General features: G+C 38.0%; 5 protein-coding genes across 6 annotated transcripts; 2 read left to right on the forward strand and 3 right to left on the reverse strand.

Moving 5' to 3' along the window:
• The first annotated feature begins 38403 nt into the window (after positions 1-38403).
• sema3fa (sema domain, immunoglobulin domain (Ig), short basic domain, secreted, (semaphorin) 3Fa) lies at positions 38404-97774 on the forward strand. Of its 2 annotated transcripts, XM_030134620.1 has the most exons (19): positions 38404-38734; positions 40314-40467; positions 69865-70025; positions 70112-70174; positions 73673-73792; positions 75562-75651; positions 76649-76742; positions 79016-79135; positions 82101-82240; positions 83113-83227; positions 90131-90200; positions 91016-91160; positions 91278-91500; positions 92097-92185; positions 92275-92316; positions 93103-93260; positions 93362-93429; positions 94376-94509; positions 95406-97774. In XM_030134620.1, the coding sequence occupies exons 2-19, from the start codon at positions 40356-40358 to the stop codon at positions 95841-95843; spliced, it is 2382 nt and encodes a 793-aa protein (XP_029990480.1). In that variant the 5' UTR covers positions 38404-38734; positions 40314-40355; the 3' UTR covers positions 95844-97774. The 2 variants fall into 2 exon arrangements, with proteins under 2 accessions (XP_029990480.1, XP_029990481.1); XM_030134621.1 differs by lacking the exon at positions 75562-75651 and having other exon boundaries at positions 38405-38734.
• A 919-nt stretch (positions 97775-98693) lies between these two features.
• gnat1 (guanine nucleotide binding protein (G protein), alpha transducing activity polypeptide 1) lies at positions 98694-102351 on the forward strand. Its single transcript, XM_030134623.1, has 9 exons — positions 98694-98946; positions 99922-99964; positions 100056-100197; positions 100288-100445; positions 100527-100655; positions 100747-100876; positions 100999-101152; positions 101244-101460; positions 101552-102351. Exons 1-8 carry the CDS (start codon positions 98841-98843, stop codon positions 101432-101434), a joined length of 1053 nt encoding a protein of 350 aa, XP_029990483.1. The 5' UTR covers positions 98694-98840; the 3' UTR covers positions 101435-101460; positions 101552-102351.
• edem1 (ER degradation enhancer, mannosidase alpha-like 1) lies at positions 101674-111232 on the reverse strand. Its single transcript, XM_030134622.1, has 12 exons — positions 110611-111232; positions 109443-109515; positions 108801-108904; positions 108430-108601; positions 108160-108343; positions 107759-107933; positions 107021-107141; positions 106759-106929; positions 106590-106663; positions 106408-106504; positions 104549-104728; positions 101674-104414 (listed from the first exon to the last, which is right to left on the reverse strand). The coding sequence occupies exons 1-12, from the start codon at positions 111078-111080 to the stop codon at positions 104325-104327; spliced, it is 1911 nt and encodes a 636-aa protein (XP_029990482.1). The 5' UTR covers positions 111081-111232; the 3' UTR covers positions 101674-104324.
• A 1075-nt stretch (positions 111233-112307) lies between these two features.
• Positions 112308-119574, reverse strand: arl8ba (ADP-ribosylation factor-like 8Ba). Its single transcript, XM_030134881.1, has 7 exons — positions 119358-119574; positions 116965-117045; positions 116728-116801; positions 115189-115282; positions 114970-115037; positions 113413-113483; positions 112308-113255 (listed from the first exon to the last, which is right to left on the reverse strand). Exons 1-7 carry the CDS (start codon positions 119478-119480, stop codon positions 113206-113208), a joined length of 561 nt encoding a protein of 186 aa, XP_029990741.1. The 5' UTR covers positions 119481-119574; the 3' UTR covers positions 112308-113205.
• A 3243-nt stretch (positions 119575-122817) lies between these two features.
• On the reverse strand, positions 122818-128972 carry tnfrsf18 (tumor necrosis factor receptor superfamily, member 18). Its single transcript, XM_030134880.1, has 7 exons — positions 128786-128972; positions 128354-128476; positions 128070-128201; positions 127796-127904; positions 127637-127707; positions 127369-127503; positions 122818-123247 (listed from the first exon to the last, which is right to left on the reverse strand). Exons 1-7 carry the CDS (start codon positions 128910-128912, stop codon positions 123117-123119), a joined length of 828 nt encoding a protein of 275 aa, XP_029990740.1. The 5' UTR covers positions 128913-128972; the 3' UTR covers positions 122818-123116.
• Between the last annotated feature and the right edge of the window lie 1892 nt (positions 128973-130864).

Genomic DNA, 130864 nt, shown 5'->3' on the forward strand with positions numbered 1-130864 from the left:
TGTTCTGGAACCGCAATCTGGTGCCCAATCTTCTATTCCCTTGACACTGGAAGTTTATATATATATATATACTATAAATACCACTCTACATATAAATACTACTTTTGGAAAAGCACAGCACAACAACAGCAATTAACTTAGCTTCATTGTTTACAACTTTAGCCAAAGACTAAAGGCACAAGATTCCAATCTGTAAGTGTAACATCGTCACAGCCTTGGGGTCGACAAAGGGAGACCAGAGGCTGATCTGTTGAATGGAGTCCTATGGGAGAAGTGGTTCAGGTCCTATTATATGAAAATGGCTCCATAACAATCAGACAACTTCTATGATGATCTTTGACATTGTACCCACAAACTAACAAATTACGACACCACTTGATAAGATCTAACATTAACTAAATGATTGTTTTGGGAGACAAATGGGGTGTTGTGTGTGTTGAGGCTCATTCACAGTCTATCATGTGACTAAGCCTTAGACCCTACACTGGCATTTTAGCTCTGATTTATTTATTTTATACAAATCAAAGATAAAAATAACCAAACTCACCAAAAATATCATTAATCTCCCCTATCAAATTAAATAAAGTAAATATCTTTGCAATAACAGCACTGGTCGACAATGTGTTCTGATGACGTTTTGTTCATTTACATCTGAGTGCTTCTATGAAACTGGTCCCTAAAAACAGGACAGAGGGGCTAAAAATTCTAACCAGATGTAGACTAATGTTATGAACCAAGTTTGGAAGCACCTTGGGGCTATTTTAAAAATAAATATTTACTGAGATAAAAGAGAAACTATTTTTCAGATAATACATATTTTTATATTATTGTTATACAAAAATCCACATGTAACACGGTAAAAAGGACACAAAAATTACACGCTATTATTTTTTTCAAATATCTTTTTATTCTCTCACAGGTACATTTTGGGAATCAAACTAATTATGCAAGGCAGAGTGTTTCACAAAAATGACCGCTGTTGCAAAATCATTCGTGATTTATGTGTGTTTAAATGGGCAGGTTCTGCATGTAACACAAGTGGACACAATGGGTACACACACAAAACCTGGAATTAGACTGCAGATTCATGAAAAACCCACATGTCTGGATTATAAAAACCACTAGGATCATCAAATATAACACAGCGTCTTTATTTGTAGTGGTATATAGGACAATTTCAAGTCACGGTTTCCAGATCAAATACACCTAGGTAGCTTTTCCTGTCCCAATTTTGGTCCTATTTTTGGACCCAATATTTTATTTCAAAAAATAATTAATTTGGGATGGCTCAGAGCAAGAGAGTAATTTTTTTTTTTTTTTTTTTTTTGCATTTATCTGAGGTCATCATTAGGTACATCCTGGGGGGAAATATATCTAAATTTCTCTTTTATTATTGGGTCTAAAAAAGCTGGCAAAGTGCCAGGTACCAAAATGAACCCAGTTTCATAGAAGCATACATTTACCTACATTAGAGCCTGAGATTCAGTAGATCTTAAATCAGACTAAATATTAGTCTGTTGGATGCCTTCAATATCTCAGATTAACTGGAGTCAGTTTGGTGGTGTCTCATGTTTATTTATCACAAGTAAAACTAAACAGTATTTTTGCACATTCATATCATGCAGGCCTAGTGCTGATGTATACACAGGGATACACATATCTTTTTACCCAGTTATCCAGACTATGCACTGTTCTAGGACTCAGTACCAAGAGACTTATATAAAGAAACATATGGATACAGCCTGTATATTTATATGTTGGGATTATTTTCCCACATAAAATATAGCATCACTTTAGCCAGTAAAAACCTGCAAATGAAGTGTGATGTGACTCTTTTTTTTTTTTTTTTTTTTTAATTCACCCAGCTGTGTATTCCAAACAAAAGTAAATCTGGTAGGTTCTTCAAAGCTAATGAACTGCTGTTGAATATCGCTGTGCAAACAAATGCCTTTCTGCTCGCTAGGGTGTGAGGTCTGTTTGTTTAACGGCAGCCCCTTCAGCTAGAGGAGTATGTGAGTTCAATGAAGAGAAGACCCTACTCTAAACCTCCTCAAATAGAACTAAACACACATACGAGTATGTAAAATGACAAACAAAGGCCTGCTGTTATTGGCAAGCTGCAAAGAGTATGTACTGTAGTGCATCAACAAAGGAATATGTAAATTTTGGCGACTTGTTGAAACTGTAGAGACAAAACCACAACAGAGTGCAGTGTTTATATTACAAACATACAAAATCACAAAATCTTGAACTGAGTTTTGTTAAATTACTTGTCGTTCAAGCTTCCTTTTCTCCTGATGTTTGTCCCGTCAACTGTCCTCTCCTCTAATTCCTGACCCCTTGGCCTCGTCGAAGTGACATCCTCAGACTACATTGCTTCTTTACTTGAAAAAGCAGACATAACCCAATAAGTTTGTTTAGTGCTTCGGTCAGAGGTCAAGCAGTTTAACAGACAAGACACAGACATGACTGGATAAAGAGATAAACCTGGATTTGGGCAAATGAGCAAAGTATAAAGGTCACTGATGAGGAGTTGCAGAACATGTGATTTTCTTCCAAAAGTTAATATATTCATTTTTAGAATCTGACACAATGGAAAAATAATTATAGGTTGTTTCAAAGCCTTTAATACTAAAAAATAGTTATTCCTTCCATTGCAGACCCAGGTTTCTTTTACAAAGGTACGTTTGATCAAATTAGATTGAGAACTTCAACGATTGTAATCAATGGTTATTACCATTTTTATGAGGCTAGATGTCAGCTGCTATTTCTTAGTTCATTATTCCAACTTCACCTCTGCTTCATCTTTATAAAAATGTTTATTTAACTGAGGTAAGACCGAGTAATTTGTATTAAGCTGACAACTAAAGTGATTGGCAGAGAGATTTGATCCCTGCAGCCTTTTAAGAAAGCAGAATTAAATAGTTAAAAGGGTGCACCATGATAACCTTCCTCTTTATTGTTGTAATCTAATTCACTTAATCTTGTTTTCCAAGAGGAAAGAGTATGTCAGGGTTCCAACAGGCTTTTTCCTTTCACTTGTATTCAGCAAAACAATACATTTTCACAAACAAAATCACATGCCAAATACTAACAGTAAGAGTATATTAATGAACACGTGTTTGGTGTCATGTTTTTCCAAGTGCTGCTGAGGTGCAAATGTATTTTTCTCCTGAGGTTTAACATTCCCTCACCTCATCTTCTCTTCTCCGTGAAAATAAAGTGGAGGCCTGTTAAAATCAAGAGCCTTATGTAATGATACTCCAACCAGGGCAAAACAATCACAACTCAGTGCCGCAAAGAGTCAAAGTTCAAGAGAGACATGTTATTCCTTTTGAGAGAATACTCCAGGGTCTTCACAGCAACTTTGTTGAATAGTATTTCTGACAGGAGTGCACGACTCTACATGACTGATTTTCAGATCAGTTATTTTTCCTCCTGCCTCCTCTTGGGATAAGTATCACCCCACCCATCAAATTATATGTATCTTACTACTTTAAAAATGTTTTCTGACTGCATAGTTGGAAAATCTGCATATCTTTATGTTATTTTAAAATCCTCTCTTATTGTACGTGGGTGTTCTTTCAATATCAAGTCCCATTACTGGGTACACCAAAGTACAATCCATTTTCCTAGTAAAATGTTGCCATTTGTATTGTTTTGATTACATCTTTGCATGTTTTCATCCATTATTATATATTAATTGCATCTCTTAACCCTATAACACCAAATGTATCATATTTGATACATGAGTTTTGAAGTCTTCTACATGATCAGTGTGATATTTTTTTTCTTAAAAAACCTGATGTATACAATTAGATACATGCAATACACAGATAATCAACCAGGGGGAGGAATTCGTTCATCAGAGGCCTTTCTAGTGACACTACAAGACTGTCATTAATGAGGAAGGAGGCAGAACTTTGCCAGTTTTGAAAAGGAATTACCAATTTTTTAGACATGTTTGTGTTATATTATGTTTTTGTTTGTTCAAAAATAATAATATTTGAGCATTGAGACCCGATGTATCAAATATGATACAAAACTGAAACTCATACATGGAAATTGATACTTGAAAAAAATGTTTTTTGGTTGTTCAGAAGGACCAATAAAGGCTCCACTTTCAAAGAACTGGAATTTTCTGTCAATGATTTAATGGTTCAGGCTTTACAGGGTTAAATCAACAAATAATGTAAAGAACATTACAACATTTTTTGTGATTGTTCAGCTCCTCATTTCAAAACCACTGGCTCTAATCTCCCCTCTTCTGCAAAGTATTTCCACAAGATCTTTGTAAATGGTTGTGTGAATGGAGTTTTCAGCCAAAATGAGCACAAAGGTATCCAAGACTAATGTTGACGATATATGGCCCATCGCACAGGCTAACTAGTCCCAAGGTGTTGGATGGGTTTGAGGTCAGGACCAGAGAAACTCAGAGGATTCCATCAGTTGCTGGCTAGAAGCTGTTGTATGTGGTGGGTTTAAGATTTCCTTTTATTGGAGCTGATGGCCAAACCCAAGTATGACAAAAACCTCAAACCAAAAGTACTATTAGAACGCATTAAGCCATACTCTTAACTGTACTTGTACTGTTCCGTTGATGAAATACTGCTTAGCGATGTTATTTTTCCCCTATAATTTGACACTGAATAATTCTTTCTGATATGCCCAGGAACCCATGAACTCAGCTGCATTTGACCTTTGACCTCGTGCTGCTGGATGAGCCTCTGATGACACTGCAACAGCTGTGGCGGCTATTCTTTCTGCTCACAGAGACAGTGTGAATAGAGCATCATGTTTGAAGCGTGAGGAGTAAGCACGGATAGTATGTGAAGGACTCTGTAATTAGAGCCCCTCGATGCGCACAGGGAGAAGTCAGTAACGCTGTAAACACTTCCGAAGAATATCCCTCTCCTTTAGACTCCTGCCAGTGCATTTAAAGTGCTACAATAAACATCGCTGCTCCTCTACTAGAACCGTTTTCAAAGACGCTTGGATTGAATTTTTTAATGCCATTCTGCTGTTGCTGCCTTTGCTCTTTTGAGCCACATAAAAATTCAAGTTTTCTACTGTATGTTACACAAAAATAGCTCCTATCTAAACAAGTTATTATGGTTAAATTAAACAAAAAATTCAACTAGCAGCAGTAAGAAAATAAATAAATAAAATTTTAAAAAAGGCTACTTGATATAAAAATAAACATGACTACACTAGTAACTAAACAGAAATTATAATGAATGTGCAACAATATTAAAAATTGCTGGTACAGTCATCTTTGTTTTCATTTTCTCCCAAAGAACAAAATGTCTGCACAATATGGGACCTTTAAAAAGCAATGTTTTGTAAATTATATTAGATGTGAATTCTTTGTCCTGCTTTTTTCAGCTTTTATAAATTAAGGCTTTCCTCATAACGTCCAAAAGTAACAAAAAAATAATCATTATTATAACTTTCATTTACCTTTATGCAATATCACCAAGAAAATACAGGGGATAATATTTGTACAAACAGTTAATTCAGGAAACAGTAAAAACAAAACAAATAGAATTTCAGAGGAATTACACTCAGATCATTGATATTTAGTGGTGATAAAAGTAAAAAATAAAATACAAATGATAGTAATAATAATAGTAAAACTTAAAACTAAACCAAATCAATACCTCCAAATTAATGCTAACATTAGTAAAACTGAGCTAGAATTAAAAACCAAACCAAAAGCACAACAAAAAATGGAAAACAAAACTAATAAAAATCTGAAGTAGAATAACTCTACTATTGACAAGACACTCCATCCGTGCAGAGGCAAAAGGTATTTGTTTGACTTTCATGCATGTGTAGATTTGTGTGGGTGGGTGCATGGGTCAGTGTCACTAAGGCTGATTAATTCTGACACAGTTTGACAGTTCCTTTGCAGCAGTGATATATTTTACCACACATGTGCAGGGGATTGGAAAGCATTTAAACTGGTCACCTTTCCCCTGTTAGCGTCGGCCTATCCTTTTAGGTTGATGACTGTGAAACAAGTCTGTCTCTGCAAATATGTCAGAGTGGCTTGTGTGAATCAGTCTGTTCATTGTTACCAAATAATACTGTTAAAAAACATTCTCTATATCACAACAACAGTTGAAAGGTAAAAGGTGAATTGTCAAAGGTTCAGCTGTGGATGCCAAGAGGAGCAGCTCAGGTCTGTTTTCAGTGTGCAAAAGTTGTACACAGTAAGAAAAACCTCACACTCTGTGGCCTCTTTGACCTTTGATATGACATTTGGGCTTTTCTCACCTTTATCAGACAGAGTATGGGAGTTTTTTTTCTTGTTTTCAGCTGTAACTTTTTTCGACACAACTGTTACTCCTTTAAGTGTGTAAAAAAAATAATAAATAAATAAATAAAAAAAACATAAGGTGAAAAATGTATAACTGTGGTAATGTGTTAAACACACTGTGTTGGATTTGCAGGAAAGTAAAGAACTAGTGCTTTTTAAAATGTCAACAATATGTAGCCACTTTTACACAGAGATCCTGGAAAAAAGGTGAGATGGTGATCCCGCCTTTTTTCCACCATTGACCAATTTCCGCAGCCAAGGAGTAACAGAGGTGAGACAGGCTGGACTTTTACACAGCGGACCTGTGTTCTGGAACCAAAGGAGTGGTGACGTAGTGTGGCGTATAACTTGCGCCGAGCATAGCTGCTTAGCTAACCTCTCCAGAGTGGGCCCGTCTTTCACCGTTCCACAAATGTTAGCATGGATAGAGTCCTCCACCTGAAGTGACAACAGCTGGCAGATCTCGGTGTCTCCGCAGTTCACCATCTTTTTGGTCGTGTTGATATGTTTGTTTACTGTAAACGCTCATTTTTAAATCCCCCCGGCGTGGGGGTTGTGCATGAAAACACATCTTGGTAGCGGAACGAGAGGTGTTCCTTTAACATTTATTTATTTATGTAACCATTATTTAACCTGGTAAATTAGTTGAGAATTGATTCTCATTTACAATAATGACCTAGCCAAGAGGCAGCACACAAACAGAATGAGTAGCTGCACAGGTTGCATGTACAGCAAACAACAAAACAGATTAAATATACAACAAACAAACATACATACATAGCATTCTGGAATCATGATTCCACCTTAATCACGACTCTATTACTACCTCCAGAGGCATTTCAAAGATGCGATAAAGGTGGGATCAAATGATCCCGCCATTTTGTTTACACATTTCGGAATAAAGGTGAAATATTCCTGTAACAAAAGTGCTGTGTAAAAGGGACTTGTGTTTTAACATGATGAGTGAGGTTTTCCACTTAAACATTTAAAAAGTGTTTGTTGAAGCACAATAATGTTGACATACAGAGCTAAAGCCAGTGTTTTAGACTGCTTAACATTACAGGAGTTATTTCAGAGACCAACAGACGTCAACAGCATGTAACCGTCCTCTGCCAGCTGATTACAAGGTCCAGACCTTCAGGGGGAGATGGTGTAGACAGGCCATTACTTTTCAAAGGCACACAAGACACAGACACAAGGTAATCTCATTTATCTTTTGTCCTGTGACATCCAGACCAAACAGAGTAAATAGCGAAACAATGCTATTGGTGAGTCCTTAAACACATGAGGCAGCTCATCAGGCTTTGATTTATGGAGTTACTCACTAACAGACAGTTCAGGATCTACAGTGACAGGTTGAATAGGAACACAACAGAATGAATGCAAGGTTAAAATGTTCAAGCTGACATCAGTAATATGCCCACTAGTATGTTTTACTTACATGATATCCATGGTCACCTGTCATAGTAACCTTCCACTTGTGCCCCATAGGACACAATGGTCAGAGATGAGTAATATTTTGATCTCCTCTGAATTCTACCATTTTGCAAACATATGACTGTCAATTTAAAAGATAATTTCACAAGTCAACAAAGTCACAGTTTGTTGTAAAACTGTTAAAACTGTTAGTAAAAATATGTAAACAGTGAGAGTCTACACACCATCGATCTGTTCAAAGCTGTTGAAGATGTAGCTGCAGATTCATTATGACTAGACTTGCAGAGATTTTCACCTCTTAATACATTTTAACTTCAGCCTTGAAGAATGAGATCAAATGTTCCCTGGCAGTGGCAGTTTCACTGTTGGTGACATGTATCACATGCAACAAGAGATGAACTCCATTAAACTGTTTAAAACCTAAATAGACCAGATGTTTCTTTGCTATTGTTGCCACAAACCATGACTTTTTTAGCTTGTAAATGATCTTTTACATTGACAAACATCTTATTTGTAAATGGTAGTATTGAAATTGTTTCAACATTATTTCTATTGCTGAAGTCCCACAGGATGCACCTGAAGAATCAGAATCAGAATATTTTATTAATCCCAGAGGAAATTAGTGTATGTTACAGTTGCAGAAATGAGCAACGTAATATATCAATATATTAATAAAACATGCTATTAACATATAAATAGAACAGCAGTTTGTACAACGTCTACTTGACAAATATTATCAATATAATAAGTAAAAGAAATATTCATCAGTAAGTGTACAAAATAATTATGTGATTATAAGGTGGAATTAAACAGTATGATGGACACAGGCAGGAATGATTTCCTGTGTCATTTGGTGATACATTTAAGGATAGGCAGTTCAGCTCTCTGGCCCATTTACAAACATTTCTTGTTGTATTTTATTAGAAAAAATGACATATGTTACTAAATGTAATGTGAACAACACCTTGTCTGTTATTATGATTTCTGCTATTTCAGACACTCCAAACTATGATGGCGTATTAGGGCCACAAGAAAATAAAAACCCTTGGTACTACGGGAATAAAGTTGTAATATTTTCAGAATAAAGTCATAATATAATGAGAATAAAGTTGTAGTTTAAAAAAAAACTCATTATTTAACAAAAATAATGTCATACTTACATGAGATTAAAGTCGTAATGTTTTGAGAATTAAGCCATAATTATATAATATTATATAATATTATAATATGAGAATACAAACAGGTGGGAAAAATATATTAATTTAAGAGAATAAAATCATACCCACTCATCGCATATTGGAGATCTTGGAACAGTTTGTGAGGTTATACTTTCATTTGGGGTTCGTCTGGTCCAACAGAAGTGAAAGTTGCTTCTTGTAAACGCAAACTCTGTTGAATTTATTTTCAAAATATTACAACTTTAATGTCATAAAAGTACAACATTATTTTTGTTAAATAATGACTTTTTGAAAACTACGACTTTATTCTCATTGTATTATGACTTTATTCTCAAAATATTATGACTTTATTCTTGTAGTGACAAGCGTTTTTATTTTCTTATGTGGCCCTAATACGCCGTCATACCAAACAACTCCAATAATCCTGCCTCTTTTAAAACGTCTGTGTGTTAAATTAATTATTGTATTATTGTTGTAATAGCAGAAGTAAAACACTGTATATTTAAGCTTTTATGCACATACAATTCACGTTATGCACATATAGTACACTTTATGTTTATATTCGTATTGTATTCATATACTTCTCAGTTTATCGTGTACTTGCTTATTTGTTTTCTTTCATGCTGTTGTCCCTTTGTTGTCTGGTTGTGTGTAAGTATCCAGAGAAGAGACACACAATACATTTCACTGCATGTTGTACAATGTATGATTGTGTATGTGACAAATAAAGCTCATTTGATTTGATTTGGTTTGATTTATATTCACATTGTGGGTAAAACTGATCCAGAACCATATCTTTAAAGGTTCTTTCCACTCATGTCATTTGATTGACTGTATGTGGTTCTTGTATGTAAAATAACATTGTATGCCAGCTCTGCCTCCCCCGCTACCCGTCCTTTACCAGCTGTGTGTTGAAGGATCCAGAGGGATTATGGGATGTTAGGAACACCAAATAAAATGCCATCATGATGACAGACGGTAAGCTGTCTACATGTCCTACATACAGTAGCTGTAGTGGGCACATGTGTTATAACTAATTGCTCACACTTGTTCTCTTTAGACTGGTGTGTAGTAAATAGTGAAATTAGAAGCACTTATGAAAAAGATAAACAAACTAGGTTCAGTTCTGTAGAAATTAAACGGAGGCATCTTTTACGCATGATAAAAGATGTGTATTGTAAATGAGTAGTAAATGAAATGTGAAATAATGTGTGGACATTTCAAACAGTAAAGACTTATGAGATGTTTTTTCAGTGTTTTGAAACAGGAATAATGTCCAGAAGTATTCTAACAGATGTGGATGAGGTCAGTCATTTTTCTCAGCTGTTGCTTACTCCCCATGAGCTCCTTTGACCTTTACCTGAAGCTTCTCGTTGCAGCGCCTCACACATTAATTACAGACTATGCTAAACATGTCACAGAGCATGAGTGGATGTGCAAAGGAAGAACGTGCCACTTAGGAAGTGGAAATCTACGCACAGTCATCTGTACAGTTTGCATGCATCTCACAAATTGCCTTCAGGCCGCTCAACATTCTCCAGAGCAGATGGACTTCCTTTCAGGTTCAAGGGGCAGAGAGTTTATTGAGCACAAATCCTCTGGGTGTCTGAATGACTGAAAAGGGGGAAATTCATTCTATACATACAGTCTATGGAGTTTTTTTTTTTTTTTTTCCGAACGTGAGAGATAGGGCTTTCAATTATATACTGTACCTGGGGTCTGGGGGTCCTGGTTCAGAGGAGGGGCTCCATTTCACAGATGGCAGAGCTGATGTGAACCGTGGGCTTTCTGCTTTCAGATTTTGATTACATGACCTGGTTTTTGTGTTTGAGAAAGGTGTGGAATGTGGAAAGAGTCTCTTTGACACTGTCCAGCAGGTTTTAAACCCCCCCACAAAATTACTTTCTCTCCCCAGTTTATTAAAAGAATCTGGCTACAATGATGGAAAGAGCAGAGTGAGAACAGTGCAATGACTAACCATGGTTATTTGTATGACGAAGACAAAAGTGACCCATGTGAGCATCAGATGAGTTGAACAGCTTTTAATGACTTGTTCATTGCTTTGTTGTGTCAAAGCTGTGCTGAAACACCCAAATGGAGCATCAGCATCGAACCATGTGACCTTAGTGAGATGTTAAACCCGAAGCTAACATCAATATTGCAGTTCATCAGGATCATTGTTCTCTTTAAATTCTCCAGAGGCCATTAGCTGAGCATGTGTTGTTTTATTCCATTGATCCCCTCCCCTAATCCACTACCACATGTCACTGTCAACAGCTCTAGGTGACAAACTCATGCCCTTGTCAGAACACAAATGCACACATGATAATCATAAGGGACCATTATCTTTATGCTGTTTCAGTTAGTAATAAACACACATGGGTCTATCAGAATTCTGTTTATATGACAGTTTTATTCATACAGTAAAGGCACCTTCAACAATCAACCAACCAACAGAAGTGTTTGTTTAACAGGACGACACACTCTCAAGGTCAGGGGATTTTATTTTAACACCAGGCTACGTGCCTTGTCTCTGCTATTAATTAGATGGAGGTTAACCTGTTTGCAGTTCCCTTCCTGTATTCTGCCTCTGTGATGATTATCTTGATTCATCAGATCTGATATCACAAGTTGATTTTAATGAAAGTATTAAACAAAAGCCAGCACAAAATGTTTCTTAATTATAGGATTTATAGGCAGGAGGTTTTTTTTTTGATTGTCACTCTGATACCATGAATTTTCCATCATAATAACAGTATACGCTGCTTCCCATCACCTGCCCATACCTAATGATACACACCCTTGTTGTGTGTACACACAAACACTGACGATGGAAACATACACCTTACCTCATTAGTGTGCTTAGTCTCCATGGAAACACCAAACAGGTGACTTTTTCCAAAGGGGAGGTGGGTCTGAAAAGCTGACAGGGTATCCTGCTCATGCATCTGGAGAAGTATGTGTGTACCATGTTCTTTTATGCTGGTGAAGAATTTGCCCTAACTATACACTGACCCACAGGGACTTGTGTCACTCTGTGGACACAAATGTAGCCCCCCAAAGGTAGAGTCTGGTTTTTGAGTGGTCAGATACGATGGCGGACAAGGGTCAAACACATTGCACCAGCCCAATGCGTCTCAGTTAGAGAAAACAGCTGCAAGTACAGAAACGATTCAAATTCACAAACTCAAACACAAGTCTAAATGAGGTACAAAAAGAGAAAAGTGATGCAAATGACAAAAATGCACCGCAAGACACAAAAACACATACATAGTCATCAAATTCTCTGCAAATAAAGAAACAATGCAAAATATAAAAAGAGTCAAACCAAGAAAACATCTGCAAACGAAAAATGATGCATAACCAGCCGCTACAACGGAAGTGCTCCAAACCTGTAGGGGGCAATGTCAGCAGAACAGCTCAATGCAGAGACACAAGATGGAGAGAGAGACGGAGAACAGCTGACTGACAGTGTTTCAAACTACAGTGGGAACAAATTGAAGTTACGGCGTAGCGTGGTAATGTGACTTTTATTTGATGCTATTTGACACTAGTCTGTTGTCTATAAACACTGACTGGCTGCAGGTTTGGAGCACTTCTGTTGTAGTGACTGGTTATACAGCGTTTTTTGTTTTGCACATGTTTTCTTGGTTTGCATCATTTCTTCATTTGCAGAACATTTGATGATTATGCATTTATTTTTGTTTCTTGCAACATATTTTTTTCATTTGCACCATGTTCCTCTTTTTGTGTGAATTTGCATCGTTTCTGCACTTGCAGCTGTTTTGTGAGATGCATTGGGCCATTGCAATGTGTTTGGTCCTTGTCGGCCATCATAGTCAGACTTGATATTAGGTTTGAGACTCATTTAGTGTCATTTATGTGTACATTTGTGAAGGTTATAGTTAAAATGGATCATGTTAATAGCCACTTTTACACAGAGATTCCGGAAAAAGGTGAGATGGTGATCCTACCTTTTTGCCACCATTGACCGATTTCCACAGCCAAGTAGTAACAGAGGTGAGACAGGCTGGACTGTTACACAGTGGACCTGTGTTCCAGAATCAAAGGGGCAGTGACGCAGCGTATAGTGTGACGTATAACTTGCGCGTTGGAAATACCCCCAGCATTGTGGTGTTGCTAACCTCTCCAGAGTTGGCCTATTTTTCACAAAGGTTAGCATGGCTACAGTCCTCCACAGGAAGTGACAACAGCTTGTGAATCTCAGCATCTCCCCAGTTTGACATCTTTCTGGTTGTGTTGATATGTTTGTATGTCTGTTACTACCTCCAGAGGTATTACAGAGCCATGATAAAGGTGGGACCAAATGATCCCACCATTTCGTTTACACAGACGTCGTTCCAGAATAAAGGCAAAATATTCCCGTAACAGAAGTGCTGTGTAAAAGGGGCTAGTGATTGTCCTCACCAGGATAATGAAACCAGCATGTGCCCATGTGTTTCCTATGTTATGGGGACGTAAACCATTTTACACCGTGTGGACCATAAATCACTAGATTTGAGGGTTAATGCTTTGGCAACAATGAACATGTAAAATTCGCAGACCATTCATGTAGAGGACATGTTACAGAGTGTGTCTTTTAACTGGCTACATCTGGAGCACATATACAGTGTAGGTCACAGACAAAAACAAGATGGTCCTTTCAAAATTGTGTTTAATTTTTAGACCCAGCACAGCGTGGATCCAAAGGTCAGGTACGTGGAAAGCTCCAGACTGTAGTTAGCAATATATGTCAACTATTCATCATGAACAGGGTGATTAATGATTGGAAATATGTATAGAGCCTTTGGAGTTTTATTACTTTCTATTATTATTATTATTATTATTATCATTATTATTATTATTATTATTATTATTATTATTATATTGTCTTTTGCACACATGCACATTTTTTCTTGCACTTTATTCTGTTACTGACCAGTGAATTTCCCCATTGTAGGATTAATAAACTCTCATCTAATCTAATCTAAAGTGGGAGTTCTTAAAAGCTGTAATCTTCAGTTTCATATGCAGTATTGTTTTCTCGTCACTCTGTCTGCTGTTTCAATATCTCTGTCAGGATGTAGGTGACAGGAAACCATTCAGTAAGTAGGCTTTTAATTTAACTAAAAAATATAGACACTTCAGAAAACATCTTTGTGTCACTAGATACATGTCCATGTGTACACCTCACATAAAAAAACACATGACGGATCGGTGTGAATATGCTTGTGCACCTGGCGTAGCCTTTCTCATTCTAGTTACAAAAGGCATGCAGTAGTTGTGATTAGAAATTTAATGTCAATGTAAAGTCCCCTAAATGCACATAAACCTAAAATACAGGAGGTGTGTGTAAGCACATAGTTAGCTTCCCTTCCTGTGTTGGCCACGAAGGATAGGACTTTGGATGTGATTACCCTCAGGCTTAGCAGCATCCAGAAAGACAGGACAGAGCCAGGTAACAGAGACAGGACATGTCAGCTGCCTCTGGCCACTGATGTCCTCAGACCTTGGACTAATGCTGTAGGTGGCTCAGTCCTCAGCAGCATCATATCAGCTCCTGTGAATAATTCAACACACAGATGCATGGGTACATTAGCTCTCATCCTGTTAAAATTACACATAGTCCACTTATTTATGTTCCAGCTGAGAACAAATAATCATTATGAATACACAGAATGCATTTTGTAAATGATAAATTCCATTAAAGCTTCAGGAGGTAATATTTTTTTTGCTCTATTAGGTAAAAATTCCACAATAATTATACAGCACATTGTAATCTAAGTGGTGTAAAAGAGGCTTTGGCACCTCCTCTTGGCTCTGTTTTCAGATTTTAGAAAATCAATGTCATGATGGAAACATTTTTGTCCAATCACAGGTCTTTTCAGAGAGAAGGATATAAACATAAAAGCTTTATCTTCCATCCTCCATCCATGCTTAGAAAGGCGAGGAGATGGCAGTAGGAGGAGGCTCTATATTTTCCATTCTGGTGTTTTTATTAAGTTCACAAAAACAGATGTTAAGGTTGCAACATATTCTATGTGGCTTGTGATTTGTGAGGAATTAATGCTGGATCTGGGTCAGATTACTACAGGATTATCTGTGTATCAGAATAAGCATGCTTACACACAGCTATGAGGTAAAATGGTGACACTAGCTAATACCAAGAATAAAGAAAGTGGTGATTAGCAGCTAGTTAGGGTTAAGCCAAGAAAATACAAAGAAACACTTGGATGGGGAGCAATGACCAGACCGTTGAAAGTGTCCTGAGGCGTTTCCTATGTATGCAACAGCAGGGATGAATCTACAGTACACTGAATTAGTTGACCCCTTTTGTAAACAGCTATGTAACCACAGCATATAGGGCTGTTTGTGCACATAAGGAGAAACAACCAGAGGGTGGTCTGCCAGAGTGGGTGCAGGGATAACCCCAATTCAGAGCGTGACCAGTTTGATAAGTAGGGCAGCCTTAATGTCATGCCCGTGGGTTGGAGCGTGATGACTGACTTTACGTGGGAGGGGAGGGGTTCAGAGTTCATCATGCCAGTTAGGATAGAAAAATAATCACTTGTTGCAAAAGTGCAGCTAAGCTTTTAATGATAGTGACTGAGACAGGAAACAGTTTCTGCAGGATAATGACACGAGCTATTTCATTTAAATGCACGTGAGAGGCATGTGTTCTCAGTATGCCCCATAAACCCCATGCATCTGCACGATCCTGCTGCGCCTGTAGACTCATTGCAAGGGAGGCATCCCAGTGCATGTTGTACAGTTTACGTCACCATGGTAACAGAACCCATTTGGGACTGAAGGAAAGATCACGCATGTACAGTAGACTCAAACGCTGCTACAGGTGAACACACACAACACCCCACATGGGCTCTGGTGTGCTGACATGCAGGGCTTTCAGCTTCCGCGCTGTGGGAGGATATACATGTATGGATGAGGGAAAGAGTCGGAAAACATGAGTGGTTCAGCAGTTCCTTCTCCATGGTGGTCTGTTAGAGCCTAGTCTCTCTGCCCTCCTCTCGTTCATACACTGCTTGGCAGGTGAGTGTCAGGCTTGAATCTGCTAAAGCTTCATTAATATTAAAAATGGAACTCACCAGCAGGCAGTGAGCGCAGCTGTGGCTGACAGCTCTTTGTGGGAGATGCAGAGGGGCTCTTGTGTGAATGAAGGAAAGATCTGGGAAAGACTGTGAGAGATGGGGACAGCAAAGACAGCGTTTGTGTTGAACTATGGATCACATAATAACAACTATTAAATTAAATATAGCAATAATTTGGATATCGGTCAACACTCACACACAGTTTTTTAAGGATTACTTTAAAGATATACTTCATATACATATATTTCATAAAGCATTACTTCAAAATGTATGATGCCTTATTTGGCCAGATTACACTACTTAGTTTGCCATCAGGATAAAAAAATATATATAGCTGATTTGACCAAAATCAGGTACACTGTTTGCAAATCTGAAACCAATTTCTCCGTAACACTAGGAATGGGACTTACGCAAAAGGCAATATTTAGCCATCATATGTTGCCAGTGTTTTAGTTCTTTGAATTCTAAGTAATCAAAATTCAGATGGCTTTAACCCATAAAGACCCAAACAGCCACCAGTGACCTAAACCATCCACTGATCTAAACTGTTTAATACCTGTTGATCTAATGATCCTATCAATCCATGTAAATAACTGGTGTAAATAACAGTTTGTCATCTTTTCATGGTCATCAGATATGACCCATTTGGACGTTCAGAGGCTCCGTAGATACCGTGGAAACACTGTCAGCTTCTACAACATTGATTCACCAGTAAAACCCATGGAGTTGGATCAATGACAGTGGATGGAGACACTGGGTTTATGTTCAGTTAATGATAGATTTTACTGAAAAAGTTTTTCTTCAGTTTTCTCTGTTGTTGATATAATAACCTTTGAATTAACTCTGAGCTATTATGAACATCTACATGTTCAGTGAATTAAATCTAAAAAAAAAAAAAAAAACATGATTTACACTGAAAAAACTAAAAACAAAAAGAATATTACAATAAATGGTGATAAAACACTTAAGATAGGTTGAATATACAGGGTGTCCCATAAGTCTCCATACATAGGAAAAATAAAACGTTTCTAGACATAAACCATTTTTATTTATATAATATGCTCTACATGACTGTCATTTTGTCGGGAACACATTTCAATCCGTCTCCTCCACTGCTGAAGAATTATAAAGAAGAAATATAAAGAAATACATGTTAGAACCATATGTATTATGTCTCCTATGTATGGAGACTTATGGGACACCCTGTAGAGAAAAAATTATTCGGGAACTGCCACAAAAGTAGCATTGGGTCTTTATGGGTTAAACACCTGAAAGAACAACTTGGTGCAACGCATAATACAGCAATGAAATAGTAATGAAAGCTGCAAGTGGTTGATGATCCTGTATCCCCCTCAAAGCGTAACTCTCTAAACTTACCATCAAAGGATTTATTTCTGCAATTGGTGAAACATTTAATGGACAAACACAGAGCCTGAAAATATTATCAACCAGTCGAGGATATGCTAAAGTAAATTAATGGATGGGTTGCAGAATGTTGCAAAAAAAGGTATTTCTGCCATTCGCACCTTGTTTCCATCCAGTTTGGGTGATGTAAGTGATGAGCATGGTGAACAATTTCATCTAGTTGTTTCTGAAATGGAAACCAGGTACCAAGGGATTTCAACCCAAACATTGTTGTTGGTTCCTACAGATAGAAACTGTCACAACCAACAAGAACAAGAAACAGAGTCTGAAGCATTTTGAACAATTTTGATCCAAGCTGAAGGACTCTGATACTACGGGTTAGTCTTCGTTGGGCTTGATGTTCCTATCTATCAGTAAATTTGATCAATGTAAGACATATTATCTGCAGATATTTTTTTGCTTACATAACTCAGAATACTTATGTGTTTAAGAAATTCTGATTTGAGATTTGATATTTGGGCATGCTTTATTGTCTTACATTATGTGAAGGAATCTGGCATTCACACAAAACTGCTACCTAATGTGAACTGAACCAGGAGTGACTGTGAATGTATACCTTGTAACACCTACTGTAGAGATGCACACTGTACGTCAGAGGTGTAGTTCAGAGTATACGGGGGTATATGGAGTATACCCACTTATTTTTTAGTTAGCATTGGGTATACTCACTTCTAAATCCCCCCTAATGTGCACCATTCAGTAGTATCTAAGCTAAATAGCCCATGTTTTCCCCTAGGATGGTGAAGCCATGGCCCGCCCTACTCTGCCTCTAGTTGGCTAGTACTCGCTGCCTTCATTGATTAGATTGGTTAACTTAAGGTATGAGGACTGATGAGCCAATCAGACGTACAGTAGGGCAGGTTATGCCAAGGAAAATATTGTTAACTAGCGCTGGCCACCTCTTGAACCTGATTGGACACCTCAGGTGCCAGTTCCACCCCTGTTGATTGACAGGTCACTGCACGTCTCGTTGAAAGATGAACGATTATTGGAAATGCAAATGAGAATAGCAGAATAAACATCTTTCAACTGACTGACACATATTGAGAGAACCTACTTTGATGGAACACATAATTCTGAAGTAAATTTTAAGGTGGTTTCAGAATGAGTCACTGTTTTAAACTACTGGACATATGACTGCACATTTAGAGAGGAGACGATGTCACCAAAAGTTAAACTGTATGACTAGGCTAACGTTATGAAAGGCTAACGTTATCCTATGTTTGCCTCATGTTGAATACATTTACATTCATGCAGCTGCTTGTGTGACCAGTAAAACCAACAAACTGCTCCTGATCAAGTCATGATAATTTTATAATAGTGAGCAAATACTACTGATGGATTTTTGGGTAAAGTAAATAGAGTAGTCTTATATGTCACTGTTTCTAAAACGGCATTTTTCTGGACTTAAAAAAAAAAAAAAAAAAAAAGGAAGCCAAAAATTGAGAGTATTACCACTTCTCCAGGGACTACTGCTGTACATACATATAAATGCTAATCAGTGTCATGTTTTGTCTGGCTGAAAAGATGATGACCCAATTTTCCTTGACCTTATATTTTCCAGACCTTCAAAATAGAGAGAAGTCAGTGAACAAACAATTTGAGATTAATGACAAATATAGCATAACAATAATGGAAATTACAAAACAAATACTAATAATATTAAGAGTTGGACACTATAATTGCTTTAGAACATGCATATATTACTATCTATTGAAACTGTAGCTGTAACTAGTTACTCCTAGTTACCCTTTTTAGTTTTCTTTTTTTTTATACATATAATGGGCGAATTTCAAATGTCTGTAGCAGTAAAACTGTTACTTGAATTCATATCAAATTTGCCTTATAGATTGCCAATGACCCAGAATGAATGTCATTACATTTTGGAAAAAATAGATCATAGTATAAATTTTTTAGAGGGAGAATGTGAGAGCGAATGAATGATGAATAATGGGTCAATAATGTAAAAAGCGCTTTGGGTGTCTAGAAAAGCGCTATATAAATCCAATCCCTTATTATTATTATTATTATTATTATTATTATTATTATTATTATGAATTTTTAAAATCTTCTTTTTTCCCCATTTACTTATAATGGGTGAGATTTCACATGTCCATAAAAACGTCAATTTTGTTTCAGTTTACTTCAAATTTGGCACGTACTGTATATAGAGGCAATTGATATGCTGAAATCAGCACATGCATAGACATGATGACATCAGCTGGGTCGATGCCAAAATAAACTACAATAAGTGCGAGGGGTGGGGTTTATTGTGCCTGGCACCACTTGTTTACATTTTAAATACAAAACCTTGTTAAGCTATTTCATCCTGGATTCATCCAACAATCTAAAGCTCCCACGAAACATCAGTTTAGACTTAGAAAAAGCACTATGATATAGGATACAGCCTATAATTTTGTCGGCAGTTTCGCTGAAAGCACAGGAATGCTCCATTCTAGGTTCAGCCAGGTCTCTGTGGATGTACAGTAATCGAGTGCCCTCTTCTCTTACCTGGTTTTCTACATTAATGAGAAGTGACACTAAAGATGTGGCTGATTTCCTACATCGCCCCAGCAGTCGCTTTGCATTAACAGGGATGACAGATGATTAAAAGGAGAGGCAGAAAGTGGTATCTTGCTGAGTGGCAGTCAAATGAGGGAAATGCGAGTAAGCAGCAACCTGCAAGAGGCAGGAGCTTGATTACTTGATCAGTTTCTCTCTACATCTGTTTAGGACACATGCAGACTCCCCAGCAGTTTCTAATGAGAAAAAGATGCAGATGCAGATAGTCCAGCCGAGTATCTATTAGGACTAGAAAAAAATGCACATGCTAAATGCTGCTGATGTTATCATGCTGTTTAATTCACTGCCTATACCCTAAAATGTGCTATTACCTATGCAATGAAGCAGAAAACAACACTTAACACTTCAATGCCCCTAATTGAGTTGCAGCTTTTTTGCCATTGGCATTTCAATATTTCTATCATATTCAACACAAATAACTTCCATTTTTATATCAAGATTATGAGATTCCTACATGAAATTCCAACAGCTGCTTTCAACAGTCGGATGGAGGCCTTTACTCTCATATGGGGTCTCTTTCACAAATGGAATCTGCAGATTTATTGACTTAACACAATCTAAAACTGAATGCGTTATGAGGTTGGCTAATTTGTTGATTTGTTAAAAGCATGCACCAACCTCCTTTCCTCAGTCAAATAAGCATTTCTTGACATTTAAAGGTCTGATATTCATTGTCTGTATAATAAGGGGTCTCCGTCGACACCCCCCCACACTCCCGCAGACCTTTTTGCTGGCATGTCGGTCTATAACACACCAAAGAAATCAAGCTGAGGGTCTTTGTCTTTGTGCATTAAAGGAGCTACATGTTGGGTTTCCCCCTGGTGTTTTCAGGAAGGGATTAGTCAGTTTATTGTGATTACTGCTGTATTGTGCTCTGCTCCACAGACTGGCTTATCATATAAAGCACCAGGATCTGCCGCTCCACAGGAATCTGCTTGAACTGATTCCACATCATTCTAATAACCTCCCTCGGCTAATTAACGTCTCTGTTTTACACAAATCATCATTCTTCAACCATGTCTTCAACAAAGTTAAAAGGAAAACAACAAAGCACACCACTTAACATTTCCCATACATATCAGTTTACATAACATTGGTTTGACATGTAAGTACTGGAGAGGTGAGGGGTCATGTCAGATCGCAGTGACCCAGGTCCTGGGTGTCTCTGGAGGAAAGTCCCAGTACGATACTATAGGGTAGCTCATGTTGCAAAAGACACGCAAAAAGTCAGAATCCTTCTGGAAAAAAAGGCCAATATCACATCCACTGCTGAGGCCCTCTGACCCTAAACTGATGTGACGAGAGCTTCAAGGCCTTTATATTCCCCCTGTGATCTTTAAGTTAACAACAGATTAGCAGATTCCCTTCAACTGTTCTAAGGCCATGTCCACACTCATATGGATATTCTGCCAAACAGACATTTTCCTCCTAAGTTCTGGCCTCTCATCCACACACATACTATGTTTTATGTCACTAAAATTAAGATTTTATTTGTAGTATTTGTGTAGACATAAATAAGAGTGTTCAGGAAATTACAGAAGTTTTCCACTCCAGGTTACACATGCCCTTTGAAACAACAAAGTGACAGATATGCAGGCTACTGGTTTATTCACATAAGGTTAGACCCAGCAATTACATGTTTGGGTCAAAACACAGTAATGTCCTGTCAGAGAGCGATCTTTAATTGATTGCCATTCCAACATTTATTTCAATATAATGTAGCTTGTTTTGGATAATCTTTTATGGTCCAACTAAAGCAAAAATGAATTTAAAAGTAAAAATGTGGGCCATTAAGCAACACTAATCTGTCACATTGTCTTTAAAATGTCCCATCAGAGAGATTTCGAATACTGTGTTTTGAACCATTTGCATCTTAACCTGGCTTTGCTGCTCAACTTCATCAACAAAGATACCTGCATCTGCCACACCCAATAATACTCCATCAACAGCATTCAGAGTTTAAAGCTTTTGAGTCCTTTCACCATTCTTCCATGTATGTAATTTTTTTTTTTTTTTTTTTTTTTTTTTTTGTGGGCAAAGAAATTGACTGTGAAAAATATCAACATTGGTGTGGATTGGGCCTTAGACTCCTTCTCTGTGGAAGTACTACACTGATGACGGTCATAAATTCACCTCTGTAGACGTTGCTTGGCATAGCAGCCAGAGATGGCATCGTCTCACATTTTTCTGGACATAAGGCAATGTCCCATTCCTGTCTTGACTAACTTTGGCCTTTATCACCACAGATGCATGAAGCATGACACACTGCGTTCTGGTCAGACTCCAGCATGGATTAAATGTGGGATACTTCATATATCTGCGACGGTTGTCAAAAATCAAAATGCTGATGCGGGTTATTGAACACTGATGCATTACCTTGCACCCGCCCTCAGCTCCGTAAATAGCTTGAATTATTCCCATCTTTTGCCAAAACTATTTCTCGATTTTACCATCCCCAGATTTAGATGTAATTCAAATGGACTTTGTATTACGTCAACCAGCGTGTCAGACATTGTTGGAAATCCTGTTCTGCTTTGAGTGAAGCTAGCGCAGCCTTGACTAGCATGCCTGTCAAAGTGAGCCATCCACGGCCGCTGTCCTGGGCATCATGCCATGGCTCTATTGCTGGAGACATGAACTCTTGGGAATGTTGGGATAAACAGTAGGTCACTGTATGATTACACTGCATGTCCTTTTTCCTGTAACACAACAACACAAAACAGAGGGGGAGGCAAACCAAGAAGGAAGTCAAGTAAAAATAATTAGTCCAAATCTAATAGTTGAACGTGTTTAACACCAGAAATAAAAACTTCACTGTATGCAAAAATGTTGCAGTGTAAGATGCTCTCAAGTACTGAACAAGAGTACATTTTGTTTATTTTGTGTGAATTCTCGTCGTGCAGGCTTTCAGACATGTCAGTACAGGGCAGAGACGAGTGGGCCTTTGGGGCTGCATAATGACCTAATTCTCCAAGGGGGAGAAGAAAAGATCTGCTTCCACCTGCTTTACATCGCTGTTTTTATTCCAGATTTGAAGTGGATGTGCGCGTTTGTTTCTGTGATTGGCAACCCAGAGGTGAGAGGTTTGACGGAGGCTGCGGGGTACACATAAGAGTCTGCCTGGACCCACTTGGTATGCTGCAGTCTCTCAAGGGGCAGAGAGGAAGGACGGGGCTTCAGTCTCTGTTAATCTAGTTGGCAGATGACGGACGTCTCTCTGTCCATCAAAGTGTGACCTGGGGCATACTTTTAATGAGATCCATTCCACATGACAGGCGCCACCTCTCCCAGGGCTCTCTGTCTGATCGCTCCAATCCGATAGCTGACTACATGTGTTGCTGCTTTACATTCACAGTGACTGTGTGTCTGCGTACCAGCACATATATAGTGTGTGTCAAAGAGATGCTGCTCAATGTGTGTGTGTGTGTGTGTGTGTGTTTCTGCAGAGGAAGTGGTGTTAAGACCTCCAACAAAAACCGAATGAACATATCAATCTGAACACCAGCCTGTCAAATACTTCTGTCAGCCTCCAGACTTCAGTGTTGTTTTCAGTAACAGCTTATTGAGTTTGAAAATGAATTTGACAACAATGTAGAACAGTATATATTCATGTCTTTACAGTGTAAAACATGGACTTCAAATGTTGGCTGTTAATCTTGGATGTGCTGCTAAACATCCTTCAAACATCCAGAAGGATACTACTGGCTTCCCTACTCTATGAGTGTGAACAGATGACTGTGCAGGTGGTGTGGGTGGTTGATGCTGCGACCATAGCCCATTTTTGTTGTATTTTATTGTCTTTTATTGTATTTCTTTGTTTTTTATTTAATTTGTTTGTATTTCTGCTTATATAGTATGGTGATCACTGAGTGTCAAATAAGGCCCCCATGAATTAAATGTATTATTATTAGAAGTAGTAGTGATGTACTGTCACAACATAAAATAAAATAAAATAAAATAAAATAAAATAAAATAAAATAAAATAAAATAAAATAAAATAGAGTCATATGAGTGATCCAGTTTGTCAGTTGGTGGTCAGTTTAACAGGTTGCTATGGTAAAATGTCCTACTTCTACTTCACTAATAGACAGTTAGTCTTTTTGTATTTCAGAACTCATGAAGAAGTGTACATGTGTTAATTGCTTTTGATTTCATCCATTCTTGACCATTTCTCAGCATAACTCTGACTCCAATACAAACTTCATATAGGGACACAAGTCTGTACAAATCTTTCACAGTGAACCTCAAACGGTCAATGTTATAAGTTATAGCTCAGCCTGGTCCTCTCTAATGTAAAACAAAAACAATTTTGGTCCCTGTCCCTTTTTATGACTTTGCTCCAACCTTTTACAAGGTCACCCTTCCATTAAGTTTCATAAACACTGATGTTGTAGTTTTTTGCGTAATCCTGCTGAAAGACAGACAAATAGACAGACAGGGATGATTGATGGGGTGAAAATCCTTGGACTTAGAGAGAAAGAAACAAAGCAATACAACATATCTACACAGACTGACAAAGTAGAGACACATGAGGTCTGGGATTCTGGCTCCTCCAGTGTTGCTCAATCTATTCAGTAATTATTACACAACTTGAAAGCTGGTATCCACATGGACAATAAAATAACTGTCAGCTCTGTACAAGTTACAAGGAACAAATGATAAATACATACAACACAAACACAGTCTGAGTCCACTTTATTGCAGTGGACTCCACAGCAGCAGCCCTAACACTGTACAGACAAATGATGTGGCTACTGGCTGCACACAGGGAGGACGATGAGCTTTGCTGTATTTGTCTGGTAAGTGCTGGCATAAGCAGCCTGAAAGAAAGGTTCTGCCTCTTGCAACAGAATCAGGAGCCAGATGTGCCATTTACTGGCAGCTGTCTGAGGCTGGACATTGTCCCCAGTGATGGACCATAAAGCTGTCAACATGTGGTGTACTGTTTGTAAAGCAACTGATATGATATGTTAAACATATCTGCATTTTTCACTTAAGTTCCACTCAAAAAAATGCACAGCTGAACATTGTGCCAACTATCTGCAACACATTTAAATGCTCTAATGACAATGTTTTGCTGTTAAGGCTAAAAGAACCACAGCTGGCACAAAAACAAATCAGCTAAGTGTGTGCATGTGTGAATATGGGACGATATAACAGCAAAGCACACTGAATTTTTGTGAAAGTGTGTGATGTTGACTTGTAACTTGAGTGGAGCAGGGAGCATTGATGGGAAAGCAGACGGTGATAAGACGGAGGGACTTTCTTCTGGGATTGACTGGAGAGCCACAGACAGTTGTGACAACCTTCCAACAACATTTCCACAGTTAATTAAATTTTGAACTAAGCCACAGTGAAAGGCATAGTTTAGAATATGCTCTTGATGTGCTATACTGTCTCCAGACAACTTAGTAGAGATCTCTTAAAACACAACTGGTGCTGCAAACGCCGGGAACAAATGTTGAGCCAGATCTGGTCTCTTTATGCAGAGCTGAGAAAACTTTTCAATTGTCTTTGTTAAAGCACAAAAGACATAAGAACAACAAATCCATTGTGTTTTTGCGTTGTACTGTCTGAACTGTGCCAACTTTGCATCTGAAGTTCTTTAGACCCCAGGTTTTATCAAGACGGATTTCATTAACTTTAATTTAATTTAGGTGTGTTCCTGCAACTGGATCAGAGTCAGTTTAGCTGGAGAGAGAAATATGGTAGAAATTATCAGACAGAGAAACATCATGTAAATGAATTAGCCTTTTTCTTGTAATTGTTGTCTTTGGGTGGCCTCTCACTTTTGTCTTCTGTCTCCTCTGAGCACAGATAAGCCAAATCATTCTTTCTTTCTTTCTCTCGTACACCCACAACTGTTTGGTGTGCATCTCTCCTGTGTCATTCTGAATTCTGCAGCCACCTGTTTCACGGCCTCATCAGAGCGAGTGATGACAGGAGGATGAGATGGGGAGAGTGGGGGAGGAGGTGTAAGGGGAAGGGTGAAGGACAAGGGACTCTGCAGAGTCCAGCAGGAGCAGTTGCAAAAGGGGAGTAAATTAAAGACAGGCACATTAATTGTATATTTTAAGCTGTGTATGCTTAAAATGTTTTAAGTATATAGTGTAAAACATTTAACATTATTTTCACAATCAAGTTGCAGCCTGAAAACTACCAGTGACCTACACTGGCAGACTTCATTAGTGAAATCAGCATCATCATATACAGTGTGTACCATCTTATTGTGTCTGAAGTGAATATTTTGAGTTTTTCTCCATATTGTAGTGATTATGCATCTATTACATGAATCAACCGCTATGTCGACATTTGATCGATCAGTTTCGTAATTTTAAAATGTCAGATTTAGTCTTTTTAATTTCCTGGTTTCTTCCCTCTATTGTAAACTGAATATGTATATCTGACATTTTACTGATTAAACAATTAATTCATGCAAAATAAGACTGACCGAAAAGGGAAAACTTGCAGCTATGATCAGAAAGATCGGGAAGAGATCAGGAAAAAATAAGTTAAAGGGGTCATATTTAGCTAAACCCACTTTTATTAGTCTTTGGTACATTTATTTGTGTATTCGGACCCTAATAGTTCAAAAAGTTTGAATTTGAACCCTCCAGGTGCTGCAAAGTTATCTTTATGTTCATTCAGGCAAAAATCAAGTAGATTTCTGCAACCTGTTTTAATTCCTGCTTGCTTATAACTAGTTACATCACGACATTTCCACATATAAGGTCAAGACTTCCGACGAACATTTCTCTGAGCACGACATAATTGTTTGTCAGCAGCAGCGGTTGTAGTCCATACTGAAAATGTGTCCAAACTTTGAGCTGATTACCTCAAATGTTCAGTTGTTGGTTGTATTAACGAGCACAAGTGGCTGAACAGGACAGAAAGCGTGGTCAGCAACCTGGAGGGGGCGGGACGTGAAGTGGCTCGTGTGCATTTAAAGGGCCAGTGCTCAAAATGACCTTTCTGGTGTCATTACTCAGAAATAGGGTTGAAGATGGACCTGTGGAGTTGAATTAACAAAGAATTCAAACCCAAGCATAGCATTTACAGTTTATGTAGACCACAGGGAAATGTTTTACACACAATACCACGAAATATCACTCCTTTAAGGTTAAGCCTAACTTTTTGTTGTTTTGTTAAGTCTTGCCCTTTAATCCAACACTTCCTTTCACAGTCGTTTAGCGGCTGGAAACAAACTGATGCGGACAGACACGGGGAAAAACACAACAAAAACTTACATTTTGAAAAGAGGCTTTCCTCTCTGCGGTCAATTAGAAAAACTGTGAGATAGTGAAAACACAAAAGTCCCATGTTTTCCCTATCACACCGCAGACTACAGTACATTAGATCAACTACAGAAGTGGACAAGTGTAGAACAAAAGCATAGTCATTTCCTTCTGTCTTCAGTCTCTCCCTGTGGCTAGAAGCTGATGGAGAATCATACAGACAGGCCGGACCCTAAGGAGGCCCTCGCCAACAACGCTGCATGGGAAAACTATTGCACAACCCCCCAAATGACCACAGGTACTAGCATGGCCAGGGCACCTCCAACCACAATGACATGCTAAATATAAAACCATTGTTAATGTTAGCGGTGCATTTTACAGAGGAACAAAAAGACCTGGGGAAAATGAGCTGTTGTAATGTAATACACACTCTCCTCTGGTTGATACTGGTGGGGAGAATCCACCAGACGAGAAGGGGACAGGATCAGACCCTGTGGAGCCTGTTAGGAAACAGCTTTAATTCATAGCAAATCATCCCACCACAGCTGCCCTCCTCCGTTCGTTCCCAGGCAGCAGACATGTGAGGCAGATACAAAGACGCAAAGTTGTGTCATTTTAAAAAAAAAGGCAGCTGTCCCATTTTTAGCCTCACAAAGCTCCAGCTGAGTCACAGTCATCTTCCGTGTCAAAAAAAAATGAGGAACACGTACGAGAAGGAAAATGACAATCAGCCAAACACTGTGAGATGTGGATGGGAAAATATGCAAGAAGAAAAAAAGTGTCATTTATCTCAGAAAGACTGCTCTGTGTATGAAAAGGCATGTGTGAGTAATCAAAAGAAGAAAAAACACAAACACAATCTATATTACAGCATGAATATTTGACTAATTACCTTTTCACTAGCAAGCAATAACATTATTCTCAACATTTTTACCCTTTAAGTCAGTAATGTGTGGGGATTACAGCAATTTATGTCTTCTCTAGCTTCATCAAAAGCAAACAAAATAGCACAAATCCAAGTGTTTTCTAGTTGGGCTTTATTTATAAACTCACAGTTTGTGGTTTGAAGGTGAATCAGCAAACAAGAAATGCATGTCTCCCCTGCAGTCATAACTGTACTGGTAGAATAATACACAAATATTGCTCCATTTATTAAGAGAACATGCTGGGAATGATTATCTCCAAGAACAATAAATCAGAGTCAGCATTTTTTATTTTTACGTTCAATTATTATTCTATGGTTTTGCTACAAACACATAATTAGGAAACATCCTGTAATTCATAAAAAGTGGCTGTTGCCCATGCCACATGGTTTCAGGGGTCAGACAGTTTATATTGCTGGGAAAAGTTGTACATCTCATTATTTTAGCATCCAATAAGAAACACTAAAATGGCTAGAATAACACAAGATTAATAACTAGAGCATGGACCTCCACCAAGGTCAAATCCCTGTAAGTTTAAAGTGAGTGTGGGCTTCCAATGTTGAGCAGAAAACACAGTGTTTGCCCCTTTTATGATTCTGCTCCAAATTTCATCCTCAGTTCACGTCCTACTCATCCACTAAGTTACATGAGTGCAGTTGTTTTTGCATAATCCTGCTGAAAGACAAACAAAACAAGAACGATCACACGATTCCGCCGATTGAGCAAATAAAACACCCAAACCACTATATATTTCTGTGCTGAAGTGTCTACAGCCAAAGTTTTCATGGTCAGATTCAAGTTTTCTGCTCAGTCTGCTCAGCTTTGTGATGGAGGTATGACTCTGCGAAGTGCAGCGTTATCTTTTCCCATTTAAATGCTAATGAGCGTGCCGCCATGCCAGTCAAAGCTCTGCAGAAACAGTGTGAATTTTTAATATCTTATCACACCAAAAGGTAACAGCTCTCCTGGTGAGGTGGAGGGATGAGTACATGTTCCCTCATTAAATTCAACACAAACGATGAGCCCGCCAGAGAGCACCGAGGGCATCTCTGTGTGTCACAGCATCAGCTCTGTGTATGTGTGTGTTGGTGTATTGTGCGTGACCAATTGTTTGTATGCACTCGCATCTGTCCGTGTCATTGAGTTGTGTGTGTACGCATGCAGATGTGCACAATAGTATGCAGCTGCACTTGTTTCTTCACCTCATCAGTAATGAACAGCTGTTAATTGCCTTCCCATCATGTGGTGGGGCCAGCAGACAGAGGTTAAGGTTGTCACAGTCTGTTAATAATTACTTTCCATGGCTGGTGCAGGCATTGATGGCAAAAGGTTACAGGAAAATTCATTGAGTGTAATGAAACTCATATGAGAGAATGCCCTTTGCTCTTATACTGCCTGGATTTGTATTCCCCACTGGCACCTGTTTCCATGAAAACCACCAGTGTCCTTTCATTAAATGTAAGTGTCATTGTGCATTATGTGCTTGTTACAGAACTGCAGTGGATAAATATATGGAAAACTGCTCCTGTGAACAATCCTCAGTGCTCAGTAAGAGTGAAGCTCTTTAAATAATGCATGCAGCGTTACCTTCGTGTCCTCCAGGAAAATGACAACATCTCTGAATAGATATGTTCTTCTTGGAGTCATATTCGCATTGTTAAAACTAGCAAGTTTTAGTCAAGCTGAGAAAAGAAGTGATGCAATATGTACCATAAAACTTCCCAAGAGACAAAAGAAAACCTTCCATCCATTTTACCAAAATGTAGTTTTCCCACTGCATTTGTTGAAATGTGCTGCCTCTGTGGTCTGGAATCCAATGGTGATCTTCAGCTTCAAAATTATCTTTCAGATTCTGCTTCTCAGATAGCTGCTGCAGAAAGTAGCGCTAGAGGAAAAACTGGAAAGCATGAGGGACTTTTATGAAGGCGGGTGCTCCTCAAAACCAAGATTCAATAATTGCTTTCCTCTTGTCTCACGCAAGTGACAGATGGTGAGGCCACCAGAGGCCTGAAGATGGGAATAATATTGTTGATTAAAAAGAAATATAGGAAACAACATGCAGCTGTTGGCTTCAAGACAGTGGAGGAAAGACAAAAAGAGAAAGGGAAGAAAAAGAAAGCAATCTATTGGGCTGGTTAACAAAAAGAGAGCTGGTAATGACACAATTAAACTTGGCCGGTCCTCACACATTCTGATTGGATGTTGTTTGAACTGCTGATGTGTGATTTTGGGGAAAGATATTTTATTGTTTGATTTATTCTGAAAGAGGCCTGGGGGATTGAGATTTGTGTTCCAGATATTTATGAAAGTAGTTATTTATTTGGAACGGTACAGTCTGGTGTGCAGACCTCCTCTCAAACATCGACGCCCACCTGCATATGTTGAGCTGTGTGCTGTTTGTGTGAGAAGGAGTTTGAGAATTTTTCAAGATTGTCCAAGATCCAGATTGAAAAGTATCAGTATCTTCTGTCTGGTATGTGTGAGCTCATAAGTGTGGAGTAATTGTTTCCCAGAGCTCTTACTAGTATCAAGGGAAATTTAACACTTTTAATGGCAAATGCTGGTGCTGTGCCCTTTTTTCTTTCTTCTCTTATGAGCGTCAAAGCCTGGAGCCACTGTGTGAGGCCTGTTTTGCATAGATTAATCTAATAATTGTCTTTCCAAGACATCCTTCATGAAGTATTCAGCTCAAAGGTGCACTGCGTGCCTTTTTGTTATTGAGCTCAGTTATGCCGATGCTGATTTAAAACACAAATGCTGGAAAATAATCTGTAATAGATTTTCCCAAACTTTTTGAGCACAAAGACTAATTTTCTGTCTCTTCAGGACTTGCAAAAATACACTGTGAGTTCCCATAACATTTTAGTGACTGTTCCACCTTTGAAACAATGAGTACATTTACTGCAAACCAATATTCCAATAATATTCTAAATTTGACAATATTAACTTTTACCAGATGGTGTTTAAAGGAACAAAAGGGGGTGGCTGTGTTTTTTTTTGTTTTTTTTTTAATTTTGTTTTTATTTTACTTCTACAGCAGTAAACAGTGTGTACTGTTACACTTGAACATCCCATAAGATGGAACAATTTCAAATGAATAAAATTCAACGACAGCTCATTTTTATTGTCAAAACCATTGAAATATTTATTCATATCAACTCAAATAAGACATTAAAAAAACAAGTGACATTTGCTGATAAAACATAGAAACAAATGGTGAGCTTTTTCTTTTTCCAAAATTGAAACAGGTGATCTTGCTATGACCTCTGACCTTCCCACAGGTCCATAAAGGGTCAGTCAGGGTTAATCAGGTTCTTTTCATTTAATTTATCAATTCATTTATTTCAGCGTATCACAGCTGTCTGTGCACATTGTTAATATTATTAATAGATTGTGTGTGATTTGTCTCAGTCTCTGATGCATGTTCTATAGAAAAATACCTGAAAAATGCAGATGACAACATAATAAAAAGCCATAAATCACATAGGAAAAAGGTTACAGGTAGAGGAGAAATGTATTCAGAGGTCACCACAAAAATACATTAAACTGATGATACTTTCACTGTGGTCCAAGGAGGAGCCTGTGGAGCTCTGTTCTGTGGTATGACGCTGCTCTGTGGGCAGTGACAGGTGTGGAGTTCAAGTGGATATGGGGACGACTTGTGAAACCTGAATCAGGTGTCCTGAGGTGAGCCCCCGAAGACCAGAAACAAAGGCCATGCCCACACGAAACCGCATATTTTCCTATCTGATCTTTTTCTTTGTTGTTTTCAAAAAAGTGCTCCGCAAACACAGAGTTGTTTCAGGAAATATCTGCATCCACACGAAACCCGAAAACGGCTGTAGTACAAATGCCAGGCCTGTATGTGGCGTTGTAATGCTCTCACAAAAAACAGAGAAAAAGACGTAGCACATGCGCATAAAGCTTGCGCGCTGTATACAAACCAAATACTACATAAGAAGAATAACAACAACAACTCTCTGCAGTAGATCCAAGAGCATGTAGTGAATATTGTTAGCTATAGTTGTTTGTTGTTCACTGTAATGAAAGAGTAACCGACGATTTGGATTCAATATTTCCAATAAGCTCAATAGCTGTTGTAGCACGAGCACTACTCTACTAGTCTGCCATTGTTGTTGTTGTTGTTGTTGTTGTTGTTGTTGTTGTTGTTGTTGTTTTTGTGAAGTGGCATCTTGCTTCCGGGTTGAAAGGTTAGAGAGGTAGGGCTATGACATCATCGTTTTAGAAAAGTTGTTTGGTCATACAGATGAAGACACGACACGGCATTTTCAACTTTATCCACTCTGGGACCTGGTTCCAAAAAGCTTTGTTTTCAGTGACTGAAAACACTGGTTTTGTGTGAACGAAAGGCCTATCCTGGGGCGCTGTAAAAGCGGGGGGTGGGGGGGGAAAACATGACATATTCATGAGGCCCAGCATTTCTGGGGGGCCCATAGAGCAGTGGAGGGGGTCCAGTGGATACAGGTTAGAAGTTGTGAAAATTTCGTGTTGGGTCCGCACTATAATAGAGGCATACAAGTCGGAGTCAGACGTTGAAAGCATGTTAAGTTTCACTTTCACTTTACGGCAGTGTTAGTTATGTTAGTTATGGACCGCACCCCCACGTATATAACTGCTCCCCCTACCCCACGTACATACCCCCCCGGTTTGACAAATTGACAAGATACTGAATTTTATAAAGGACCCACAATGTTTAGCTTTCATGGGGCCCACAATAGCTAGTGGCGCCCCAGGGCAAAACTTTTGCAGATACAACCAAAACCATCTTTGTATGGACAGGGCCTAAATGTCCTTCATAATATTACCAGATATAAGTTCATTAACACTTTAATATTCAGGGTCTGCAGCTTCTGAACTGAACTTTCTCCATATGTACAGACAGGTGTCCACCATCCTCACCGTTTAGGACTCCAGCAGTCTGTTTCACCTTCTGATTCACTGTCATTCAATGAGTTGTACATTTACTTATTTCAGCTTCTTCTACTTTTTCTGCTCCTAAGACATTTCAGGTAAGTTCAGCCACAGTTCCTTTGTATTCCAACAAAGCTTTCAGTCATATATTACCCTGGGCTTTTTCACACAGTGGAACATCTGCCACCAGTGGAAAACTTTGAAAAAACATTATTTTCCGTGGGATACATACAGCTGCATGTGAACAGGAATATCAGAGGAATATTCATTCGCCTTGGCCTTTTGAACAGCTTATTCTGAATATTTTCTTTTTTACAATTAGGGAAAAATCCCATGTAGAAAATACAGTATAAATACTTATGGGTGCCTCATGCACATTAGAGACAACCCTAGCAAGCAACTCACTAGTCGTCAACTAACAGACTTGCAAACAAATAATTAAAACAAGCAGACATCTGGCTTTCTTTTCCACTGTCAGAACACTGCCACTCCTTTTCGTTAGCCTCATAGAATAATTACCTAAGTCATATTTTTGGCCAAATTGTGAAATCAGCTCCTAACACAGCTGATTCATTTTATGCAGATATTACAATTTGGCCGAAAGTATGATTTAGGCGATTAAGCCATGAGGCTAATGAAAACTGGGACAGTGACAGTGCAAATGCAGAACAACAAACCGTTTAAAATCCTAGCTCAAGCTTTAAAGCTGCAGTGTTTGACAATTTCTTTGCATCATTTTGATCATTTACATGTCTGCCTTTGAGTGTATTGTTATTCAAGCAGCCTGAGATGACATGAGACTTCTGCATCCTTTGTTTTCAAGCGTTAGAAGATCCACCCTCTGACGTCCTGATTCACAGGTACTGTCAGACAGGTAAATGGGTTAAATATGTGACTGACAGCTGTTGTAACCATCTCTGATCATATTCTGTTAGATGCAACATGGAAAACTGGATTCACAATTTCATACTGTCATGAAACAACATTGGGTTCATCTATATTTATAGACTTTTAATTTGGACTTAGAAAGGAGAGCTGGAGAAAGAAGGTGGGTGTTTTCAATTTCTGGCTTTTTTTTTTTTTTTTTTCCTTTTTTTAAAAAATGCACTAAGTTTTCCAAACCACTTATTCCTTGTGAGGGTCTCAGGGATGCTGGAGTGTCTCCCTGCTAGCAACGGTCAAAGGCGAGGTACACCTTGGATTTCACAGGTCTGATATGTACGGACCACTGACTCACATTCACACATACAGGTGACTTGGACTGACTAATTCCCCTCTTTTATGTCTATGGATGGTAGGAGAACATGCAAACTCCACTCAGGAAATCCCACACCAGGCCCTGGATCTTCTCTCTGTGAGGTGACAGTGTGAACCACAACTCCACAATGATGCCCGAGTTCTACTGAATTATAATATTTTTTGACAACATAAGTCCCTTTTCCATTGGACATATGCACAAAACTTTACCAATACTTACTAAATATCAAAAAAACAGAAGTGCGTAAGGTTGGTTTTTCCTTTAAATCACAAATACGATGATTTGTTTATTTATTATCGCGAGATGACACAAGAAGTCATTCCATAAACCTGGTGACAAATGTAAATATCGTGTTGGTTTACAGATATATTGATTATTATTATATATTGCCCCTCTATCTTGTACTAAATTAAAAATGATTTGGTTTCCTGGTGTGTCCACATATACCATGCCATGTTTCTTTTAAGACTCCTCTTCTTGCTTGTTGTAACGTCGGTCAACATCTGTTTTTTTTTTTTTTATTCACGTGACTCTAGTTGCAGAAAAAGGCTTTTCTATTTAAAGTTTTGTGTGATACACCATTTGTGCTACACCCAAAAAAACCACCTCTTGCCAGCGCAAAAACTTTTAATCTTTTTTAATTTTAAATTTTAAAATTGTCATTTTTCCATTTGGTAAATTTTTATGCGCAAGTTATATTCGTGCAATTTGACGGTCAATGGAAAAGCGACCACAGATGTCAAAATAAAAAAGAAAATAATTCAGACTCAAAATAACTTTATTGGGATTTTCAGAGTCTTCAACATGGAGCAGATGGATGACAAACACTGAACAAACAACTTGAGCCTACCAGAAATTAAGAACAGTTAAATTTAGACGGTTAAGTGTGTTGTATTGGAGAGTTGTAAATTTCCTTGCAGTTACCACCTAGTTAGTTCTCACTCAGTGCAGATTTTATGATCTTTCACTGTAATATTATCTTACAAGTTAACTCACAAACCCAGAGGACACAATACATGAAGTCCACAGCCATGATTAAGTGAAAGAAAGGCTTTAGTATGTTGAAATAAAGCTGTCTGATTCTATATATTCCTGAACATCTCTGAGACTCTGTGACATCACGGTATTTATCATTTATAGAATAATAAGCATGCACATTGGGTGTCAGCTGCGTTGCACGTTGACTGGATAAGACGCAAAATAAGCCAGTGCGATCAGGGGTGGGATAGAGTGAGATTAAAAGATTTAAGGCTCCATTTGCCCATGAATATCTGATGCCTATCTGAGGCGAAAGCCAGTGATCCTCTGTCAGGTCACTGAGGTGTTGGAAGAAATCTACCTCATCTCCATCTGGCCACTTTTCAACAGTTTCTTCTTATGTGAATGAATGCAAAAACTCCTGTAATGTGCAGCAGCTGTAGGCATCAAATAAAAATGTTTTGTCTCATCTTAAATCAGTGTCTGTTTGAGTTCCCTTCACCGCCGCCAGAGTCAATATATAATGAGTGATTTATACTTCATTCAAAAGAAGAAAACTTTTCTATACCGTGAGGCTGCCAATACCAGCAGATACTGAACAATGGTTTGGCATCTGAAAGCTGCTCTTTCTTGGCTCTAGTCACCAAATAAATTGGTAGCTGGCAGTCAAACACTAATCAAGTTGTGAAATCCCAGACCCCTTAGGCTTCCTATGCACATCCAAAAGGACAGCACTGACTTAAAAAAACATATCACTGCCATATCTGAATGAGCTTAGTGCTTAAACTCTTCTTGTTGAATCTGTCATTGCAAAACACTGCTTTCTTCAGACAAAACATAGCCTGCATTACATTAAATAATAAAAAAAATCCTCACTCATAACATCCTGTATTGCAGTGGTTCTCAAACTTTTTGCAGTGGAATACCCCCAGAGATATACTTTTTTTTAGCCAAGTACCCCCACCTCTCACTTCAGCATTTTTGATCCTGCGTCAAAAGTGTCTGTTTACATTTTCAAAACTTTGTAAACAAACAGCATATATTTAATATATAATAATTAACACATTTTTTAAAGTAAAATTTCTTTGCAAAATATAAACTGAAAAATGCCCTTTTTCATTGATAAGAAAAATAAATAAATTGGTCATTGATTAATAAATGAACCTTTCATCAATAAAAAATAATAACTTAGCGACTGAAATAAACTCATTTTGAATAATATAAAATAGAAATGTTCTTAAAATGTTTCCAAAGCTTAAACAAGATGATTAACAATGAAACTATTATATGAATGTATTTATTGTGCTTTAGATTTCAGCAATAATTGTCATTATTTATTTTGTATTCAGTACATGATGACTTATTTAACCCATAAAGACCCAAATATACATCAGCAACCAAAAGTATCTACTGATATAAATGGTAAAAACCTGTTGATCCATTAGTCCTATCAATACATGTAAATAATTGGTGTCAAATTCAGTTTGTCATCTTTTCATGGTCATCAGATATGACCCATTTGGATGTTCAGAGGCTTCGTAGTGAACGTGGAAACACCATCATCTTCTACAACATTGATTCACCAGTAAAACCCATGGAGTTGGATCAATGACAGTGGTTGTCATTTTGATCAGTTAATGATATGTTTTACTGATAAAGTCTCTTTTTCTCTGTTTTTGATATAATAACCCTCAACTTTAATCTGTGCTTTTATAGACGTCTACATGATCAGTAAATTAAATATAGGAAAGTAGGTGATTTTCACTTAAAAATGCCAAATACAGAGCATAATATTAGGATAAATGGTGATAAATCACTTAAGAAATATTAAAAATAGAGATTAAAAAATCCATTTGGGAACTATCAGAAAAGTAGCACTGGGTCTTCATGGGTTCATGTATTTTTCCCAGAATATTTAAAGTACTCCCTGGGCTTCCTCCAAGTACCCTTAGGGATACGCCTACCCCACTTTGGGAACCCCTGCTGTATTGGAATCAGTATGAATTTGAATAGTTCATACTGTAATAAAGTCATTAGGGATGTATTTCAACTCGCAGAATTTCTTCTTGCTAATGCATTGACTTTTGGTGACTCTGGACTCTGGATTTTTTGGTGACTTTTGGTCTCTCTATTTAACCTTTCCTAAGTGATTTATCACCATTTATTATAATATCATCCTCTGAATTTTCCAGTGAAAATCATCTATTTTCTTATGTTTAAACAGAAACAGAAAAAAACAGAAGAAAAGATGACTTTTTCAGTACAATATATTATTAACTGAACATAAACCCAGTGCGTCCATCCACTGTCATTGATCTAACTCCACGGGTTTTACTGGTGAATCAGTGTTGTAGAGGATGATGGTGTTTCCATGTTCACTACGGAGCCTCTGAACGTCCAAATGGATCATATCTGATGACCTTGAAAAGATGACAAACTGTATATTACATAAATTATCTACATGGATTGACAGAATTAGTGGATAAACAGTTTAGATCAGCATGCCTTTGGTTGATAATGGATGTCTGGGTCTTTATGGGATACTGGAATCTTCTAAGTCAGATGTTTCTTTTTTTTTTTCCCCTTGTGTTAATTTCTACAGATCTACATGACTAACCACTAATCACAGCAGAAGCTTAGATCCTTAGATAAAAAACCCATAAAATCAGCCAAAAGTATTCAGATTTTACAGATAAGATATTACATAATGCATGGACCTTGAATACAAGTATGTTGCTTTCCAGAGCATTACAAGGAGTTTCAAGAATGCAGCCTGTGCTCCACCTTTGAGGCCAAGGATATTTGTGAACGAAATGTGGAACATCTCAACCTATTACTCCTCCTACTGGTGCCTTGAACGCCTCATGTACACTTTGTTGATCTGTTTAAAGTGCGCCCACCTGTATAAAGATGCAGACTAGACTGACTGTATTTTTGGGGCTAAATATTTGTGGGCGTGGCTAAGCGCAGGGATGCTAAGGTAGGTTTCCTCCCCCATGGGTGTGTCCAGTGTCGGAGCCGTGGGTCTATCCACCTGCAGAAGCCTCTTCCCCTGCACTACTCACTTGAGCGTCGCAGCGCGCACGGCTCATCCCCAGGAACAACTCTTTTGTTTCTTTTCCTCCTCGAGTGGAAAACACAATCTGTTGATGCGATTTAGACATCACTTCAAGTTAAGGCGGGTGCGTCAAGTTAATTTTAATCCGGGCTTTGTTGTTTGGCTGTGGGATAATCGTGCAAGATCCGCGGATACACTGATACTCTGCGTGCGGACACAGGAGCTCAGAGGATCTGGGTGGATGGTTTTTAATACTGACCAGCTGTATAATAGTATTCACCGGACGTAACCACAAGGTAGGTCCAAATGCATGAAAAGTCAGATTTATTCTCTCGACATAAATCAGTAGGAGCCACATTAAACGGTGGTCTAGCCAATGGAACATGATGCGCCTGGTGTGTGCGCAACGTCGAATTTCTAATAAATACACTCTATGTTGCAAGTTAAATACATTTTATTCAGTTCCAAGCGCTTTATTTGTGCTGTATATTCATTTTTGTCTTATTATGGGCCTGTGATGTAGTTTTTAATATCCCATACTCCTAAAATGCAATCTCCAAATACTCCAAGATTCAGCAGTTTTCGTTGGTGTGAGTGTGGACTGACTTTTAAGGAACCCGCTGAAAGTTTTTTTTTGCTTTACGCAGTGCTGTGCTTATAAAATGTGGCATTCACACATATGAAATACAGCCCCGTATTACTCGTCCTTTTCACAATTTACCCTTATAAATGACACGTGGTTCATGCATGTCCCCATAACTCAAAGCTCAGTCACGCTTTATTTTGGTTAACGGTCCGCTTTGGAGTTCTGCCTTCGGGGCTTAATGTGGAACTTGATCTTACACCCCGACTGACAGTTTGACCTCAGACTCAGATTCACGTTTACAAGTAGATCAGTGCCATGCCCACATAATAATCGCACTGAGGCACCGGCGATAAAGTTGATTTATTGTCTCCAAAAATGCACAGTTGTTTGAGATGTGAAGTTTTTACGCATTTCGTACATCCAGGTCATCCGTGTATTCTGATGAGTCCACAGATCCTTTTAAGGGAATATTATTATCTCCAGCTCCCTTTGTGTCGGATCACAGCGCGTTGATGCGCGTTATGAGTCAGTGTGTGACCAGAGCCAGTGCGCACCGTGCACGCACAGGCTGGGAGGACACCCGCTAATGTTAAGATATTTCTCCAAAATAGTGATAATTAATATTTCATTCACCACTAAATGCTTTCGAGGCCTAATAATATTTGGTTTGAGCTTCCATGAAAACTAAGGAGCAGCAGTAAGTGGCGTGGTGCGGACAGCCGCTGGCCCTGCTGTCCTCTCCAACTGGGATCTGTCCATTCAGGCTGTTCTCATGTTGGAACACAGAGCAGTGACTGCACACAGTCACAAAACTACAAGTCCATCCAGAAATCCAGAGGAAATAATGAACCCTAACTTCTGAACCACTAGTTTCTCTATGCAAACCGCTAGTTTTATGGTTCAACTACAGGTTCAGTCCCTTGGCCCAAATGATTTGTCCTCTTAAGCTGCCTATTTATTATAGTCAAATTATATGTTCACTGTTTTAAGTACTTTGATTCACATGCAAAATATTCCCACAACAGAGGATTGCATAAAAACAGATGACAAGAATACAGAATAGATTTTTTGCTGTGTGTGTCATGGCCTAGTTTGTTTGTTTTTTTATGTCTTTTCAGTGTTAGTGTGGACTTCAGCACTTAAAAGCAGTATATAGACTATTTAGCACCGTCAGTGACAAAACAAACTGTGTTGCAGTTCAGTGCTGACAGTTGAGTCGGTTGCTGCAGTCGGTTCATGAGGTGAAGTGCTTGCTTATTATCTGACACTCATCCATCTGTGTCTCTCAGCTCCTGGATTCTCCTTTCCCCCTGTTAACAAACAGTGGGACAATGTTGTGGGACAAACTGTGCTGGCTGCTGGCCCTGCTGGCCTTATCATCTGGGGCGCTGCCCCCCTCCAATGAGCCCCTCTCTGCTCCAAGGATATTCCTGTCCTTCAAAGGTAAGGCTCTGTCTGCTCTGCATACTGCATTGTCTGACCTAGTTTAGTCTTTAAATAGACAAATAGACATATGATTATTGTCACTTGTGTCATCACTTGTTGATTTCTTGGTCCTTTGCAATAAACTAAGAGGGTAAACTATTGGCACTGGATGAATTCAGGACTGGACAAGTCTGGACTAGTCTGTCATCAATTGTTGCTTCTGCCTTCAAACACAGTCAGTTTGACTGTGTGTGGTAGACGTGATGAGATGCTGCTGATTGTTCTGATTATTCATGGACAGAAACTATGTCTTCATTTCTTCACTGAGCTGCCAGTAGAACCCCATTAAAGGATCTGTGAATGTAGAACGCCTCTGTATGGAGTGAAGTCACACTGAACACTCAGCTGGACTTTTACTCAGGTTCAGCATGTCCTGAATGTTTGCCGATGCCACATGAAACTCTGTGTGCTGAACTGTCCTCTGTGGTCTCCAACACTTTGTCATTCCGGTGCTTGTAAATGCATTGCATTTCTGCAGTGCCTTTCTACCATAACGGTGAACAGAACACTGAACAATGTACCTCATTCAGCAGTCGAATAGAACTGCCACTAGGAACAACTAGGAGTTTGGGGTCAATAGATACTTTAAGATATTAAAAGGAGGAGCTGGATGATGCACCTTTAACCGTAGAGTTTATGGATGATCCATTCTCAGCCTCATCATGTTCATTTAAAGCTTAATAACATTTCAACTTCAGGATAGTGTGTGTTTGTCTGAAAGCAGACACGATAGAATTGACCTGCAACAGAGATGACCCAGACTGGGACTCCAACCATTGCAGTGATGGATAACTGGGAATGGAAGCTGTTGGTTTATTGTGGAAAACATGTTTTTTCCCCATGAGTTTTCCTAAAATCAGCTGTCTTTCATATTCCCATGTCAGTCCAGGAATATCTATCATTAATTTGCTCTCATTTGATTATCTCAAGTCATTCTTGTTAGTTTAGCGAATGTAAATTATCTTTTAAATGAAAAATCTCTGTTGGTGAATATTTCATTCTCTTTCTCACGTATAAATATTTTTCTTGCCTGTTTTTTTTCTCTCATTCCCACTTCTATCTTTCCCTCTTTCTAATAAAGTTGGATTTCACGCTCAACTAATCTCACATTTAGTAGAAAATAGTTCACTTAATTTATTTTCTTTTAATAGAGTTCCTTTTTTGTTTTTAATTAGTTTTGGATGTTACTTTATGCTTCACAAAGCAACTTTAGGTAGCTGGAGACTTGAAATGCACCTAAGCAGTGCATTTCTTAATTGTATTGGTTTTACACCATACTGTTGGGAATAGTGCTTTAATGTACTTTTATTAATTTTTTATGTGCTAGTGTATGTAACCAAATAATTAGATTAAGCTTTCATAAGATCTGTCTCGTGTGATTCATATCTAATAAGTGCTGCTGTATAAAATAATCCAGCATTTGTCTATTAAACATTTAAATTTTGATGATAAAACAGAGCAAGACAAACTACAGGCTGTCAAGTGTAAGACAACATTTTCTCACATCGCTGTTGAATTTGCTTCTGACATGACCTAACCTCACATGTTTATACATAAAGGTTATTTTCCACTGATTATTTGCATTCTGTTAAAATGGTAGAAGAACGCTCAGCTGCTCTTGGCAGAAATCCCAAAGTAAATCAGGACGAAAAAAAAAAACACTCAAGCTTAGAGTTTCATGCTCTTTATTGACTGAAATGTTATATCTCGTATGTCTACTGTAACACTGAGTTCCACTACTCGCACATATTCCACATTTCATACATACACTCTGTATTTATTTATTTATTCGTTCTTTGAGTGTTGAGTCATTGTGAAAGTTTAATATCCAATGTCAGCCTGAACACTCAAAGCTAAAGAATGTAGAAAAGCCAGACCTACAGCAAACGTGAAAGTTTATCACTCAAACTAATAAATTTGGAGTTTTTCTGGATTATTTGTTTTCTTCATTATCTATTATTATGTTTCCAAATACTATATCCCATTATGTTTACATTCTCGGTGAATATTTATGCTTATTATGCACATGATCCACATCTGTTAAAAAATAATCCAGCAAGTAACCACATAAGCTTTTACTGCCAGGCTCAATTAAAACAAAGGTTTACAATGTTAGCCACAATTATGGATCTAAGCTGATAATTTTGTTCTTTTCATTCCCTTAAGTAGCTACTGAGTGTGTTAGTGCAGGCTGAGTTATTAACTGAGATAAGGACCCAGAAAGCAAACACGGCTAAGACCAAAGGAATGTCCATCCAAAGCTCATAGGGATAGATCATCAACCCAGACTTCAAACGAGTTGAAAAATAACACTCTGACATAGACACACACATAGGAAACATCAGACAGCAATTCATCTCTCAAGAATAAACTCTTTAATTTATCCAAAAAAATTCAGCTTTTCTGTATTTTACTGTTTTATTACATTACTTGTAAGATAAAATAAGACCAGATTGGTGCAGTTATGTAGGTGCATTCTTTTACATAAAGACTGAATGAGGCTGGCTTAGATCAGCCGCGAAGAACTCCTATATTTACTTTTAAACAAGGTCTATAATCACATGCTATTTTAGTGCGTGGGGCACTGCAAGGTTGTGACCCTTCAAACAGAAGCCAGTCACACCCGAGGTTAACTGCCCTCAAACTGTGGGAGAATGGCACTATATTAACAAGTAATAGCTTGTTATGTTAATCCTCAGGCACATTTGAAAGTGTTTAGCGTTGTTTTTCTTCTGCCTCTTTAGTGCACTGTGGAACACCTGGGTACAAGGTTGGCTTTGGTCTAACAAAAAAAAAAAAGCCAGGAGAGGACAGACAAAGCAAAGCAGTCCCATAATTGGACAAATTCTTAGAGCGAATCTTAAGGTTTCTTTAGCTTTTGTGTTCTTCCCAACAATCTTTTTGTCCCACGTAATGGGTCAGTGACTGTCACGCCTCAACTAAGACTTTACTTTTGGCTCGGTCCTTTTCAAGGTTGAGACCAGAAACGGGGACACCTCCCCATCTCCACCTCTTAATCTCTGAATTATCAGGAGCTGCTCCTGAGTTTGAACTTCATTACTTGTTCTATTTCCAACTCTACAACAATAGACCCCATCTTCTATGGATTATGCTCTGTAGGCAGATTTATATGTATATATATAGTACACGTGAAGAGCCTTTTGTCTCCCACAGGCTCTATCAGTGTGACATTCCTCTATGTAGGTGGTCCTGCTGGCGTCCTTTTGACTTTTCTCTGCTGAAAGGGAAAGCATTACACTAACAATCATGCTTAGAGCTATAACTGTCAGACACCTTTTTTATAGATTGTTTTTTGGTTATAAGAAAAGTTTATGTTCTTCTCCCAGTCTGTTCATATCTTAGAGAATTTTGACACCGGAGACAGACTTAAGTGCCTCAGCTAAGACTTGGTGCAATCAAGTCTCAACAATCAATGAGCTCCTGAAAGCTTATCCACCGCTAACCTGTCTGCCGGTGGATGACCCTTGAATAGATGGATCTTTAGTCCGAAGTCCACACAAACCTGACGCACAAGATTCTTACCTGCACCACTCACAGACAAAATACAACACAAGTCAGTGCACCACCTTCTGTAATTAGACACACTTCTGCAAGCTACTTCAATCGTCTGTCTGCTCAAACAAAAGGCTGCATGGAAACAGCCTCTGTGATTGTCTGATCACCGGGGAGATGGTGAATTCATTCTGTCTGATGGCGCTGTCATTACCTAAAACCCTCCTGCTGTTCAGCAACAAAAGTGATGTCATTAATACACTGTTTCATTAGAGCACATTACACCTTACAGTGCATTATACATGGACTGTACATGTATCATTAAATGTTAAACATGTGCATCAGACACAAAGGAGTTTCATAGGTGTGTGCAAGTAACAGATTTGTGGAGGGTAACAGTATAATTTTACGGTGAAATTTTTCTGCATGACCATGTATTACAGCTAGTAGGTTGTTAAGGAACTGTTTTCCCTCAGTAAACTCCCATTGTTGGTTCATTTTTTTAACAAAGCATATAAAGGTCATTCATTAACTTCTTTATGTTTCCTTTATTATGGTCAATTAGTTGTGGTATTATAGTCATGCAGAATAAAGCAGAATAAGGCACCAATACAATAAAAGTTAAAACATAAGTGTTAGCATGTGCAGTTACATGTAATGTTTTGCTATAAATAATTGTATACAGGATCATTAAAAAGCATTAAAAGTCATTAAATAGATTTTGTGAAAATTAAGGCCTTAAATGGCATTAAAAAGCATTAAATTCAATGTCCAGAGGTATTAACAAATTAAATATTATCTTGATTACTTAAACATTTAATCATTTTGATCGAAAGTATAGTGTGATGATTGACAAGCAGAACCCTTTAATTGGCTATTGTTTGTGACTGATACATGAAGTCACAACACTGGATGCTTGGAATGCAGTGTGCTGTGATCATGCTCATGCCATAGCGGAAGAGAGGAGGAAATATTAGCAAATGTTGAAAAAATGGGAAAATGCAAGTTTCAGAAGAAGTGATTGGAGCAGGAACTATTCAGAACCTGGTTAAAGCCTGTCGACAGTACGTGGGCATTAAATTTGTTTAAAGTGGCATTAAAAAGGGCATTAAAAAGCATTAAATTAGATTTGCTGATACCTGCAGAAACTCTGATATATTTTGCTATACTTTTTAGAATGAGCTAAGGGCTGTAGATAAATGCACTTCCATGGGTCAACCTTGTTCCTTTTTAGTCATTTTCATCATTTTATTACAATCAGCAGCATCACTAGTTCACTAAAATTTCACTTTTAGTAAACTACCTACTTATTTTAGCTTGCAAAGGTTGGTAGATTATTTTCCCACAAAAACAAGTAAACTCTGGTCAAGTTCCACTGATGAGCCCATGTGCTTGAACCCACCAACTGTGGATGCTTGCAACTTTACCAGCAAGTAAACACTATTGGTAAATGAGAATGAGAAACTGATCACAATGCATGTCATGGTTTTATGTGCATTAAGATCAAAAAGCCTTTATAAATATTTTCCCCGTACATACAGTGCAAACAGTGCATTGTGTTGAAACGCTCCTGTCATATGCATCACACTTTATACCTGTTGGCAGCGGTCTGTTTTCCAAAGTCACTTCTCGCCTATTACCTCCATTAGAAAATTTCAGCCCACTAAAAAATGCTTCAACAGAGTAATGTGTGGTGGCTGTGGCGTACAAGCTTAGAGCAATCATCACAATACTTTCCCACTTTCTCTCCTGAGATGCTGCTGGCAGGGGAGGGGAGGGGGTAGTGCATCCCAGCAACCTCTGCTCTGCAGGATACATGCTGTCAAACTATGATTATTCAGGAGAGAAAAACAGAAGGCGACAGCTCCTGTGCTAAATATAGTGTCCTTCCTGTCTGTTTCTTTCTCTTTTTATGTCTCTCTCTCTCTCCTCCTCTGCCTCATGGTCTTCCTCTCCCTTTTACTCTTTTACTCTACACTCATTCTCTCTCTGTATTTGCTTGTTGATAAGAGGTTGGAAGTGTGTGCTGAGGGAGGAGAGCACCCTGTAGTCCGCCCACAGCAGGGGGGTGCACTGTTTTAACACACTTAAAAGCTGAAGGGGAGAAGGGGGTCTCTAAAGTGACCAGATCTTTCTTGAGATGGGGTGAAACAGTGCACCAGGGGCGCAAAAGTGAGGTGGCAGGAAGCAAAACAGCTTTGCATACTAAGTCAATGAATGAAAGTTGAATTGTCGGGTTGAAAAGAAATAATGTGTCATTAATCATTTTTAGTATTTTTTTTCTCCATTAAATGTTGGCTCTTCTCCCTTTAATGAGAAATGTACACATACAAATTATCACTCCCATGAAAGGCAGTAAATTAAAAACGTTTTGCTTCTACGAGAATATTTCAGAGCTGCCAAGCCCTATGCTAAAGCCCTCATTAATGCTGAAGTCTTCCCATGTGGTGATAAAAATGCACAACATCCAAATGAAACTGTAATCACTCTGCTATTTATTATTCCACTCTTTAGCTATTAGGCATTTTAATCATAGATTTAATTATTTGTGCCAGGGAGGAGCAGGTCCCCTGATATACTACAGTGAGAGCACAATGTAGGTGGAGTAATAACCTGAACGTACACATTTGGTTCAGAAGCAGAGGTGAAGCTTGGAAATGAAAACTCCCAAATGTTTGGAGAAGAAAACTGTACTGTAATGAATGAGTGATGAAAAGAGAAGAAGGAAAGGGTGTGCATGTGTTGCTTGTAGCTTCCTTGCTGATGAACATTCATATGGTTATTATTCATATAGCTGTGTGACAGTGTGTTTGTTTGTTTGTTGGTTTATTTGACTGACAGCAGGATTATGTGCAAACTACTGGAGCATATGCATAAAAAGATGTGGAATTTGGATTCTGTGTTTTTTTTAGCATTGCAACATTGGGCCCTAGATTGAATTACAGGTCTGTGAGCTTTGGTGGAGGTATATACGATACTTTCCTTTTCTATTTTTCTGTTTTATTCATGCTGTTTCATACCTCTTACAGTGCAGTTTATAGGGTCAGCTTAATCTAATGAATGTGATAAATTGCACTTTGTGTGTATGCATTTCGGAAAAATGACGCTGTCTAACATGCAAGTACCAGTTAAAGACTTTATTGTATTTTATAACCGTTATCTTGAATTATTTCAATTAAATAGTCATCATTTCAAGTCATGTTTTTCCAGATGTTTGCTGGTGCAAAGCTATTAGAGCCAACTATTTGTCATTGGGAAACAAAACAATCAATGGAACAGATGCTTAATACCCTACACTATGATTAAATTCTTACAGAGTGCTCCATTTATGTAACCAAATGGATGTTTTGTGCCATTGAATGTATAATGCAAAGACTTGAACTGCCAATCTCCACACTAGCAGTGATCCAACATCTTTACTTTAGCTTTACACCCATAATTGATCCTCCCACTTTGTACTTCCATACTATTTGTAGTCATTCAAGGGTGCTGTTTTTAAACATTCAGTGTCAGTCAGGGGTCTTTTTTGTGTAAATGGTGATGCTATGTTCAATAACACACACTCTCTGCTCTATGTCTGCTGTGTGAAGAGGGGCAGCACTCAGCAGGGGGTGGAAGGCAGCTTCACTATAATGAATGTGTGCATCTGGGTATGTGTAGGTGAGAGTAATAAACGATGTGTGTATGTACGTGGTGGTGGGTGCTTGTGTGTCGCGGACCCTGCTGCAGCCAGTTTTTTAGATCGAAATGTGGCAGACGGGATAAAAATAGAAATAAGGCTCAGTGGTACATCAAACTGGTGTCTTTTCTTGGTGTGTTTGTTCTAGGAACCTGATTGGAGCTTGAAATAAAGTGGTTAACATTTTTATATTAGGCCTTTGAGCATGTAAGGAGTTAATAATTCTTGGGATATGAATTTAATTATTGTTAGAGGAAAATTATTATGCACGCTGAGATCAACCTCGCCACCTGCAGAAGAGGATCAGGAGGGCGGGGGAGTCACAGAGGATGACAGTTGTGGTTAGAGAGAGTTAGGGAGAGAGAGAAAAACGGTAATGGCTTTTACTAGAGGTGGTTTTCTTAAGATCTAAAGTGACAGAGAGGAATGGGAGATGGTCTTTTAATATTCATGTCAAGTCCATGTGGTTACGTTAGTGTTGTTTGTGGTATGAGGGAGAGAGAGAGAGAGGGAGCACATACTTACAGAGCTTCTCTAAAGAGCTATATATGACACCGCTTTGGTTCGGTTGCCATAGCAGCATCTACCTGTCACTCCTCACAAACTGAATCGGGTTCAAATGCTTCTCTCCACAGAGGAGAGGTGGGATGTAATCACAGCATTGTGCTTATTTCCCCTGATGTCTGCTGCCTCGTCTGCTCAGAGGAAACCGTGAGGTAAAGCGTGTGTGGAAGCTTAGTTAAGAAAAATGAGGAAATGCATTTGAAAAACACTGGGATGAATCGTGTTAAGCCGAAACTTGATGGGAGGATGGAGTGGTAGACATCCAGAACTGTTGGACACACTCTCCAGATGTGGCTGAGGTGTGGGAGTCTCTGGGGGTTTGTAGCTCAGACTGAAATTAAGGAGACACCGGGTCAAGGGCACCTCTCCACTTGTTTACTCAGACAGCTATCATTCATTATCATTTGTCTGTCAGTGTTGGGATCTTGTTACTACAGTGCTGTTGACCTCTTTCACGTGGTGGCCATTTTGGACACTTGGGGAGGGAAACTACTTATACAATATGTGCAAACACTTTGCATGTGCACCTTTCAATCTCCATTATATGGACAAAAACACTGGGATACGTTGAATTCAAATGTTTCGCTGGAGGGCTGGTCTGCAAATGATGACAAACCTCATAATATCATTTTATATTTAGATTAATGTCATTGCAGTGACTGTTTTTTTTTTTGTTTGTTTGTTTGTTCGTTTTTCAAATTTTATGCAATAAATTATATAAATTTTTCAAGTCAGATTTTATATTTTTTGTGTGTTTTTTGGCCTTTTATGGTGATATAGTTGGTTAAAGTGAAAAAAATAATAGGCAGATGAGATAGATGAAGCTGTGCTGAAAAAATATACCAAACATGGGTATAATAAACATTTCTTTGTATAGTATATAAAGGCAAAATCAAAAGTACTCAAAAACAGCCAAAATAGGCTCAGACCCCTAAGGGTTAAATGTTCTGCCTCTATATTTGTCACATTCTGACCATGAATAATAATTTTAAACCACAAGGAAATGTTTATTTCAACTCAGGATGGAAAAATCAATCTTTAAACTTAAAGAAATAAGGATTTGGCATTTATCATAATCATTCTTGGCAATTAAACATATTATCATGATATTTCAAATCTACAGGAACTAAAAATGGTACAGGTTATAGGTGTGACATGGCCGAATACTTTCACCCATATAGTGTAACTATCTATAGAAAAACACAGAGAACTATTGTCAGTACCTCAGAAATTACATTCATTTGCAAACTAAATTGCAAACCCAGTTATGTGTTGTAATAAACTAAACGCAGCCAGTATTACATTTTGCCACAAACCTAATCAGTGTCTTGATTTTACTGTAAGGAAATGTAATTTCTCAAGGAGGGATGTGTGACTCCTTTTGGCTTTCCTCAATGGGCAGGAAGTAGGTGGGCTGGATGGAGGATTTGTAAAATGAAATCCAGGACTTTGGCACCGAAGACTACAGTTTAAATCTGAACTCTAACATTTTTAGGTGTAGACACTTTGGATAATGTTCAGAAAAGATTGTGGTTTGGTTTAAATATTGAATATGCTGTAAGTCGTTTTTGTCGCATCTTTGCAAACTTTCTCTGAGTTTGTCTCTATTAGCACTGGTCATGACTCCAACAAAGTGCATTCAGTGCCTAAACTTAACATGAAAAGTATATTAAAACTGTTTTTAAATTGAGTTAGTAGATGAAATACTTATGTGTGACAGTTTACAGCCAAATTCAGGAGCAATATTATGACAGGACAAAATAACATTAATTCACAAAATGTATTTATGTTGAAACAAAACATAATATTTGCTGCTTTAGGTTTGTAACCAAGTGTATTTGCAGTTAAATTAAGTTGCTTATAAGCCTAATTTTTTTGTGAGATTTTATCATGAGATGGTATCATATCCAATAGGATTTCCTGCAGTCTTATAGTCCTCTTGTGGAGAAAACTGGCGTTCGTCTTGTTTCTGCTCAGACAACTAGAACGAAAGGTATGTTAGAGACAGAAACAGAAATACTGAGAGAGCAGAAGTGAGAATTGTTCCAAAAAAAAAAAAAAAAAAATGGGTGAATGGAGAAAAAAATGTGAAGGAGGTACCAGAGCAGACTGAGACAGGACTCAGAGAGAGCTAATGGACTACAGGGCATCAGTGTCAGGTTTGCTATCTCAGCCTGAACATGGATGAATAGATGGAGCAGGTCGAGAATGAGAAGGAGGAGAGTGTGGGTGCACAAAGGCATACTGTGGACAAATTGTGTGTCTGTTTCCCATTAGCCGTGTATGAGTGTCGGTTGAGATGGTTTACCTCAGCTGGTGACTGCTCGGACTGCCTCCACAGTTCAGCTTCGTGCCAATGCCCCCGCAATAACCTCACACTGCAAGGTCTGATGTTAGAGTCACTGAAAACTGCTGACTTTATTCACACTTACATATTGTCATACAAATTGTCTTACAAGAAGTGTTGTAAGTCTTTTGGCTGAGGGGAACACTTGGAACGAAGCCCAAAGTGCATTGTGAACCATACATCTATTCACTCACGAAACAAAGTGGTGGGACGCCAAAATACAAACTAGTACAAATATTTCTTCTTGTGGAGTGTTTATGTGATCAAAGTGTGCTCGGATCGTGCCAGTTTGGCAATGCTTTATGGGAAGTGCTTCCTTTTATTTTTTTTTCAGTCCTAAATGAAAGGTTTAAGTTGTTTATATGTTGAGGCAGAAGCTGGGCAGCCTCAAACACCCACAACCTCATGAAATGTTTCAGGTGTACAAGATTCAGACTAATAGTCTATCAAGCCTTGGTGTGTATACGTTGGTCGAAGCCCAAATTGCTGTCTACGTGATTATGGGAGAAATGAGGCTTGTGGTTGAGCCTGACCATGATCCTGTGGGAGGCTGGAGTAGTGGTGTCTCAATTTTGGATTAAAAAAGCCAGAACATTTCCCCTTCTCCTCCTGCTGCTGTCAGAGCTGTATTTCATTGTCAAGCTACAATTCTCCTGCTTTCATACGCTCTACATACAGTCTCTCTGCAGGATGTATAATTGGTGAAAACTGAGCCGTAGTCAGATGCTAACATCATTACAATGCCCACCTTCAAGGTTTGAGATGGTAATGCTTGATAAATAGCAAAGCCTTCCTTGTCAGATTGATCCTGCTTCAATTGGGTTTGTGTTCCGCGTGTTCCATTAGCCGCTGTGGCTTTAGGCAAGTAATGCCCGAGCTTGAAGGTCAGACCTCGGAGTGAGATCACCCCTGTGTGGGCGAGAACCCCCTGAACCCGCCTCGTCCTGGAAGAACAACAGAGAAGAGCTGAGTGGAGGAGGAAAGGCAGAATGTGGTGGAACATGAGGTTTCCAGGCCTTGTTTTCTGGGTTCATGCACTGATGGGCTTCCTGCGCGCCTGATAATGTGCTGATTGTGGAAGGGAGGAGACGGCCTCTCATCCCCAATCATTGTAGTGGTTGCATTGACATCATGCCAAGATTTTCTCCATGCCTGCCCTGTTCACGCCCCTTTGCCTTCGAGCTTTGTTAGTCAGATCTGTTCTCAGGAAGCCTCTGTAGGTGTTTCTAATGGTATGTTGGCAGACTTGTCTGTGGTATCTGTGCCATATGTGTGTGTCCGTGTGACTGCATACATAAGTATGAATGATAAATAGGAGTAAGGGCCTCCTGTGTTGCTGTTGTGATTGTTGTTGTTGGTGTCGACGCCTCACTCATCCCTGTGAATGGACTGCTTGGTCTCAATAGGAGAGGGGCGTTTGTGTGGGCTGGGTCTATCATTCATTTACTTCATTCATGTCCCTGGGGAAGCGGAGGGGGAGTGGCATACAACACTGGCACGGCATTAACGCTTAAAGCATCTCTGTCTGTCCTTTACCTCCCTCTGCTCATTCTCTCTCTTCTCCTCTCTCACTTTTCCTCCTCTTGGCACGAAACCTTAAAGAGTCATCACTCAGAACTTGGCTATGATCCTGAGCTTTCATGTTCTGTAGGATTTCATGTTAGATGAATTGATGTGCTTCTCTAGACCATGTGTTTTGCTGCAGTACAATGATGGAAGACCGCAGACAGCCCCTCTGAGCGCTTAAAGGAAGCAGCAACTCCTGGCACAAACACAGAGGCACAAAGTTTTTTCCATGGTTGACAGATTTACTTTTAATGTGGTCGACTGAGCTGAGAATCAGACACAGGAAACAAAAAGTGTCTTTTGACACGGGGCGAATCTCCAATCTAAATGATGCTTTGTTCGAGTGTAATCGCATTTAAAAAGTGTAAAAAGCTCAGAATTCATTACTCTATGGCTTTATTGTACCAGTGTCATTCACATACTGGATTCATGCATACCGTGAAATGTACCCTTTTTCCTCCTGTGGCTGGATTACACTGGCCTATTAAACCATCTATGCGTGATTAATTAGTCAGAAAGCAATGCAGTGCATTATGAACAAATTAGACCATAAAAGCAACAGGAACTTCACATCTCGCTGCTGCACCACATGGTGTTAACAGGATTATTTTGTGTCACCAGAAGATATGCAAATACAACATTTACCCAGCATTCCCAGCTACTTTATGTGTTTTGTGCAGTATTTCCTAATGCATAACTGTTTCAGGGCCAAAATGTCTTTACTGAGAATTCTGTTCCTTTTCGTATTTGGCTATTAATCAGTTCACTTCTAATCACATATTCCATTAAATGTCTAAAATAGCAACAAAAAAAAACAAAAAAAAAAACACATATATTGTTATTTTGGGATATTTGCACATCATTTTTACTCATGCATTTAAGTAAGTTAGATTAATCAGTTATAATACTTCTTAAGTTGAGCACTTGTAGCTCTATATGTAGCAGGAAAGTAGTATATGTAGCAAGTGTGCCCTTTCTCTGACTCCCTCCTGACAGCTAATAATTCCTTTTTTCAGATCCTAACTCTAATGTGAATGCAGAGATGATTCATAAGTTCTTCACATGATCATAACCAGACGGTTGAAAAAGCTACAAGAGAAAATGTGGCAAGCTGCAAACAAACAAGCCTCAAGCAGAAAAAAAAAAAATCTTGTCTGCTGTTCAGATCTGATGAATGAAAACCAGATAAAGATATAAAAGGGAGTATGAGCGAGCATGTGAGAGGCCACTCATGAAAAAAGACTTCTCTCTCCATTCCTGGTGTGGATCAGTCTGTGTTTGGCTGCCTTATCAGTGTAAAGCGGATGGCTAAGCACTGATTTATGAGAAGGTATGACAGTGTAAGATAAGAGGGTTTTTAGCCTCTATGTGTCTGTGCAATCACCGGCCTCCTTCAACACCCCGCCTGAGTTCGGATGGAGGGACTGTGACTGAGATTTCCACTGTCATGCATGTTGCTTTTATTCAAACTGATAAGCCTCTTGCCTTCCTCTGCCTTTTTTATATCCCGCATCTCTCGGTCACTCTCCAATCAAAACAACTTCCAGGTAATATTTTCTTTTGTCAAACGTTGGCTGAGCATTTCCCACCTGTGCGTTACAGTACGAGCATTTTACTTTCAGTGTAATAAAGGGAAGAATTTCAAGTCAAATGTGTAAAAACTGGTGAATCATAGGCAGATCATGTGACACGCTGATTTTAAGGTGTACCATCAACACTTGGAAAGGTCATTTCAACATTTCTTATCTAATTTCATTTGTGTGCACACTAAATCTCACTGAGCAGAACTGCCAACAATAACATACCAGGGAAAGCGAAGCCATTTTCTGGTCTGGTATTGGTATTTGGTTGCATGGAGTTTTGGTCCACTTGTTGTCTGTAATCTTACAAGGAGGCAATCTTCTTTGCCTATTTCATGCCTGCTTTGCAGTAACTGCTGTGTTTCGTTTTGTTTTCTTGAACCCCACTCCTTGCTGTTGCCCATGTAGGGCAGATGTGTCATCTTTCATTGTGCTTTTAGTTGCTTTTATTTTATTGCTTTGTCTTTTTGTCCATCTGTCACCCTGTTGCAGGACCTGAATAAGATGCTTCTTCTACTTGCAAAGATTCATAGTCTGGAAATTGTAATGAAGAAATAATTTGGAAGTGTAATTTTTTTTTAAATTTAAGTCAGACACTAACCAGAGCTTTAAAAATAACCTCCTCCTATTGCTCCTAAGCAGCCACACTGTTCACACTGACCCTTATGGTCACGGGTGAGAAAAAGGCCACGGGGTCACAGGGTAGGATGTCCCATCTGTCCATCAAATATAAAAGCCAGCAAATCAACAGGCCCTGGTGTTCTAAATGGGAGGGGTGAGTACGTCAGTCAGCAAAGGGGAGTAAAAAGGCCGTGGATTACACAGACAGACAGTAATCTATAGTCTGTCAGCCCGTCAGTCATCCTGACCTTGGGTAGCTTTGCTTTAATTGCAGCCTAAGATGAGAGACTGGGGCCCGCCTCAGCAGACAATTCACATTATCCATTAAAAATGTAATGGCTGCCAACATGTTTCATCTTGAATGCCATTTTTTTCTTTAAGAACACATATTTAACCTATTGGAATGTAAATGGGCGTTTTTGTCTGTAATTATATTTTCTGTGAAACTCCTTCATTTTAAAGTCATTTATACTGTTTATGTTGAGAGCGATCATGAACAGACATTCCTCACATACTGATGGTAGTGCGTCCTTTTTTGACTGATGTTGGTTGAATGTAATTTGTAAACACGAGGCATTGAAAGCTAAGTTGATTTTAATATTACAGTATATTATTCAGTCCTGAATGCTGTTTTCTGCTGTCACTCATGCACTTCTTCCTTCACACGTCTGATAAGCTCTACGATCACCCTGTCAAACCATCGTCCCACAGATCTTTGGACACAGGTGACAATTGACATGAAATATTTAGGTGTCTTGCATAAGTCAGAAGGTTTGACCATTATACCTTAAATATGATCCCAAAAGTATTTCCATAAGAATGTCGTATTGCTTTCCCACTGTCTGCATTCTTTTCTGTGACCCCTTCCCCCACTTCTCCCTCTTCTTCCTTCTATTACAGCCCCCTTCGTTCCCACTAACACCACCCTCATCGTACTTTACCACTAAGATAAAAATACAAATGCCTGTGAATGGCTGTCATCATGTCTACTTTGTTTTTTCCTCCCATTTATGTCAAACAGTCTGTCACTCTCAGCTTCTTGTCAACTAATTCTCACCAGTGGATCTGTCCACTCCCTTTTCTTCCCACAGCACTCCACAAACCTTCCTGCTGTGTTTGGATCTCATCTCTGCATGTAGTTGTGAAGCTGTATTAAATGTCTCCCCTCATGCTTGCAAATGTATCAAAACTGATATGGTCATTTTGAAAGCCACACGAACAAAAGAATGATGATGAAAAGATGTGGTGTGATGCTCCACAGGCTGAGAGTGTCTGCAGATTGGTCAGAATATCAGTTTATTTGATGTGTTGATTCCAGTATTTTTGCCCATGCACAAAAAGACTACTGCTTCATTTAGGCCTGCTCCTGGAAAACATCAGTAACAGAGGATATTTAGTGTTCGCAGAACCAAATTGAAGTCTGAAGCCTAGAAATTAAACACAGGGAAATATTACCTGATAATAATATCTAATAATATATTTGTGGAGGTCAGGCTGCTCTCACCTAGGAACATAATATTGTTCCAGGGCTTGTCCCAAGTCATAACAGCGTAGGGATGATCTCTTTATTTTTGTTTGAGAATATACTCAAGACTGTTTGGATATGTTGCTGGTTAATATGTTTTTCTTAGACAAGGATGTGGTTGAAGAGCTTAAAAGACTTGGAGGGAGTTTGTGCTGAGTGTAATTTCGTACAGAATTACTGCTGAGGTCGATGCCATATTGATCTGTTGGTTCACCGGTGCACAGTGGCCACTAATGGAATGGATTACCAGAGGAATGTTATGGTAGATCTGTTTGCTGTTGAAACTCTCCTGAGAGAGTGTGTTTTTGGAAACTCTTGACCTTTACTTTCATGGAAGTGTCTGTCTACTGACTTGTACTGACAGTTAGTTAATAATCACAATCTGAGGCCGGATTAGAGCTGCAGCGATTCATTCAGTAGTCAAGTAATTGGCTGGTGTTTTCCAGAAAAAATCAAAATTTTTCACTTGATATCTCGTACACGAGGGTCACTTGAGTACCTATTTGGTATGGATTAATTATTGATATCAATTGATTAGATCTATTGGTTGGTAAAAACAGCCACTTTCCCATGATTCATGAAATTACATGGAATTTTTCACAATTATTTAATTTATATATATATATAGACTGATCAATCAATCAAGAAAATAAGTGGGAGATTAATTTACAGTAGAAATAAGCAGTCACACCAATTAAGCACCTCCTACCTCTTAAAGATGTGGTTGATACTTCCTCTTTAGACTAGGGGTGTTAGAAAATATCGGTTCTGCAATATATTGCGATATTTCATTTCACAATATTGTATTGATATTAAAAAGTACTGTATCGATATTTTAAGGTATTTATTCAAATGCAGATATGGCAGAGGTTCATTTTTGTTTTTTGGTTTTCTTTATTGTTTATATCTTATTTAACACTGTTTTATTAAATAATGGCTATTTGATGCATCGTAAAAGCACTTTTTACTGTCTGAGAGGCAGATGGTAGTTCTTTTGTTTGGGATTGCACAAAAATAATGTTATGATGTTAGTTCTGAACTAATAGAATATGAATGTTTGAGCAGGATCTTGATCTGTAATGTCTGTAAAACCTAATTTAAGTTTTAACACAGGAAAATGTTGTGATACAGCATTAGATCATGTTGTGATAAAATAAAAATGTGTTTAGTATTTGTGTATATTTCTGATGTAATTCAATTCTTTCAAGAAATAATCATTTAAAAAAAAAAAAAATTGCCTTTTTAACAGTATCATGATATATCGTGACATATCGTATCATTATCCTAGTATTGTGATTTGTATCATATTGCCAGATTCTTGCCAATACACACCCCTACTTCAGACTGTTCTTGGAGGACTTGTAAACCCATCTCAGCCTTTGTGACAAGTTTCCATTCTCTGGTACTGGAGAACAAAGCCTGTCAGATAAATGAGCAGGTCCCTGCAGGTTCAGATTCCAACTCCTCATCTGAGGACCATGCCACGCTGCTCAACAACCAGCCGTCTGATTGTGGACCATTATCTGGTTGTCCCCTGCCTGTCATATGGCGTTAGTTCACCACAGGATCTCTGCTGACACGTACCTGGTCGGGGGTGACCCTGCCTTTGTCTTGCAGGGATATGGGGTCAAGTGGGTGTACACACCAGCGAGGCACGCACTATTATGTTGACAGTGAAGAGGCAGATGGGCTTCTGGCACTTGCCCATTAGTGGCTTGTACTGCGATAACTTCACAGATGCTTCTGACCCTGGAGCTCAACTATGTGAACTTGCTGTCATTTGGGACCAAGGGCAGGTTTCTAATCACATTAGAGACCTCTAACTGATCACCTCATCTCTCATTAAAAACAAGTTTAAGCACATCTTATAGAAGATTGAAATGATGTTTAAAACCGGTTACTTTTGTATGACTGATATGTTTCCCCACGCTTTAGTGGCCATTTGTCTGTTATTCAAGGTGTGTTAGCATGACTCACTAACCCTAACCCTGAGTAATCTGGAGGAATAAGGGTGAATATTTCCACCATGCAGTGTCAGGATTGCTATTCATTCACTATTCGTTATTCATTATTCATTCTATCTCTGCTATATCAAGCGAAGTCCTCCTCACCACACTGGGAAAATGTTAACTTTTGATAAAGACAGATATCTTTTCATATACCATTTTCATTTCTATGAATTTAGGTATTTCACTAACTTTCTCGTGTGCCCATATTCCACCAAAACAACTTCTCTCATGACACTATTTTGTGAATGCCCTATTGCAGCATCCTGCACTGAACACAAGAATTAACACAAAGAATGACACTGAATGGAGCCAGACCAATCACCAGCGCAGCACTAATGATGTGGAAATGCAAGACGGTGCTATGTTCAAGAATTCAACCAATGTAGTTAATGCTCATGAACATTATAGAACATTGCAAAAGTAGCTAACAGCAATTTTTTTCCCAGGTTTCCAACTTGTTTTTCTTTTACAAGATGCAGCCATTTCCAGAACATTTGAAGCAGAAGATGACATGACAGTTGGCAAAGTTTTGTGTTGTTTAGCTTTTTCACACAGATGCCTGACATCCAATCATCATCAGATCTCCATTTTGTCTCTTCCAGCTCATGTACCTTTTATTTATTTTCCATTTCTGCTGTCAGACACCTTAAGTCAGTCATTACTTGCAGCATGTAGACTGCATGTAAACCAGCAGCCACTTATAAGCTATGATAAAAAAATATATATCTATGAGTGTTAAAAATGCTCATAAAATTACATAAAAGTATATAATCGTGCATATCTTCCTCCACTTCTTTTTTCAGCATTTGCTCAAACTGAGCGCAACATATAAATGAACCATCACTTTTGAGTCTCACTAGATATGTCTCTTAACAGCTCTTTTCATGCTTGATTTAAATACCATTAATGGGTGAAGCACAAGCCTGACAGCTATAGAAAAATACATCATCACAGCAGACATAATGCATGCATTTCCCCCATCACCCTGCCTCTTCCACCTGTGGCATGCTGGGTGCTAACGAAAGAAATAAAGGCATGTGTTATCTCAATGGATTGGTATGCAGACAGAGGCTAGTGGATGCTGGCAGGATCAGACAAGCCAAAAAAAAGGAAAGGTGTCGGAGGAAGCTTAAGTGATAAATCAAAACAGCATTAACCGGGCATAGAGAGGGAGATTCTAGATAGAATGTGGTGGTGTAATTTTGGGTTAGACCTGCCATGACAACATCTGTAAAGAATCTGCACACTGTTCTGGATGGTGTACAAGGTTGTGTGTGGAAATGCTAAAGCAGTGGATGTTGATGCAGGACAGGAAAATAATAGATCATAAGCAGATATTTGTTTCCTCATCACTCGTCACTGGGAGATAAGTAAGTTTTATTTTATAAAGTAGAGGAAGCAGCATTTTGCTTATCTGATATTAAATTGAAATCATGTAAATGTAGAGATGATTGAAATAGAAGCAAAATCAGATGTTTTGCCTTGTAGAGCTGAAGTTGAGTTTGGAGCTTTAGTTGTTCAGTCGTGTCATAACTGTTTGGCTTCCTCAACCTCATCCTCACTTTATGAAAACAGAACGTCCCAACCAGAACAGAACGTGCACTGCCTCTGACTGTAACAGACAACAATAACGAATTAAACACCACAAACAACTTTTTTTTCCAATTCTACAGGACGTTCACAAGAAGCACTGGAAAGACATCAACAATTTCCCTTCTGTTTGTTCTTTGCAAGGTTTCTAGGTTTATGTGAACCAGAAGCAAAGTGTTTTTTGTTTTGTTTTTTTCCTGCGGTCTTTAGTTTTATTCAACACTCCTACATAAATCACAACTTGAACCTGAACTTGACCGGCCTGATCTGAACTCTTTGAGATCAGTAACACAAACATATCATCTTTTGCATGAACTGTGTGGAGCTCAGATTGTAGCAGTTCCTGTTGAATGATAAAATGTATATGGCTAAGGCTGCAAGACAAATGTGGTGTGATGTGAGTCATAATTTTATTGGGAACTCAAACTTTTCCATTTAAGTTTCACTGAAAAAATATAAAGTGATGATAAGACTTTTGCTGATGTATGTTCCAAACAAGTGTTTCCTCTAGCATCTGGAGAATATGATTTGTAGGCTAGTGCATCTCTGGAGCACTTTGTCAGTGTAGTTTTCCACAGTTTGGATAGTGCACTTGATCATAGCATTAATTCTTCATCTGAAAAACAGAATATCTTGTAGATCTGACAGATTAGGTCTTACAGACACTTGACCTTTATTTGTTGTGGAAATATTTCATACATCCTCTTAAATGCAGGTGGTCTGTTCAATATACACACATCAGCACTGAACTCCCCACTTTCCTGCACGTAACATGACTTTTGAGAACCTTTCTTTTCTCTTTTTCCACTTCATCTTTCTACCTAAGTTGGCAGCTGAGATTTCAATCAATGTTTTTGTGTATTTAGGCACACCATAAGGGTGTTTTGTCGCCCATCCAACTCATGATTAGAATACACATTGGAGAGTCTCTGTACGCTTTTGTGAACTGCTGTTTTTTTTTTTTTTTTTTTTTTTTTTTTGCTCCTCAAGCAGCAGTGGTGGAGATCTCAGCCTCTGTGTGTTGGCTCTATAGAGGAGCTCTGTGTCGAAAGCTCTGAGTTCGACTCAGAGTTTCCATGGCTCTCTCTCCTGCCTGCTTTGATAAATGGAAGTTCTTAGGTTCGCTGTCAGGCTCCTCTCCCCTCGGGACTCCTCCCTCCATTCTCACTCCTCTAGCACACCATTTGCTGTTGTGGGTGAAAAATTACCTCAGAGAGTGGAACACCCAGAGAGGGTAGAGGTGGCTGTTGTCCCCAGTGGACCCCGAGTCTACATTTGCTGCTAATGGTCTCTCTAAATTTACCTCCTAATTACCCCCCTCTTATTGCCGCCAGCTAGCACCACACTGGCCATGACCTTGATACATAAGGAAGCAAGGGGGCAGGTTTAATATCATGCTTTGTTCATTTTGTGTTAAAAACAGCAGGACGGCTGATTTATCGACAACTTGGTTCAAGGACTATGCAAATTTCTGTCCCCAGTAGAAAAGAGGATTATCCATTTATAAGAATGAACAGACTCTTGTGTGAAAGCATAGTGCATCTGGGTGTGTTAGTGCAGCTGACAGAGAGGGAGAGTATTTATTTTAAGGGCCAGGTCAGAGGTTAACCAGGGAGAGGTGGATTTTCACCCATTCACACCAGAGCCGTCTCATTATTCAGACCCTTCTATAATCCTTCTAACCTGCGTTGTCACCGCTGACCGCTGCCGTCAGCCCACACAGCCGCCCCGGCCGGCCTGCTGCGAGCGACAGCGCAGCTACAACAACAAATAACGCTTCATCATCATTACAGGGTCTCACAGCATCTGCATGACCCCAGCCTTCAAATACACACACACAAAAATCACTTAAGCTGCCAGCCACAGGCCCAGACAGCACCTTGGGATAGAGCATTTAGTAAACATAGTAAGGAACCAACCAGTGTTTTCATGTTCTCTGGGATCCAAAGATTAGTGTTGTGGAGGAAGCGGAACATGCAAACCAACACACTCATTTCCTAAAAGGTAGGGTTCAGAATCTTACAGCTGAGCAAGAATGCGGATTTGTAATGTTTCCTAGCTACTCCCTGTGAAAACTGAATGAAAATGGCATAAATTTGATGTATTTGCAGTAGAGCTGGGTGATGTGATGTGACAGGCGTGTACCATGTTACAGTAGATGTGAGTCTGGAGTTTAGGTAATTTTCACCACAGGATCTGACATGATTTCATGAATTCAGCTGCCTCACAGGTGATGTGATTTGGACTGCAGGACAATTAAGTAGGTTCAGACCAATAAAACCAGGGAAAAATGAGTTTCATTTTCATTAAAGCTGGAGTCAGGATACACAATTACAAGACATCTGCTTGACATTTGTGTTACTGTTCTCATTTGGAAAGTTTTTTGGGTTTTTTTCTCTCAAATTTGAGAACATTATGGTTATTTTAAACCATTTGTAATTAAATGTATAGAAGTGATATTTAGCTTTACATGATATTAAATAACCCATCCTCTTTCTGAGTATATAGACTAAAACTCTTTACGTGTAACACATAAATGATAGGAGGTGTCTGGGGAGAGGGAAGTCTGGGCATCCCTGCTTAGACTGTTGCCCCCGCGACCCGGCCCCGGATAAGCGGTGGATAATGGATGGATGGACATAAATGATAGAGACAGTTATGGTAACGTATATGCTTGTATGGGATGTTTCATGTTACCTGTACCAAAAACGAATGATTTAAGGAAACTGTACAAGGCTGTGCCGACCTGGAACAACTTACCACCACATTTAATTCATATTAGTAACAAGAGTGACCTCAAAAAGACATTAAGAACAGCAGAAAGAAATCAGTTTCAGCTACATATTACTGCGATTTTGTATTATTATTAGAAATAATTCTGTTTTTTTAATGATGTTGTAGTTGTAGGGCTTGTTTTCATGTAATACTAAATTGCATATCAACAACTAGATAGTGTACTCTTATGTTAGTTTGTTTGTTTTTGGTTATTATGTGTGGACCTCAGGAAGAATAGTTGTTAATGCATTAATACCTAACGAGGATCCTAAGTAAATAAATGATGAAAAAATAACAGAACAGATCACAGGACTACATTTCAGAGGCAGCAGTGATCATTGGGGTTTAACTTCAGCTGATCATGCTCATTTTTTTTTGACAGCTGCAGCCTTTCTCCTATCGAATATTCCTCCCACATCCCACCACATCATGACTACCCTGCCCTCTGCCCCGCCTGACCCACCCTCAGATAATCCTGATTATGCCGAAGTGTGTAAGGAGGCCAGGATGAGCTTTCACCTCATGTGACCTCTAACCTTTCACCTGTGGCCTTGCAGGGCTGTTGAGGTCAGCTGTCCGTGGTGGTGTGAGGCATAAAGGCAGTTGTAGTAGTTTCTTGAGACAGTACTGCACGAATATCCTAGACGTTTTTTTAAAAAGTACACTCTTAACACTTCATCGAGAAAAGTGCAAATACATAGTTAATGTAAGTCTAATGATCTTCTATTGTGGATAATAGTTTGACATGTAATTTTCTTAAGATAAGAATTGTACTGATCAAATATTTGGACAGCACTGTCCAAACTCTCCTAGTCAGCTATTATTCATTTTAAACGCCCCAAGTATGGGTGGGTATTTTAGTATTTTATGGGTTTCTCATATTAGTTTTGTAAATATTGCAACAATATGAGGCCTAATTAGAAAACAATGAGGAAAAATATATTTAATATATATTCTTTATTCTCCAGAAAAACTTACTATACTATGATTGTAGTTATCCTAGATTTTAGATATGATGAAGATTGTTCTTTAAAAGCCATCGTATGATCATTCATCAGGACCACTCACTTCTAAATTCATTCAGAGCTGCTCATTTTTTTAGACAGTAAATAACTCAGTGAAGAAGCTTGTCCTGCAGAGCTTTGTGTGTCTCTGCATGTAATCCCCTTCAGTCCTGTTCTGATCATTCCGTATACTGTACAGTATAACATCACCTTAATTACAGTTGGACCAGAGAAACTAAATGACCTTTGCTGTCAGTTAAACCAGAGATGCCCCTCTATTCCCTTATGCTTTAATTAACCTTTCCTGCCATCTGAAACAGCAGAAATAGATTTGACATAATCTCCCATTTGGACTCAGGAAGTGAACTCATGACTTAAATCAATCGTTCTCAGCTCATGATTTGTGCAGTGGGAGACAGGTGTCCCTGATTTGATGTGAGAATCGGGATCAGAGAGCTCACCTTCTATTTCTATGTACACACACACACACTCACATATACACACTCATATATACACACAGTATCAGTAGCAGACGAGCATGAGGAGCATTTGAGTGACAGCATCCGGAAGCTCAGAGATAAGACATAATCTGGTGCCAATTATTTCTCCTTGACAGGTGCAGGTAAGCAGCAATCAGCTCCTCTGACATGTGCTCTGAGTCAATAGTCCTGGCCTCGGTGGGAGGCGAGGGTCTGATTATGAGGTGCTGAACAGAAGCAAACACAAAGCTGTGACAAGCTGGACTGATGGGACTGCTCCTCTGATTTATACAATGACCTCTCAGTCCTGTGCACAAACATGATGGCATACAGTTAGTCTCACACGCTACACTGGCTTCAGACAATCAGTATTTTCAGTTAGGGTGCATTTACAGCCCACAGGCATAGAACAAGTCCTTTATAGCAAAGTGAACAATGAATCAACTCTTCATTTTGTTTCCAAATGTCCTTTATGACTATACTAATGAATGAACAACAGTAGTTATCAAATAAAATGACAAAAATCAAAAGCTCATAACACATCTGTCATCTTATTTATTTTCAAACTACTGACTAATTATAACTGACTTAATTTTTTAAAAATGTTTTTATGTCATATATCTGTTGTGAAGCACATTGAGTCTGCCTTGTGCATGAAACTTCTTGATTAAAAGACTGAAAGTCTATCTGTTCTGCTTAAAGGTACAGTTTTGTAATAAAAAGTTCTAGTTTCTCAAAATGTCACTATTTTTTAAAGGCTTGAAGATAGCATTGATCATGCTTATGATAAAGAAATTAGTATTGGCTCCAGGAAATGAGTAAAAATCCAACATTATATCATCTCATCCATCCAACTCTACCTTGTGTTTTAACAGGTTGTGTTTGTATTTATATTTATATTTGTATTTAGCAGTGGCTTTGCTTGAGTGATGCTCTGCTGTACAATGATGATACAGATATCAGTGAGATTAACAAGTATTAACAGATATACCAAGAATGAAGTATAGGAATAAATAAACTATATGCACAAAGAGTAATTTTTTCCTTAATTTAGGAGAAGGAGACCAGATAAATGAACACTGCCTTGGTTATACAACCTAATAACTGGGGCGGTACAGGGTCAAGTTGTGAATAGTGCAAAGCTTAATGAACAGAAATCAAGAGCAATGGTTTTGTTTCCTCATGACAATAGTGATGTAAGATATTCACGTCCATCACTACATAAAATAAATTCATAAAGGGACGGTGCACGCTTGGCTGCAGACAAGCTGCTGCAAGGTGGGCCACACCTACTCCATGAGAATGTGAACCTGAAAAGATGGGGGAATTCAGGCAAAATGCCGGGAATGCCTGGGCAGGTATGTGGGATTTTCTGCTGCCTGCTCTTCCTCGCTCTTTCATCTGAAACACACAGTAGGAAGAAGAGATGTGAAAGGCTGATAGTGTCAAGTAAAGGAATAGTAGTGGTGCTGTGTCTTTTGTCATCTCCCTGCAGATAACAAACAGGTCACCCCTTTCCCTTTAAGGGTGACCCAGAAAAGCCACTGGCAGGTACAAAGCCTGGCTAGTGACAGACATGCCTTGGCTGCAGAACAGAACTGAGTGACCACAGTGTGAATGGATCGCATCAACAGGTGGACAGAAGACGGGCTCAGTTTACTAGCAGATGTTGGTCACATTCAGGGGAAATGGTAGAAACAGACTGGGTTTTATCCAGCAAAATAGAAAAAAACACCCAACTCATGACAGCCCCACATGCACAAACTAGAAAGAAACAGCCTTTACCTCTGGTTCCAGGTCTGGGAGTGATTACAAAGACCTTGCAAGGAAATCTGCTGATATACGCCAGAGCCTGTGATCTTTACTGACAGACAATTGTGCCTTATTATTGTTGAGTTTGCCTGTTAGTTGTAAATTTAGCCATTTAACATAGTGTCAAGGATTTGTTTTGTTTGTGATGTTTTTCGTGGTTTTGGAGGAATGGGAAATGTAGACCCAGGACTGCTGGCGAGACGGTGAATTTGTGCTGACAATAGAGTATATGAGCACTCTGCGGTGGGCTGTTATCATACTTTAGTTCTTATCTCACCACGCCACAGGCATATTTTCAAAGAAAATGTGTTTTGCGTGTATCGTCTTGCAAAGATGTTGAATTTTTCCTGGCTTTGAGGACCGCACATTATTTTTTCACAGATTAAACCAGCAAGATGAACATAGTATATCCACAGAATAGCTTTTATAGTCAGTGCATTTAACTGAATGAGCATGTAGTTTAGCTGAAATACAAAGCTACATGTGTAAAAGTGGATGTGTGATAAGCATTTACCAACTGTTTTTAAGCTTTGACAGGCTTTTTCAAATAACCCACATAGTATATTACTGTATCAAAAGTATGCAGACACTAGGAAAAGATGTTTTCTTTCATCCTTTTTGTCCACAATTATATCTCAAACATAACCAAACAGCTTTCCCATTATCTGTCAGTGGTCTCGTAATGGCAGCCAGTTTTGGAAAAATGAGGGCGGAATTGTGTTTTAAGATGTTTTTTAATGATTTGAACTTGTCCAAACCATAATTATACATAATTTCCATCTTGCAAATTGTCAGAAACACGATAATTATTCTAATTTGAAAGTGTCTCCACAGTTAAGGATAAAAATAAGTTTAATTTGAGTGTTTTGTTAACTGCCAAGAAGGATTTTTATCAGCATGTTGGTTACTTTGTCATTGCTTCAAGTAGCAAAATAATCACAAATGGAAAATGATATTATATTTTGTGCTTCTTAATATGAAGTTATTTAAAAACTTGGCATTTATTTGTAAATGTGTAGCTATTTTTTATGTATTAATTTTTCATGATCAATGTGGATTCAGTGTTATCAATTTTGTCATATCTGTGAAAAATGAAATTGGGTTTCCTTCAGACATAACAGATATTTCTCTAATGATCTTGGATGAAGGACTGGGGGGTTCATTAGAGGGAGGAATATGACAGACTGTCAGACGCTTGATGTCAGTTGCTGATAATGTGTTTTGATTAATGTTTAGTTGTAATTTGGTCCGTTATCCGTCTGTCTGCATGTCCAGTCTGTCTAGTCGCTCTGTCTCTCCACACTCGTTGAACTTTGTTTTGACCTAAACGTTGTCGGACATTTGACAGCCAGTCACCCTCAGCAGGCTCCTATTCAGACGCCCCTAAGTGAGAATCTGAGTGGGGAGGTGATAAATGTGGGATGTCAGCTGGTGACGTCTGGTGTCTGTGAAGCTCTTGTATCATTCGACCGCTGGATGTGCTATATACGTATGTGTGTGATGTGTGCGCAGTGTCCCCATCACCATTTGTGCCTTCATTTTAGTGTACAAGTACATCTAATGTGAAAAAGTTTAGGATGAGGAATCAAAATATAGAAATAAATGAAGTTTCATGGTATACAGTCGCGGAAAGAAATGATTAGACCATCAAAAGTCATCAAAAACAACAATGGTTATGCAATCAAGTACTAACTCCTGTGTGTATCATGTGACTAAAACAGACAGAAAAGAAAACATGGCATGTCTAAAAGCACTGTTTTTGTCAGTACAATGCCATAGCTATTGATGTAAGAACTTAAGAGATTTTGGTTATTATCAAGAAAACATGGAAAATGGCTAGATATCAGCTCCTGACATTAAACTCTTATGAGCTATTTTTGTTGTTATCATTATATTTGTCCAAACAAATGTAGCTTTAGTTGTACCAGGCATTAAAACGAACAAGAAATTGAAGAAAACAAGGGTGGTCTAATATTTTTTTTCCACGACTGTATATAGATCATCTCACATCTTGATCTGTCTTTTATAATCTCTTAATTCTTTACAGCAACATTTTTTATAATTTTGTCGCCAATTTCCCTATCCTCCTGATACCCAGCAATCCATTTTTGTCCTCTGTCGGGGACAAGAGTTTTACAGCTTTATTTATTTATTTTTTAAATAAATTAATTAATTAAAAAACACCGTCCACTGCAAAGGACATTTCATTAAAAAAGATCATGCTGTTTCCAATCAAGGCAATTATTTAATGCATTTAATGGCTATTGTGTAAAACTACATGTAATATGATCAATAATGTGCATCAATGTAATGTTGAAAATGTCATATAATCTATACATTTACATATATTTAAAATATAAACTTAAGTAAATTTGTTCTTAACTTTAAACAAATAATTCAACATTTTGGAAAACACTGGTATAATGATACCAGTGAATGTAACGCTTCCATCAGAAAATCATAAATTAGTGAGAAACAGCCAGGGATTGTTCAAAAGTAGAATATCAAATCAGAAACGATCCAAAGTATAGCTTCATATGTCATAAACAGATGTTTAGAGGTAAAGACCTAATGTAAATATCAACAGAAAAGCAATTAAGTAGAAAAACAAGACTTCTAAGTGTTCTTAGAATGTGTACTTTTGTGCATGTGTTTGGAGGCAACTTATGAGCATGACATGGGTGACAGCCACATCTATTCCTATTTACTAGCTTATCCACCTCAGTGTGAGCTGTAACGCTGCACTGTGACAGCAGCATTTCACAGTTTCTGAAGGAGCTCAGCACAGCAGCAGCTGAGAAGCCTTCTGGCAGAGCATTCATGCCCATATTTCAATATGTGCAGGTGGAAAACGTTTATTTTAAGTAAAGTTACAAGACGTTCTGCTTCCTCCAGGTCAGAGAAAGCAGTTGTAGCTGTTATTCAGAGTCTTTTACACCATCGGTGGGTCTTAGACTTGGCTGAGGAGAACAGTAGGGGTGTTTGTTTGGTCCCATTGAAGTGGAACATGAACAGATCCTCTATCTGGTCCTCTGATTTTCTCTGCAAATAGAACAGCACAAGTGCAGGCTCAACTTTCTCAAGTTCCACTTTCCCAAGCAGAGTTTGAAAGAGAGCAAGAGGAAGAGAGAGACGTCCTATCAGATTCTCTAAGGACTCAAGAGCTAATGGGAGGACCAGGAGAAAAGGCTGTTTTCCATACACCAGAGCTCCACTTATCTCCCCTCACACCTCGAGTGTAACTTAAACTCTAACTTAAATTCACACAGCGGCGGCCTCCTCAGATGTTTAATTACAAAATGCTTTAACAGTTGTATAGAGGATGTGGCGGAGCGGTGTGTGATATGATACAAGACTAAGCCGGGGAGTGACCACGTCCTCTCAGCTGCTGTAGTAAAGATTATAGCAAAAGCCATCATCTATGTCACAGCCTGACAAAACTGAAAGGAGCTGAGAGAGATCCAGGGTGACACTGCCAGGTCCTGAACATTCTGTATGCAATATGGCAGCAGCTCAGTGTCGAAGTAGTGTCCAACACAGAGCGGTCCAGTGCACAAAACCAGCACAGGCCAGAAATAAGAGTGATTTCTTTTATTTCTGCCATACAGCTTTGAGTGATCTATGGCTTGTCTGTTGACGTCCAGTTTTGATTCTGGGGGGGATTTGCTCTGTTTCCTTGGTTTCGTCAAACACAGTAAAGTTATATTAAACCTGTCATAATCTGATTTTTTGCCCGAAACTGCACATGGTGGGATGTAATTGCAGTGTGGGAGAGAGAAAGAACAAACAGCCTCTGCAAATTAATTTAAGGGAGTCAGAGGGCATCAGTAGTGGGGATGGGTATCAACGCTGGTTTCACAAAATGATGCATCCCAATTCACTTAAGTCTCCAGTTCGATTCAGTCCAGGGATATTTCAATTTTGCAAGTATATGAAAAATATGGATGAATAACAAGTCACCAGGAGAAGCCACGTGTTTGTGATGTCATTAATCAATACTGGATCATAACATCAGAAATGTCATTTTTTTTAAGCCCAGTCCTAATCAAAAGCATACTACCACAGTGTGTAGATCTGTAAAGGAGGCAGAGAAAATAAATCACCTCTGGAAAAGAATGAATATAAAAGCAGCTTTGGCAGACTGGAGGGCGTTTCTGCCAGAAGTGAGCAGCCTACACATCTCTTGTGATTGTGTCTGTTTCCCAGTTGTATTGTCTGTTTTTCTACTACAGTTTTATTGGCACAGCTTGAATAAAACCATTTATTTCCTACCCTTTTTGCCTCTTTCTAGAGTTGAAGTCTACTGGCACTGCTCACCACTTCTCCTTTCTCCTGAACTCCACCGACTACCGGATCCTTCGCATGGATGAGGACCACGACCGCATGTACGTGGGCAGCAAAGATTATATCCTCTCTCTGGATCTGCACGACATCAACAAGGAGCCGCTCATAGTAAGAAATGACCACTTCAGATAATAATGTTGGATGGGATCAACATGCGCTTATAGCTAACCGTGCTGTTGACCTCTCCTTGTCAGATCCACTGGCCTGTCGCTCCACAGAGGAAGACGGAGTGTGTGTTGTCAGGCAAAGACACCAATGTGAGTATCCAACTGTTACGAGAAAAAGAAATGCAGAACTTCACGTAATGCTAATAGTGAGGTCTGAAATAACCCCATTATTACAAAGTTAGTACACATTAATATTATGATTTAAATCAATAACAGGGAAGTAAATATCTCATTATCTAATTAATTTGATTATTCTGGTTTTAGCTCTCTAAAAAACCTAAATTGTAAAGTGAAAATTATTGTATTGGAGGCCTTTCTTGCTTTTGGGAATTTGTTTATCTAGTCATAGATCACAGAGTATCATTAAAGTATAAGGGCAATTTTAAATGTTTTTTATAGCTAGAAAACAATTAAAATCATAAATCATCTGTAATACTGGAAAAATTCAAGATTTAGTTTTTAGGCCTCACATTTTGCTGTCATATCATTGTGCATTGCCATCATATGTTTCCCCATTACTATCCTTTGTTTTTAGCGAGATATTACCCTGTTAAAACATAAAACTCAGTAATATTTACTTATTTATTTTATTTATTTAATAGGGACAGTGCATATTAATGAAAATCTACAAGAATTGTAGCTGTAAATATGTCAGATTGTAGCAGCAGTGCTAATTTCCATCTGTAGTCCCTAGGCAGGTGACAAAAAAGACAGCTGACAAAAAGGCAAAATATTGTAAAAGACATCATAAAAAGACAGTTGACAGAAATGCAAAACATCCTAAAAACACACAGAACAATACAGTGAGGATGATCTACTGATGGTCACAGGCTTGGTTTTCCTTCATCCAATGTTTAAGTTGTGATTTGAAGGAGGCATATGATCAACATGTGATCAGACTCAGATGTACCCATTGTTAACAGAAAATTAATCCCTGTTGATTATTTTCATAATCCTTTAGCGCTACACATTTAACTGTTGCCATGTTATCAAAGAGCTGTACTAGAAAGAAAATTAAATACAATATTTAAAAGAAAAATCATATACTAAAATGAAAATGTGTCTTATAGCATAATGATACTCTGTTAAACTATGTTTTGAGCTATTCCAAAAGTGATTTATTTATTTATTAACTGCATTTTTCTGTGAAAATCAGGTATTTTTCTACATGTTCTTTACTGATGATTTAGATGTTTATAAAAGCTCAGATTAAATTCACACAGTACATCAAGATAAAGTGAGTTTTTCGACAAAATCTAGAATTAACTGATGGAAAATAAATCAACAGCCACTGCCATTTGTCAGACTACATGGGTTTTATTAGTGAATCAATGTTGCAGAAGGTGATTGTGTTTCCTTGTTTACTTTGGAGCCTTTGAACGTCCAAATGGGTCGTATGTGATGCAGCTGAAAAGCCAAACTGTACTTTAGCTGATTATTTCGATGTATTTATAAGATTAGTGGATGAAAAGTTCTTAAATATTTTAGATCAGTAGATGTTGGAGGCTGTTTTAGGACTTTGAGGACATTTTATGAGCGTTTGCTGCTTTTACATTGTGTTTAGAGAAAGAAAGCGTTCAATTTCGAGCAAATCATCTGCTTTCAAGTAAAAACAGCCCCATGTCAGTTGATAAAGACAAAAGCTGAGAACCGCTTTGCTCTTTGGCCTGCTGCACATTTTCTGATTTTATTTGGCGACACCCTCATGTAAAATGGTGTGCTGTGTCTTTTTTGGCATCGCTGAACATGGTGAATGTGGCAGCGGGGTCGATAGAGGACGTTTTCGAGCGTGACTCTCTGTGAAGCTCTTATTTACTGTCACTACATCTCTGATTGCTGATTGCGTACAGCTGCCACCAATTACGCTCTCGCAGGGAACGTGTAACATTCAAGAGCCGTCGCTGAGAGACGAAAAACATATTCCCCCACAAACCCACCGAACGTACTCCGTGCATTTTTATCGTACTTTTTTTTTTTTTTTTTAATATAATCTAATTCTATTTCTACATGGTAATTATTTTAACCTTTGTTGTCCAGACAAGCAGGCGAAATTAATCAGTAACTGGAAGCTACAGGCCTGTCTGAAGTGTTAATACGATTCACACCTTCAAACAGAGCCTCCCACAGCGCGGCACCCACAAGGAAAGGACGGAAACTCATCATTGAAATTCATATAAAAACCAGATCCTTGTCTTTTGATTTGTTCACACACAAACACACATGATAGGGGTGAGTGTGGGCAGGAGGGAGTGATGAGGCTCCGGCTAATAACCCTCACTCTCCCCTGCTGGTACTGAACGCAGGGTGCTGTTTATCCAACTGGAATGTTCATTTATGCGTGTTTGGTGACCCGCGCCGTTCACCGCCTCTGGCTACATCATATCAGCTTCTATACGTTTGTGTGCATGTATCAGCCTCTGTATGAGTCTGAGTGTGTGTGTGTGAATGTGTTAGAGGTGCGTTTGATATTTCATCACTAAAATAAGAAATAAAATTGGCTTCCAGGAGATGTCTTGGCAATCCTGGCCGCTCTTTAGGGAATGACAGATGATGACAATTCAAAAGCAATTCAGAGGGGATGTCGGTTCAGGCAGGAGGTCAAAGGCAATCATCCCCACTGTGTTCTCAGTGGGGGAGCGCAACTGTGCACTGAATAATACACCCAGGCCCACATGTGTAAATACACACGCACACAAAAAAACACATCCTCTGAAACCTCTGACTTGTGCATCTGTCGTGTTGCTAAGATCTGCCAAAATGGCTCATCCCCCCATCCTACACACAATCCTTTTTATGTTTGGTACATCCTTTCTTTGGCACCAGCTGTCACTAGCGGCAGATATGACGGACAAATCTGAACAGATATCATCAGCTTGTATGTTTCTGCAGTTAGAGTTTTGGGTTGGGTAGATTGAAACCAGACAGAAAAACAGACAGCTGGTCAGACAAATCGAGATTAGAAAGTTGTTTTCAGCAGCAGCACCTCTTTGTCTGCACACTGAAAAGAAAATGTTGTGGAGGCGCCATCAGTGTTGTCATCTTAGAAAATTCTAATTAAAAAACATCAATTTTGAGATTTCAGAAAGTTTACAACAACAACTCTGTCTTTATGTCTTCTTCAATAAAATTGTAATTGGATTTTAAACTCACAAAACCAGAGTTCGACTCAACACTCTCGTTTGGTCTAACCAAAATGTTTTTCAATGTGACAGAACACTGAATTGGGTTTACCCTCTATCCCATAGCAACCACACTTCGCAGCTCACATGCACTGCTTTTCTTGGTTTCTGCCACACAGTTATGGTGTTTGGAAACATTTTTCTCTGACAGTGTGGTCTGATGTGCAGCCGGGGCCAGGCCGACACACTGAGCCAGGAGCAGAGCTGCCAAACATTGGCCAGCCAGCAACGGAAATGATAGATGTGATGGTTTTAAGCCAGGCAGAGGGGGGTCATTAACCATCAGTGGGGCATTATGCATTATGTAATCTTTTTTCCACTGCATTTTCATGATCAAAATATTTTTAGTTCAAAACTGTAAAGGGATCATTCCCTAATCCTGTTGGGTTTTTATTGTACTCTCCCTCAGGGGGAATGTGGAAACTTCATCCGTCTGATAGAACCGTGGAACCGGACCCACCTGTATGTCTGTGGAACAGGAGCGTACAACCCCATCTGCACCTACGTGGACCGAGGACGCAGGTCACAGGTAACCGAAGACACAGCTCGGCAGCCGTGGAGACATTTTGACCTTTACTCCCCACTTCTTTATGAACCATATCTGTCAATCAACCTTGGGTCAGAAAACCTCCTTCTGCTCCTGCTCCTCAGTTTCATGAGTTCTGCTTGGTTTCTGTCATTTCTGCTTCTTGGCTTTCATCGATTCACACTGTTTCATGGTCTGGAGGTCTCTGAAAAAAACCTAAAGGCCATTCCTCTCAAGATCTCTATTATTATTACAAAATTGCTGTGGGTGAGGTGCCTAACTGCCTCCACTCAGACAGATCTTTGTGACACCAGTCTCCTGTTCCCACTGGGAACAGCATGTTGACAGTATATCTACAGCCAATACCCATGTCCCCTCTGCAGAGTGCTGCCTCCCTTCTTACCTGTTTATACACAGCGGAGCCTGTAGCCTGTCTTTCTGTCTGCCTAAGAGCCTCTGAAAGGCCATCATTACTGATGGAGCCTCTCATCCATCATCAGCCTTGTAGCTCACCCCTCCCTCAGTCCCGTCCTCCATGCCTCCCTCGCTCCTGCTCTACAGCCACGCAGAGCTGCAGCAGCTGCCGGCCGAGCAGGTCCACACTTACATCGGCCTGTTTAGTCTCACTGTTCAAATACAGGGTTCAGATTTCAATGTAAAGGTCAGTCCGCCTCTTGTCATTCAGCTTCTCCCTTAAGGCCCAAAGCTATGTTACTTCACAGTGTAAAGATTTTTCTCAGTAATAGTAGATGCAAACAGAAACCGTTTGTTCTGAAATTATTCCACTTATTTCATGGAGGGACTCACACGATTTTTCTGCCAATGATGCAAACTTACCGGATTTATTGCATTTGCAGAATTTGTCTCAACCCATTAAGTTCTCCACAGCTGAAGAAAAACTGATTTTTTTAACCCTTATCAAGAAAACCTCTAATATGTGAAAACATATTGTTGAATTAATCAATTTTCTGTCTGTTAGTATTGCTTTTTTAACCCTTAAAGATCTAGAAATGTTTTTGTGGTGACTTCCTAATGATTTTTTTCTCTAAATCTAAACATATTTATTGATCACAATTTATTGTATATTTTTTCAGTGAAAATCAGGTATTTTCCCAAATTTAAGTTACTGATCATGTAGCTGTTCATGAAAGCTCAGGGTAGATTTAATGGTTATTATATCAGAACAGAGAAAACTGAAGCGAGAGTGGCTTTTTCAACTAAATTTTTCTTTAACCGAACATAAAAACAGCCACCTATAACCTGTCATTTGTCAAACTATATGGCTTCTATTGATGAATAAAGTTGCAGTATTTTCACTGCTGAAAAGTTAAGAAACTATATTTTGACTTAATTATTTCTATGTATTGTTAGGATTAATGATATTAAACATTCCAGATCAGTGCATACTTTTGGTCACCAGTGACAGTTTAGGTTTTTGTGGGTTAATTTTATCTGTCCTCTCTTTACTTTAACTTTCTTTTCTTCATTGCATGGTTCGTGCATGGAGCCTGCAGCTGTGTTTGTATGACACCAACTCTATCTAACATACTCACCAAATCATACATGTCACTCACATGGATCTTTTCAGTCTTCTTTGACCTCCGCTTTTTTCTTTTGCTTTTCAGAAGGGTTTCTCTTCATTCATCTCCTCTTCTTTTTTTCTTTTTTTCCGTTTACTTCATGCCATGGTCATCATCAGGGTAATTTCACTTTGTTCTAAGCTGTCGAATGTCGGTAACGCGATGGCCCACTGTGCCATGTGTCTGTTTTAGGGTTCCCACTACCTACAGGCAACCCAATCTGGAGGGAGAACAAGTCGGGCAGCAGACTACAGCACAACATCAGAGCCTTTGGAGGCGAAGGTGGGCTAAAGGAGGTTTAGGTTTGGTGCCCACCTGGAGTACTTTTTCAGCTTGAGTCGGAGTAGTGGGGATAGTATGGTGAAGGCTGGGTTTATTTATAGAAGCTGGGCTAATAAGGCAACTTGCTGAACTATCGAACCACTCGACTCAAAACGTTCACAATTTTTTTTCTTTTTTGAGCTAAAGTAATTCCTTGCCTGCAGTGGCACATTACACAAAAGAGGGCTTTGTTAATGTACTGCTCTCATGCCTGCTGAGAGTAATATCATGAAGAAACAGGCAATTTCTAACTGTTTTTTTTTTAACCTTTTAGTCACTTTTCAGTCAAATATGCCAAGTTGTTCACTGTAGTATTATTATTATTACCGTTTCAAAATTGAGGTATAGCTTGTCAGAAATTGCACATATTTATTAACCATATTGTGCTTTGTTTAAAAAAAATATCCATGAAGGGGTTACAACCACAACTTTGACAATATTCTATTTTCTTGTACATATTTCCTACCTACCAGACATCATCAGCCAGCTTTGAAGTACCAGTGTAGACACATAGCCATTGTTGACACAGATGTTCAAGATGTCCTCTTGCACTGTGGAATAATGAATTCTTGTACGAACCACTAACATCAGAAGCATGGTGGATGAGTTTTGGATTGCCCTCAGCACTTTCCTCCACCTCCCCATCTCACTGATAACTGGCTTTGTGTGCTTTTTGTTCCCCTCAGCAGATCTACTAGTGCTGCCAGAGAGTCTGTTTTTCAGTGCCTATAGGGTCACAGCTCACACCTTGTCGTTGTTACTTTGTCTCTCAGCTGGTTTGATGCTAATGTCGGCACCAAAAAGTGCTTTTAACACCCAAGTGCCTTTTACATGGTGCATTCAAAGAATACCCCTCCCACACACCAAAAAAAAAAAGAAGTATAATTTAAACACGTGTAAGTCACAAAATGAGAAACGAAAACACGAAGGTTATTAATTATGTTTTCTGCTTTTACAGGAATACATTTTCCGACTTGAACCTGGTAAAGTGGATTCTGGGAAGGGAAAATGTCCTTATGACCCCAAACTTAACAGCGTCTCAGCTTTGATCAGTAAGTACCTGTTTTTTTCCCCCTCTTAAAACAACATGTGCAGACAGATTTTAATAGCTATCTTGTGGAAACTAAAAGTTTTGCAGTGTGACTTTATTTATAGTCAATTCAGTTTCCCTCAGTGCTTAGAAAAGATGATCTGTAGAGTCCTAAACTGTTGAAATAAAACAGTATATCATTATAATAGACATCTTTGAGTTCACTTAGATGCCCTTCAGTCATAAGACACAATTAAAATACTGAAAAAAACTTGTCAATTTAAAAAAAAAAAAAGTTAACCCTTAGGGGTCCACGGTCACATCACATGACATGTTCAACACATTGTAACGTCGAAAGTTGGTCACATAGACCACTGGGGACAACTGCATTTGAAAGTGTGAACTTGAAACACTTTCCCACTTTTTATTTGATGTTGGTAGAGCAAATACAACCAAAGATATGACAGTTTGAACTCAGAGCAAACAAACATGAGTAAAAGTATGAAAGTGAGGTGCCGGGGGGCACTATATTTCTTACCATATCTTAGTCATTTTTTGTCCTTTTTCAAAATGAAGAAAACTGGCAGAATCTGCCTTAGCACTACAGGTAAAGGTGACAATGACCCCCACCCAAACCGGATGCATAAACCGGGAGAACTGGGGGTGGGGGTGAGAAAACGCCCATGTAAAGACATGCTTTTATGTCAAATATTTGAGAATAGTTTTAATTTATTACAATTTTGATATTATATACCTAATATTTGAAGCCAATATTCACTTTTAAAGCCTTTGAAAAGGTTTGTTTGGGATCTTTGTGTTATTTATGCAGTAAATTTTATAGAATTTTCAAATTGAATTTTATATTTTTAAGTGTGTCGTTTGGCCTTTTGTGTTGATATAGTAGGTTAAAGTGAAAAATTATAGGCAGATGAGATAGATGAAGTTGTGCTGGAAAAAAAGATACCAAACATGGGTGTAGTAAACATTCTTTATATAGTATAAAAGCAAAATCAAAAATACTCAAAAACGACCAAAATAGGCTCAGATCCCTATGGGTCAAATTGATCATTTCTCCATCCTCATTGCAACATTTAAACCACCAAATATGTAAATAACTATGTTTATCTATAAAAAAGTTGGCTCCACATTTTTATGAAGTTACAGATCCTCTTTTCCCCCCTTAAATTCCTGTTTTTGAGTCCAGAGAAACATTCCCCTTCTAGCAGATGAATGTGAGAAAATCCACAAAATGTCGAACTCTGCACAGTGAAAGCCAAAGATTACAATAAATGAACATTGAAGAATAGTTGCTTCTGAGCAGAGGGGGACTTAAAGTAATCTTTCAAACACCTCTGTTAATGTACACTCAAATGATGGATTATAAAATAGACATACTTACCCTATCATACATTAAATCACATTAATGCACTGTACAGCTGATGTTTTATTCATGTTTTTTCTTCGAAGTGGTCAGATCTCTGTGTACGCTCATGGCAGTGGGTGGTCTTTTGTTGTCAGCAGTTTACAGGTGGTCAGACATGGCTGTGAATTCAGCGACCTCCTGGTGTTTGTGTGTGTGTTAGTGTTTGTGGGGTCGTCAGAGAAAACCTCGGCTGTCATGCAATGTCAGCTCAATCCAGCCGACTTCAGCAAACAGTTACACCCAAAAAGTCAGCTATAGTTGTTGTTGTTCGGGGTAAGACACTGGTTGATTTTATAGTTCAATATTTGTTTGTTATGAAGCCTGTGGCTATCCAAATGTCCAACACGATGTAACAGGACCTGCTCGTGTCAATATTTGGCCTGATCATGTTTTAAAGACCATTGTTTGACCTTATCATGCCACAGTCGACCCCTAATCTCCACACCTTTAAGCCATCTGACATGAAATCCACTGTGTAAATCCAGCTGTCCTTCCAAATCACACTGATTGCACTAATGAGCATAATATAACTATGATTACAGTGTAATTACAAGGCTGACATATTCATACCAAATGTGACATTTCAGACACCACCGACCCAAGTTGGATGACATTTTAAAGTATGATGTATTTCTGAATTGTGCTATGATGGTTAAGAAAATTAACATGGGTTTTGTAATGATCGCTGCTGTACGTGTCACCAGTCTGATTCGGATCAGTCCTGGAGAGATGGAGTGATGCAACTTTTTAATTACAAGCCAAAGATGTGTTTGCATCAGATGTGATAGACACTGTGTTCTGTACTTTGAACCTGTAAAAACATCATGACTTCACCTTCACAACACCCTTCCTTTCCTCTCTGTGACTGACAGATGGAGAGCTCTATGCAGGAGTCTACATTGATTTCATGGGAACAGACTCTGCTATCTTCCGTACGCTAGGGAAACAGACCGCTATGAGGACTGATCAGTACAACTCCAGATGGCTAAATGGTAATGTCTCAAACCCTGCTGCTTCTTCTACATCCTATACAGTTTTTCTTCCACTTGTTTCTTTTAGTATATCCCTCATCTCCTGATCTACGTTGCTGTAATGTCTCACACAACCTCCATATGTACTTTCGACACAGTCCTGCACGTCATCCATGTCCTCTAGGAATGAGATTGTTGATCTTTCCATGCTGTTTCACATGACCCACCGATCATTTGATTCAAAGCATAAAATGCACTATGCTAATTGTTGAATGCATGCCTGCAGATTCTGACAGAGAGGTCAGTAGCCATGGGAAATTACACAATGTCAATAATGACTCAGAGTTACCTCTAATCTCTAATGAACCATGATTGTCACCATACTATAAATGCTGGTTGGCTGCTTCCAGTTGATGTTGCCAAATCAATCACAGCTCCAGCCCAATGTGGCTCACTCCCAGGTTTTTCCTCTGACCCTGTTGCCCTGACAACAGTCCCCTGGTAGTGAAACACTGAAGCGGGACACCTGAGTCCTGCTAATCAGCCGTGTCGAATCCGCCGGATGTCACCCCTCCCCCTGTACGTGGTTCCTGGCTACTACGCCCCTCCTTCTGGTTTTGGTTTGTCCCCATTTGGGACCATGGTGGGTCACAGCTGGGGGGGGTGTCTTGTGTTGCATGTCCAGTGGTGACCCAGTAAGTCAGCCAACGGGAGCACGCTGTGATGCCATATTGAGTGTTGTCACTAGGAAGAAATAATGAGATGAAATTATGGCAGGGTTAAGGGCGGTTATGGGTTTTTATTTGTAGAGGCCAGATTAAAAATGGGTTAGTAGTAATGAATGTGATTTCTGATTCTTTATAGTTTAAAGTGTAATTTGTAATATGAACAAAAAATAAATATGTTAAATTTGTTGATATCAGTAACAGATAGTTATAATTATCTTCTTGAATTGATCCACGTCCATACTTTGTTTATTCAATCCATGCATCGATTGTTTTGAAAATCTGCAATAATCACATTGCATTAAACTTCAGTACAAAATTGTTGTCTTATTAAGAGCAATAAACAAAAATAAAATAAAAAAATAAAATAAAATTAGCCACAGTAGGAGTATTTTCCAAAAGCATAACTCAAGTTTATCGTCATCCTACCAAAAAGAAATCAACTTAAAAAGGTGATGCTTTTATTTCTTGACCTGTGAGGGCTACTGAATTCCCAAATTTATCTGCAGACAGAAGACAGAATTGGAATCATTCCTGGGTTTCCTGCTTTAAAATCCAGCAACGTATCCATTCACCTGTAGCCATAATGTTAATTTTGTGTGTATACGGGCTATTCAAACATACACAGTCATCAGTTGATCCCTGGAGGTAAATTCACATAACCTATAGCATAAGTAAAATAATTATTTACAGAATTAACTGTAAGACTGTGTAGTAAGTACTAGTAAGTCATAGTAGTAATACGGGGTCCTGATTGTAATGGTAATGGTCTCGCGGAGACTGACTTTAAGAAAAAGTTGATATTAGGTATGAAGTTGTATGTATTTATTGCACAATATGTTTTTTGTTTGTTTTTTGCCTATGCCATATTCCAATAGATCATTTGTCTCTATATATCACACATACCCCTGTGCTCCTAATCTCCTGAATATCATTAAGAAGGTACTAAATTGAGCTGAGATCATATGCAATAGGTCAGGGAAGGCTGTCAAAGTGTCATGACAGTTTTTTGACTGTGATTTAATCATAGTTACCTACATATTTCATTGCTTGGATTGTTGTGTGATGAAAATTCTATGCAACTTAAAGCTATACCTACCAATCTGGCATGTCGCACAGTACTTCGTAAAAATTTGAACATGAACAACTCGTCTCCCTCCAAAGCCCCACCTGCTTCCCCCTGCCTGAGCTCTGACACTCCCCTCCTCACCTAACGCACACGGTGGATAGCAGAGGTGTCACAGTCTGCTTCAGCTTGGCTGCGGACCCCTCCCTCAGCAATCAGACACAACATCATCCACCTGCTGCGGCTCCTTTATCATTAGGAGACTCTGTATTTAAGGGTCTGGTCTGTTTTCACTGCACCTCATCACCTACAATAAAGGCTCCTGAGTGTGCGGACTCTGCACACTGTCCATGGACATTTAAGGTTTCATAGTTGATACATTTATCATCCTACATCATCCTACATTGTGTGACACCAAGTATGTGTAAGCAGAGTCCGTATGGTCATAAAAACTGAGCTTTGCACAGACGTGTCTGCGGAGTCAAGTACACCGTGACCCGACTCCTGGACTTTTGTCACAATCCTTCATTCACCAGACTCTGACTGGGTTTTTCTGTTTGTTCCCCTTGGTTGTTGTTTCTGTTAAGAAATTCGTTTTTTCCTTTCAACGCCGGGCATTTGAGTCCCATCCATTCATACCCCTAGACAGGAGGGGCAGCATGAATGAAACGTCAGATTCAGAGGCACCGGTATCTGGTGTGGGACAGTGGCAACAGATGACAGACAGGATACTCAGCCAATTATTTTATTCAGACCAAATAAAATGACTGGTCAGAATTTTATCAGAAATATATGAGAATTAAACATTTTTGAGTTTCAAAACCTGGGGGATTTCTTTTACATTTTAGTTTGCCACACACTTATTAGGAGCATTTTAAGGTCACAAAAGAAAAGCGTAAAAACGCCAGATCATACAGTATAGCTTTAAAGAATAAAACCTCAAAAGACACAAAAGAACCTCTGAATACATGAGATCATTTATTGTATAAGAAATGTTGTGGATATGACTCAACCCTGAGGTACTGTCTGACTATTTAAAATCAGAATTCAGTGAAAAAAATTCCTCAAAAACCAAATGTAAATGTAAAAATCCTGCATCCTATTATTTTAGTCAGAGCAATAATCATTTCTAAACCTCTCTCCATCATGTTGTGAAGTTTTTAATGCTCTGTTTGTCATACTTTCTGTCTCACAGATCCAACATTCGTCCATGCACACCTCATTCCTGACAGCGCCGAGAAGAATGATGACAAGCTTTACTTCTTCTTCCGTGAGAAAGCCTCTGAGATGGGCCAGAGTCCCATGACACAGTCCAGGATAGGACGGATCTGCCTGGTGAGTTATCGCCAGATAATCTCATGTTGATCCCCACCAGTGAATTTATCTGCCTCCATAATGGTTAGTTATATCTGCTGCCTGTTATTCAGGAGGAAGTCCCCCATGATCATCAGTAATTGCTATACTTTTACTCACACTAATTACCAGAAAGAAAACATCATCTTTGCTGTTTGGCTCAAGGGCTAAGTTTGGAGATCATGCTGTTATTTTCATCCCGATGGATGAAGTGTTGGAGCAGCAGAGTGTACTTTAGTCCACATCTGTATACACGCAACAACACACATACAAAGCCAGAGTGTGTTTACACATGGATCTAGTGCTGTGGCCTGTAGCATTGTTTTTCGCTGAAGTTGGTTGAATAATAACACTGTGCTCAAAGGTGTTTACAAGAGGCATTCCTTAAGTATGTCATTTAGGTGAAATTTACTTTAAAAAGCAAGGAAGGCATTTCTATTTGTGTCTGAAAAGTGTTTAAACATGTTAGACTTTTTTTTTTACAAAACAACTGTATAAACAGAATCCGTCCTTTCTAGATGTTAAAATGATGTAGACAAACACACACAGATACATATAGTATTTTCTCAGTGTTGCAAATGATTTCACTCTGCATAGTGTATTGGCTTCCAGCTCATGAATCATTTTCCCATGCCGTGATTCTTTACCTCAGTAGTAGAAGTTGGCTGACCTCCCCTGCAGATGGGCCAAAGTGAAACACAGAGCTGGTCTTTATTCATACAGGCCCAACAACAACACACACACTGCAGTTAGTTTGGATGGTTGTGTCAAACAGCTGTTAGTCAGACAGTGGTTGGATTTGTCCCGTTCTGAGATGGACTGTGAGTTTATTACTTTGTGTTTCTGCTCCACAGAACGACGATGGCGGACACTGCTGTCTGGTCAACAAGTGGAGCACCTTCCTCAAGGCCCGTCTCATCTGTTCTGTGCCTGGAGCTGACGGCATAGAGACACACTTTGATGAACTAAGTGAGTTTAGTTTCCTCCAAATTTCACTCCATGTTTCTCAACAGCTATAAACAAAAAGCACCTCATTTTTCTCTCGCTAACAGACCATACATTTAAACAATTCAGTCACTAGAAAAACCATGCCATTGTACATTCTTGGAAGCCACAGATACACGTAATGACAATGTGATTCATCACTGGAGGATGCAGTTCTTTACCTCAAGGGGCTAGAGATATGTGGGATGGTTGGTGGATAAAGAAAATCCAGGAATTTCCCACTAGAGACTGGAGTTCACATCCTGATTGCCTTAAGTCTTTAGGTTTAGGCAAGAAAAGAGTTTTGGTGAGGATGCATAATAGACTGTGGATTTGAAGAAAAATTGCTTGTACAACTATCACTATATTACAGTGTTTTTCAACCTTGGGGTTGCAACCCACATGGGGTCACCTTGAATTCAAATGGGGTCGCCTGAAATTTCTAGTAATTGATTAAAAAAAAAAAAAAAGACTAAAAAAAATATTTTTAATGATTCAATATATATTTCATTATAATTAAAACACCATACACTTTTCCTCATAAAAATCAAGTTCAAATAAAATGCAGGATATAATATCTGAGAGGGCATATCTTGATTGACCTGATCATGTGACCCCGTGTGTTACAACGCTTCAATCAGCACGGATACAGTCGCAGTCAGAAAGCCGAACAGAACAGAGAATGGAAAGATTTCTTTACCTGCCTGGCCCCGCTAAGACATCTCCAAGAGAAACTGAGAAGCAGACACCAAAAAGGTGCATTATATACATTATACAAGTGTTGTCTAAAATTAATGGGTTTTTTGCAGCATAGTATAGCAAACTATTACATGATCAAAAATAAATTAATTTTAGAAAAAAAAATTCTCCGTTTTTAAAGTTTGGGGTCACCAGAAATTTGTGATGTAAAATGGGATCAAGAGCCAAAAAAAGGTTGGAAACTACTGCTATATTGGGAGTATTTTGTTTTTTTTTTTATCATTCCCTAAACCAGACCTAGATTAAACCTTACTATAAAAAATGTTGAAAAGCCTCTACATACAGTGATTCCTCTTACACATGTTGAAACATTATAACATAAATATAGAACGCTTTGATTTAACTATGACTTTCAGAGATGTACAGATGCTGTATTTTATCTTGTGAGCTGAACTGATCTAAAATACCTAATTTGGTATCCTTACAGATCAGTTTATACAACTCAGTGACCACACATTCATCTGTTTGGAGATGGTGTAAGACATAATGAAAATGACTGTCAACCAGCAGTAAAACTGGCAGATACAGAGGCAGAATTCTTACATGTCTGCGTAACCATGACTATTCAAAACAAGGGTCTGCAGATGGACCTCATTGTTGTCTTTTTGTCTAATTTTTGCAGCCCTCTTCTCATTTTGCACTGCACTTGTTTTGCATACTTTGGCTATGATGTTATAGTTTTAAGGCCTTCAGCGTGAACCCACATGTAGAATTTGCTGCAGCGTCGGCCAGCAGCTTAACTGTACCACAGGGACACACAATCCAGCAAACCAGCATTTCCAGCAGCACATAATGAGAAGAATTCCAGGGAGGCTGCAGCACAGATTAAGGTGTCACCGACTCATACGTGTTGAGCTTGACATGTCTTTGGCTTTGAACATTTACATGGCTCCTGTAGGTACCATCCTTACTGTAAGACTGTGATCGTTCTGCTTTTTAAGCACCTTAAACATCATCATCATTATCAACAGAATTTGTGCTTTTATAAAAACGCGAAGCAGCGAGAGGCGAATACACACATACAGAATTATCAAAGTAATGAGCAGCTGGCATCGGTCCGACCCCCTTGTGGATCATCCTGGCCTGTCCGTCATACACATGACTGACAAGATTAAAAAGGGATTTGTTCTTCTATCCTTGAAATTACAGTGACTGGTGGTATGAGCAGCAAATCTTTTACTACTTCTCCCCAGCTGTTCACTAGTAGATTTGCTCTTACAAGGATTGAAGACCAAAGTTTTACACAGTCGTACGATGCTGAACCAAGTGTTTGCATTCTGAAATATTCTAAAACCATAACAAGGACACAGGGATGTGTTTTTAGTATTTAATGCATGAAATGAAACTTGATATTACTGTTGACATCCTTTTATTGACACATTATTCACACATTTCAAAGCAAGAAATTAGACAGCTGTAAAGTACATGTTATTTTACAAAACACAGCAAGAGATTCATTCATTTTCCATAGTCTCATTCATACTTTTTGAGGGTTTGTAGCTGAATTTAGCTGACATTAGCGCCAGTTCATCACACACAGAGACAATCACACCACTTAGCTAGTGACAGTAGTACTCTAGTAGTACTTTCACTACTACACAGCAGCAGATTAATCCAAAAAACATAACATGTGGTCCCTGAATCAACAAAGAGATTAGTTAAAGGGAGATACTTTGCATTGCCTGGTGCTGACAAGGCAAAAATTAGACATAATCCATGATGCATTGTAACTCCTGTCACTCAAGTATTATATTTTAATACAATATGGATGTACTTTTATTTTTCTCATGTATTTATGTTTATTCAGCTCTATACTTCTCTACATTCCAGAGGAAAATATTGATAGACAGGTTAAGCTACTTGTCACATATTATAGTTTTTTTTCATGAATGTTTGTAATAACCTGAGGAATTAGTTGTTCCTTTATGGGTTTAGGGACTTCTACTCCTTCTTCATATAAAAATGTACAGTTTCTGCAATACCAGTAAAAAGACTTTGAGCAAAAAGAAAAAAAAAAAAAAAGAAATCAAATCAAATAAAAATATTTTTTTTAAAAATCCAAAATGGCAAAAACTGACTGTTGTAAAAAAAATAAAAATAAAAAAAAATAGCAGGGACACTGATACCTTCACCTATGCGTTTCTACTGCAGACATCTACACACATCTTCATCAGGGTTTATTACAAAACACAAAAGCGCACATTTACAACCTCAGTGCATCATGGGATGTCAATCAAGTTGATGGTGAGACAACAGATGCCTGTAAATATGGTTGTATGGATGAGCACCTCACTCCTTTATATTATTCAAATTTTGTACTTTTTGACCCACTGCAGCACGTATTATAAATTATTTTCTTCAAAAATCCTCTCAGATTTTCTGGAAAATACATTATTGCAAAGCCGAAAACTGGCCAATTTTTCCAGAACTCCACAAACATAATGATCCTATAGAATATATTGCATTGCGGTAGATTAAAACACAAAACAAAATGCTTGTACTTGTGCTTAGATGTTTAGAGTAAATGTGCGAATGTGTGCATGAATCAAAAAATATAATCAATACAGGGCAAACATTGTACTGCATGATGACTATTTGTACTTTTCATGTTTAAGTATATATTTCTTATATTACTGAATTAAGTTTTTGAATACACAAGTAAAGGATCTGAATACTACCTTGTTGGTAAATACATTCACATAAAGTCTCTCAGTTAAAATCATTTTAAAGGGGTTGTATTTTGCTAAACCCACTTTTATTAGTCTTTGGTACATTTATTTGTGTATTTGGACCCTAATAGTTCAAAAAGTTTGAATTTGAACCCTCCAGGTGCTGCAGAGCTATCTTTATATTCATTCCGGCAAAAATCAAGTGGATTTCTACAACCTGTTTCAATTTCTGCTTAATTTGTTATGTTTTATATCTAGTTACGTCAACACATTTGCACGTATTAGGTCAACACTACCAGGGTACGTTATAATTGTTTGTCAGCAGCAGCAGTTGTAGTAAAAACTGAAAATATGTCCAAACTTTGAGTCGATTACCTAAAATGTTCAGTTGTTGGCTGTATAAAGTGGCTGAAGGGGACAGAAAGCACAGCCAACAACCTGGAGGGGGTGGGGCGTGAAGTGGCTCTTTTGGATTTAACCCTTTCATGCATACTGGTCACTACAGTGGACAGCTGTTCTACAACTGTTCTCTTGTATATTCATGGATTTTGTTGTTTTAGTTCCATATCAGCCAACACAGTGGACACATCATCCCATACACTGCAATTCATACCATTGCTGTGATTTTGCTATTCTTGATAAACCTGATCTGCACTAACATGTTTGAGTGTAAATCAGTTGCTTGGTATTGTTATTAGACTATAATTAACAGTTTTGTTTTGTTTTGTTTTGTTTTGTTTTGTTTTTTGCATAGTATCTCCATGAAGTGAGTAATGACTTAGTATCAGAGTATGTTAAAATGTGAGAAAACATAAGATTAGCTGCATTATTTTTTTTTTTTTTTCATAGTTTTCACACAGTATATCAGTAAATATGTTTCATTGTTTCAAAAATTACATGCAGGGTGTCCAGCTGAGTGGACATTTTTGCAACTCCATGAACAATAGGTTCATACATTTTATTTTCAATTGCAGTATTTTTTTAATGCTTGGAGGAATAAAAATACTCAGGAAAAAAATCTTGATTAAGGCTCTTATAATTCATGTATGAAAGGGTTAAAGGGCCAGCGCTAAAAACGACCTTTCTTGTGTCATTACTAAGAAATAGGGTTGAAGATGGACCTGTGGAGTTAAATTAATGAAGAATTCAGACCCAAGCATAGCATTTACAGTTTATGTAGATCACAGGGAAATGTTTTAAAATGCATAATTCGATTTTTTAAAAAAAAAAGCAAAATATCACTCCTTTAACTCAGATTTCCCTCAGTCGTTGTGACAGTACTGAATATCAGACCTTAAACGACTAAATCTATAGTTTCTGCTTTGACAAGGCTTTAAAAGTTGTAAATGTATGTTACACATTAATAGCACTCAGTGACAGTGACAGATGAGGTCTCTTGTGTTCTTCTTGCCGTCCTTTTTGTAGCGTATCCTCAGAGCAGCAGGTCAGCTGTAGTTTCAGAGCAGATGAGTACTTGTGGTGAGGTCATTCAGAGTCCTGAGGTGCAGTGAAACATCCCACAGCGCTGTGGTTGGCCTCCCCACAACCACAGACTGTCTGGTAGAAGAGTGTTCTGTCTCCGGCACTGCTGGTCCTGATGGAGCCTAACAGAGGCATTAGAGCTGAATGAGGACTCGGGAGAGCGGAGTCGAGTCAGATTGAGCGTCTAACAGCAGAAAAAGCCTTTGGTGTTTTATCCAGGGAAAGGACAACAAAAGGCGCAAAGACACAAGACGGATGAGAATGTCTGCCAGAAAAAAATGAGAACAAATGTGCAGGCAATAAACTTTTATTGCCTTTTCTGAAATGTAATTATGAAGTGAAACATTGTTTTTTCATTGAATTATTTTTTATGTCCCTGTATTCCACAAATCCCAAAACCTCTCTTTGTACATAACCTTAGCACACATAACGAAATAGATTCTTTTTGTTGTTGTGTTTTATTTGTTTTTCCAAGTTTGTAATTATTTGTTTGCGATTCACAGTGGAAATTTAACAAGATATGTTAGACATTTAGAGTCACAGTGAATATCAAGGAGATAATATACTGCAGTTGTTGACAGTCGTTCCATCCAGTGATTTTTCACTGAGGGCATCATTTACTTTCTCTTTTGTCTTTACTTTTCAAAGCGCTTTATTTATCTCTACTCTACTCGTGTTCTTTCCATGCTTACAGCAAACAGGGCGACGTTTCTATGCGATGCAGAGAGTGTGTCAAAGACCGCGTCTGATCTGACACATCAGAAACAAAAGTTAGAATGACGCAACGTGCTCCAGTTCTTTGCAAATTTATTTCTTTTCTCTTTTACTGCGTTCGCTTCGTAGCCAGGAGGTCTGTCAAAGTGGCGTCAGATGGGTTATGGATTTCTACTTTGTTTGCCAAATCTTAATTTTTTTGCCTTCGTGTGCAATCGTTACCTGTTATTTTCATACCTTGGCATATGAGGGGATGTTTTTCTGAGGAGGCTTCGAACTCATGATCAGAAGGAGTTTGTTGAGTCAGAAAAGATGGGTTTTTTTTAGTTTCTTTCTTTGTATTTAAAGCAGCTGCAGCGCGAGTATCAGATTATGTGTGTTATATTTCATCCTCTATTTCACATAAATAATCGTGTCTTCGTGGGTTCCCATGTTACATGTTAGTTCTTACATTCATTCAGGTGATAACTGAGAGTGAGCCTTGCCGTTATGTGTCTCAAACTCCTCACAGATTATGAAAAACATGTGAGGTTATTTAAAAGAGTGTAGGATTTCAGGGCAATTCATTGTAATAGGTATTTGACCAACAGCTGGTATTGACCTGTATCTGTTCAAGGCCATTTGATCCAAGTGATGTGAGGTTTTTTCACTGGTTCCCCGTCGATGTAAAGCATTAAATGGACCTATGTGTTCAACTGTGTGTGAAGTGTTATTCCACTCAACCTGTCCACTTTTAATTTATTTCACTTTGCTTCCTTATTGTTTTTCCTTGTACTTTTCTCTCATTAAGCCATCAGAGGATATGGAGGACTCTGCTGCCTCAGCCCCACTGGAGTCATTGGATGCATATGGCTCCTATTAAAGCCATGTTTCACCAGAGATCTCTATTTCAGTCATATTCCCTGCTGAGACTCTGGAACTGTAGTTTCAGCGTTGTAGAGGTTTGGATTCAGGATGCAAGGAGACCACTGGCTCTTGAGTTTAGGAGGAATTCTGCCTTAACTTTCCTTCCTGTATAAATCTCGGAAACAAAAAGTCTCTATATGTCACAATTTTAATTCCTCTGGTTTGGAACCAGGTGGAGTCTGGGAGCTAATAAGGCTTATTTGATTTGAGACACAGACACTAATATTTAGTTAATACACCACGTTTGCTTTGTTTGACCATTCATCATGTGAAAGTTACTGGGCTTCTGTGGAACGGCTGCCTTTAATAGTTTTATTACTGTGACTAATTGTTGTAAAATTATTTCTCTTCCTATTAGGGGATGTGTATATCCAGCCAACTCAAGACACCAAGAACCCTGTCATCTATGGCGTATTTTCAGTCTCAGGGTAAGCGTCTGACAACTTTGTCAAACTCTTAACTTTCATGCAGTTTGGAAAGAAGGTGTGTTTCATTCCCCTCCTGCAGTTTTGATTCATTTTTCCGAGCTCAAAGGTGTCGGTTCTGTCTGATATTGAAATGCTGTTTTGCGTATGGCCTGTCAGATTCAGGCTACAAAGAACAGACAGAAAGAAGTGAGCCTGAAGTCTGGAGGGAGTCTCAGAGTCTGACGGAGCCTATAGTTTCACATACGTAGGTCAGGTTTGATAGCAAGTTGTCAGTCAGCACACTGCATTAAAATTTAGGGGAAGTCACAACCAACCGCACATGTAAATTATGATTCTGACTGCACAAAAGCAGGGAGAGGAGCGCACTGAGTCATAATAAACACATCTTGATTAATGTATTTGAGAAACAAATACTGTTATTGTTTCCATCTTCTCCTTAGGCCTGAGGATCACTTAAACCCAGCTGATAAAAACACTTGCAGTGCTAATGATAGAGGCCCATGACAGGAGTTACAAACATAGTACACCCACCACACAGCAGCAAGAGCCTGTCCTCTGGCGATTCTCTGCAGGACGTGGGTGTTTGTATGTCAGTGTGTCAGACAGTTTGACTCTAGTTGAGTCGGTTTGAGAGTGTGTTTGTGCGTCATGGTGTTTCAGTGTGTTCCTATAAGAGGCTGGCTGAGTACGTGGGAAGGAAGTAGGTTCTAGCAGTTGCACAGAGCACCCACAGTAATTATCTCTGGGTGTGAGTTAATCTGTATCCTGGAGCCTCTGCCTCTGTGTGTTCACCCTTTGCTCCTGCTCTCGTCCAGAGCTGTGTTTAAAGGCTCGGCGGTGTGCGTCTACTCCATGGCTGACATCCGAATGGTCTTCAATGGGCCTTTTGCTCACAAGGAGGGGCCCAACTACCAGTGGGTGGCTTACTCTGGGAAGATTCCCTACCCTCGACCTGGAACTGTGAGTTTTATGTATTCACAAAAACAACTTTTGACTATTTGACTATTTTCCCACAGAGAGGAGTTTAGGAAATTGCACAAGAGCAATCTCACAGTTACATCTTTTATTTGTTAACAGTGTCCAGGAGGCACTTTCACCCCCAACATGAAATCCACTAAGGATTACCCAGATGAGGTGATCAACTTCATGAGAAACCACCCAACCATGCACAATGCTGTATACCCAGTGCACAAGCGCCCCCTGGTGGTCAGAACCAACGTGGACTATGAGTTTACCACTATTGCAGTGGACCAAGTGACGGCTGCTGATGGGAGCTATGAGGTTCTCTTCCTGGGCACAGGTCAGTGCACTGTCACCTGAATTAACTTCAATGAAAACAAAACAGTGCATTTAAACATTAATGCCACATATTTACATTAAGGTTTTGATTTAACCTTCAGCTCTGACAGATAGTGAATCCTCCTTTGTGTCTGCAGATCCTTAGATTAAATGGTGTTTCCTTACTTGCGACAAACACTTTCTGCTTTTCTTCTTTATTTTGTCAATGTGAGTCAGGCTCTCCTGTATCAAAGTCTACTTTTCTCATGTTACAAATGTTTAAACCTATTACTGAACCTAATGCTGTGTTTGTCTAATACTGTCTTGCCTTTATCTATTGGTAAAATATAGATTAACTCACCCTAGTAAAAATGTTCCTACATAAATCCTACCTCTGCTCTATCTACCGTTATATTTACCTGCGATGGTTGAATAAGGAACAGATGATTTAGTTATAAAGTATCTGTTTTATATCTGTAGACATCTTGGCAGCATCACAGCATAACAGCAGCAACTATTCCAAGGGGAAATGAGAGCAACCACAGTAGAAAATCAAAGTGAAAGATGAAAAGAGCTGGCATAGCATTAGTTTTGGGTTTTTTTTCTTCTGTATTTCAGATCGAGGAACCGTCCAGAAAGTGATTGTTCTACCAAGAGACGACCTGCAGACAGAGGAGCTGGTGTTGGAGGAAGTGGAAGTCTTCAAGGTTGGTCATTTTGTTCTTATCTGATCCAAATATGGACATTATTTTTAATATTCTCAATATTCATTGTTTGACTCTCTGATTCATTGCAGGTTCCCACTCCAATTACCACCATGAAGATTTCATCCAAACGGGTAAGTTCATTTTAAGCAGTGAATATACACTAAATATTCAGCAAAAACAATTATTTTCAGTTCATAAAAAGCTAGAGGGGACTTTTTTATGAGTTTGGGATATGCACACTCAACAAACACTGCTTTTGATGTATGTTTATTTCAGCATGTATTTTTCTCCCAGGACAAACATGAGAACATTGCTCAATTTGATGGAAAATAATAAAATAAGTTCCAATTTTGAAACAGGATTTTAAATGAGACACCTTTTTGTTTAGCAGAGGCTGAGTGTTGTTATTTTATTTTGTTATGTTATTATACTTAACAGTTCATCATAACAGCTGCAGTTGAGTTTCCAAAATTCTACTACAGATTCACACGCTTAATTGAAATGATGAACTGTCATCATTTTCAATGTTAAAAACTGAAAATATCCTAAATGAGGTACAAGAGTTCAAAAGGGCAAAACCACTGCAAAGTGTTATGCATGTAGAAATAAATTATTATTATTAACACCTAAAATCTGATTCTGGCCATCAGACTGTATAACAGTTCACAGTGATCCTCCACCAATCCCATATCACATCATGTATATGTGCAATCACTATGTACATATGTAAATATCTTTAAATTTCATACTTAATTTTTTATATTTTAAGGATGTTTATTTCCTACCTGCCTTTCTTTTGCACCGGTGTGTTGCATATTGTTGCTGTATACTGTTAAATTTCCCCATGGTGGGATCAATGAAGTCTCATCTTATCTTGTTTTATCTTAATTTGACCATGTTTATCTGTTTTATTTTAGCAACAACTGTACGTAGGATCCGTGTTGGGCGTGACCCACCTGGCCCTCCATCGGTGTGATGTGTACGGGGAGGCCTGTGCCGACTGTTGTCTGGCCAGAGATCCGTACTGTGCCTGGGATGGTAAATCCTGCTCCAGATACTCAGCTTCACAGAAGAGGTGAGTATCATCATAGTATTATCTGAATTTGGACGTATGTTTTTTTATATAGATATGGAAATTAAGCTCTATATTTTTGACTCTTGATCTGATGCCTCTAGACGCAGCCGTCGGCAGGATGTAAAGTACGGCAACCCTATACGTCAATGCAGAGGTTATAACTCTAATGGTAAGCATTCATACAACCTGAATAATGAGGTCAGCCCCAGTTTGCATGTGTGTAAGGGCAACATTTACAGCAATGCGCCATAGTCTATAACAGGGGTCTCAAACATGCGGCCCGTGGGCCAAATGTGGCCCGACAAAGGTTCTAATCCAGCCCGTGGGATGAATTAGTAAAGTGCAAAAATTCCACAGTCAAGGCTGTGGAACTCATTTTAGTTCAGGTTCCACATACAGACCAATATGATCTACAGTAAAATAACAATAGAGTAATAACCTACAAAAAATGACTCCATATTTTCTTCTTGCTTTGATGTGAGAAAAATAATCTTACATTATGCCTATAAATAATACAGACTTGATTTTTTTTTTTTCTTTGTTTTTGTGCAAAAAATAACATTAAATAATGGAAGTATTTACATTTACAAACTATCCTGTAACAATAAAATGCGAATAACCTGAACAAATATGAACAACCTGAAATGTCTAAAGAAAATTAAGCACAATTTAAGCAATTTTTTTTGGCCTGTTACTAAGTGTTTAGTGTCTTTGTAGGTCTGATCCATAATGCACATGTAGAAATAATAAGTTGAGGCATAATACTGTTAAAATTGCACTAAATTTTCTCAAGTTTTTTTTTATTTAAATTTCAGTTTTTTTCAGGTTATTCACTTTTTTTTGGATAGTTTATAAAAGTAAGTATTTTCATAATTTAATTGGGGTTTTTTGCACTAAAACAAAGACAACAATTTGGAGTTGTCATTATTTATAGCTTATTATGCTATTATTTGACTCGTTCGGCTCACTGCAGATCAAAATGGACTGAATGTGGCCCCTGGTCTATAAGATCATCATATGTTTTTATCACTGAGAACCATATACTGTACTTCTTGGAAATTCCTTTTATTTCCGTTTTGCGCTAACACATCATACTTTTACATGTAATTTTACAGCTAATAAGAACACTCTGGAGTCCGTTCAGTATGGAGTTGAGGGTAGCACTACCTTCCTGGAGTGTCAGGCGAGGTCTCCTCATGTGTCTCTCAAATGGCATCTTCAGAAAGAAAATAGTGACCGAAGGAAAGAGGTGAGCAAATGATAGCTTTAGTATCTTCACGTCTTTATACACATTTGACTGTTTTTATACATACTTCAGTTGAACAGGAATGGTGTGTAAATCTGGTCCATGTAATATAAAACAGTTTGGAGTTCTTTGGCTTATAAAACCTGATATCTGTTTAAAGGAGTGTTTTTTTTTTTGTTTTTTTTTAATGGAATTATGCATTTTAAAACATTTCCCTGTGGTCTACATAAACTGTAAATGCTATACCTGGGTCTGAATTCTTCATTAATTGAACACCACAGGTCCATCTTCAACCCTATTTCTGAGTAATGACACCAGAAAGGTCGTTTTGAGCACTTGCCCTTTAAATGTAAATGAGCCACTTCATGCCTCACCCCCTCCAGGTTGTTGGCTGTGCTGCTCTGTCCTGTTCAACCACTTGTATTCGTTAATACAACCAACAACTGAACATTTTAGGTAATCGGCTCGAAGTTTGGACATATTTTCAGTTTTTACTACAACCGCTGATGCTGACAAACAATTATGGTGTACTCGGAGAAATGTTCGTCAGAAGTCTTGACCTTATGTGTGCAAATGTCGTGATGTAACTAGTAATAAAACATAACAAATTAAGAAGGAATTGAAACGGTTTGTAGAAATCCACTTGATTTTTGCCGGAATGAATATAAAGATAGTTTTGCAGCACCTGGAGGGTTCAAATTCAAACTTTATGAACTATTAGGGTCCAAAAACACAAATACATGATCCAAAGACTAATAAAAGTAGGTTTAGCAAAATATGACCCCTTTAAGTGAACTTCTACACTATATTCTAACACTATCATGTCTTTTTGAGACGTCAGTGAAATTTACGTTAAGATTGTTTTTACATCATCTTCTCTTTCCTCATATTGCTTCCAGATTCGTTCAGAGGGTCGGATCCTGAAAACTGAACAAGGTCTCCTGATCCGCTCACTGCAGTCCTCTGACAGCGGCATCTACCAGTGCACGTCCACAGAGAAAAACTTCAAGCACACACTCGTCAAACTGCAGCTCGTGGTCCTTTCCAGTCGCACAGTTAACAACGTCCTGGTGGAGACGGGCAGCCCGGCTCTTCCTCCGCTGCAGTCCAGCGCCTGGACTCCGAGTGCAGGCCAGTATAAGGACCTTCTGACCATCCTGAGTCAGCCAGAGATGGGCCTGATCAACCAGTACTGCCAGGATTACTGGCAGCTTGGAGACAGCAGCCTCGGGGACACGATGTCCACTAAAGCCAAAAGCCTGAAAGAGCTAAAAGAACAGAAGAAGCCCCGCAACCGTCGGCATCATGATGAGGAAACGACTCCGGCTGAGACATGAGGAGCTGGACTGTCACATCCAAACACCCCGAATCTACCTTTTCACACCACCTCCGAAACACTGCAACCCTCCAAATAGGGAAAAGACTCCAGTCACATGATAGAAAATCTAATTATCATAATGGACAAGACAGATATTGCAACCAAAAGCAACAGTGTCAAACAGTTTGTATACTGTTGGAAAAAATACACAATATTTATTGTAGGTTGTAAAAAGTAATTCTTTGTACCTATCTAGAAAACATGTTTTTTGTGAATAGGTAACTCTGTGCAAATATTGTTGTTATTATAATATTATTGTTAGTGTTATTGTTTATTACAATGTGTTATTATGTTGAAAATATGTTTATGTTTGGTGTTTTTGAGAAACAGCAACAATAACTCGGTGATGGGACATTGGGAGGATCCACCTAAGGAGCATGTATTGTAGGCTACCACGTTGGATTACTTGACTGCTGGCAGTATTCAGTCTCTAAGCTGGAAGTCGGGTCACTGTTGTGGTGAATTTCTCGAACTTCCCTAAATGTCTTCACCAGAACTCTACTCTACTGTAAATCGGACAGTTTTTTTACTGCAAGATACAAGCTGTTGACAGAAAGATGGCAAAAACGGCATTTCACGGGACATGTATGGATAAAAAAAAATGCCCGAAGACTGCGTCGTACAGTCACGTGAATGAAAAGATGAACGATGTCTCAGTAGCCTCCTTTCATTACGTCGTCCAGTCAGCCCTCAATCTTAAATCACCTGCCGAAATCTTCCAAAATCAGTTGCTGCCAAGTGTTTGTTTTGTTTATATGTGAATATCACATCTCAATGTTGTATCCTTAACAAACGTGATCTTTGTGATAAGCTGTTTTATGGGGGTAAAGGGTCTTTTAACAACACAAAAGCTGAAAATAACATTGCCTTCTCTTTTCTCTTTTGAGATAAGGAATTCCAGCAGGCAGCTAAATGTGAGTTTGTGACATTTTGTGATTTAAAAAAAAAAAAAATTTTCGAAGCAAGGCACCTTCTGTTCCCAAAGTGGTGATCCCAACAAAGAGTGAATACTTCACATATATCTGTGGCAAATGCAGCAGAGTCAGAGCATGCACTTTGTTTGCTCTGCGGACCCTGTAGAGTAAATCCAAAGTCTGCATTCCTGCCAGTTTCATAACAAATATTGGTCCTATTTAGCCATAAAATAAGACTCTTAAATTGAATAACAGCTCACTTGCAATTTGAAGGTCTACAATTTTGACTGATTGAGGATGGTGATTATGTTGTATCAGCTGGTTAAACAATAAATTCAGTAAATTTGGTTATATTTGCTGTTATATAAGATGTTTGTACTGAGTAACATACAGTGAAATCGACACAAGCACAATAACAAAGTGATCACCACAAAACCTGAAGAGAAACATACCAAAATATCCAGAAGGTTACTTTTCATTGTGCATGGCATGTACAGTGTATGTATATGGTATTTGTCTAAAATGCTATGTTGCTGTGGATGTCAGTGAATGTCTTTCTCATTGTGGAAATATGGAAATACTATCAGTGCAAGAAAGATGTGCTCACACCTTCTATGGTAAGAAATGCTGAAAGTACAGAAAGGTCAGATTGTGATTTTAAAACCTCTCTTTTTGGTTCTCTTCCTCTCTATCTCTATCTCTATCTTGTCTGTCTCTTTCTTTGTACGTCTCTCTGCCCCTCTTTTTTTTTTTTTTTGCAAACAAATTTGCATATATTTCAAATGTGCATCTATTTTTTTCTGTTATTTTCTCTTTTTGGCAGACTTTGCTCTGGGTCATTGAGGTAAAGCAATGTATGATATAATGCACAGTTGATGTTATTGTAATGACTTGTAAAAAATATTATCTTTTCTTCCTCATCCATGTTGCTGACTAATAAATTAAAGCTCTATATTTTATAATAACAGAGATTCTCCACCGTTTGTCAGTGGTGAGCACGTACACAGTGATTTTGGTGCTTTGCTTTATTGTTTTACTGATCTGCTGAGGTGTTTCCATTCACAGGAGTGATTCAGAAGCTTAACCACTACTGACTCAACAAACTCCTACAATAGTCAGAGTAATTTGTCACTATTGTTCACCCAAAAGTGTTAAAATATAATGATGTTAAATGAAGAAAAGTCACTGCTAAAACACAAAATAGATTAACTGTCTGTTATTCTGACTGTGTTGGCTGTATAGCAATGCTAACACACATATGGTACATGCATACATAATGAAAAGTGAGTAGATTAAGATCCTTAACCAGCTCCAGATTTAGGTCAATGAGATCTGTCAGGTGAACCCGTAAAGCTCTTTAATCACTTCGGAGCTCACCCCTCTGTCTGTTTTATCATGAAGAAATACTATCTACATGTCTGTCTCTCTTCATGTTTGGGCTTGGTCACTTATTTTAGTGACCCCATGATCTGTATTTGTAGTAAAAACTATTTGTGTTTAGTCACAGACTCTTCTCAGTTCCTCCATAAATACCATGTTCTCAGCTCCACACTTCTCCACATTCAGTGTTTTGTATTTTTTTTGGTCCTGATGTTGGAGAACCTTGTTAGGTTGAATTATTTATGAGCAAAGCATCAAACAATTTAGCTTTCCATGCATCTCTTTTAAAGGAACCTAAGACCAATGTAGAGAGATAAGCACTTGAGCCGATGTTCATCTTCCGCTGAGCACAGCAAAGTCCCCCCTAAAGGTTAGATCAGTCCTACACTGATGTATGTCTGCTTCTGCTCACACCTTCCCCTCTGCCCTAAAACATTCCTGTCCTTGTGCACCATTGGCCATCCCAGGTCAGGTGGGAAGACGATGCCCAAAATCCTTTCCTAAGTCGGGGAAATACTCAAACATTCTCCAGTATTTGCTGCAGGCAGTGGACGCATCAGCTGCATAGTTGGCGGCACCGGTCACAGTGTAGGCGATCAGCCAGGACCTGCTTCCATTTTTCCTGACTTTTGAGTAAAGGGGCCTAAGCCGGGAAAAGTAGGATGGGGGCTGGAGCGAGCGCCGAGGAGAAACGCTCCAGGGAGCTGGAGAAGAAGCTGAAGGAGGATGCCGACAAGGATGCAAGAACTGTCAAGCTGCTGCTGCTAGGTAATGTCAGTCCAACCGACTCACTGGGGACTCAAATGACTTACTGTAGATGCATTAAAGGGACCCCGAATCATGTTACAGATATTTAAGGGGCCCCAAAGACCCATAGAGGTGATGAAGCTACTTTTACTTTTTATATATAATAATTAATTTGATAACTAGAAAACTTCTGAATAGGATAGAAATATACTATAGTTGATGTATAAGTTTCCTTTAAAAAGAAAAAAAAAAGTATGGAGACGAGACAAGGAAATTATTGCTTTGTATTTTAATAAATCTCTCTGAGTTTTCTCTTCATTTTACTCAATTCTAATCAAATTCCTCCTGAGGGAAGTATTTACATGGACATGGTGTATTACATTATTGTACGTTATATGTGATGAAAGAAATATGTGTTTAACAAGTAAAGGCTTAATAACCAGTGTCATTGAACTGCTGAGACACTTTAATAATCACCTAACCAAATCCCTTGTTAATCCTGACACAAAAGGTCCTCGATACAAAGGGCTTAACCCTGAAGGACACAGATATACCCTGCTGCCCGACTGTGTGGCGTTCAGACACCCAAACAAGACAAAAAACTTTCTATAGTTAAAGCAGTGGAGGCTTTTAATCAGTAAATTCTGTCAACCGCAATGTCTTTAAATACAAATACTGTCTTTCGATAAAAAGTATTAAATCAGCAATGTACATGACTATACTAAAATATCTGAGTATATCTCTCAGGTTGAAAATATGAGTGTCGTCGTCACCTCAATAAAGTGTGGCAGAGACAGAAAAGTTTTAACTGATATCAGCTTTGAAAAAGATTCCACCTAAAGTTTTTGTCACATGCAGTTAACAGAATAAAAGCTTAAAAACAGTAAATAATCAGATCCCATAAAATAATATGAAACTAAGATTGGACTTGCATCACCACATATTTTTGTCTTTTCTTTTAATAAATACATTAAATTCTTATCTTCTTTTGTGCAGGTGCTGGAGAGTCAGGCAAAAGTACAATTGTCAAACAGATGAAGTAAGTTTTCTTTTATTTTTTTACATTGTACAAAAGGCTTGTGTCATTTTTATAAATCACGCACTGACACTGTGTATTATTGTCCCAACAGAATTATCCACAAAGATGGTTACTCACTTGAAGAATGCTTGGAGTTCATTGTCATCATCTACAGCAACACTCTGCAGTCCATCATGGCCATTGTGAAAGCCATGACCACACTGAATATTAACTACGGCCACTCTGATCAGGCGGTAAAGACTGATGCTTCTAAATACTGATAAATCAATAGCAGGTGCCTGTCTTAAATTAGTTGTCATTAAGTTCTCCAATGCCTTCTGCAGGATGATGCAAGGAAACTCATGCATCTTGCAGACACCATTGAGGAGGGTACCATGCCTAAAGAACTGTCAGACATCATTTTGCGTCTGTGGAAGGACTCTGGCATTCAGGCGTGCTTCGACAGGGCCTCAGAATACCAGCTCAATGACTCTGCTGGATAGTAAGAAACCACTTCCATTTATATCCAACATCATTACAAGGTATTAGTGTTTTTTCATGATTTTATTTCCTTTTTCCTCAGCTACCTGAATGACTTGGAGCGACTGATTCAGCCAGGCTATGTGCCCACTGAGCAGGATGTGCTGCGATCAAGAGTGAAGACCACCGGTATCATCGAGACCCAGTTTTCCTTCAAAGATCTCAATTTCAGGTGATTCATTGCACTAATAACTCTTCGCCTGTGTTTGCCCTGTTGCCTATAGCAGTCACACAGATAATGTTGCCTCTTTTTTCCACCGCAGAATGTTTGATGTGGGTGGACAAAGGTCAGAGAGAAAGAAATGGATTCATTGTTTCGAAGGTGTGACCTGTATCATCTTCATTGCTGCTTTGAGCGCCTACGACATGGTGCTGGTGGAGGATGATGAAGTGGTATGATATTGCACTGTGCTTTAGTTTTTTGGGGTTTTTTTACGGCTTATTTCTTTTGGGTAATCAAAAGTGTTTTTTCACTGACACTGGTTAAAAACAAACAACTCCTGTTTTTCCTACAGAATCGAATGCATGAGAGTCTGCACTTGTTCAACAGTATCTGCAACCACCGTTACTTTGCCACCACTTCCATTGTACTTTTCCTGAACAAGAAAGATGTGTTCGTTGAGAAGATCAAGAAAGCTCATCTCAGCATGTGCTTCCCTGAATATGATGGTGAGATCATTTTGTTGCACATGTTGCAGCTGATTTATGGGTTTGGGAGAATGAATGAAAGCTAAATTTGATCTTTTCTTTTTTCTTTAAGGCCCCAATACTTATGAGGATGCTGGTAACTACATCAAAATGCAGTTCTTGGACCTGAACATGCGCAGAGATGTCAAAGAAATCTACTCTCACATGACCTGTGCCACAGACACAGAGAACGTCAAATTTGTGTTTGACGCCGTAACCGACATCATCATCAAAGAAAACCTGAAAGACTGCGGTCTTTTCTAAAAGACGAGCTAAGATAGCAAATAAAGGTGTGCAAAGTTTGCAAAGTATTGCAACAAAAATGACTCAGAATTGACTTTTGAATCAGCTAAAGCTAAATGTGACCTCTTTTTTCCACAGGTTGCTGTTGTAGCCATGTCAGATCCCTCCTCAGTTTCAACTGTGACATCTGCTGTGGATCCAAGATGAGAAACTGTCACTTCAATCAGCTGTTCTCAAACTGAAAATAATTGATTTTTTTTTGGTACAAAACTGAGTTGTAGCTTTGACCAAAGACTTCTGGCCACCTGAGACCAGAGGAAAGCACTCACATCAGAAAATCCTGTGCAGATTTCAGATGAGTTGAATATTAGTCAAGCTAACTTCTGTCCTGAACTATACTTTGGAGGGCTACGCAATCTGTAGTTAAAACATCTTAAGCTTCTATCAGCATTCAATGATTTCTTCTAACAGGTACTAAAGTTAATAGACATAAGGCTAAAGTATCATCTCAGTAAAAGAAAACAAAATGGCCTCACCACCTGCAAATGCACTTCAACCTCTGTCAGAAATATTAAAGGAAGTTTGTCACTAGAAATTGCTTTTCTATACAGAAACAAGTCAACACATGGTAATACACACAGGTAAGAAACTCAGTTTATAAGGAGAGTGTAATTGTTAGAGGATTACTTTTTGCAGTAGATAAAGGGCCCCTGTATATAAATAAAGTGTTTGACTGGAAAGTCCATGAAGTGCAGTGATACTGTATTGGTCTGTAAAATTGTTAAAATCTTAGATGCTATATATTTTAATTTATATACCCTATAAGTTATGAAAAACATTATTAAACTCCAGGCCTGTGAGCCAACAATCATGTACAGAGACAAATTAAATGACTGTAAAAGTTGATTAAATCTATTAAAGCTTCTGTAGAAAACTGAGTACTTTACTATGTTTTTACAAATAAAAGCAACACAGCAACATCTTGTTCATAATCTGTAGTTTATTAAATTCACAAAGTAGTTCAGGTTCCTTATGACAGTATGCGTAAGGTTGGAAAGATTTACCTTTAATTTCATACAGATTCAAGATAACCTGAGACACATACAGAGGGAGAATGTGAGCAAATTGGAAAATGTCATGGTTTGGAAAGAGTTAAGACAACAGCTGTCTCTCGCAGCCAAAAAAAACCCAAACGACTGTAGTTTGATATTATCAAGGTTGAAGGTCAGATGAGCTTTAAGATGTCTGGTAAAAGAGGAACTAGTCAGAAAATACAGCCCGAATGAGCTGTACTTGGACCAAATACCACTGTTAAAGAGGCACCATAAACTTGTCTGAATGGAACAATAATGAAATTCACAGTACAGCTGTACCTCTGCTCAGTGCAGTTATCTTGTAACATCAGATTAACAGGTAATAAGACCTGCAATATAAAAACCTAAGGCTATCCTAAGACATTGTAGGCAATGTCGCAGGAAAGTTTGATTTTTTTTTTTTTTTTACTTTTTTTTTGACAAAGCATTCAATGAGTTTGTTTTCCTTTAAACCCTGAGTTTTCACCACATGGTTGATAAGTAAGATGATGTGCAATATCATGAACACAAAGAAAAACAGCAAATGACAACCCCATGTGAACTGACTCCGTCTATACTACATAACTGACAGAAAAATGAAGAATACAAATATCTTCTCACTTATTAATATTAAAACACATTATGGCTTGTTTTGTCATGTCTAAAAAAAAGAGCTTTATGTCATAATCAGTGTAAAACTTAACATACACATGGAATGACACCTAATGTGCAATATCAATGGCCTCAAAAGAAATACTTAAGATTAACCACAACACTTTACACCACCCAGAAAGACCAAAAAGAGTTTAAGGCACTTTTAAATAGGATAAACCTCACACTAAGTCATAAGACACACCTATTTGCTCTTTGTAAGACATTGAGTAACAAGAAGCCTGAGAGAAATGCCTCAGTTTCCCTCTTTGTTATTGGAAATGTGTTACTGGTTCACAGAAAGGAAGCATTTTGGGATTATGTTGTCTGGACCGAAAAAAAAGAGCAGAAGTTTGACTTGTTAAATACACAAAACAAAAGCAAGTTAGACGGCGCTTTAAACTGTCTTTAAATAAAGGCTGGAATAAGCGCAATCTTGTTTATGGAAAAAACAATCATTATTGTAATTGTGACGAGTGTTAGCATTTTGGGAAACTAGTCTCAAACTGATAAAAGACCAACAAACCATCTACAGGCACAATCTAAAACATGCTACAACCTCATAACAACCACGGTTTTAAAGAATGTGCATAAGTGCTGTCATCATTTGTCATTTTCCAGCCCTTACGTAAAAGCACTGATCTAGTCAAGTGAATCAACTGCAAAGAGGCACTAATCATCAGGTTTAGAGAGATTTGTTTAGAGGTGAGTGTTCCATAGGCTTTACATTTTACTTGTGTGGCTGAATGGCACTGTTCCCATTAATGCAAAAATACCACTCACAGCTCAGCTGCAATTTAAACACACATATTCACACACTCTCACAGACGCACACACACCTGACCACACATTTTTTGCTGCACAAAAGCACATCAGTTGTTCTAAAATCACAATCTCAGTGTGTCATCAGCCCAAAAGTAATGAAACGTGACTCCTCCTTAACATCCAGCAAGAAAGTTGTTCACCTTTGTCGACAACATCAACACATACACACTCATACACACACACAACAACTAATCAAACTGCTTTCTCAGGTTTCCTTGAGTGTCAGGATTTCTGGAATCTCAGCAGCAGAACAGAGCAGATGCTACAAGAAGTTTTAGCCGAAAGACGACCCCACCTAACTTTGTTGCATCTGCTCCTTTGTGTTATACTGAAGGATTATGTCACCAGCTGCATCTTCTCACTCAAAACAGTCCAACCATGTGATCGATCTGCCTCATGTAGACACTTTTTAAAGGCAGGGCATACCGTCGCTCCTCTGGGATCCTGTTGCACTGGTGAATCAAAGAAAAAGAAGAAAGAATATACTGTACAATCACTCTGCTCTAGCCATCAGAACCTGTATATTTACATTTTTATCACCATATAACATATGACATTAGGAATTTAGCTAGAGTGATGGACTTACATTGCTGGTGTTGTTGAGAGCCCAGTTGTTTGGCTCTGCTTTTGTCAGTGCTCCTTCTTCACATGGAAACTCATTCCACTGTTTCTCCCTGAAGCGCTTGTCTATAGGCACAACATGGCCCTCTGTGGTGAAGATGTACTTGTTATCGGATTTGTGAAGTGGGTTGTCCTCATCAAACAGCTGCAATGCCAGAAAGAGAAAGTTTTAACAATAGATCTAAAGTTTACTTTGAGCGACAACAAAATAAATTCAATAATTAAATGTGTTTTAAATGGACTACATGTAGCATAAATACTGTCAAAACATTAAAAATGACCCATTAGTGTTTAGAATAAAGAAGTCTGAATTAATGCCAAAAATGCCAACATACTGGATTGTAGAGATATGAACTAAATCTATTCATACCAAAGGTCTGATGGATTTTTGTGATCACTAGATGGGATAATAGCCACTTTTACCCAGAGATCCTGAAAAAAAGGTGAGATGGTAATCCCAGCTTTTTGCCACCATTGGCCGATTTCCACAGCCAAAGGAGTAACAGAGGTGAGACAGGCTGGACTTTTACACAGCAGAACTGCGTTATGGAATCAAAGGGACAACAGCTTGCAGATCTCAGCATCCCTCCAGTTCGACATCTTTCTGGTGACATTGATATGTTTGTTTACTGTACACGATACGTGCTGATTTTGAAATTCCCCGGACACAGGGGTCACACACGCAATACGTCATCAAAACATCACACCTTGGTTGCAGAACGAGAGGTGTTCCTTTTACATACATACATTTAAAAAAATAAATAAATAAATAAATAAAAATTAAGTGATGCTTTTACATCATGATTCCACCTTTATCATGGCTCTGTTACCACCTTCAGAGCTGATACAAAGCAGCAATAAAGGGGACCAAATGATCCCACCATTTCGTTTACACAGATGTCTTTCTGGAATAAAGGTGAAATATTCCCGTAACAGAAGTGCTGTGTAAAAGGGGCTAGTGAGTCACTGTGGTCTCCAATGGTGAGAAAAACTTAAACTACTGGGCCTTTAACCAAAGCGTCAGAAAGTGACACGATAGGATGAAAACCATGAATTTTTGTTTGAAGGAGAAAACTTGATACATAATAAAGATAGATGTATGTTAGCAATGAGCTTTACATTTTATGAAATGGGTGATACAGTCTGGATCCATGGTATTAATTCACTGGTGGTTTGGGTAGTCCTAAAGGTGCTCTGGTACATTACTTCCCCCTGCTGTTGAGAGTTTGAAATATTAATACTACTTTAAGTTATTTAGGGGCTAGGTTAGGATGCTAAGGATTAGGATGGTAATTAATTAATTATTCAAAAAATAGATTAACCAAAGATTAAAATATGGAGTAGAGGTGTAGAAATTAATGGAATCACAAATACACTGTACTGTGGACATAATAATCAAATCATGAAGCCAGTCAAATTAATCAAATATATACTGATGCAAAGGTTTATGTTTTCTTAGTATGGTCTGTATGATTACGCACTGAGGTTTGTTAAATAGATGGTGGAATTAAAAAGATGAAACTGTTAATATTTTAGACTTGTCTAATTGTAGAAAGCTCATTCTAAATGAAAAGGTGTTAGATTTATCTCAAAGCTTGAATAAATTGATGAAAAAGCTGCAATGTGCTGTAATACACAAAGCTGAGGATACAATAAATTGAGATGCACTGATAGTTGATGATAAGTGAATCACATTAGCATCAAACAGAATGTAAAGGCCAGTGAAGATTCACACCTCTAATATTTATTGGGCCTTATTCCATGCTGTGGGGATTATTTGGACCTACTGAGCAACAACTCATTGAAAACATTCAGGTAACATACCAGGTAAAGATATTTGCATGTCTCACTGAGGAAGAAGCTCTCCATGCGATCCTCTTTGGATTTGTCCACAACGTGGTGGAGAGTGGCATACCCACATCTGAAAATATCACAGCAGAGCAGTCTTAACACATCTAAGCATCATAAAAACCATGGAAAAAAGATTTGTATTACATGATTCATACCTGACTTTGGCATCTTTTTCAAGGCTCTGGAGGATATCCATTCCAACATGTAAGTAGAAAGGGTTTTTGGTTGCCTGTGAAAAGTAAGAAATGAAAATATTACTTTTGAGTACACATAATACCTCATAATAATCTCATGGCATGCGTTACATCAGATGAGGACTGATACCTGGTAGAGCAAATAAGTGGACTCCACTAGCTCTGGTCTTAGGGGGTAGAAGAGCACATCAGGAGCCTGCAGCTGCCAGTTGTATCGCTCCGGCAAAGCCCCAAAGCGCTTCCAGATGGCATAGTAGAAGGCATGCAGGCAAATGGCATTATCTACGTCACCATTCAGCACCTACAACACAGAGATAGTAACTGGAGCATAAACCAACAATACATTTCACACATTTCTAAGATCTAACATAGCTGGAAATACATCATCCAACCTGTAGGCCAGGGAAGAAGGCCTGTAGGGAGTCGATCCAGGTGTTCATTATTTCACCACTGAACATGTTCACATTAACATAGAGAGGTGGGTCTCCCTCTCCCTCATTACATGATTCTCTCCTGGGAAAAAAAAGAGAAAGATTTTACAACAGTGTGCCTCCAAGCAAATATATGGAGCAGCTTGAAAATCCCAAGTACAGCTATTTTTGAATCCCAATAAATATCATTATCACACTGTAAATGTTTCCTTTTTACACAATATATGTAATTTTTTTTAATACTGTCAATACTTAAAATGCTTCAATGATTTGTAATGTTCTGCTCTTTAAACAACAAATAACTGTTTTGTTCAATCTTCACGAAGAATCAAAACAAAGCTTTCAATGTTTGAATTTACTGTGACTGATTTTTGTCATGAGAGAATTTTTGCACATATTGCTCAGCTGTAAATGAGAATTATGTAATTTGTATAGTAATCAGTAATAGCTGATGAAAACGGATATCAGTCTTCAGTTCTTCATGATATCTGCAAGACTAAAAATTCTGCTCAAACATTTTTTTTTTTTTGAGTGTCATCAAACGAACAAAGGGGAATCAAATCCTCTAGGCAGTGATGCATATAGAGAGCTACAATAGTTTCCCGAAGTACATAGTCACATGTCAGTATTTTCCTGTAAATTACAAAAATCACCTATACGTGACACAGTAGATTGTCATCATTTCCTTGTCTGACTCACCCTCTCCTCAGGTGGTTTTGTATACTCTCATAAGCAGCTTGGAACATCTTGTAGTCTTCCTTTTCACCAAAAAGGATGTACGATTTCAGCAAATACTCATAAAAGGAGTCCATACCAGCGCCAAGACCACTCTGCTTTCCAACCCATTGGCCTGTCTGGATATTAACTACATTTCCTGTTCAATCACGAAGAAAAATCAAAAAGTTTCTTTAAATAATTCAAGAATCTTTATCATCCCAAAGGGGCAATTCTGCGTACAATAATAATGAATGATAAGTGATCACTGCCAGCATCATGTTTACAACTTAAAGCCTTTACTATATTATTACAAAATGAAAAGCCAAATAAGGGAGGAAGGGACGTCTACAAAGAGTATTTTCACAGAGTTACACAGTGCTTACCTAACAAACCGGTTTCATTGCTCCTCAGGTTCCACAGAGCTCTGACAGCCCTCCTGGCTACCCACTCAAATGTGGAATCTCCAATTAAACGGCTTAGAATCCCAAACTCCACCAGTAAGGAACCAGCTCCTGCAGTGCAGGTCTCATTGATGCTATCAAGAGGGACTCCAGTCTTCAGATTCACCTGCATTAAATGTACAAATGAGTGGCTTTTAAACAGTTTGCAGAGTCAAGCCGTTACACTCATTATAAAGCAGTGGTCCTACTCACCCTGGGGTAAGGGATGCCTGTGCTGGTGTTCTCAAAGGCTGGCAGCAGGCGGACAGCCAGGTCATGAGCCAAGTGAAGGAGCTCATTATCATAACCTTCAAAGCCCACCTCACCAAATGGGTGTTTTGGGTCTGTCAGCAGAATGTGAGCTGAAATAAGGCTTCCCAAAATCCTTCAAAGAAAAGCGAAATAAGAAAGTGAAGTTCTACATGGTCTTAATAACAAAACCAAGGTGCTCATCCAAACTGTACTGATAAAATGTAACTGCATACAGCTACAACTTCCAGATTTATTCAGTTTGGAATAAATTTGTACAACCAAAATGAATGGTTTGCACTTTTTCATGACTTAAAAATTATAGTAACACATACCTGATGTTTGCCTCAAACACTTGCACCGTTGAGTCCTTGTCAAAAGATACTGTATCTATAACCAGTTTGACGGCTCTCTGGAACTCTGTCACATTACCAAGCACCTGGAGAGAAACGTCAGACTATATCACATCAACAGGTTTCTACACTACAGTTCAAGTTCATTTCAAATTTTAGACAGCTATAGTACAGAAGATCTAAAAGAAAGTCTATTGCAGTGAATAACTTGTATGCTTTACTGCTATTAAAATCTTCATATGCATTTATTTTTTTTTAGTATAAACTTACATTCCTATATATAGTTAATTAACAAACTCCTCTTCAGTCTGACTGTGACCTGATTTGGAGTTTGCTACGAAACCACAACTGAAACCACAGCGTTAACCGTTGTGCTACCGTGTCACTAACTATGGTGCAAAGCACGTTTAGCAGAACATGTGTCAGAAGATAACGTCTGCTTCACAAAATGGATTTAGCTCCTCAACGATGACAAATGCCACTGTGATGAGTAACGAATACTCTACAGTCTTTACGGTACTATCTCTGTCATTTTCATTCCAACTCTATCTCCACACTATGGTCAAATTCCAGGTTATTTTGTGACCTTTAAAATACTCAGAAACTAAGAATTAAACAGCTTACCAGCAAGGTGTCTAAGGTGTCTATTAGTGTCAGCGAGTAATTTCCCAAAACATCATTTATGTTGATGTTTGATCTGAAATGAAAGCAGCGACACAGTTACAGCAGTAGTGAGAGAGGAAAACTGATAATGACACAGAAAGAAACTAAATAAACCTCAGCAACAACAGGAATGTGTAGATGTTTGAGTAATATTTTGACTGACTGAGTTGAAAACACAGAAACATCTTATTAAAATTTTAATTGACAAATAAACCAGAACACTAACTTCACTTTACTGTTACCCTCTTGAAAGCAAATTTTAAGTAGTGAGTCTGAGTGAACATGAACCAAAGTGGTTCTGAATAATGGATGTGAATAGCATGGCATATTGCATAGTGTGTTGTTACGTAAAAAAGACAAAAACTTTTTTAAGGTGTCATTTTTTTCATGAGTGACAGATGACATAACACTGTTGACTCAATGGGTGCAGTTTTCAAGCATAGGTTTTAAGATGCACAGTTAATAATAAGAATAAATAAAGATCCCACACCCTTCTCTGTACAGCACCTTAGATGAAATTTGCTGCTAAATGAGCCTTGTGACAGGGTTTACACCACCAAGCCACCTGGGATTTGAGTCTAAGTTTTGTCTGTCACACAATTCACACAATGACTGCTTTGTGACTGGTATAACTTTATGAACAAAGTGGACAATAGCTGACCCTAAAAATCTGAGATAACAGCGGACACAATGGAACTTCTTGTTAGACAGCATATTGTAGGTGATAGATAATATTCATTTGTGCCATTTGTTATTAAGTTTCAGTGCTCAAGTTTGTACACTGTACATGAACTATTGGACTCTAATTACACAAATTCTTCTTTGTTTAGTTTTTTGTGCGTCTTAAGTTTACTTACGTCATTATTGTTAAATTCCGTGTTCTATAATACCTCGGAATCCTAATGTCAAATGAATGAACCAACACATGAATAAAACCCTGAAGCTGCACCTGTCCCAGTTTGGGCCCTCCTGTAAACCAGTGTGCTTCAACCCTGACCTGAGCAGCAGTGGGCAGCACTGAGATCAGTAAAACAAAGGCTGATTTGACTGTGAACATAATGCAAATGCCCTGCATGTCTCCAGAGACAGTTAGGATACAGGTGGAGGACAGTTCAGTTCAGTGACTCACGGGTTTAGTACGTCTGGTCCCCTCCCTTCACAGTCAATGGGGTTGAGCTCGTCCTCAGGAAAGGCATATTTCATGTAATTGTCATATCCGAAATAGAACATCTCTTTGGCCATGTCCTTCATTTTCACTTTCAGAGTGTCTGGAAAGGAGCTGTACCTCCGGACGTACTCGTCCTTGTTGCCATCGAACAGATTCAGGTAGGATCTCTTGAGGGACTCATCTCCCACCTTTGCACAAGTGGACGCCGTCTCTTCATATGTATGGCCCTGTATTCGTTGAGACCAGGCGTTATTCCTCTGGTCAGTTCCCTTTTCCTCCCTGAATAACAAGTCAAGTTTGTGCAAATTGAAACTAAGGTGGAAGTTAAATCCCCAGCTTACGTTAGATCCCAGTCCGAAGGCTAGCCACAGCACACAGCTGACAGAGAGTCTCAGCACGACCAGACCAACTACTATTGACCTCCATTGCATCTTTGCCCTGGGTCGATATTAAAACGCATAATTTAAGTCCACACAGGGGTAACCAAATGTGAATTCTCAGTTTGTCAGGCTTAACTACAAGCACAGAAAGGCTGTAGTGATTCCGCCTCACACGCTTCCTGTCAACAAACCAGCCCCTCCCCGATTCTGAAGTCTGATTGGCTCTTCTACTTGATCGTCATCGAAACGTTGACGACGATTTTTCCAGTGATTGGCTGTAGAGCTGTCAATCATCTGACCTTGTTCCGTTGCATTCCTGACGTGTCTTAAGTCAACTTGTGCGCCAATAGAAAACAGCCACAAGACTGAAACGTCTGAAAGGTTCAGTTCTAGTGAAACTGCAGCATGACAGAACTGTAAACCCCTCTGAGGACGAGTCGTAAATTTTGAGGTATAATGCTATTTTGCATTACATTTTCGTTTATCTGTGCCTTCTGTATCACCACGTACTATGCGTAAAATAAGGGCTAATTACTGATGTATAATTCTTAATGACACAATACCATGCTCCCGATGATTATTAGTAAATAAAACCTAATTCAAGCATGTCATGAATGTATCCATCATAAGTGACCATGTTTTCAGAAAAATAGCAAAGCACTGAAAAGAGACCCAGAGTAGTGCATTGAGTTTGATTTTAAAGCCATTTTTTTTTCTTGCTCAAAAATGGCAGATGATTATCGCTCATACCTTTGCAAAACACAAACAATTTTCTATCAAACACATTTTCTATCAGATATCGAGTGACTACTATTATAACTGAAATAAAGAGCTTTTTTCTCTGTGTTGAAAGAAAACAAGCAATGAGCCAACTTTTATATTTTCTTGTTCTTATAATGTAGCCCTCTTTCACCTTAAACAGTTAGTGTACATGGACTCCACTATTACTAAAGAACACCAGCTATTTCTTTTAACACTATGCACATGTGTTATATAGAACATAAACTATTATCAGAAAATGGTACAGAAACACTAAATGACAGTTAACTGAGATGAAACATATTTTTACTCTTAGTAAATCACTGACTCTACATCAGATAGCCTGCCAATAATCTTTCAAAGCTTTTGACAGGACAGGGGTCATGTATCCCCCCCAGACATTTACAGCTGTTCAGATTCTGTCTTGACAGTCCACATGGAGGATGGTGAAACTCAAGTCCTGCAGCAACAAAAATCATCTGAACATCATGTACCTTGTACAAATAACAAGACAATGTCTAAATTAAAAAGCATGCCTTTTTATTTCTTGGTTATACTGAAGTGGTGTTTTTACTCTGCCCAGGTAGGCACACTTTGCATGCTGCTTTGCTTCAGAGGTGAGAGACACTGCACAAGGCACTTTAAATTCTGCCACTCCACTCTCTAAGCTTCGAGGCAGCACAAAGGACATCTTTCCACTGAGGCTACTTACAAACAGAGGCCAATACGAACCACCCGACCCAGTACAGCTTTACTTTTTGTACATTCAGACTTTAAATAGAATCATATATTCATACACACACAACTCACGTCGGTAAAAATCATACTAGCTTGATATTTATACAGACCTGGTTAAATTGACTTGCTTAAATGCACAGCTGTCTAAAATAAAAAGAAACCTGATCAAGCTAAAGGTTACAGTCATTGAAGATGATGAATAGATCTCGACAGAAGAGGGAACACCTGCAGGTCCACATACACTACCTCTTGGCATCGTGTTTGACTCTATGAAGAGAAATTCTTTGTGATATGAGGCCTTTTTAAAAGAGTATACCCTTCTTCTACAGGGGTTGTTGTATACCCAAAATTAGTGCTATAAACCACTGAGTATTAACAACCAGGTAATGCCTGAAGGGACAAAAAGTCGATCGGAAATGAGCTTCTTACTCCATGTTAGAGTAGAGCCTTGCAGGATGTATAATGCCAATTACACTCCAAATTTTTTACATAGTAATTGCAATTTTACTAATGCACACTCAGGTGAAAATTGGAAAAGGAAAAGAAAAAAAAACTGGTGACACTAGCAGAACAGTGCAGCACGTGAGTTGAAGATACAACTGTACATCATTGCAGAGTGATGAGGGTGTGGCATGACAGCAACATGGCAATACACAGCTGGGAAACCATCTCTGCAGTTTCAGCTCCTTCTGGATTTTGAGTGTTGGATGAGCCACTGAAGTGTAATATCTGGAAAGAACAGAAGGATTTCAGACTTTGTAACTCAGCAGAAGTGCAATTTTCATATATTTGCATCGATATATTTGCATAAAACCCAGTGATAATTCACTACTATTTTGTACATTTTAACACAAAAGTAACATAAGCAAATGATGATTCATCTCACCAATGTTGTCTTTCTCTTTGCAGGAAATTGAGTAGCAGCATATCTCTCTGTCCTGAATAGCTGACAGATTCCTACAAAGGGAAAGGAATAAATACAAAAAATAAATAAACAGAATTTGAGTTTGTTTGACAATTGTGAAGGCAAAAAACTAAAGTATTTGTTCCAAAAATCATTAGAGAATTTAAATGCCTTCATCAACCAGCACATTAAAGTACTACTAAAATAACAGTGGGATGAAACATTTTTAATAAATATATATAAACAAACTAGAAATATTTAAGTCTGTCATTAGGTAGAACATTTATTAAGGTAATGTTTTGAGAAACATCCATTTGCCATCACTGCTTAACATAGTAATATTTAGAAATAATACATATTTAGGCTCATTGGACATATTAACAAAATAATTTAAAAACAACAGGGGGGAAATTGTTTTGTTTTGTTGTTTTTTTTTTGCAAATATGCAAATTTTAATTATCTCCAATGCAAACACTTCACACAATAAGATAATACAGCAATAATTTTATTTTATATATATATATATATATATATATATATATATATATATATATATATATATATATATGTACACAAAAACTTCTACAAACATTTTTTTTTTACTGTATATTCATATACATTTTTCCTATTCAGTTATGTGTTAATATGTAAAAATTTTAAGTTTATTCTGTTTGCATGTTTAAAATGATCTAAAATGTTATCTCTGTCTATTATTTGCATGTGTTACAGTTATTTTAAGCTTTTTTGTTTAGTCTTCTTAAATTTTGTAAGTGCTTGGTTGTTAAGGTAAAAAACACAATACAGTATAATTTTTTTTTTTTTTTGCAAATGATGAATTGCAGTAGTAAGTGATGGCAGACATTGTATTAAAGGGTTAATTTCACAATTCTGTCTGAAATTATTACTGTAAATGCACAAGTATTTTGTTAAAGATGGAGAGAAGATATTAGATTGTTCTTTCTGTTCCTTTTCATTCATAATGTGGTTAATTTGCTGACATGTAACAGCAGATTTTCTTTTTATACGTCTTTCTTTTATCTTATGAATGAAATGAATAAATTAATCTAAAACTACATAGGCTTATTTTGTGTGTGTGTGTGTGTGTATATATATATATATATATATATATATATATATATATATATATATATATATATAAATTACACAAAATAACATCTCTTGGGTAGCAAATGTGAACATTTTTCATAAGTTTTAGAAACCACCAGATGTCGCTAAGCTTGCTTAGGTTGAAGCCTGAAATGCAAAGCTTTTCTGTGTTTCAACCCAAAGCACAGCTGTATTAGACCACATCTGCCCATCAGTACATCAGATCTAAATTTTTTTTTAAAAATCAAAGATAGATACACATCAAAGTTCTTAAACTCTGAACACCTGACTGATTCCTGTACAAAATAACAGTATTTAAAATTTACATCAACAATTAGATATTTACAGACATAATGACTCATTGTTTTACACATACTATAATAACTGTAGTCTGATTTGACATGTAAGGGTATCTGTCTCTTTCATACTTACATTTTCTCAATGAGCTGCTTTTCATCTAGAGCAGTGGGGAGATCCCTTTTGTTACCAAGTACCAAAACCTTTAAAAACAAATTTCCATCAAAATGTTGCACAGCATCTTAGAGACATGAAAGTTAACACAAAATCACAGATGGAACCCACACACAGTATTACATGGCTGGTAAGGTAAGGTGGTAAGTGCACAAATCTCGGTTTCAGGTGAAAACTTACAGGAATTCCTTGCAACTGTGGTTTGTCTAATAAATTATGAAGCTCATTTCTAGACGCCTCCACTTTATCTCGGTCTGCTGCATCAACCATGTACCTAAAAATGAAACAAAACACGTTTGAAGTTGTTTCTCTCTGTAACACTGGACTACAATTTTTGGAAATGATCGGTTTCAGAGATGAAATGTGCTGAATCTCAATGAGCTGGAAAACAAAAGAAGACAAAAGTAGTGGGTGGCTAATGTTAATGTTATGCTAATTACAGGGTTCCTACACATTTGAAATTTCAAAATTCCATACTTTTTCCAGCCCCCAGTTTCCAGATGTCTAGGTAAAAAAAATTCTAACCAGCCAACCAGTCTTCATATTTGGGATTCATGAGCCAGTTGTCAGAGAATTTACATCTACCTATTATGTGTTCTGCCAACGATCATACAAGACATGTTGAATAGCTCGCTCACCAACAGTGTGTGGACATCACCTGTCTGCCAAAGCAGCAGTGAAACTTGACGACACCTGGGCGGGCTTTAAAATGGGTTGGAGGAGGATAACAGCAGAAGGCTGGGCATTCAACTTGTCAATCTGCCCAAATGTCACGTAGCCTACTGTATGTGCTCTCACACAAACATTTTAGCTACACTAGCAAGCACCTTAAAAAAAAAAAGATGGATCCATTTCTTTTTTTAGATACTCATAATATTATGTTTTAGAAAATAGAACAGTGGTAACAGTCTTGGAAACACTGATATTTTTTCCATACATTAGTTTCCATTTTCCATACTTTTCCAGACCTAGAAATTTCTAAAATCAAATTTCATACTTTTCCATACTTTCCATAGTTGCATAGCAACCCTGTAATTACATAGTCACATAGGTTTACGTATATTTTTATAATAGATTCATAAATCTTCCAATTGACAAAATGTGAAAAGTGAGTGTATTCTAATGTGTAAACAGTGATTTAAAGTAGAACAAGAGCTGAGACAAATTCATTCATAGAATTTCACACTTCGAATTAATGCTGTGTGTGGAAAACAACAGCCAACTACCACTTTGACTTAATTTTTCTTTATCAGGGATCCAAATTTGGTAAAGTTTCTAGTGTTATTTGGTTAGAGTCCTTTCTTAGTAACATAAATGTTACTTTTATTCTGGAAGCATTTCACTCATAGACCAGTGTGATTTAAATGTCATATAATTCTACTTATTACAGTTGTTTCAAAGTCTCCCTTACAGATTACTCATTCAAAAAACATCATTTGTCACCAAAGGGGAAATACGGAACTTTCTTAACATATCAGTGCAGTTCCTAAAATATCTTGAAAATCATCGAAGGATGTTTGCTGTGCATTTGAAAGTGTTGTACTTGATAATGTTTTACAACTCATAACATCTGCATAATAACTGAATGTTTCTTTTCTTCTGTCTTGTGTATGGAAATCTAACAATGTCATTGCCAAACATATCAATTTCTTTAGGAAAAAAAAAAAAATCTCATTTGTTTTTCAAACCAAACTTCATGTACCAGCATTATATACTCACACAATTGCATTAACCCCCCGACAGTACCGCTCCCACATGCTCCTGAACCTCGGCTGCCCTCCTATATCCCAGATCTACAGAATCAAGGACACATTACACCATGAAATGTGTCAGATCTCACATAAATCAAGTTCTACAAAAACTGCATTTTTGTAACATCAGTGTGTTTGAATTATTTCAGTAATTGCATGAAATACTTAACAGTGTATGTTTTCATAATATATCACAAATTTTTACCTTGATGGTGACGTTTCCTTTAGTGACTTTTCTCATATTGAACCCAACTGTGGGGATCATGTCTTCACTGAAATGCCCAGACTGAAAGAAAACACAGAAGTATAGTTAAAGTAATTTCATATACAATGTGTGACTCTTTATGGACATATCCTCTTCTGCCAGTAGCTGCTACACACACGCATTATAAATCAGGTATGTTCCACCACTGGAAGAGGACAGAGCACCAACTGTATCCAATCAACTGTATTATGCATATATATTACCATGTACATGAAGAATTCAGCAGGAAAACAGTGACACTCGTAAATGCAATTCTGTCTTGATTTTAAAGAGAAAAGGAAAACAAATTGAACTCTTACTTTTACAACTTTAAATACTTTTGTAACTTTTGAATGGTATTTATTATTATTGTAGTTATATTCTAGTTTTAAATTGACAACAAAACTGATCTAAAAAACTATAAAAACATTTTTTAATGAAATACTCATTCACTTCTTAATGTTTTTTTTAAGACTGTTTGTAAAAATAAATAAATAAAAGCATCCATACTTTCATAAAGACTTTACTGCAGACATTACTGCAAAGATTAGGGTTACAAAATACATAAGCAGCATGAAATCCGATGGCATTTTCTGTTAAAAATAGACAAAACCATTTTGCATGACAATGACATGGGTTCCTCTACACAGGTGACCTGATAAAGCCAAATAATAACAGATCATGTTGTTTGGAAATATTGAGCGCTCATTTTTGCAGGCTAAGCTGACAAAAAAAAAAAAAAAAAAGAACTTTAGGATAGACAATTTGTGCAAGTCCCCTACAACATCAAACCTCACTAGCTTGTTTTATTCATTTATTCCTTATCCTGCCCTCCTTCAGTGAAGCTGAGAGCATGCACTGGTGTACGCACATTTCACAGCACATGACTACCATAGTCACCTGATAAAGCTAAGTGGAAATGAGTACAGCGGTCTTATGACTGAGGAAGGAGGAACCACCCCACTACAACCCATTCAGTTGCTCAAAACTCTGTCATTGGCTGGAGAGCTTTTTCAGATCTCTTTGAAGGAAGGAGCAAGGTTATGAGCCAACCCCAAACTGGCTTCTATCTTAAACACCCGCCCTACAGGATGCACCAAAATCCAGTTTGGCAACTCCTCTTAAGATGCTTGATTTTGTCATCTTCTTTCTACCGGGTTTGATTAAATCAAAAGGTTGTTTCAGTAGAACTGTTTTGTTGAAATCACTTTGTGGTAACACTTGCACAGACAGTTTAACACAAACGCATATTTAAAACCATAGCCCCTGGTATTTTGACTTTAGTCAATCTGTGCATATTTGCTAAAAAAAACAGTCTGAAAGCTCACTAATTAGCAAGATAATTCCCTTTCTTCAGGACTTTATTTATTTATTAGCATTAATAAAATTCTTTACATTTTAAATTAGCAGCTATTATTTATGCACTGATCTTAAATGCTGTGCATAGGTGAAACATAGTCAGACCAAGGCAAAAATCAATAGATATGGAGTAAAATGCACAAAAGCGAACTACCATTAGTGCAATCACCATCAAATCCAGTAAAGTAACCTAAGACTTGTACCCAAATTTTACCTTTCACAATATGCTGTTACCAACTGCTCTGCTGATTAGCAAACGGCAGTATTGCTCCATCAGAAACACCAGTTTAGAGAAATGTCTCAACTGATATACCAGATACACAAGAGATATGCATACTCAAAACTGCAGATGCTCTGTAGTGTTAGTCACATGACTTCACAGCCTAAGATAACACAGCTGTGTGCCTTTATCACAGTTTATATCTCATGCAGCTGCAGTTTTCATGGTGCTATATGCCAACACCAGTAACAAGAAAGCTGATTCTGATTGATATGTTTTAGCATCTGTTTATGAAGTGGGTGACACGTTGCATACTGTATATGTGTGTCTGGTCCCTCCTGTCTGACTACATCTTGTTGTAATGGTCAACATGTTGTCATTTCACTTCCTGGAAGACAAAAACGTCAGCAGCCTTGAACTGACTGTTTGATAATGCAACAATGTAAAGAAGTCATTAAATCTTAGTCACAGCTGATGGCAGCTTTCTGTTGGTATTAGCAGGATAAACAATCAAACACAGTCATAAACTAGTCCACAAGGATCACCTACAACAAACTAGTTAGCTCAGCTGACTTATTGACACAAACACCGGACTGAGTGTTTGGTTGGTTTTTTCTGTTTACTACAGTCTTAATAGTGCAGCTTTACATTGTTTTGCTTTCATTAAAGCGTTACATCCGAAAACCAGACAGTGTAGCTCAGACCTAGCTCTGTTACCCCATTAGTAACCATGCTAATGCTATCAGCTCTAGGTGGCTAGCAGCTACACACTTACAGCGATCACGTTTACAAATGTTGTTTTTCCCGAGTACTGGAGCCCAACTAAAGTCAGCTCCATCTCCTCCTTCCAAAACAGGGACTTGAACCAGTCCAAAAGCCGGTTAATGAGGGCCAGCATCTTGATATCGGTGTTCAGTCTCCCTTGTGGTTAGGTCTGTGTTTCTTCCTCCCTGTCAGATGTGGCGTTTTCCAGTGGGGAAGGGAAGTGGGACGCTGGCAGCTGTCATATGATCAGCCTAACAGAGCGGGCCCGCCAGCGCCCCCTGCGGTCAACACAGGAAGTACAGCCCGGCGAAAGTCATTTTAGTTCAGGGGCTACATACTGCTGTACAACTGCACTCTTTACTTAGATAGCACTGAGCAAAGTTTAACCCTTTCATTCATGAATGATGACAACGTTAATCAAGATTTTTTTTCCTGAGTGTTTTTATTCCTCTTTAGGCATGAAAAAAACAATGCAATTGAAAATGTTCTCATGAAAAAAAAAATAGATTAATAAATAAAATAAATAGATAAAAAAAAAACATTAAAACACTAGAAGCACTCGGAGAGCACAGACCTCCGCCAAGGCAGATCAACCCCCCCCCCCCCCCCCCCCCCCCCATCACCACCAAAATTTAATCATTTGCTCCTTGTGCCAGTGTTAACATTTCCTGAAATTTTCATCCAAATCCATCCATAACTTCTTGAGTTATCTTGCACACAGACAGACAGACAGAAAAACAGACAGACAAACCAACACCAACAAAAACATAACCTCCTTGGCAGAGGTAATAAAGTTAAAAAAAAAATAACAATAAGAAAACATACTACTACTACTATTACTACTACTACTACTACTACTACTACTACTACTAATAATAATAATAATAATAATAATAATAATAATAATAATAAAGAAAATGTTCTTATGAACCTTTTTTTCATGAAGTTGCAAAAATGTCCTCTCAGCTGGACACCATTTAATTTTTGAAGCAAATAAAGATGTATTTACTGATAAATTGCGTCAAAACTATGGGGTGGGGGGTGGGGGGGGGGGACTTGTGATTCTGGGGGTTTATACTCAGGGGAGATCTGAACTGTTACTAGTTCATGCCAGAAATGATATGGAATGTGTTAAAACTTTAATAAAGATATGTATTTTTAAAAAATCCATGAATATACAAGAGAACAGTTGAAGAATAACTGTCCACTGTAGTGACCAGTATGCATGAAAGGGTTAAATCCCAAAGCAATCAAAACAAGGAGTGTATGGGAAAAGTATAGCTAATATTGCCTGAACTCTAATTAACCTCGAGCATTTTTCCTTGTTTTTGATTCTTTGTTGAATCTTTGTTGTGATAGTGCATTCCATCCTGAAATGTTTGTATACTTGTGTATATATTTCATTTATTTAAAAAAAAAAAAAAAGAAAAAAGAAAAAAGAACATACTACTGTACAGTCCAATATGATCTCAAGTGGGCTGGAGCAGTAAAATAATGACATAATAACCTATAAATAAAGTCGACTCCAAACTTTTCTCCATGTTTTCTAGTGAATGGACTAAAATTACACTATGAAAATGTTTACATCAACAAACTATCCTTTAGAAAATGTGAATAACATGAATAACCATGAAAACCTAAAATGCCTCAAGAAAAATAAGTGCAATTTTAACAATATTATGCCTCAGCTTATCATTTACACAAGTGTTTTTTTCTGTTTATATGATCCTGTATAGCTTCCACAATACTCATATTTTTTTCCCTCAAATGCATGACCACACACACAGTTCTCAGTCTTTGTAGGAATATATGTACAACTGGAATAAACAGTAAATATATGAAACAAAAAAATATTAAAAACAAAAATGCATTTCAGGAAAAATATGAATAGTGTAAAAGCTATATGGGGTCATACGGACAAAGAAAAAGAAAAAAGACCATTAAAGGTTCTAGGACATTCTAAAGGTGTGCGATATAACACAAGATTATTTAAGAAAACATCCAGGCAGTCGACCCAACGAAGTTGAAGATTTACTGGATCAACATGGAGGTCACACTCAATACTGACTTTACCTGTGGAAGCAGTTTTGTTCTGGTTTTTGGGTGGATGTTTCATTTAAACCTTATGACGTAGTCATGCCCCAGTGCCCCCTGTATGTTACTGTGAGAACAATGATACAAAGTACACAGAGATCAATGTACAGTCGCGGAAAAAATATTAGACCACCTTTGTTTTCTTCAATTTCTTGTTCATTTTAATGCCTCGCACAACTAAAGGTACATTTATTTGGACAAATATAATGATAACAACAACAACATCTCATAAGAGTTTAATTTCAGAGCTGATATCTAACAATTTTCCATGTTTTCTTGATAATAACCAAAAATCACTTAAGTTTTTACATCAATAGCTATGGCACTGTACTGACAAAAACAGTGCAATGTGTTTGGCCCTTGTCGGCCACCGTAGTTCTGACCTTATTTGACAACAAAAACCATACAGAAAACTGAGGTGATTTGTGCTTTTACTGTGGCTGTTTTCTGTCTAAAACCAGAGCTAAGCAAGCAGAGACATGATGTAAACTATCAGCTGATGCAGCATGTGAAGATGAGTAGACACAGTGTTATTCTGACCGACTGTCAAAATAATTGGATATGAGTTTTTGTTTGTGGAAGAAAACTTGATGATACCATAATACAGATGTGTGTAAACAATGAGCTTTATACTTTATTCAGTGAGTGATACAGTCTGTAGATACATAGCGTTGATTCGTTAGTGGATTTGGTAGTTGTAAGTGTATTCTGGTACATGACTTCTTCCTCCTGCTGTTGAGAGATCATTACTACATGAAATACCTTCATGAATTTCAAACTACAGATATTTCTACTACACCACCATCATTATTGAATTCATTATTGCTTCAAATATTCCACGTTCACTGAAACAGAAGGAGGTTGAATTCTATCCTTAAACAGGTCATATTTTGCTAAACCCACTTTTTTTAGTCTTTGGTTCATTTATTTGTGTATTTGGACCCTAATAGTTCAAAAAGTTTGAATTTGAATCCTCCAGGTGCTGCAAAGCTATCTTTATATTCATTTTGGCAAAAGTCAAGTAGATTTTTACAACCTGTCTCAATTCCTTCTTAATTTGTTACAAGTAGTTATATCACGACATTTGCACATATAAGATTAAGACTTCAGACAAACAGTTCTCCGAGTACCCCATAATTGTTTATCAGCAGCAGAGGTTGTAGTCCATACTGAAAATATGTCCAAACTTCAAGCCGATTACCTAAAATGTTCAGCTGTTGGTTGTATTAATGAACACAAGTGGCTGAACGGGACAGAGCAGCACAGTCAACAACCTGGAGGGGGTGGGGTGTGAAGTGGCTCATGTGTATTTAAAGGGCCAGTGCTCAAAACGACCTTTCTGGTGTCATTACTCAGAAATAGGGTTGAAGATGGACCTGTGGAGTTGAATTAATGAAGAATTCAGACCCAAGTATAGCATTTACAGTTTACGTAGACCACAGGGAAATGTTTTAAAATGCATAATTCCATTTAAAAAAACAAAATATCACTCCTTTAAGACCACTTCAACAGTGTCACTGAAGAAGGGCCAGGGTTTTATCTTTCTTGAGAATCAGGAAATTCCTCAAGCATCCACTTGTATTTCTGTCCTTTAAAGAGCTTTCTCTGTTGTCTCCATATTTGCGGGTGAGTTATTTTGGACACACTCATACCTTCCACCAAACCTTGACTGGTTTCAGATGGACTCGACGACGCTATCGATGGCCTTAACTTCATCTTGGATGATGAGTTGCAGTCCACTCTCCTCCTTTGATAGGTGAAAGTCAGCATGGTTGAGAGAGTGTGCTGTCCTATCTGGATTTGTATCTGAAGGTGAGTCAGACAAACGGATATATGCCTTGAATTTAGTCATATGGTTCTGTTATTGCATTAGATTCTTACACCCACACACTGTACTCGCATATAAATGAGTATGATGTAGTGAGCTTGCATTTTCAACATTTATTGTTCACTGTCATTCTCACTGCTATCTATGAACTTTTATTCCTTTATTCTTTTGTGTGTAATGTTAAAAATGTGTCTGTAGTCATTTGACATTGCTTTCACTACAGACCAGGACAATGACACTTTCTTGTATCTTCTCTTTGTTTGAAATAAAACAATTGGTTATATAAAGTACATTTTATATATAAATACATTTAATACAGTTTGATGAAACAGTTCACTCAAACCTTAATACATTTAACTTGAGAAACTCTTGTCTTTTTCTGAACTCTTACAAATTTTTAGAAAAAGTCCTGCTCTACCACAAAATTTTCAGCTGTGAAGGTCACAAGTAGAGCTGTGTTAAATTTAGATCACTATTCAGGGTTTTTACATTTACACGTTCACATTGCAAAAACCAAACACATATTTTCATTAAATATAAAAGAATAAGACATGAAAACATTATGGATATTAAGGCTTTACATACTTGAGAATGCTGTACGTATCGCACATTCTGTTCTAAAATCTTTGTATTTTGTCTGAAAATTGATTTTGGTGTGCTTTTTGCCGCTGGTCAATAATAATTACCACAAGTAAAGAATTTAACATGCTAATACTGTACAACCTCAATTCCAAAAAAGTTAGGACACCATGTTAAACATAGATAAAAATGGAATTCTAAGACTTACAAACCTTATAAACTCATATTTTCTTCACAATAGAGCATAGAAAACGTATTGAATGTTTGAAGTGAGAAAAAGTACCATTAAAAAAAATAATAAGGTAACTTTAAAAAGAGATGGTAGTAATAGAACAAAAAGATGTTGGGTACAAAGAAGAACTAGATGGAGGAATATTTGGTGAATCAGCAGCGGGTCAGTGATATGATATAAAAAGTGAGGCAAAAGAGGCAGAATCTCCAAAAAGTAAAGACTGAGAGGTTCACCAATCTGCAAAAAACTATGGCTGCAAATTACGGAATAATTTCAGATTAATGTTCCTCAATGTAAAATTTCAAAGCCTTTGAATACCTCATCATCTGCAATACATGATATAACTAAGAAACGGTGAGAATCTGGGAAAATCTCAGAGTCCAGGCCACAAAATTGAAAATCATTATTGCATGCCCATGATCTTCAGGTCCTCAATCAGTGCTGCTTTAAAATCAGACATGATTCCGTGATGAAAATCCCTGCACGGGCTGAGGGACACGTCTAGAAATCCCTGCCTATGAACGCCATCGACAAACCCAGGTCAAAGCTCTATCATACATAGAAGAAGCCATATGTGAATATGATCCAGAACACAGCTGTCGACTCTGGGCCAAAGCTCATTTAACCCATAAAGCCCCAGTGGGAATTTTGTGGCAGTGCCCGAATTATTTTTTTCTCTAGATTTAACCTTTCTTAAATTATTTATCACCATTTATTACAGTAGTATCCTCTGTATTTTTTTTTTTTATTTTTTAGCGAAAATCATGTATTTTCTTACGTTTAATTCACTGATCATGTAGATGTTCATTAAAGCACCAGAGTAAAGTTGAGGGTTATTGTATCAAAAACAGAAAAAACTGCAGAAAAAGTGACTTTTTCAGTACAATATATCATTAACTGAACATAAACATAGTGTGTCCATCCACTGTCACTGATTGAACTTCATGGGTTTTACTGGTGAATCAATGTTGTAGAACAGGCGTGTCAGACTCATTTTAGTTCAGGGGCCACATTCAATTAAATTTGATCTGAAGTGGGCTGAACCAGTCAAATAATAACATAATAATATATACATAATGTCAACTCCAAACTTTCTCTATGTTTTAAAGAGAAAAAAGTACATTTACATTATGAAATGCTTACATCCACAAACTATCCTTTCAAAAGATGTGAATAACATGAACAAACTGAAAAAAATAAGTGTAATTTAATCAAATCACACGCCGGTTAACTTTGAATCAAAAAATTAGAACTGAGATAATGATTTCAAACTTTTTGTAGTTCAATAGTATAACATCTTAAGTTTCTAAATCCATTAAAATTTTTGCCAAAAAAGGATTTTCAAGAAAATTACAGAACTTTTTATATGAACTAACTTCAGTCCCTCAGAAAGTTCTCTAAGAATGAATAATAACATAACTTATCACTGCTATAATTTGAAATCTCAACTATATATTTCTATTTTCAATATAGTTTTATGACCTTTTATACACCCTTTTATCATTATAAAATTCATTTTGTCAGAAAAATTGGTGTGAATTGCTTTTTTAAGCATTTGAATATCAGATGTAGGGAATTTCACTTTTCTCAAAGAACATGTTTTTTTTTTTATCACAAATGAATCAAATGAGCTAAACCAATGGAAATTACTGAAAGTAAGCATTTAACCCTCTGCTTAAGCATGGCTTCACTGAAATTCAAGATTATTTTGTCACTAATTTAAAAAAAAGATTTATTTTTTTCCCCTGCATAACCAAAAATAGGTCTTGACATGAAATAGCTAGCTTGTGAAGGATTTTTTTTTTCTTTCACTTTCTATTTTTTAACAATATTAAGCCTCAGTTTTTCATTTACACATGTACATTATAACTTACAGATCACAGAGGATCTACAAACACAAAAAACATTTAGTAACAAGCAGAATATTGTTAAAATTACATTTCTCCTCAGACATTTCAGGTTGTTCATATTTGTTCAGGTTATTTACATTTTTTTTGCGAAATTAATCTTTGTTTTAGCGTAAATACATGAAAATATTTACATTTACACAGAGAAAAATTTGCATTTGTCATTATTTTTATGTTATTATGATAGTATTTTACTTGTCCTGCCCACTTGAGATTGAACTGGTCTGAATGTGGAACCAGAACTAAAAGGATTGTTAATATCTTAGTGTAATTTTTGCATTTCACAAATTCATCCCAAGGGCCAGACTGGACCCTTTGGCAGGCTCGATTTGGCCCCCAGGCCACATGTTTGACACCTGTGTTGTAGAAGATAATGGTGTTTCCATGTTCACTATGGAGCATATGAACATCCAAATGGGTCACATCTGATGACCATGAAAAGATGACAAACTGCATTATACATCAGTTATTTACATGGACTGATAGAATTAGTGGATCAACAGGTATTAAACATTTTACATCAGTAAATGCTTTTGGTCACTGGTGGCTATTTGGGTCTTTATGGGTTAACATGGACAGAGGATAAGTATAAAGCTGTTCTGTGGTCACACAAATAGAAGATTGACACTCGTTGTACAAACCACAGATGCTGCATCCTCCAGACTGAAGACCAGTGTGATCATACAGCTACTTATCAGTTTCGTTCCGAAAGTTAACTGTCTCTGTTAATTGTAAAGAGAAATTCTGATATTCATTCTCTCCATACAAATGACTGTTTGTTGCTTCTGTTCCATTCACCCGTACAGAACTGGTTTTGCTTACTCTGCACCTTATGCATGGAATCAGTTACAGAAAGACTGGAAACTAACTGAGTTAATTTCTTTGAGCACTTTTAAGTCCACAAAGTTTTTGAGGACAACTTCATAACTTGCACTTCTTTTTCTTAATCTGCTTGTAAATGTTTTTTTTTTTTTTTTACTAACTATTTATTCTCAAATGTGTCTGTTGTGTGTGTTTTAACTGTAATCTTGTAACTCTGTGTTGTATTTGCTGCTGCCTATCGTGGCCAGGACTCCCTTGTAAAAAAAAAAAAAGGTTCTTAATCTCAATGGTTAAATGGTTAAATAAATGTTAAATTAAAAAAATTATAATTAAACCCGTTAAATTTCAGACCCTTCACCGCTAACTGTATTTTTCTCTTTAAACTGTACATTTTCTTCGTCTAATCATTTGGTGTAAAAAGATAAAATATGAGTTTATGAGATTTGCCCATCACTGCATTCTGTTGTCATTTACATTCAGTGCAGTGTCCCAACTTTGTGTGGAACTGATCTACGTTCCTCTAACATCTGTGTGTGTATTCCTTTTAAAGTCCACTTACCTTTTTTAAGTTTTTTCAGGTTCTTCACACAGGTAAAACAAAAAAAAACCAAGAGGGAGAGAGAGAGCGAGACAATGGCAATGCTTAGAATCACATGAAAGGAATCTCCAGCCCTCTGCTCACTTTTAGGTACATCTGTGGAACAGAACAAAACAAAAATCAGACATTTCAGCTCAACGTGCAAATATTGGAGCTAGTGAAGCAGATGCCAACAAAAGTAGGATGCACATCATTTCTGTCAATAAATTGCATTAGTGTAGATACATACCTGGAAACCAACATACTGCGTCGTGAGTTTTGTTCCCTGGAAACAGTTCAACAAGGCCCAGAGCACGGCACCTGCTCACCAGCAAATATGGTTATTATGTTTGTTTTTTACTTGATGGGAAATTGTCATTGAAGTTGAACTCTACTGAATGAGTCTTACTGTGTGTGTGTCTTGCAGGTATTGTCCTTCTCATCAAAGTATGTTTTATCATCAGGGCATATTGATTCACACCCATAAGTATACTGTGTCACATGACTGAAGTTCCTGGCTGTAAAGATGAATAGATTTATTATTTTAAGCTCCTTTCAACCATTTCAACTACAAAGTCATGTTTGTCACTGAAAAACACCATGACGTGATATGTTTTAATACTAAGGCTCAAGTACACATCAAAACTTTCTATTCACTTGGATTCAAATAATGTCCATCTTACATGTTTTAGTGAGTTTCTGCCCAGCGACACATCTGTTTTCCACACATTTTGTACACATATCATTGGAACACAGGAAACCAGAGCGGCATGAACATTTTGCATCTGTGGTTGAAGTACATTTCTCAGAAGACTCTGTAGACCGACAAAAAGACAGACCACAGAATTTCCAGTTGAGGACATTTGTGTTCAGCTTTATTGAATGCACCATCAGCATCAGGGCAGGTAGAGATACCAAGAACAGGGCTACCATTTTGAATAAAACATCATACTGTTTTCAGTCTTACCTTGACAATCCTGGCATTTCTCGCATCTATCAAGTACATTAGATGTGTTGGCAAAATAGCCCTCTGGACAGGGGCTACAGACAGTTTGTCGGTGCTCTGAGCATAATTCTTCTGCAAATTGACCTTTAACATGAGAAAGAAGTTAGTTATAGCGCTGATTCACAATAACATGACAGATAAAATCATTTATCATGCTTAAATTTATATTGATCTTTAAAATGCAATTCCACTACATAGTTATTAAATTTTTATTACTTATTAATATCATTATTATTTTTAGATTGTTTTTTTTACACAATCTTTAAGTATGTACTTTTTTTTTCTGGCACTTTATTCTGTTGCTGCCTTCACCATTGATACCCCCCCCTATGGGATCAATAAAGTCAAATCAAATCTAATCTGATGTAAAAATTAAGTCTTTTTTTGTTTTACCTGGTTGACATTTGTCACAGCACCGTCCGCTCACCATTTCCTGTTGATCATTGCAGCTGGTAGCATATCCAAAAGTGTTTATATTCAATAAACATATAACCACCAAGTAAAGGCTCTGATAAAGCATTGTGACCACCGCTCTACTGATGCCTTTGGGATTTATACTATGAAGTGGGCGCTGCTGACGTCGGTGTTGTCACATAACTGTGGTTAAGTCACAGCGAGACGTTTTGAGAGATGCATTATTTGAGGAAGTGAAAACCCAACCACTGCCTAAACATCAGATGACTTTTAATCTTAAAAAGCTGCCTGATAAATATGTTTTTCTATTTGTTTTTTTGTTTATTTCTTTCGATTGTCTTTCATTTTACTTAATCATGTATGCGCTGCTGCACTTATCTTTCATGATGGAAGCCCTTCCCTTGTTTTTTTGTGCTGATTTGTCTGCAGAGGCTTTCAGGTAAAACATGCAGGTGTGTTCTTTTCAGGAATCATGACTTGTGTATTTTTGATCTGTTTCTTAAAGATGTGCAACATTAATACTAAACTCTTGTAAGGGAAATTAGCAATTATCACTGGAAATACTGAATTGTTTGTAAAGATTTTTACTATAATATATGTATGTAATGATGTTATGTGCTGATAAAATTACTGTGACTATATGTGTTACTACAGTGTACACACCACTAAGTGTAAAGGTAAAGCTTTATAAGAAGGGTTCCTTAATTAATGTTAGTTAGTACATGATTAAGGATTAATTAACTGTTTAATAATATATTAACAATCATTATTATGTATTACTTAGCATTAGGTAACATATTAGTTAACGTATTAATAAGCAGTTAATTAATGTTTACTACTCAAAGTTAGCTCATAAATTATTAAGCATTAATAAAAGTTGAATAATGTAATTAGTTATCATTATGTATGCACTACTTAGCATTAATTAACACATTGTTTATAAATTAGTAAGCTGTTAATAATGCTTTGGGCTGATGTCCCTGGCCCCCTGGGGCCTGGGCTCGGCTGCTGTGGGGCCTCTGGTGGGGGCCTCCTCAACCATCTTCGGGGCGGGCACACTGTCGCCTCTCGGGTAGGGGGGGGGGGGGACTGGATCCCCCCTCTCTGTGGGGTCTGCTGGATGGCCGGGCCTTGGGGCCCTCTTGGTCACTCCCTGATCCTTGGTGGGAGTGCGGTTGCGGTTGCATGCCTGTGTTCTTCACCTCAGTCTCTTTGCCTGATTCACTCTGTCATAGCAGATTAATGTGAACAACTGATGTAGTGTGGATTTGTTACTGGTATTATTTGTTACAGGTATAATTTGTGTGAATGTGGTATACAGTATTTTGTTCATGCTTTCTTTTCTTATATTCATCATTTAACCCTTTCATGCATAGTGGTCACTCCAGTGGACAGCTATTCTACAGCTGTTCTCTTATATATTCATGGATTTTGTTGTTCTTTTCGTTGTTTTTTTTTTTTTTTTTTTTTACACATATCTTTATTAAAGTTTTAAGACACTACATGTATTTTCTGACATGAATTGGTAACATTATGTAGATCTCTCCTGAGGATAAACCCCCAGAATCACAAGCCTTCCCCACAGTTTTCACACAATTTATCAGTAAATACATGTTTCTGTGTGTCAAAATTAAAATTATTTTTTATTATTAAAAATATTTTTGCAACTTCATGAAAAATAGGTTCATAAGAATTATTTTTTTATTTTTTTTTTTTGTCATTTATACTTTTTTAAATGTATTTTAATTTTTGTTTTTATTATTATTATTATTATTTTATTTATTTATTTATTTATTTATTTTTCAGAAGAAAATTTTCTATCTCTTTTTTTTTTTTTTTTCATGCCTAAAGAGGAATAAAAACAGTCCGGAAAAAATTTTTGATTAAGGTTCTCATAATTCGTGCATGAAAGGGTTAATAGGTCTTATGTATTTTATTGTATTTTTTTTTTTTTTTTGTAGTTTTGTTTGTTTTGTTTTTCCTCTTTCTTCTGCTCAGTTTACTCAGTTCTGTTTGTAGTTACTATTACCATTATAATTATCACCATGGTTGTTACTG

Source organism: Sphaeramia orbicularis, chromosome 5 (genome assembly GCF_902148855.1).
Source record: "Sphaeramia orbicularis chromosome 5, fSphaOr1.1, whole genome shotgun sequence".
Lineage (NCBI taxonomy): Eukaryota > Metazoa > Chordata > Actinopteri > Kurtiformes > Apogonidae > Sphaeramia > Sphaeramia orbicularis.

Coding starts and splice junctions, on each gene's coding strand:
- sema3fa (XM_030134620.1), top strand. CDS start 40,356: ATGTTGTGGGACAAACTGTGCTGGCTGCTGGCCCTGCTGGCCTTATCA. Junction 75,652..76,648: donor CAGAGCCTTTGGAGGCGAAG/GTGGGCTAAAGG, acceptor CTGCTTTTACAG/GAATACATTTTCCGACTTGA. Junction 94,510..95,405: donor ATAGTGACCGAAGGAAAGAG/GTGAGCAAATGA, acceptor TATTGCTTCCAG/ATTCGTTCAGAGGGTCGGAT.
- edem1 (XM_030134622.1), bottom strand. CDS start 111,080: ATGCAATGGAGGTCAATAGTAGTTGGTCTGGTCGTGCTGAGACTCTCT. Junction 108,344..108,429: donor CAGGCATCCCTTACCCCAGG/GTGAGTAGGACC, acceptor CATTTAATGCAG/GTGAATCTGAAGACTGGAGT. Junction 107,142..107,758: donor CAAAACCACCTGAGGAGAGG/GTGAGTCAGACA, acceptor TTTTTTTCCCAG/GAGAGAATCATGTAATGAGG.
- tnfrsf18 (XM_030134880.1), bottom strand. CDS start 128,912: ATGCTTTATCAGAGCCTTTACTTGGTGGTTATATGTTTATTGAATATA. Junction 128,477..128,785: donor CTGTGACAAATGTCAACCAG/GTAAAACAAAAA, acceptor CTCATGTTAAAG/GTCAATTTGCAGAAGAATTA. Junction 127,708..127,795: donor ACCTGCAAGACACACACACA/GTAAGACTCATT, acceptor GCTGGTGAGCAG/GTGCCGTGCTCTGGGCCTTG.
- arl8ba (XM_030134881.1), bottom strand. CDS start 119,480: ATGCTGGCCCTCATTAACCGGCTTTTGGACTGGTTCAAGTCCCTGTTT. Junction 115,038..115,188: donor CACAGTTGCAAGGAATTCCT/GTAAGTTTTCAC, acceptor TTGTTTTTAAAG/GTTTTGGTACTTGGTAACAA. Junction 113,256..113,412: donor CAAAGAGAAAGACAACATTG/GTGAGATGAATC, acceptor TGTTCTTTCCAG/ATATTACACTTCAGTGGCTC.
- gnat1 (XM_030134623.1), top strand. CDS start 98,841: ATGGGGGCTGGAGCGAGCGCCGAGGAGAAACGCTCCAGGGAGCTGGAG. Junction 99,965..100,055: donor ACAATTGTCAAACAGATGAA/GTAAGTTTTCTT, acceptor TTGTCCCAACAG/AATTATCCACAAAGATGGTT. Junction 100,656..100,746: donor TTCAAAGATCTCAATTTCAG/GTGATTCATTGC, acceptor TTTCCACCGCAG/AATGTTTGATGTGGGTGGAC.